This window comes from Lutra lutra, chromosome 2 (genome assembly GCF_902655055.1).
Source record: "Lutra lutra chromosome 2, mLutLut1.2, whole genome shotgun sequence".
NCBI classification, from domain to species: domain Eukaryota; kingdom Metazoa; phylum Chordata; class Mammalia; order Carnivora; family Mustelidae; genus Lutra; species Lutra lutra.
The window spans coordinates 27937716-28081894 of NC_062279.1; the positions used below are offsets into that span (position 1 = coordinate 27937716).

The 144179-nt window shown below is 38.7% G+C and overlaps 1 pseudogene; it reads right to left on the reverse strand.

The window, feature by feature from the left end:
- Positions 1 to 65451: 65451 nt before the first annotated feature.
- Positions 65452 to 65907, reverse strand: LOC125094019 (synaptobrevin homolog YKT6-like; annotated as a pseudogene).
- Between the last annotated feature and the right edge of the window lie 78272 nt (positions 65908 to 144179).

Genomic DNA, 144179 nt, shown 5'->3' on the forward strand with positions numbered 1-144179 from the left:
GGTATGAATATTATAAAAGAGATAATTTCATTATTTTTAGATATTATTTTACTATTTGTACCATTTCATTATTTGTCTAAATACTCAGTACAAGAAAGAAATATTTTATTTATTTTTTTTTAGACTTTTATTTATTTATGACAGAGAGAAATAGCAAGAGAGGGAACACAGCCATGGGGAAGCTGGAGAGGGAGAGCAGGCTCCCTGCTAAGCAGGGAAGCTTATATGGGGCTCGATCCCAGGACCAGGGATCATGACCTGAGCAAAAGGCAGCAGCTTAACCTACTGAGCCACCCACATGCCCCAGAAAGTAAATTTTTATGACAAGGTACAAGCATTCTTTAAAGTGGCCAGATTCAGTGTCATCATATAAAAATTAGTAGTTTTCCAAAAATCTACTAATTATCAATTAGAAAATATAATGGAGGGGGGGAAAACCCTATTTGCAAAGCAATAAAAAACAGAAAATGAGAAATAATTGTAATGAGAAAAGGAGTCCAATACACAAAAGGTTATAAAATTTTCTGTATACATCTAGAAAAGATATGAGGAATAGAAATGGGTACAAATATTATGGTTGAGAAAACTAAATATCAGACAAAAGTCACTTCTCCCAACTGAATTCATGAGTTTTATGCAATCTTAAATCCCAATCAGAATTTTTCTAAGCTGCTTGGCAAATAATTTTAGGTGTATCTGTAATAGAAGAACAAATAAATATAGTAAAAAAATGTTGCAAGTAAGTACAGTGAGTGAGGACATGACCTACCTCCTATCTAAATAAAGCTCCAAGAATTAAACAATAAATAAAGGAATTGATAGACGGATGAACAATAAACCAAGGTGAATATATGGATTAGATGATAAAGGTAGCAAGGGAGTAGAAAAAAGTATGGACTACATTAACAAATTGTAATGAGGTAATTAACATTTCATTTGAGAAATAAGAATACGTTTAATTCAACCATACTCAAATGAAAGTCCAGTTATTTTAGAAGTTAAATATCATACAGCAAAACTATAATAGTATAAGAAAAAGACACAGAAAAGTATATTTATAATCTTGAGATAAAGAAGGTCTTTTAAAGTTACAACCAAAACTAAGAAATCATGATGAAAAACAAAAATCACTAAAAATTGTACAGTAAAACCTTAAAAGTTATATAAGAAAAATGACACTATTCAAAAAATATTAACTCATAAGTGAGAGATCAAAGGCTCTTTAGAATGTGTCTAACAGACAATAATAAATGTCAAAAAATAAAAGCTGTAAATTACTAAGCAAAAAAAAAAATAACCCAGTGGAAAAGGGTAATGTACATGCAACAATGAGGTTTTGCTCCAGCTTCAGACAGATTATCTCAAGTCTAGTGGATTCCGATTAGGTATGTAACAGATATATATAAATATGATAGAATCAATTACATATAATTATATGTTATATATGTTAACACCATCCTACTTAACACCAGCTGCTTAAGATAACTCTAAATTCCATAGTCAATTAAATTCATACCAAATTCTACTTAAGACTTTGTAACCACGAGCTGCCTAGGAGCCTCAGGTGGTTAAGTGCCCGACTTGATTTCAGCTCAGGCCATGGTCTCAGGGTCACGAGACCGAGCCCAGCATTGGCCTCTGTCTCAGTGCAGAGTCTGTTTGTACCTCTTCCTGTGCTCCTCTCCCAGCTCACTTTCTCTCTCACACACACACAAATAAATAAATAAAATCTTAAAAAAAAAAATACTTTGCAGCCAAGACTGCAGGTCAGTCAGCAATAAACAATATCCAAAAATAAATATTTATGGGAAGTCTGTTGAACACAAGCATGAGTCCTTTCCATGGACTTGCAGTGGACACTCACAAGCCAGACATAGAATCTTGGAACTGAGTCAAGGCTAACAAGAGCATTAAGGAGGCAAGAAATGAGACAGTCAACTTGAATATTTACCCCTCTGCCTTCTACTCTCAGTGGATATCTTCAGGGTGAAATTTCTGAATATAATTCATTTGCCTCCATGTTCCTATTGGCCAATCAATCAACAAATGATGAAAGACTATATGAAATATATGTGCCAAGCATATATTTACTACACGACAGGAACACAGATGTAACAAAGTAGACCCAATTCCTGTCCTCTGAAATTTATAAATTAGTGGGGAGGATGAGCAGTAAAGAAATTATAAATGTTACCAGCACAGTAAAGGAGCACCGCAGAAACGTGTATCAACAGCACCTGATCTAGTCATTTGGGAAAAGAAAGAATCCTGGTTTTAGTCAAACAAAATTCCCCAAAATATTTAGCAGTACCAACACAAATAATGATCACACCATAGTTAGTTCATTGTGTATAGTTCTCAGAATCTGGCTGTTTCTAATTTTCCCCTAAAGTTCATCATTTTGCATAAAAATGCTCGAGGGGGAGCATTTCTTTGAACTGACTTTTAGGCTCTCTTATTCAAGAATGAAGTCTGAAAATTCTTGAGATGCCATGTTGACCACCCAGTTCGGCAAATATCTCTCCTTGACAGATTAGAGCTCAAATCTGACACCAGAATCTTTCCGGCTATCTGTCTTCCTCAGCTCTACAGAAAGACCTTTAGATCAACTTCTTGGTTTTCTTTCTTTCCAACTCTTAACATTTGTGTGTTTGCTTTACGCATGAATAATGCAAACTTGGTAAAACATCTCCTCTGGTAGGTACTTTTGGAACTCCCTAGCACAAACAGGATTAATCCCAGCTGACAATTAAAACAGTGAGTTAATTACTCAAAATATCATGTGATGGAAACTGAAAGAAATAAATCAAAATTAACAAAAAAAATTAACAAAAAAGGAAAAAATAAAATTAACAAAAATTTTTTAAAAATTAATAAAAAAGGAAGTAAAGCTTAAAGTACAAGTAATTTGCCAAAGACACTAAATTGTATTAATGATCAATGCAATGGTATTGGGTAATCCAAATTATATTTTTAAAAACATAAGGTCTAGATGCCCAATCACCATGGGATTTTTAAGACTCATGTGGGGGTGCCTGGGTGGCTCAGTGGGTTAAAGCCTCTGCCTTCGGCTCAGGTCACGATCTCAGGGTCCTGGAATCGAGTCCCGCATCGGGCTCTCTGCTCAGCAGGGAGCCTGCTTCCCTCTCACTCTGCCTGCCTCTCTGCCTACTTGTGATCTCTGTCTGTCAAATAAATAAACTATTTTTACAAAAATACCTTAAAAAAAAAAAAGACTCATCTGATTAAGTTGCCTGAAACAGGATAGAGGAGAAAGCTAATATATTTATTTACTTTTTCTGAGTCAGCCCTACACCCAAAACCAAATCACTCCAACATATGCACCAGAGTCTCATTTTAGATTCTTGCTATATGTGTGTGTAATACACGAAGGTCTCTGGCAATCTTTGATAATCTCATTTAATTATTCAACAACCACTCATTTGTCATAATTTTTAAAAAATACTTTGTTTGCCCCATCCTTACATCATGTCTTATTTAAAATAATCAGGGGGTAAGGGAATGAGTTAGAAATCAATCGTTTGGAACCTAGTAAGTACAAAGGTTTGTCCGCCTTTCATTTCTTTAAATTTGTATTTAATCCATTGCTAAATTCAGACGGACACTGATACCCACAAGCTTGGAGCAAAGAAGCCAGGTCCAAAAGAATTCTGATCCAGAGGCACGAGGAGCACTCTTCTCTTTCCAAGACAGGAGAGGCAGGGGTGGTGACAGGAGCTGGTGTTTGCGGCACTATCCAGGACTAGCACTGACCTCTATTGTCCCTTCGCAACAAGAGAAATATTCCTGCCAGCCCGTCCCAGATGGAAGTTTGGCTGTGGTTGTCACCCGCCCATTCCTCATGTCTGACTCTCCGGCTATTCTGGCAATTCTATGAATTATCCAACATCCTTTTAATAAAATACTTCCTGTTTAAACCAGCCAAAGTTAGTTTTAATTTCTAGCCACAAAGTACCCAGCAAAAACCAGGGAGATTTATTGGGCTCTTAGACCATAAGTGTACTATTTCCTGGATGGTCCACTAAATTTATAACTTACATATATTTCTTTGGAACCCAAAGAAACTGGTAAAATGGGGCTAGATTCATTAGATTGAATAGATTGGTCTCATTCTAACAACGGATTTCAGGTTGTCATAGGAATTCCATTTAATAAGCCTGGAATAATCCCTGAAGTTAAACCCAGTAGTAAACGAGGACCTCTTTTGGGCTATTATATACCTGGGTTGAGTTGTAAACTTCTTGGAATTGGGTATAGTTCAGTCCAGATTCAGTAGATCTTCTACAAGCAAACCAACATCAAAGGAAGATTGAGGTCTTTGGTACTCTGACTAGTTCTTCACAGCTTTATTTTTCTTAAATTTCTGCTAAAACAAAAATGGTACCTGGAATGAATGTTCATGACATTCTTATTTTACCCAGTACTGACTGACATGAACAGGGAGAACTTAGGTGTCTCTCAAGGTATCCCATTTAAATTAAGGAAATTTTGATACAAAAGTCTAAAATTATTCTCCTGCTTCAGTTAAGAATACATTCAGTTATGAATAGCAGAAAACCATACCACCGTGGCTTAAATGACAAGTCGAATATTAGATACACCAACAAAGAGTCTAGACTCGTCCATCACCTCAACAATGCCATTGGGAACCAGGAACCTGCCAGCTTCCTGCTTCACATTCTTAGTATGTGGGTCTTTCTCCCTATGGCCATGGTTGCAAGACTCCCCACACTTCTAAATATCACTATTATATTCAAAGGAGGAAGAACATGCGGGGGAGGGGGGGCAAGGCAAAAGCCACTTCCTGGGAAAAATTTGTTTTTTAATATGAAAAATGAAACTCTCCTAGGGAACTTCTCTCTTTCTGTTATTGTTGAGAACTATGTTCATGATCACTTTTAGCTGTAAGGAAAGCTGGAAATTCAAAATTTACTGCCAGCTCCGGGGTGCTGAAAGACAAGAAATGAAGGGGTTCAAGTGAGTGTTAAATGAGTCAATCTACAGTGTCTTCCACATCTTGTGACACAGTTTTCTGCCATGTGGACCCAATGATTCCAAGGCCTTAATGGAAATGTGACCATAGTTTTGGTTTGTGTTTGTTATTATTTCTTTAGCCTATAAAGACACAAAGTAAATCATAGTTTTCATTTTGAAACACATAATCATGACATTCTTCTTTAGCAAATTGCTTGTTTTATTTTAGATAATTGTCTGCTTTAGCTATCTATTGCTACATTGTAAATTGCACCAAAGTTAGCCTCTCAAAACAGCAAACACTTGCTAGCCCACGGTTTCTGTGAATCAGGAATCCAGGTGTGGGGCTCAGTTGACTCTCTTCCTCAAGGTCTCTCTCACAAGGCGCTGTCAGTTTGTCAGCAGTGCCACAGTCTTGTCTAAAGATTCAGCTCAACTCGGGGAGGATTAGCTTTCAGGCTCACTCACATCTTTGCTGGCAGGATTCTGTTTCTCTCTGGATGTTGCCAAAGGCCTCCTTTGGTTCCTTGCCACATGGGCCTTTCCATCGTGCTGCTCTCAGCCTAACACCTGGTTCCCCTCAGAGGAAGCCAGCAAGATGAGAGAGAAGGGATGCATGATAAAAACCATGGTTTCTTTGTAATCCCATCTTAGAGTGATATCCCATAACCTGTGCCATATTCTGTATTAGAAGACAGACGCTAGGTTCAGTGCACACCCACTGGGAAAGAATTATGTGAAGGCATGAATACCAGGAGGCAGGGTTTCTTGGAGAGCCATCGTGGAGGTTGCCTACCGCATTGCCTGTATAACTTGGCGACCAACTGGGTGTTTTATGACACTTTGACTTGGGCACTACTCTGAGCAACTCAGATTATAACTTGGATGAAATGTGAAGAATCTGGTATTCTCATTGGAAGCTGATTTAAGAAAATATTTTCCTAAATTCAAAGCTCAGTTAGATTTTACTCAAAAAATTCTTTGAAACGCTACTAACTAGATTCACTCTAGTCCTTGCTCTAATTTCTGAACTATAGGAAAGATTGGGTCCTTTATTATGCTAACTCCTGAAAACTTATAGAAATGTTGTGACTGTGAATAATCTTATTTTTTATTATATTTCCAAGTTTGGCATTAAAAAATGCTGTTGATTCGAGATGTCTGTCCTGTGTTATAACAATTTTGTTGTTTTATCACTTCCAAATTTCTCTGTTGCTTTTGCTTGGTTTTCTATTTAGAGAGTCCTAATCATCTGCAAATAAATGAGAATGTTGTTGCTTTCCTTCTGACTCTTACACATCTTATTTGTTTTTCTAATTTCCTTGCATTCCCTCACCTCCAATTTTAGGTTAAACATTTACTATAGTAGGGGAAATCTTTTTTTCCTTTTTCCATTTTTAAAAGCTCTGCAACTAAAGGTTTTCCAATAGATATGATCATTGCTGAAAGTTATTTACTTCAATAGGATGTCTGATATTGAAATATCATTATATTCTTTGGGAAAATATATTCATTTATTATGTATTTTTAATATGTTATTAGATTCAATTGAGTTTGGAAGCTTTTCATTGTATGAGATAGAGATCTGTTCCTTGAGAGTTACTTAACTTCTTCTCAGAATGCCCATTTCAAACTATTTGGTCTCAGAGCTCTTTTCAGGGGGAGAGTTATTTGATCACATTTTAATTTCTTCCTGGATAACTGTCTTACTCAAGTTTTTATTTAATCCTGTAATACTCTTGGTTTTATACAGAATTTGAGAAATGCATCTGTCTCATCGTAGTTTTCCAATCTTTAGTCATTCTGTTGTTCATGATCCACTTTTGTCATACTTTGATTTTTATATTATATAAGGTTATCTGTAGGTGTTTTAAAGTTATCTTTTGGTTATTGATCCCTAATTTTATGATTTTGATTCTATAGAATTCAAGACTTCACTTACAAATATTCATGTACCTGCAGCAAGAATGTACATTCTCGTTTTGGGGTATAAAATTTTGTACACATCTGTTCATTTAGGTTTATTAACCACAGAGTTTTTCCAGCTCTTTTAAGTCCTCTCTCTTTTTATTTTTTGTCTTCTGAAAGGTGTTACAAACTCCAACTGCAATTGTTTATTTTGCTCTTTTTCCCTCATAATGTATCTTTCTTCATAATACACATAGATGTATGTATTTTCCCATTAATTTCTTTTTGATCTACTCTTTCTTGTTCTAATATAAATAATTTCATCTTTTACTTATAGAGCTTAACAGCTCAAATTGGATTATTTCCATTACCAAAATTGATGATAGTGTCATACATTTTTAACTAATGGTTTTCAATCTTTCTGTTTCTTTCTGTTTTACTTATCTCTTGTTGACTTTGTTTTGTGGCATCTTCTTTTCCCTGAACATCTCTGAGATTTGATGTGCCCATCAGTGTTTGCAAGCTCTTTCTCTCTCTTTCAAATAAAGAAATGAATCTTAAAAAAAAGGAGGGGGGGGCGCCTGGGTGGCTCAGTGGGTTAAAGCCTCTGCCTTCGGCTCGGGTCATGATCTCAGAGTCCTGGGATCGAGCCCCGCATCGGGCTCTCTGCTCAGCAGGGAGCCTGCTTCCTCCTCTCTCTCTGCCTGCCTCTCTGCCTACTTGTGATCTCTGTCTGTCGGATGAATAAATAAAATCTTAAAAAAAAAAAAAGGAACATTCTGTAGAATGTTTTCTATAACATCTTATGTATCTTTGTATGTGTATGTGTATCTCAGAATGTCTTCATTTTATTCAAGTTCATGTGTAAATAGTAGTTGAATCATATATGAAATTCTAGGTTTGAGGTTATTTCCCTTCAATATTTTTGAAATGTTACTTTAATATTCTACAGTGGCCATTGAGAATTTTGATGACAACTAATTTATAGCAAAATGTTATTTTTTCCTAATGCTTTTAGAAATTTGTCTTTTATATTTTTAAATAATATAATGGGTCAAGATTTAGGGTTTTCCTCATCTGTGTTGTCTATTGCTTTTTGGGTTTTTTTTTTATCTAACACTTCTATGTTTCTTTATTTCTTGGTCATTATTTGAATAACAACGATAAGAAGTCTCTGCTCCATTTAGTTTTAACCTTTAAATAGGTCAAAGTTGACCTTTCTATTTCTATCCTCTCTAATTTTCCATCTCCCTGTCCTTTTATTGAATGTCCAGCAAAATTCTGTTACTAGATCATTGATGTCATGGGCTTATTCTTTGGCTATATCTGTTCTGCTATTATGTGTTATTCTTATATCCATTTGATCTTCCTTCTTCACTGATTGTTTCTGTTTCATATTTGCAGTATCTCCCCCTCCTCTCTGAAGACATTTATATTATTGATTTTTTAAATTTATTTATTTTTTTATTTTTTATAAACATGTAATATATTTTTATCCCCAGGGGTACAGGTCTGTGAATCGCCAGGTTTACACAATTCACAGCACTCACCATAGCACATACCCTCCCCAATGTCCATAACCCCACCCCCCTTCTTCCAGCCCCCCCTCCCCCCAGCAACCCTCAGTTTGTTTTGTGAGATTAAGAGTCACTTATGGTTTGTCTCCCTCCCAATCCCATCTTGTTGATTTTAAATTTTTGTTTTATCTGGGCCATTAATTCAACTCCCTATGATAAGGTCCTTCAATACCAATTTTTCTTTTAAAGAGCTAGTACTCCTCCTCGGGTATCTTTTTGCTCTCTTCCCATGTGCTCAGATTCTTTTAGGACTAATGGTTTCCATAGCTCATAGTGATGGGAGTCCAGATGAAACCTTAGACCTAGCATGTGCTCACCTCCAGGTACACTTAGGATGCACAGAAATGACTTAGAGAGAAGAGACTTTACCACTGCAAATCTGGAAGCCTTTATTTCCACATAGGACCCAATCCTGTCCATCACCGAATTCCCCATTTCGTCTGTGTGCACACTGATTTTTTTTCCTGGATTCTGCTTCTCTCTGTTGCAATTATCTTGTCCATTAAGCAAGAGGAAAGAACCAGCCTCTCCACTGGGGATGGAAGCTATCAGGGCTCCTTCCCCCACTTTCCTGTTACCAGCCTCATCTGCTGGTGCTGACACAGGGCTGCTGTGTCCCTCCTTACAGGGCACTGGGGAAAACAGTGATGTATCTGGGGCAATGCAGAATAAAGAGATGAGGACAATTAGAAAGCTTCTTCTCAGCAGCCCCTAGGTAGTGGCAGCTCTTCAGGTTTGGACTGCTATTCCCATCTCAGAAGAAGACCATGATGTCCTTCGTTACCACTAGAGTTGTATTGATTCTGTTTTCAATCGTTCTTCTCTGGTTGCTTGTGTTGAGTTTCCTGGTTGAGCTTAGGGAAGAACCAGCACCGTAATAGTTTGCTGTCTTGTCCAGAAGTCTCAGCATGTTGGTCAAAGTGGATACTCCAACCAGATGCAGACATGGCCACAGGCAAAAGTGAACATGGAACAAGTGATGCCTTAATGTGAAAAGTTTCCAGGAAATAAAACATTTTGCAAATTGGGAGGAAATTTGTATATCCCCCATTCACTGAAAACTGGACAGGAAGAGCTCCACTTGGAAAAAGCCAGGAATGACCTAAAAATTTTTAGTTTCCATTATTTCACATTTTGAAAGCAAAACCATTTATAATTTTTCCCAAATTATCAATACAGAATACTGGTGTGGCCCCTGAAAAAAAGTTCCATACCTTTACAGTCAAAATGGCAGAAATAAATTGTTGATGATCAAAGATAAAATGAACAATCACTAAATTATCAACCAATTTTATATTTTTACTAATAAGATTTTGACTGATATTTATGTGCCAGGCTTTTCCAAGTATATTATCCTATATATTTTTGACCACCACCTCGAGAAGCGTTCATAGAGATAGAGAAAGTTGAACAGATGTTGTGACTTGTCCAAAGTCATCCAGGTACTAAATGGAGCTGCAGCTAAAATTCAGGTGGAATTCTCTTTTTTTACTGCCTTACTTACTGGCATTTATGTTGTGCAAATGACCTTAAGATACATATCATAACAAGGGCAATTTCTCAGAAATATTTACATCTGTCAAAAAGCCATCTTGGAGGCACACCTGGAACCCATGTACTTTGGCTTGATATTTTATTCATTTTTCCCATAAAGCTTTCTTTTAATCTGCATATTATTTTAGAAATATATTGCTACCTCTCTGGGGGCGAACATGTGGTAGTTTTAGGATGAAGTCATACAGATGTAGCACCTGGCTCTGTGGTTTCCCCCATGTGGGTATTATTCAGGGAGCTCTTATTTAAGCAATAAGTAAGAGTCTTCTCTCAGTTTAGGGATGGGAATGGGGTCTAGGATGAAGCCAAGTAGTAGCTTTTCAAAAAATTTTGTAAGTAAAATTTGACTGAGTTTAGAATTTAAAAATATACATATATATTTTTTAAAGATGTATTTATTTATTTGAGAGAGTGAGAGAGGAAGGGGGAGAGGGGCATAGGGAGAGAGAAATTCTTAAGCAGACTCCCCACCGAGTATGGAGCTCAATTGAGGGCTCAATTGCTGGACCCTGAGATCATGACCTGAGCAGAAATCAGGAGTTGGATGCTCAACTGACTGAGCCACCCAGGCGTCAATGAAAACGTATATTTAAAAACATGTAAAATATGTAAAAATATATAAAATATATATTTAAAATTATATATGTATATTCTTAAGCCAGTTTCTAACTGTAATGCAAGATTCTTTTCAGGGTATCCAAGTTATAGCCAGGTATAAGCCAAGTATGTCTCGAAATAACACTTAATGAGCCAAATTAAATAAATTCATAGTTACATACTTTATACACCCAAACATTAAAGTCAGAGATTTTTCCCTACAGAAATGTACCCAGAAAAGAGAAAATCACTTAACTTAGAGGATGGTATTTCAATTACTTTATTATGAACAACAAAATAAGGTTTATGGCTCATTCTGCTGAAATGACCTGTATCATTGCTAGTTTTTGAGTTTAGGGAAGTCAACTTGCAGAATTTCCTGAAGAGATCTTTTTGAATGCATACAATCCTTATTCCTGGAGACATATGACCAATTACAAGTGAACACTGTAAATATACACTTTAAAAGATGAATGAAAAAAAATTCTTTTTTTAATTCCAGTATAGTTAACATACGGTGTTATATTAGTTTCAGGTGTCCAATATAGTGATTGAACACTTTTGTACATCACCCTGTGCTCATCATAAGTGTACTCTTAATCTCCCTCACCTGTTCCACCCTGCCCCCCTCCCCTGCCCTCTGGTAACTACCAGTTTGTTCTCTATAGTTAAAAGTCTGTGGGGTTTTTTGGTTTCTTTTTTTTCTTTGTTTCTTGAATTCCACATACGAGTGAGATCATATAGTATTTTTCTTTGTCTAAATCATTTCACTTAGTATTATATCTTCTAGATCTATCCACGTTATGGCAAATGGCAAGAGAAAAATCAAACCACTAATTCAAAAAGATATAGGCACCCCTATGTTTATTGCAGCATTAATGGAAAATAATAATAATAATTCTTAATGGTCTATGAATGGGCACCTATAGCATGGAATAAAATTTCCAATGATAGCATCATATGTAATTTAAAAATACCACTTCTCAAAAATGGAAGGAATATGACACAGAAAATGTGAGAGGAGAGAGCTCAAAAGGTCTCTATGATGATGAAAATCTACCATTTAAAGATCCATGTGACAAGCTGAATGAAATTATTTTACAGAAATTAGAGGTGGAAAAAAATACTGCTCAATTATTATATTAGGTAATAATGGATTTTAAATGTGTGGTGAGAACTAAATTTATTAAACATTTTTAGTTAGTTGATTATTTTTTAAAATCAAGAATGTTCTCATTAAGAATGCTTTGTATTCAAGAGCAACAAATATTTGGGCATCTGCAGTAAATCTCCTAATCTCTGTCATATACCAAGTTATGGAGTTGAGCCCAGCAAACGAGCTCTCTTGCCATCTGCCCTAGAAGCTGCAGTTACTCTGAGTGATCACAAAGGAAGAGTAAACACAGTCAGGTGTACGACCTTTCTGCAGGCTTCCCAGGAAAATCTTTCATTTGATTCACTTTACTGAACAAATATATTTGCAATATTAATAATGGAACTATAAATAAAAATTATTTCCATTAAATTTCAATAAAATAAAAGAGGGTAAGTATTCAAGCAATGGCCATCCAAAATATGATGTTGGTTCTTCCTGAGTATAGCATTATCTCAGAAGCAAAAAAAAAAGAAAAAAAAAATCATTGAAAGGAGATTCTTCCCACTTACCTGAAACAAGAGAATCTAGATTCGAAGAATAGGTAGGAAATCTCACTTCTCCATCAAAGTCAGCCATCAACAGAACTGAGGTGAAATTCACAATTGTGATCTGCAACATTTCTCAAGAAGATTAATGATCAAGTCTACCTTGTGAAAAAAAAATCATGAAAACTACCTGCTAATACATCATGGCCAATAAAATAAAGCCTAAGATCAACCTTATAAAATTAGGTTAGCCAGCACAGCTTCATCCAGCCCCAGTCAACCTTTCTAAGATTTTTTTCAGCAAAAAATCGTACCTTAACCTAGCCCAGGGTTTCTCAACCTTGGTGCTATTGACATTTGGGGCCCAGTAATCCTTGACGGTGAGGGCCACGTGCTTTGTAGGATATTTAGCTGCGTCACCGGCCTCCATCTACTACATGCCAGTAGCACGCTCTTCCCAGCTGTGGCAACCCCAAAACATCTCCAGATATTGCCCAAGGTCCCCATGGTGGTGGGGGGCGTGGAGGGAGTGAATCACTCCTAGTTGAGGACAGTCACCCCAAACCTTGTATCTTGAATGTTTATAATGGCTGTACCTACATTTTCTGGCTAGTGATTTCTGAATAAGAAAAATATGAAAAAAAAAAAAAAAGAAAGAAAAATATGAGCGGTGGGGGTGCCTGGGTGGCTCAGTCAGTTAAGTGTCTACCTTTGGCTCAGGTCATGATCATGGAGTCTCAGGATCAAGCCCCATATGGGGGAAAATCTGAGCTCAGCAGGGAGCCTACTTTTCCCTCTCCCTCTGACCCTCCCGCCCCGCTCATATGCTCTCTCTCTTTCTCTTTCTCTTTCATTCTTTCTCAAATAAATAAGTAAAATCTTTTAAAAAAAGCAAAGAAAAGAAAAAGAAAGAAAGAAAAAAATATGGATGATGAGGAGAAGGTTGGCATTAATAAGATTAAGGGTGGGAATGAAGGTGACAGTCTACTGGAGACTGTGCCTCCTTCTCTCTTCTCCCCTGGGCTCTTATAAAGCCTTCAGCAGCAAGAGAACCCAAGTCAGTTTAAGTTCTAAGCAAAAAACTAGTTCAGCCCCCACCTTTGTGCACCTGGACTCTGGCAAGCTTCCTGCATCTGGCCTCACCATCTATCTGAAAGGCTGCGTTCTAAATTTTACCCAAGAGTGCTGGGGTCCATTTTTGAAGCAGGGCTGGACCTGCCCTTCGGCCCATCTGTTCTACTAACCATGAAACCAGAAAACCGTGTTCCCTCCCTCAAAGGTGTTCTGTCAAACATCCCTAAATAGCAAATATCACCGCTATGTCCATCCGTCCTTCAGATAGTTGCCAACGATGATTAAAGTCTCCATCTATGATCCTCTGGTTCTCAGATCCTTCATATTTAGTCCCAGTAACCCGAACGCTACCCTTCTTGGAAAGGGGGACTAAAACAGTTAGCACGCTGCTCTTGTTTTTTATTGAAGTGTTAAAGAAACAGAGTCAATGTCACACGGACTTTATCTGTTCTGCTTGCCTTTTCTTTTCCAAGTTCACAAAATTGAAAGCTGTTTAATTAAAATCAAGTGGTCTGAGCTAACCTCCCACTTCTCTCTCCATCTGTGGAGTATTTGCTTCCAGATATTCCAGGCTGTTCCAATTTTTCTGGGTTGACATTGGTCCAGTTCCCCCCACTGGAGTGTCAAGCACACAGAAGCAAGCAACACTTTTCCAAAGATCGTTATCTCTTTGATAGGAGACTCCTTACTTCTCCCCAGCTGTCCATTTTCAGAGAGGACTTCTGTTATACCCTTTTCCCTCTTTCACTGGTAAAACACATCTAAGAGAGCTCCAGTTTCTTTATTGATGCTGCCTGTCTTTTTCTGAACATCACTGATGTGAAGGTTGTAAATTATCATTTTGCCAGCAAGATAGAGCGAAGGCTTATTTGAGTTTGATCACAACTGTGACTTCCTTTTCTTGCCTCTCTTCTCCCTTTAAGGGAAGAACATGTCTGATTGCAAGCTCCTTCAAGCGGATGCCCTGTCTCCCTTCTTCCCTGTCTCCCCTGCAATGCCCAATTCACTGCTGTGAACATAATAGAAATGCAATACGAATTTCTTGGATTGAACCGAATTTTATTTTTAACGGAAGGCTGGCTGCTTCTGTTCTCCCGCTCCCGGAGATGCCTTCTTGCAATCGACTCCGATGCTGACTAGTCAGCCACTGATTGCCTTTGTCGTGAGGGCTGCTGAGTGGGTTGGTGGTTTTCTAAAGTGGACACCTGTCTCTTAAAGACAGCTGAGTCACCACATCATTTCGCAGACTGCTACCGGGCACTGAGATGTTAACTCGGAGTGGTGATCAGCCTGAGGAGGGTTCATTCTGGAAGTTTAATGGCAAACGGGGTAAATTCCACATTTTCTTTCCTTGTGATCCAATGCCCCTTGGATATTGAGAGTTCTCCGTATCCTTCTACAATTCCTTGAAGGCTTATTAGCCTTTCTGCAAAACAACGTTGCATCATTTTTCAGATGGTTAGAAAGTGACAGGAACAGCAAGAGCTGCCTTTCCCAGTGACCTTAATTTGCTACCACTGTAGAGATTGGCTGAGGACCTGGCACCTGCTAAGCTAGGCAGACACAGCTGTTCTGCATCCAGGACCACCCTAAATAATGACATATCTGAAATTTTACTGTACTTAAAGGCATTCGGAGATTTTGTGTGCGTGTTATATCTTCTCTCGTTAACTTGGCCTGTGAGCATCCCTCCCCTTTTGTTTTGATGCACCAACCTCTTTATTTACATAAATGTTACATAGGCTTTTTAGCCATTAAGCCCATTTTTATAAACCCACATGAAAATTCTACATGATAGATTGGAATTATGCCTATTTCAGAGTAGATAGAATGCATACAAGCCTTTTAAGGATTTTTAATCTGGCAAACCAGGTAGAAAGGCAATTTCAGGGGTTAGAATTTTACAACCAAGCAAATGTGTATTTGTTAAACCTGTAAGTTCCAGCACTCTGCATTGCATTTGGATTTAAAAAAAAAAAAAAAAAAAAAAAAGATGAACCAAGCTCTTTCCTAAAGATCTCTAATGCTAATTCTGGGTAGGTTTCATAACATTGCACTTATTTAACTCTCTTATTCCTTCACAAATTGACTCTTGAGGTAGCTGTTCATTCATCATGAGCCAGAAGGAACAAAGTGTTATGAGAATGTACAGCAGCAGGTCTTCTACGATGCTGTGGGAGTGTGAACTAGTGCAAACGCCTTGCGGAACAATTTAGCATTATCTAAGAAACCTGAAGATGCATAAATACTGTGACCCCCATCTTCCACTCCAGGGTGAATTTCCTTGAGAAAGTTCCCCATCTGCACCAGGACACACGTCTAAAATGTTCACAGCCGCATCATTTTTCATAGAAGACAAACCAACCAACCTGAGAACAACAGAAACACGTGTTAACAGAAATCTCTAACCAGTCGTGCACAGGCACTGACATACTTGATGGCTGCATGACCCTAAGCCTACATGAGTCTTCTCTGACTCATCGCAGACCCTGCGGAAAATGGACCCAGATCTCATGCCTGCCCTGAAGCCATCAGGCCATGATAATGACCCACGAAAGGTTTCTCAATTCCCTCCCATATTCAATCAAAAAAGTGCCTTTCAGAATCCTACCTTTTTTGAAAGGAGCTTTCAGAAAGACTCACTGAACTCATGTGGAAAATAATGCTGCTCTAAAAAATTAAATTCACACTCAGCACATACTACTCTTGGCCCTTCATCTTCAACATGTATTATATTCATTCAATTTTGTATTATATAGCAGTGTAAATGAATAAACTATAGAACAAATGCCAATAGGAATCTACCTTACAAACATACACTATATTGCTTAGGAATACATATGTGTATGTATATATGTGTATGTGGGTACAGAGATGATGTAGGGTGTGTGTGTGTGTGAGTGAAGAAACAAATGACACAAAATAAAGAGTGAGCAATAGACACCATCTCCAGTCATCTCAGTCCAGGGGCCAGAGGTGTGACAGAAGGACCTCTGTGAAACATTCCAGTTCAGTCTCCTCAGCATAAAGCCAGGGCACTCATTACTGTAGCATAGGATTATTATCAAGATAAAATAGCATGATGTGTGTAAGAACCTAGCATGATGCCTTGACCATAGCTGGCTGCTCAGTAAACTGTAGCCAACTAGGAGCCCCATGGAACAGTGAAGGCTCAGGTGGGTACAGTGCATTTCATACACAGGGTCCTATTTTTCAAACAGTGGCCAGTCTGATTACCAGGCCCAAACCCCGGGGGTGATTTTAACAATGCAACTGTGGGCCTCATTGCAAACCTACAGAATTAGAACCTCCAGGCTTGGGGCCAGGGAACCTGCATTTTAACAAATTTCCCCAGCAATTCTGCAGCGGAAAAAGATTAAAATCCACAAGGTGAGAGATTAAAATTCAGTTGTCTATGAGGTCGCTGGAGAGAGGATGTAAAAAGATTGGGAATTTGGGCCATGCAAACAACTGCCTGTATCATGATTACCAGGAGTAAAAGTACAGGAGTACCTGAGATTTCGATTAATATTAATTATACATACTACTGACTTCTTAAATACCTGCTATGTGGCAAATACAATAAACACATTTTATTATTTCTAATAAAATTCCTGAAGAGTGTGACTAGCCCTGTTTGTACAGCGGGCACAGTAAGGTTCAGAGCTGGACTGCCCACAGACATATATAGATACATGTAGGAGATACATCATCTCAAACCAAGGCTGAACTCCTCTTTCTATAAAGATGGGAGCCATCAGATCATAGGGTTGCTGTTAGGGATGAGACAAGGCTTTGTTTTTATTTATGTATGTCCTAAGGGGCCACAAGGTAGCACTGGTACATGAAAGCCCTGGGATGTGGGCAGGGAAGTCTCCCCTCACTACGGCTGCTTCACTTGGGAGCTGTCATTACTGACCGAGCCATGCTCTGATTTTCTATAGGCTCCAGCTACACGAGACCCGAAACAAATAGGCTGTTTACATAAAAGTCGACATTAATGTTGACTCATCTCCAGCTCTCCCCAAAATGACTTCAGATGGAGTTTCTGGTTGTCCCCTGAGCAGGGCTGGCAGTCTGTCTTCCATTCCTGGGAATCACAGACGTCAGATTCTGTGGTGAGTCCAGCAACGCTCAGACCTTTCCGTGCCCAGAGCTCGGAGTTCCTGCGACAGGTCCACTTCCGCTTAGGGCAGGGAAGCCAGCGTAGTGAAGGACATCCTGAGGGACACAGGGCCCAAGGCTGAGGAAGCCCAGGCTCCTCCCGCCCCAACCCATCACTCCCCACTGAACGCTGGGCACCACTGCCAACCTGTGGCCTGAGCTGGGAAGACAGGGAGGTTGCCCCAAGCAAGCCCTTCCTGGTTCTGAGTGTGCCATCCCTCGGGGCTGCAGGCCTGACCTCAGGCTGTCTAGAGGGAGCACGGACTTCCAGATTCCATAGGAAGGGACCATATGCCTTTGGAGGAGAAGGCTACAGAAACACGACAACAGCCAAATATCCCCTAAGAGCAATGAACCTGAAAATCATTTCCATGCAGAGACTTCCGTTGTGGGATAGGTGAGACACAGGCAAATCCGGGGATTCACAGGAGACAGGCAAAGGCGGAAGGATGTTCTGAGGCCTTTCCAACTGCTTGGGTCACCCACAAGACACAGGCCACATGATATACACTAATTCCGGCCTTGGCTGCTGGTTTTCTGTCTGGCCTCTCTTCACCTCACTTGGCCAGGCCTCACGGCCGGGCGTCTGAGAGGCTAATGAGGTCCCTCTGATTTCTCCACACATGGAGCCCTGACTTTGCTGGGAGGGGAAGACTGCCTTTACTGTCACTAACATAGCTGGTAGAGTGTATTTTCTCTCTGAGTATTTCATGTGCAAACATGTTTCTGTCATCTGTAAGCATTCCCAAAATAATGCCTCTGGGAAAGGAATGAGAGCCAGTCTGATGTCCCAGCCTGTCCCTAATGTACTTTGAAATTTTCTTATCACAGAAGGCCAATCACAGGGCTCTCGTTTTCCCACGAGAAGTTCGTGGTGTCTTTTTAGTGACTTCACATTCTATGAGCTATTTTTAGTGATTAAGTACTCTCCTCTTAAGAGCAATGCTTCCCACACCCCACCCTTACGTTTGTGGTCTGGGAATAAAAAGTATCTCAATAATATTGATAAATATATATTGGAAGCCTTAATCCCAATACTTCATCAGAGCAGAAAATATACCTGGAATCTTAAAACATTGGGGTCACAGAGAGTTTTTTTTAAAAGGCATACTAAAAAACGTTCAAAAAAGTCTTAAAACATTTCCATACTGGAAGTGATCAATGATCATTATTTTCTTTTTTTAAAATCAAAAATTATTTTCTTTTTTTTTTTTAATCAAAACCCTAACCTTTAATATTAATGCCACAAATATTCCCAGGGCCAATTAAACTATGGAAAATTTAGATTTTTTTTTTTCCTTCAGAATGAAGATGGTGACAGAACAGATTCTTCCCAGACAGAATCAGTTGTATTGCAATGATATCTCAGTGGAACCACATTTTTAAAATTCACATATCGTTTTTGCCATAATATATTTTCCTCTGATAGCTCTAATCACAAATGTAAAAATAGCTTCACCAAATAATAAAATCTTTCTTTAATTTGAGATTATCAGTTTTTACAACAGGACAAATGCCAAATTTTGTTTTAAGAAAAGAAAATGTATAGACAGGGTTATTTGCCAACCAAATTACAACAGGCTATCAATCACATCTGAGATTTCCCTTAACAGTTTTCTTAAAACACTAGTTTGGACTCTTAACCCTGAAGCAAGAATTTCATAAACATCTCTCATAGTTCTTTGTTCACTGCGAAAGCAGCCAAACTCTGCTGAAAAATGATCACATCCTCTCTTTCATTTATTCCTGTCTCTGACAAAATAGGGACATTGGGGCAATGTTTTCTAGTGAAGAGCCTACTTTGGATTGAATGCTTTCCTCCGTTCCTTTTATTTCACTTCAGTTTGTCTCTCGGAAAATACAGAAACAAATGGAATGCTTTTGCTGTTAAAGTAGCCATTTATCTGTGATTAAAAATCATGCCCTTTCATGAATGGGGGCCAGCAGGCTGAGCCCTCAGGAACAGAGCCAGACGGAAAGGTGGAGGCAGCTGGAGAGAAGCTGTGGGAACCACGCTCGGCTGGTTCAATGCTGAGGTCCCGGAGTGATGCAGGAAACTGGTTTAAGTGGCGCCCGGTTCAGGTCAATGTCAGGGTGCATGGAGTTCTTATCAGACCACATAGGAAGATGGCTTAAGAGCACAGGTGGCAAGTGCTCTCAAGTCTAGAGAGAAAAGGAGAGACAGAAAAACCCAGGACGCACCTGCAGGAGGCTGCAGAGTGTCCAAGATTCACCCCAGAGCCCAACTGAGCCTGGGAGCTAGGGCTGCAAAGTGTCCCCAGCAGGTCACCTGGGCATAGTCCCATCAGAACCAAATAGAGCTAGATGTGTAGCTCCTGGGATCAGTGACTTCAGCTGGGAAGGGTAGATAAACATTATATAAAATTATTCATTTGCATTTATGACTCTTCCAGATTCTTTAAATTATCTTACTTAGCCCTTAAATTATTTTCGTTAGACAGTAATTGTATTCTCTCATTAGCAAAATGGGAGCTTTGCCCTTTTGCATTTCATAAGCCTGGGAAAAATGCAGTTCTTAACTGCTCTTAGATAGTTAGGTTGTTAAAATTCAGAATAAAGAAAGGTTATGGTTTAAAAAAACAACAACAACAAAAAACCTCTAGATTTGTGAATTTGTATAGGGTTCAACAAATTCTTAACAGCCTTTCCTGGACACCAAGCCTATATCTGACCCAGGCCTATGGGCACCTGCTTACCTTAGAGTGAACCTCTGCCCAGTGGTCCCCCAAACCAGCCTTTGCCCATCAGCCTGTTCCTTTGATCTCAGGTATCTACCATGGCATTGGAAATGTCTATATTTAAGTCTTAAACCCACTGACTTCACATAATCCTTTGGTTCCTTCCCTCTTTCCTTCCTTCCTTCCTTCCTTCCTTTTTTTTTTTTTTTTAAGTTTTATTTATTTAAATAATCTCTGTACCCAACATGGGACTCAAACTCATGACCCTGAGACCAAGAGTCACATGCTCTTCCAACTAAGCCAGCCAGGTGCCCCCATACTTTTTTATTTTAATTCTCTCTTTTTTTTTTCTCTGACCATTGCTCTCCTGGCTTTTCTTCTACCTCTTATTCATTCCTTCTCAGTTTTTTTCTCGGTTTGTTTCTCCGCTTGTGCCTTGAACACCGATGTTCTTCTGAGTTCTCTTTTATACCTTTATACTCTTCATTCCACTTACTTCCTATTGTTTCAACTACCATATGTCTGTGGAAGCCAAGAACTTTCCCTGGAGCTCTCACTCCTTGGGAGTATCCTGTGATGCATTCCTCAAAGCCTCCAAAACTAATCTCATTTTTTTTTTCATTTGCAAATCTAACACCTTCTAAAGTCCTTACCATGATTACCAGTTTGCTAGTCACCCAAGCTAATTCATCACCCGTCCTTCTATCCTTAATCCTTGGCAACAGTCATTCACTGGGTCCTTTTGTCTGGGCTTTCTAAATACCTCTTAGCTCTAGATTATCTTCCTTGCATCCTTCCCTTGGTTCAGGAATTCCTAAATTCTTGCCCAGAATATTCCCATGGATTCCTGGGATTTTTCCCTCCTTCTGATTTGAATCTTCTCTGAAACACCCTCCATGTTGCAGCCAAGTTATTTTATGAGAACAAAATAAATCCTCATTGTGGGACCCCTTGCTTAATACCTGGTATAGTTTCTCCATACCTACAAGATAAACCCAAACTCTTCAGAAAAGCATGCATTTTAAGGCTGTTTGTTTGCAAAGAACACAAACTGACTTCCCCCCAAAGGGGTATTTATTAAAAGTTACAAGGGTATCTCATGACACACAGAGGCGGGCAGTCACCTCAAGAATCCCTCTCCCGTATCCCATGGTGTCAGGTCTCTGCTTCTCCCCATGCCTTGTTCTATCAGCTGATTTCTCTCATAGACACATAAGCTTGACTTCGGGAGGCATGCCGTGGAGAAGGGCTGCTCAACCCCAGATCCGGTGACCTCGGCTCACATATCCATCACAGGCCAATATGACTCTTAGCTCATTTCTTGGACAAGAAGTCATTTAATGGGTTCAGTCTACTCAATGGTTTGGTTCTTCTGGGGTCATGTAACTATGTTCTGTCCAATCAGCTATGGCCAGGGACAGCCAGAGACAAACGTGTTAACTTGACTCACACCTGCAGCCAGGTTGGGAACGATGAGCTGGCCCTATCCAAGGCCCAAGCCAGACTTCTTCCCCCTGTTTTCAGGAGCAAAGCCTCACTTTGTGTTTGCGTCATGGCCCTCTTTGGGGGGTGGGGATGTCCATCAGAAGCACACGTCTGACCGGTGGGGAGATTATGACCTGCATGTCAGTTCTGCCCCTGCCATGCGTTCTGCCCTCTGCTCTAGCCAGCTCAGCCCGTTTCCTGGCCCTTCCATGTCCTCCTTGCTCCCTTCTGCAAGACCATGGTTCGTTCAATCCTTTGACAGATTTCTGCCCCTGTACATATGGAAGAAGACTTCTTGGCTGAAGAAGAAACAGCATTGTTGGTGGTTGTTGTTTTTGTTGTTGTTGTTTTTTCCCAAGATCTCCATAGTAAAGCATCTGTTGCTTGTGTTTCTGACATTTTTTCTTGTCTTGTCTTGTCTTGTCTTGTCTAGCATCTTGAGGCCCTGCATTCGCCATCAGTGCCTATGAATTCCCTACTTTCTGGCTAATCTGCATCAGACTCCAAACTTGAGGGCAGAGATTCAATTCACCTGGACTAAGTTCTCCACATCCTAGCCCTGAGCCCGGTCCTTTGCAGCCAGTGGATAAATGGCATCTGTTGTTTATTACTTGCCAGTTTCACCCAAACCGTAAGATTCTGTGCCTTCTTCCTGCACTCCTAGCCACTGCTTCCAACCACATTACTGTCTTCTGTCTCTACCCAGGGGTCCACAGTCACGTGTGTTTAAGGAAAGATGATTGCATGACCTAAGCTTCTTTCAACCTGAGAAAAAGGTAACATTAATGATAACTTCTTGGAATAGTTACATAGTAACACTAGCAATCAGGAGGTCCTCCTGGTTCAAAAAGCCCGGTCTGGTTTTTAGACTCCTGGGATAGCCTCTCGCGACGCCCAGTTTCCCCCAGTTCACTATACAGTAGCAACATCTGAATTGTTTTGTTCTTTCCTAAAGCTTTTCCACTGCTCATAGTCCCACTATTCCAGCTCCCTCTACTGACACTCCCTGTTCCTCATCCTTGCCAAGCTAGCCCAGAGGAAAGCATCCCTCCGATGTTCGTCAGGGTGGTCGAATGCCAAGTACTCTTGGTGAGGAATTCCTATTTTTTCAGAAAAGCCTGATAACACTGGGTAAGAAGCCTGAAGTTTTGTTAAGGGGGGTCTTATTTCTCACTTTTATGTCATCGCTGTCATTTGTTCATGACAAATGTGATAGTTTGGTGTGTGTGTTAGTTTGATAACACAAACTAGTGTTTGTGGTATGATAGTTTGGGTCGGTCAACAACGTCCTTTTCAGTGATCATCTTCTGCTATCTGGACAGTGTACTCAATCTTAAAAGTTAGCAAGGAGAGCTGAAGAGTAGTGAAGAGTAGTGCAGATGACAAAGATTCCCATCTGGAAACCAAAATCTCCTAACATGAAGTATGACGATTTTCCACAGAACTGACATTTATTACTTCCCAGGGAACTAATGTTTTTCACACAACTAAATAACTAATGTATTCATTAATTTCTCGAAACCTGTTTCCTTATCATTTGAGTAGCAAGGCTTCGATTGTGGGAAAGGTTAAAACTACCCAGTGGTAAAAATAGGTGTTCAAAAAAGATTAAATGAGGGGGGAAAAAAGGAGAGAGTAAGAAGATAATAGATAGAAAAGCAAAGGTAATAAATAATAAGGAAATAAATGTTCTAATAAGAAAGTAATATGAAAATAGTAGTATGGCCAGATAGCCAGTATTCAGCAAGGGGTTAATGTGGTCACAGAAGAAAAAGTTAGCAAGTTGCATGCTGGGGAAAAAGTGGGTATTAATGTATGTATTCTTTCCACTGATTTCTTTCCTTATTCTTTGTAGCTATATTGACTAATGCAATATTCCAAACCACTTCAGTGTTTCATCAACTTACCAGACACTACTGGAACATTAAGAAGGTAAATAATTGATTTAGTGTTGCCCCTTAATATAAAATTGTATTTTCAACTCAACTGAACCAATGAAAAGAAATGCAAACATAAATTTAGGAGAAAACAACAACAGGAAATTTGATTATTATTTGTGTTGCAAGCCTGAAGTAAGAAATTGAACATTTTGGATTCCATTTTATGTCCCGCCTTCCTTGCTAAGTGTCCCTTCTTTCTATGACAGTTTTCTACCTGAGATGCAGAATTCACAGCCCTCCCCCATGATGACCTCTCGAGTAGAACTGAATATGCAAAAGGATAAGGATATTTACAAATAAAATAGATTTGGTGTCTTTCAAGCTGTTAGAAAAATAGAACTACATAGTGATTAACAAATATTGTCCTCAAACTTCGCCAATAAGTGAGAGCTTTCCACAGGCACTCTAAACTTCAGATCCTTGCGTTAAAAAGATCTCAGAGGTCTAGGGGGTGTACCTGGGTGGTTCAGTCAGTGAAGCGTCTGCCTTCATCTCAGGTCATGATCCCTGGTCCTGGGATCAAACCCACATTGGGCTCCCTGCTCGACAGGCAGTCTGCTTCTCCCTCTCCCTCTCCTTGCCACTTCCCCTGCTTATGCTCTCTCTCTCTTTCTCTCTCTAATAAATCTAAAAAAAAATCTTAAAAAAAAATAACATAAAGCAGAAAGATCTCTGGGTTTCAGTACTCCTGGGACTGCATCACACCTATACCATGGCATGGTAGATTTGAAATGTAAAACCACATCACATCCCTATGTGTTCACACTATATATTGGGCTGGAACAAATCTCTTGGAGCATTTGTAGACCTAGACCAACCCTAGATCCTAACTGGCTCCCGCTGTTCCATAAAAGGTGTAGGGAAACCCCTGAGATGAGCTGGAACACAGGCAATAAAGCCAGAAATCCCTGTATAGGACCCTTGTAGGGAGGGCCATTTGTGACTGATGTCCCATAGCCCCACCAATGCTCTGGTGATTGTGATGTCCCCAAAGACTACATCAAGCTGCTAAACAATGAAATCGGTTTCCTAAATTGCTTACAACTTCTATTATGACACTCTTGACCTTATCTTTTATTTAAATGTGCATGATGAATTCATTTATTCAGTCTTCAATACAACACAACTTCAAATAGTTAAAGATAATGCTATGTTTTCTATTTATATGTTCTACAGAAAGCCTACCATAGTGATAATTGATGGACATCCGACGACATTTTAAAACTTTCATTTAAAAAAATCCCAATAGATCACCCAGGCTCCAGCATGAATCATAATAAGAGAGCCTTATTTGTACTTTCTCTGACTCCATGAAAAATTTGTTGGTATAAAATTTGATATATAAAACAACATGCCATAAATGTAAAATAAAGAGTATTGTTAAGTAATGGTATACTGAGGGTTATCATGAAATATTTTTTCATGGTAGAAATTTATTTGCTTCAAATTTGACCATTTATTGCACAGTGAAGTAATATCTCAAAATTAATTGTTGGGGGACAATGCTCTGTGTGTCTCCCTCCGCATTTCTGCCTGTCTTACAAACAGGGGCCCTGGCCGTCTTTGTTCTGGACTGTCTTTTCAGGGATGCCTTACGTAACAAATAGTGTTCGAAGCTAGAGATAACATCTCTCTCTGGAGCAGAGAGGCTTACTTACAGCCTGGGAAGATGAAAAGAGTATCTCCCATCCTAGTGGAGGACAGACTGTACACTATAATGAAAATGGTATTTCCCTCTGAAAAAGAGCAAAACTGTGTACTGCCAGTTATAAAAGAATCAAGCTTCCTAACTACATGTTCAGATGTCACCCACCTTCTTCACATTGCCCCGTGAGGCTTAGGGCTAAGGGGAGCAGTGGAGACCATGGAGATGTTCTGGATACTGCTGTTGCTGTGAATAAGTAAGTCCTTTATCTCTGACCCTAGAGACTCAAGTCTTTGCCAGCACCCATGAAAGTATGGTACGCGAACTCCTTAGCTTGCAATTTTGGTAAAATCTCACACCCTCCACTGTTTTTGCCATTATTTTCACTTAGTATCATATTGTATGTGAAGGTACAAATGGCTTGCATTTCCAAAATACCTGACTCAAAAAAAAAAAAAAGAATTTCTGTTAAAACTAAGTTTTTTATCATGTGGCATCCCGTAGTAGCAGCTTTAATTCAGAATCCCAGAGTTCATAAGAAACTGTATAAGAAAAAAAGGAATCACTCCCTGACTCATAGAAATGGTTTCGTGACTGCTTCTCTTTTAAAAGATGAGCTTCTGGGGCACCTGGGTGGCTCAGTGGCTCAGGTCATGATCTCAAGGTCCTGGGATCGACCCCCGCATCCGTCTCTCTGCTTGGCAGAGAGCCTGCTTCCTCCTCTCTCTCTGCTGCCTCTCTACCTACTTGTGATCTCTGTCGGTCAAATAAATAAGTAAAACCTTTAAAAGAGAGAGAGAGAAAGAAAGAAAAAGAAAGATGAGCTTCCTTCTGTCTCTGCTGAAGAAAGCCTTTCAACCCGAACTACCTCAGTTTCCCTCTTCACTTCAAAAATGTTTTTTACCTTCACCGATCCTCTCTCTTTTCCTGTTGTCTTAGAAGCAAGTTATAAAATGACCCGAAGCGATTGTCAGTCTGTGTTTATGTCCCTGGGCCATCCTCCCCCGACACTGGGCCTCAGCTGCCTGGGACCTCTGGAATCCTTGGCTCTGACCTGAGGAATATGCAACAGTAATGTCACATGAACCTTGGTGCCTGGACCCTCAAAGTTCTTAGTACCAGCACCCCCTTCCCTGAGACACAACATAGAAAACTCCAGGCTGAGGCCCTCCTCGTCATTTCTAAATCCAAGCCAGGGCAGGGAGGCAAAGGGCTCTGATCATTTCGACACGCGTGCAAACTGGGGCTGCTTCAGGTGGGCCCAGCTGAGACGCCTGGAGCGTAAAGGAGCCGTCTTGGGTGGCAACTCATAAACCGAAGTTGCTTGGTGCTTCTCACCCAGCTTTGAGGAGGTTTGTTACACGGCCATGCATAACTGACACATGTATCAACAGCCCTCTTCTTTATCAGAGCTAACTTCTGTGCTGTGGAGACCTCGCTTCATCTTTCTGAGAAGTCAACACCTTGTCTCCCTAAGGCCTCCTGTCACCTGTCTCATGATGTACTGCCATCTTATGGTCTTAGCACCCAGGGTGGGGGGCGGGGGACCCTTTTGTAACAATAATACACCCAAGAAACTGTCAGTGTGTATGCATCCGCACACAAGCAATTTTCGAAAAAATACAGCAAACATACATTTTTGCTTCATCTTTACTTTCCATTCATTTCTGTTTCCCAGTTTATGCCCTTGTCTTCCCACAGAAAGCAGTATCTTGAAAAGTCAGCTAAAATTTGCTAATCCAGAGCCCTGGTGCCATTCCTCCTGCATTTGGAACGATTTAACATTTGACTGATAAACACTGTATTTTTCTCAAACTCTTCCATCGGCTTCCAGGATTTTAAGGTCCCAAGTTTCTTTAAAACACCTCTGGCTGTTCCTTCGTAATAGTTTCACTGGCTCACCTTTCCCACCTGACCTTCTTGTTTGGGCACATCTGCTGTCTGTCCCCCTCCCACTTCTCTTTTTAGTCTATGTTCTATAATGTTCATGCCTCCTGGTCCCATGACTTTAATTGTGACCTCTGTTAAAATGGCTCCAAGTCATCCGAAACTCATTTCTTTCCCAGGCTCTAGATTTGTGTTACATGAACCAGCCAGCGGAATTGACATCTCCTGGGAGCTGAGAGGGAAAACAGAATTGCAGGCTCTATTCAGACCTACTGAATCAGAATCTGCATTTTTACAAGCTTCCCAGTGATCTATATGTGTGTGAAAATCTGAAAATTACTGCTCTAAATATGTATTTCCATCTACCTTACCAAAACAGAAATAATCATTCCCTGCCCTGCAACTCTTCCCCACAACTACCACAGAACACACTCTTCCTTTCCAGGAATCCATTATGATTTTACTAATCTACTGGGTCAAAAAAGCCAAAATCCTTAGCATCATTCTCTGCTCGTACTTCTCCCTTACTGCCCTCAACTACCAGTCCATTGTTGCCAAGTCTGGTCCATTTGACTACCAAGATCTGTCCTTCTTCCTGCCTTGTCCTGCTTACCGCACTGGGTCTCCTTTTCCCCTAGATGGTTAGGGTCACATCCAAACTAGATACCCTCCCTCTCCCCTTTCTTGTAATGCATTTCCACCCACTCCCAGCTACTTACTGCTCACCATTCTTAAACAAACAAACAAAAAACCCAAAATAACAAAGGTATGTCAAGTTCCTTTTAAAGTCTTCATGAACTTTCCTTTGCTACAGGATATGAAGTGTGAACTCTATAGCGTAACATTCAAGACCATCCAAAATCAAGCCCCAACCTGCCTGTTTGATATTCTCTCTCCATTCTCAAGTCAAAATGGAAAGCTGGCATTTATTCATCTGCTCACTCAGTATGGAATTCTCTTCATTCTCCCATCCCAACTGTTGAAATCCTGCTTCTCCTTCAAGGCTTCCCCTTCCCTGTCATAAACTCTCCAACACTGTAGTCAAGAAGGAGACACTTCTCATTCCTCTGAGCCCCTTTGAACTTGATGCAGCTTATCCCTGGTTTTAACATGGATCGCCTCACATTGTGCTCTCCGTGCATGTATCTCTAGTCCACAGGAGCAGATCCTCAAGGTGAAAATGACATTCTATTTATCTCTGTAGTCCCCACAAGGTCTAACATAATAAGAACTCAATATGTTTGTTGAACTAATGATTGAGTAGGCTCAGATTTTTCATTAGTTCACCCCTATTGCTAACCTGCACGTATTGTCTTTTCTTCAACAGGTAGTAGTTTTTATTATATATACATTATGATATATATTATTTTTATTATTTATATTATTTGTATATTTATTATAATATATACTATATATTGTACTGATATATACACTATTTATTATAATATATTTATACATTGAGTATAGTTGACACACATGTCGGTTTTAAGTGTACAACTTAGTGATTTGACAAGTGTATACATTACATCATGCTCACCACAGTGTAGCTACCATCTGTCCCATTATATCGCTATTATGATTTCATACACTGTATTCCTTGTGCTCTGCTTTTTATTCTCATGACTGATTCATTCCATAAGTGGAAGCCTGTATCTCCCTTTCCCTATCAGTCACTTGCCCAACCCTCCACTCTGACAACCATCAGTTTGTTCTCTGTATTTATAGATATGATCTTGCTTTTTGTTTATTTTTTAAGATTGCATTTATGAGTATAATCATATAGTATTTGTCTTACTCAGCTGGACTTATTTCACTTAGCTTAACACCCTCTACGTCCATCTATGTTGGCTCAAATGGCACGATTTCATCCTTTTTGTGGCTGTGTAATATTGATATATATATGTGTGTGTGTGTGTGTGTGTGTGTGTGTGTGTGTGTATCATATTCTCCTTATCCATTCATCTGTTAGACACTTGGGTTGCTTCCATCTGTTGTCTACTATATATATAGCTACAATAATGTTATAATAAATATATGGGTAAATCTTTGGGTAAATATCCAGTAATGGAATTATTAGATAATATGGTTATTTCTATTTTTAATTTTTTGAAGAACCTCCATATTGTTTTCCACAGAGGCTCTACCAGTTGGCCTTCGCATCAGCAGTGCATGAGGGTCTCTTTTTCTCTACATCCTCACCAACACTTGTTGTTTCTTATATTTGTGATTTTAGCTATTCTGGCAGATATGAGGTGATGTCTCATTGTAGTTTTGATTTTCATTTCCTTGATGATTAATGATGTTGAATATCTTTTCACGTGTTTGTTAACTATCTATATGTCTCCTTTGGAAAACTGTCTACTCAGGTTCTCTGCTCGTTTTTTAATTGGATTCCTTGTTTTTTTTTAAAGTATTGACTTCTATAAGTTCTTTGTATATTTTAGATACTTACTTCTTACTGGATATATCATTTGCAAATATCTTCTCCCATTCAGTATGTTGTCTTTTTATTTTGTTGATTGTTTCCTTTGCTGTGCAGAAACTTTTGATTTCGATGTAGTCCCAGTAGTTTATTTTTTTTGTTTTCATTGCCTTAGTGGTCAGTGTCAGAGAAATTGCTGCATGTGTTCTCTTCTAGAATTTTTACAATTTCATGTCTCACCATTTAAATATTTTTTTTTAAAGATTTATTTATTTATTTGAAAAAGAGAGAGAGCAGGGGTGGGGAAAGGCAGAGGGAGAGAGAGACTCTTAAGCAGACTCTGTGCTAAGCACAGAGCCTGATGTGGGGCTCAATTCCACAACCCTGAGATCACACCCTTAGCAGAGACCAAGAGTCAGATGCTCAACCGACTGCACCACCCAGGGACCCCTATTTAAGTCTTTAATCCATTTTGATTTATTTTTGTGTATGATATAAGAAAGTGGTCCAGTTTCATTCTTTTGCATATAGCAGTTCTGTTTTCCCAACACCATTTATTGAAAAGACTGTCTTTTCCCCATTGCATTGTCTTGCCTCCTTTGCAATAGACTAATTGTCTGTATAATTATGGATTTATTTCTGGGTTTTCTCTTCTGTCCCATTGATCTAGATGTCTGTTTTTTGTGCCAGTACCATATTGTTTTGATTACTATAGTTTTGTAGTACATCTTGTAATCTGGAATTCTGATACCTCCAGCTCTATTCTTTCTCAGGATTGCTTTAGTTATTTGGGCTTTTCCATGATTTCTTACAAATTTTAGCACTATTTGTTCTAGTTCTCTGAAAAATGCTGTTGGTATTTTGATAGGGATTGCACTGAATCTATAGGTTGCTTTGGGTAATATGGACGTTTTAGCAACATGTGTTCTTCCAATCCATGACTATAAGATAACCTTCCATTTCTTTGTGTCATCTTCAGTTCCTTTCACCAGTGTTTTATAGTTTTCAGAGTACAGGTCTTTCACCTCTTTGGTTAAGTTTACTTCTAGATATATTATTCTTTTTAGAGTAATTATAAATGATTTTTTTTTTAATTTCTCTTTCTGTGATTTCATTGTTAGTGTACAGAAAGGCTACCAATTTCTGGGTATTAATTTTGTATCCTGCCACATTATTGAATTTGTTTATTATTTCTAATCATTTTTTCAGGGTTTTTTGATGGTCTTTAGGATTTTCTATGTATGCTATCATGTTGTCTGCAAATAGTGACAACTTAGCTTCTTTTTAGCCACATGGATGCCATTTCGACTTACACGTATTTTTAAACACTAAATTTAAAATATATTTTAAAAGAATGAGATTTCCACACCAACGTGTTTCATTCTGTGTTGCCGTAGCTGATAGATTTCCTCCCAGAGAGCAGGTTTCTTTGGAAATCCTGATAAACTCTGGCCCACATCACCACCAGTGGACATAATTACAATTGCAGTCTAGATGCGCTTTGTATGCCCAGGCAAACCAAAGTTCATGTTTCTTCTTCAGTTTACTTATAAACAAATCTACTGTTGCTATGGATGTGTCATCCAAAATATGCTACCAGGAAGTAGAGGAGCAACCATAAAAAATGCAACTCAGGGAAAAATTAGCAGCTCCATTCTCGAAGTATATAATCATGTTTAAAAGAAGATTTCCTGCAGGAATGTGGAATGGATCATAAAGTTAAATTATATGATAGTTAAGACAAGTTAAGTTTATTGAGAGAGAAAAAATAACAGTTTAGGAACTCTCAAGCCCTCACACTGTAGAATTCTCTTGCACAAGAGTGTTTGTGTCCATGAGAGACCGTATAAATCCATTCAACTGGAAAGATCAGACTTACATGGGAAGCTTTTCATGACATCAAGGAGCAGGAAGGAAGGAAAGATATTGTCAGCTTTTGAGATTCCAATGCAAACAAAACATGGAAAAGCTGTTTTGGAGGCCTTTAGAGGCCATGGCATGTACTATTTTTCCCAGTTAGAAAACAAGATGTTGTTTCCTTACTTTAATAGTTAACAAAACATGGAATGTTTATGACTGGCTATACTGAAGGGATTTACTCAGTGATCCTTAAATGTTAACAGTCCAGCATGGAGCAACTAGAAACAGAGATAAACAATTGCCAGGGGGAAATTAACTTGCTCTAACATTAGCTTTAGTCCCCCAAAATTCGAAGTCTCCATCAGAATTAAATGGTAGGTCTTCTCCTTCTCTTCCTACCAGAAAAATCCAGGATATCTGTGACAACAGCCACAACAACACTGTGAGAGTCTAGATTCATAGAACTGAAGATTCAGGGGGTTTTGTCGACTTTAGAAGTCAAACTTATGATGGCATTATTACTTCCTTTATTACCATGAGTACCAAGGGGCTGCTAATAGGGTTTTCAGGCTCAAATTTTTCCCAATTTCTTTTCTTTCATTTGTTCACCTTTTTGACTAGTCATTAGCCTTTTTTTTTTCCCCAGAAAAAGCTCACCGCTAGAGAAAAGGAGGAGACCTAAAAAGCAATAAAATTTGTAGCTTAGAATCATAAGACATTTTGTTTAGAAGTGTCCTGAGTTCATAAATTCAGTGACTGGCTTTTCCACTGTTATCGCCCTCGCATCTAGAATAGTTCTTGACACTGTTATACACAATAGTTATTTCTCAAAGTAAGGGAAAAGATGAGTAAAATTACACCTGAGAAACCTGAAATTTGTAACTTTTCTAAGGTATCCTGTCTTCCACTTCCATGAATAACCAACAGTTGTCATGGGTAAAAGTCACATGACCTACCCAAGTTCATGCCAAGCCATGTTCCAGTTTAGCTGTTTGGTGTTATAGGGTGGTTATGATTCCTTGATCAGCATCCAAACCCCAGCTTGCTTCAGAGTTTCTAAGACAGCAGCTTCCAAATTGTTTTTAGGACAACCCAGAGTAAGAAATGAATATCACATCAAGACCCCGCACACACACCACACATCACACCCACCCACCCATCCCCCCCAACACACACACACGGGCATAATCTTTAAAATGACACAACACAAAGCTTTACGGAACAATACTTACTCTTCCTGTGTAAAATAGACTGCTATGTTCTATTCTTTTTGGTTTTTAAATGAATTTCATAAGCAATTAATAACTTATGATTTCTGGTTTCTATAAAAACCCTTAGAACCACCCTACATAAGCATGAGGGTTGTGAAATGGTGAAAGAGAACAACTTAGGTCTCAAGTCACATCTCTTGTGCGGAGAATCTCTGAGGGCACAGGCTGTCATGCTACTTTTAGCAATTAACTACTGTCTCAACTTTCCGTTTCTAGGCTAAAAAAAAAAAAATTGCTGGACTATCTCCAAGTGGGTTCAGAATTCACCTAAGAGCCCTGAGGGTGGCCAGTCCCAGTTCTTACCAGTAGGACATCTCTAGGCTTTAAGCCACCTCTTGGTCATTTGCATCGATAATTCACAGTCAGTGACTCGCAACTTTCAGAGAGCATATGTTATTGGGTTCTGAAGGTTGTATACAAGTTTCTCAGTAAGTCCCACACCGGTGAGGACCTTGTGATGGTATCATTAGCAACACGGATGGAGAGAGAAGATATTTTGACAGTGGCATTTGATAAGACTGATGTTAAACACAGCAAGTCACTAAAGACTGAAACATCACCCTAAGGAACTGAAGCAACTACCTGAATAAGAGCAAAGAATACTGGGGGTTTTGTCCTAATTTTTCAGATACTATTATTCCTCTGCTTTCAGGCATACATTCAGCAAATACCATATGTCTCCTGTGTGACAGGCACTAACCCAACAGCAAGGGAAACCTCTGTCACGGTCAAGGTGCTTTGGAATATGAGCTATTGTATTTAATATCTAATATGGTAAATACAATATGGTCTCTTCCTCCATAGAGCACGTTGCATAGCTTTCATAGAGGAAGATAAAACTCCGCCATACACATAGACTGCTTCCAAAACATTCAAATTCGCTTGATGTGACCACAAGGAGAATTGAGATGCAGAGTCAAGAGTCTATTAGGGTAAAACTGGAGATGATAAAACCAAGACTATTTTCAACTCACCTTGCCTTTTTGTTATTTCTCCAGATACATTTCATTCCCTCACCAAGGGGCTATTGAATGTCTACCACATGCAAGGTGCTATGTTGGGTGTTGGTGCCCAAAGACGTAGGATGCAGTTCCTGCCTTCACAGCACACACAGGGAAGTGTGCAGATAAATATACAAGTGATTTCCAGCACAATGGGATGAATACTATAATAAAATATGAGTGAGATGCAATACTGCATTAAGTGGGGGGGAGAGGGTGAACACCAAAATCAGCAAAAAGGAGTTCAAGGCTTTTACAAAAGACATGGTGCTTGAACACTGATGAATGAACAGAAATTTGCCAGATGGTCAAGGAGTGGGGGCATTAAAGACAGAGGGAGGACCTTGCACCAAGTTTTAGAGTATGAAAAGCACAAGCAAGTTGGAGTAAAAGCCTGTAATCCAGCAAGACGAGCTGAAGATGAGGTTATCAGCAGCCTTGTAAGCCTTGCTCTGAGAAAAGCCTAGAGGAAGAACACTGATTTGAGACCTCAATAAACAAGGTGTCAGTGAAAGCCATGGACGTGGATGAGAATTCCTAGGAAAACAGAAGTACACAAAGAACTCATAACTCCTAGTGTGTGTGACTGACACCTGAGTGATATTTTCCTCTCATCCTGTTTCCGGGTCCTATGCAACATCGTCATCACCATCACCGTCATCATCACCATCATCATCATCACCGTCATCGTCATCCACGTAGCCTCAACATCACAGCTTACTGAACACCTACAAGGTAGTTCACGTGCATCAAGTTGGGAATCCTCAGAACAGCCCAGTGAGATAGGTCCTATTATTATCTCCCTTTTCTAAGGTCACAGTTCCAGTGATAGATGGTGTCAGGTTTTGAACCAGACAGCCTGAACCCTGAGCCCCGGGGCGTCTAGGTACTATGCTCTCCTGATACATCTGTACGACGGTAATCTGGACGATATTCCAGACCCCGAAGCCTGGATAATAAACGCAGTCGAAAGAGCACTGAGTCGCAGCACCTTGAATAAAAAAGAGGCATAGTCTTCTGCCTGAGCTCTCTTGACATTAATGTTAATTACTGAAAGTCGCTTGTTTCTAGAATGAATTCTCACTACCCCCCTCTGAGCTGTCCTTGAGACTACTTTAAAGCTTTTAACCACGTAGATCCTCTGTTGCTATTTGGCATGTTCATTGCTGCATAATTTGCAAGTTGCAGAATGAGTATTTAGCAGGGTGATTTCAAAGCCTACTGGACAGAATCACTTGAAATGCACGAGGCAGTGGGAGCTACCACGGCAGTCAGTCGTGTGCTTGTTGGGGCTATAAATTTCCCGAGAAATGGAGGCTAGTTTATACTTACAACAACTGTTGAGTATAAATCAAGCGGGAACTTCTGAAGTCAGATGCTTCATTTGTTATTTTAATGCACATTGTATTTTCTGAGGGGCTGCGGCCTCCACGTTATCTTCTTTGCTCAGAAACTGAGTGGCCGAAATAATCTCTGTGTCGGATGGAAGGCTTCATGGTCAATCAACACTCAGTTGTCCTGTGAACTTGAACTCTTGTGTGATGTTCCTGGTGACCAGACTTGAAAGTTCTCGCTAGCTCCTTTGTGAGAATGACAATTTAAATAGCTCTCACAGAAGTCACAAAAACGCGAGGCCGATTGGGTAATAAAGGGGTGCCTTTAAAGTTAAATGAGTCATAATTTAGCATGAACTAGATTGATTAGAGAAACACTTGCACGTTGGCAGGCAGTTAGGATCCTGGAGCCCTCTCGGTAATTAGAACTGTTATGATGTCTGTTGGCACTACATATACAGCAAAGATGGGTCATGTCACAAGTCCATCCAAACACTTGTGGGTTCAGGGATTCAAACCCAAGTTGAACCTTTTGGTGTTTGAGTTTGTTAACTGTTGGCTAAATGCCACTTCCTGTTCCTAAGAAAAGAGGCTTGAAAAAGTCTCATAAAAAATGACTTAAAAGGCTTCCTTGACTTCAAAGGCTCTTACAAAACAACATTTTGATGAGTTAAGTGTAAAGGAATCAGAAACATACGGATTAAATTTCCCTAAAAGAGTCATGTGTCTAAAAACGGAGGGAGGAAAAAGTAGCAAGTTTATCTTGCTCAACATGTCTCAAAATGTCCAGAGTAAATATTGATTACTGAAAGCAATCGAATTCTTCCATTCCAAAATAATACTAATATAGTAACCTCTAGAAAGACATGCCAAAGGGGCCAATGAATAAAGGCCAATGTGTTTGTGTAGGTCGGGTTGTACCAGGCCATCTCTCTACAGTCCATTATGCCAGCCTCCACTTTAAAGGAAGTAGCAGAGTGTCGCAGGACAGAGCCCCAGAGAACAAAGAAGTCCAAACTAGACCACTCACGTGGGTCAGGCAATTGTCATCAACTCACCACACATTGATACGTCACAGCTGAAGCGACTGTCTGAAGAAGAGCATACAGACATGCCTTCACCGTGATGCAAAAGGCAGCATTACCTGGTATGTGTACTTGATTTCCACATCTGGTTTTTTTTTAAAAGATTTTATTTATTTGACACAGAGAGATCACACGCAGGCAGAGCAGGCAGAGAGACGGGGGAAGCAGGCTCCCTGCTGAGCAGAGAGCCCAATGCAGGGCTCGATCCCAGGACCCTGAGATCATGACCTGAGCCGAAGGCAGAGCCTTAACCCACTGAGCCACCCAGGCACCCCGATTTCCACATCTTTAATCATAATTTTGTGGGTTCCTAACCCTTGAAAATAAATTAATTAATGATTATCTTTCAAGCAGAGAAAAAGACGTCTTTGAGCAAGAAGATAATTGCGGAACATAGAAAGAAAAATCATTTGAACGAGTGATGAACAAATGCAAATTCTGGTAAAAAATGACATGCTGTAAATCTCATCAGTTTGCCACCAACTTAGCTGACAAAAAAGCTAATAGCTGATTTTTCTGTGTTTGAAAATCTTAGAAAGAACAAAGTATTTGACTTTTGAGGTCAAATAAAGCCAATGCGTTTAACCATGAAGCATTAGATACTGACAGATAGAAGTTTTGCCAACTATTAGACCCTCAATATAACAAATTTCTGTATTTGGCCAAATGCAATGGTATGAATTTATATAGTAATATTTCACTAGATGATGGTTATGGCAGCTTCAGACCATAAGAGAAAATTTTCTAAAAGTGGACATTTCATATTTTAATTTGTTTGTGACATGAACTGCTACAGTAACACATAAATGAGCTGCCTTCTTGAAACAAAATTAGTGTGAGAAAAAGGTCCTAATTAATTGAATCCATAAGTAACTTTTCTAAACAGTATAGTTTTATTTATGTCAATACATTTCTTGGAAAAGGAAATGAATAAAACATTCAAATATTGGCTTAAGGGGTCCGTGATGTTTATATATAATTCCAATGAACGTAGACTGGTAAATGTATTTATAAAAGTAAATAAATATTACTATTTTTATTGTTTTTCTTTCACTATCTCTGAATTTGATTTAAATAGATACATACTATTTTAGCAACTACCAAGTGATCAAGAAACCAACCGCAGATTTTTGTTTCTTTATATGCCCAAAATCACCATGTCTCTAAACATGTCCCACGACCCAAAGACCACAGAGCACCAAGAACCAACCTAGCCATGCTCCCACACCCCAGCGGAGTTTGGAACTTCTGAACGATATTGCCAAAGAGTTCATCTAATCTTAGCTTTAGTGACTGGAACAGAATTTTGAATGTATCCGAAGAGAGGAGCTTTTGGAGACCTGAACAAATTGCTAAAGAAAAATATAATGTTAAGAAGAGTCTGATATTACAGGAGTGTTCGAAAAAGTGATTTCACTTAATTGTTTACTAAGTCCCCAGAGGGAAATATTTGCCTTGATGGATTCTGATAATCAATGAATTTACCTTGTCATTCTTTTTTTTTTTTTTTACCTTGTCATTCTTGAGGAAAGGTGATAGGATTAGAGCAATCACACAGCAGACACAACTATCCTTTCAGTAAAGATGATTTGCAATTTCCTGTTCCCCATTTTTCTCTAAGTCTTGAGATTATCTACCCTACTGCCTTTCCAAAGATCCTGAATATTTTCAAGGTGTCTTTATATACACTGTGTAGTTCTACTCTCGTATTGTCTAATTGCAGGTCAAGTCCAGCAAACACTTCCCCTTCCAGGAATGCAACTCTTGAAATTCCACTATTGGAGAACAACTCACTTGGTTAAATATTGTCCCCTGAGGTTCTCCTTTCAAAATTTATATCCTTCCAGACGGCTGGTAATTAAAACCTCTGTGTTAATTAATCCACCGAGAAGGACTCTGCATAGTTTGGGAGTACATGGCAGTGAGTAGGACAAGAAGGAGAAAGAGTAGAAAAAGAAGGGGTAATCTACTTCAAAGACAAACTTAACCAAATTAACCAGTTTGCATAAAACTAACTCCATTTCCTATCCTCAGAGTGTGATCTCCAACCACAAAATTATATTTTTCTTCCATATTTTAGAACAATTTTTTTAAAGTTAATAGCCTGTGGCTCTTTTTTTTCTTATTTAAATGCAATTAGCCAACATGTAGTACATCATTAGTTTCAGATGTAGTGTTCAATGATTCATCAGTTGTGTGTAACACCCAGTGCTCATCAAATCACGTTCACCTCCTTAATGCCCATCACCCAGTTACCCCAACACCCCACCCACCTCCCCTTCCTCAACCCTCAGTTTGTTATGTGTACCTTTGAAAGTTGTGTTAAGTCATCAAATTCAAATAACGCACACACACTCTGATATTCATAGCAGCATTATCTACGATAGCCAAATTATGGAAGCAGCCCAAGTGTGTCTGTCAACTGACAAATGGGTAAAGAACATATGCGTACATGTACAATGGAATACTACTCAACCATCAAAAAGAATGAAATCTCGCCATTTCCATGACATGGATGGAGCAAGAGAGTGTGACACTAAGTGAAATAAGTCAATCAGATAAAGACAGATACCATCTGATTTCACTGTACGTGGAATTTAAGAACCAAAAACAAACAAGCAAAGGAAAAAGAGAGAGAAGCAAAACAAGATACACTCTGAACTATAGAGAACAAACAGAGTTAACAGAGTTAACAGGTTAGCAGAGGGGAGGAGACTGGGGGGGATGGGTGAAATAGGTGATGGGGATTAAGGAGTACACCTGTGATAAGCACAGGGTGTTGTATGGACATGTTGAGTTGCTATATTGTACACCTGAATCTAATATTACACTGGGTGGTAACTACCTGGAATGTAAGTAAAAATTTTTTAAAAATTCAAGTAATGCAGTGTCATCTAGAAACACCCCAAAAAATAACAATAGCAACTGTGCCTCTCTCCATGGCTTAGTATCCCTTTCCTAACAGGCCAGACCATGTTTATCATTGCTGCACTTTCCTCACTGAAAGATGTTTCCTAGTCTCTCAAAATCCTGTCTGGAAGGAGAGCACGATAGTAAATAAAACGTTGGGGAGTCAAATTTTAAGGTGAGCTTAAAGAAAGTTTAGGACCAAAGTTGACAATGTCTGCAACGCATGGAACAAAAGTTTTCAACACTTCTCAAGGACTTTCCTACCAGTGGTGGTGAAATCATCTTTTTCTCACAAAGGAAGTCCCGCTCCACTTACCAAAGTAGGCATACCAGGAGTTACAATACCCATCAGCTTGTGCTGCAGGGGTTAACATATTCTTTGATACGTTTTGTTTCAGTGTCTTGGGTGGTATCTTAATCCACTCATTTGGGCTGCTATAACAAAACTCCATAGACTGGGTAGCTTGTAAATGACGGAGATCCTCCGTAACTGACCATTCTAGGGATGGGAAGTCTGAGATCAGAGGACCATTGTAGTTGGGTGAGGGCTTTCTTCCAGGTCACAGATTCCTCGTTGTATCCTTAAAGGCAGAAGGGCTTGGGGCTCTCCCTGGAGCCTCTTTTAAGGGCATTAATCCTATTTATGAAGGTTCCACAGTCATGCTGTAAGTGCTTCTTAAAGGCTGTACCCCCTAATACCATGTGAATACAACATGTGAATTTTAGGAAGACACAATTATTCAGACCATAGCAGGTAATAAAAGACAAATCTTTATATTTTCTCTATGGACTAGACTTGGCATACTTATTTGGATCTCTGCTGTGGTGGTAACTAAGGAAAAATCATCTGTTCTTATGTGTACAAACTAAAAAGGAGACTCGAAAATGCATAAAGTTAATCTATTAAGATAGTGGGACGGTGGGAGATATTTTCTAGCTATAATTATTATGATTTTATTTATAGAGTGTTGTTGGCTAAGAATTCTAACAGGGCATTCACTTATTTAAAGCCTTATCTTCACTATGCAGCATTGCTGAAACTTTTGAACTATTCCAGGAGATGACTCAAGTTCCACCAGAGTCTTTCTTGTATCTGGGTCAAAGTACCCTCAGTGTTCAGCCAATAGCCTGTGGTTATCATCTCTCCCTATAAAACTAGCATCAAAACCTCAGACTGGAGGTACTGAGGCCCAGCCCATGGCTATAGAAAGCAAGGTAGGGCTTAGATAGGGAGCAAGAGGTCACAGACCTGGGAACAACACAGATATGTACTTACCCCGTAGAAGTCACAAACTGGACACTCCATGAAACAGAGTAAGGAAATACTGGAAGCAGCAGCGAAACAGGCCTGCACCTGATTTATTGTGGTTGAATTCTAATTAAATGTCCTCCGTTCTGGGAACCAGCATGGTGCCAGAACCTGGGTTGAACTCAGCCTCCAGGTCCAGCTGGGGAGACACTAAATTATTCCAACTTGGAAGTTGGAAATGAGTCAAACAGATAAGCCAGGCTTACTCACCAGTTAATCCTACCTCTTCCTCTACGATCAGAATAGACTCCTAAGATGGTGCTACCACCTCTGGCCCTTCACTCCGTGTCTCCCTCACTAAAATGTTCTAACCCTCTCTTCCCATGCTCTTAATTTTTACTCTATTTTAAAGGCCTGAAGCTACGTCCGTATGTTGCGCAAAGCAATTCAAAGCCTTCTTTCTCACCACGTCAACTCTTCCCACCCCACATACTCCATTGACAGTGGTGCTTGGAAAATACTGGTTATTTATATTAACCACACGAACAATACCAGCACAGATTATAACTGACCTTGAAAACATGAGAATAATGATATAACTGGTTTTTTGACAAATATAAATTTCATTCCTTTTATTAAAAAAAGTGAGGACCGTGTTTCATGTGAAATGGGTTCCCACACTATGTAATACTCTCTCACATTAGGGCTGTTATTTACCCTGGCAGGGAAACTATTTCGGGGCAAGGCTACCTTCCACACTTAGAGATGGCTTCGTCTCGTCCATCTGTTTCTGCAACATTTAGACCTTTGACACCTTCATGGCTTGAGTACTGAACCACCCTCTTGACTCATTTTTATTCTTTCTTTCTGTCCTGTTTGGAATCATCCTATCCTCTGACCTCATGAGTCAAATTTTAGGCTCTCTTTAGCCTTTCCATCAAGCCTTGGCGCTGCTTCAAACTTTTGTTTCCCTTCCCAACCACGATTCTGTTTCTTCTCACTAACTACACAACAACTAAGTAAAACATTACCCGTCCCCATGGGCTCCCAGGACCCCCATACCCCAGCACAGGCTCAGATGGTGGCAACTACTGCAGGTAGAGCCACAAGTAAGTGATATTATTTAGAAGACGTCCTGTTCTTCCAGGTGTAATGTCATTGCACAAAATATGACTACTGATAATAGTATTACTAATAGTGATAATTTAGGATACATCTGAAGAAAAGAATATGAAAGGTAAACTTAAGACTTGGAATAGGATTTTTAAAATCTCAATACTTTTGAAGTCACTGGCTGGCTCAGTCAGTAGAGCATGCAACTCTTGATCACAGGGTTGCGAGTTCAAGTCCTATATTGGGAATAGAGATTACCTAAAAGTCAAAGCTTTTTTTTTTTTTTTAAACCTCAGCACTTTTTATTAAAATACATACTAAAAGAAAGTTTTCTTACTGTCTTCAGATCTCTTTTAGGATTTTATTTATTTATTTAAGAGAGAGATAGAGCATGAGCAGGAAGGAGAGGGAGAAGCAGGCTCCCTATGGAGCAGGGAGCCCAACGAGAGGCTGGATCCCAGGACCATAGGATCATGACCTGAGCCCAAGGCACTTTTGAAAAAAATTATTATGTTCAATTAACCGACATATAGTACATCATTAGTTTTTGATGTAGTATTCAATGATTCATTAGTTATATTTAACACACAATGCTTGTCACAACTCATGCCCTCCTTAATACCCATCACCCGGTTATCCCATCCCTCCACCCCCTTCCCTTCTGTAACCCTTCATTTGGTTCCCCGGAATCTAGAGTCTCTCTTGATTTGTCTCCCTCTCCGATTTCTTCCCATTCAGTTTTCCCTCCCTTCCCCCATAGTCCTCCATGCTATTCCTAATGTTCCACATAGGAGTAAAACCGTATGATAATTGTCTTTCTCTGCCTGACTTATTTCACTTAGCATAATCCCCTCCAGTTCCATCCATGTTGATGCAAATGGTAGATATTCATTCTTTCTGATGGCAGACACTTAACCAACTGAGCCACCTGGGTGCCTCATCTTCAGATTTTTTTCCTACTTTTCAATTTTTATTTTAAGAAAGCTGAATAATAGTGTCTTAACTCAAGAAATTGTTGGTTTTATTCCGTTTTGTTTTCAGTCTCACCTAATTTCTGGTAACGTTCTCTAAACTCCACTTTGCTCATTTCTTCATCCAATAAATAGGTAAATATCTTCTTGTAGAGAACAGAGAGGGAATTCAATTCTCGAGAGACTGAGAATCCAATCTTCATCAGACTTCAGTAACTGAATCACTTGCCTGTAATGAACTAAAATACTATTAAATAAAGCCTCTTCTTTGAGTTGCATAATGTGGAAAGAATTAAGCTTCGAAACTGGTTTTATTATGCCAGACATGGTTTTCTCCTAAAATTAAAACCTTAGTTAGTGTGGTAACTCCTCATAGAATTGAGAAAGAACAGAGACCTATTTTATGCCTTGAAATAAACATAATTCATAAATGCATGAGTTAGTATAGACTATAACAGACTACTGAAGACAAACAGTTAAATCTATTCTTATTCAAAAAACATATGGGATTCTGCTGGCTATAGTCCCTTTTCAGTCTGAATACTAGATTTGAGTTATATCCAAAAATTCCATCTTCTACAGTTCATAGTATTTCCTTTCAAAAAACAAATACGCGGATCATATTCCACCCCTATGGATAGGGACTAAATCACTCAATTAGAATAGGGAAAGTGAATTTTCCAGTTCTGGAGTCTAGAAGCTTATACACACATAAAATACACACACACCCATACACAATTTTTTTTCAATAATGGATCAGCCAAGATCAATCTTTTTTTCTGTTCAAATGAGACTCTGAAAAGAATATGGATGATACAGTTCAACGTCCTTTAGAAAGTTAAACATCATGTTCTCAATCATCTCAATAAAAAATTCACGCCAAAGTTGATTCTAACTTACCTGTATAGCTTTCTTTTAATAAAAGTTGTACTCTTAAAATCAAGAACTTGAAAAGAAATTGAAATTCTTTGTAATGATGGCATTGAACTTCTTTTTCCTTTATGAAAAGTTTCATCAAAACAAAACAAGCACGTATGAAAAAAGCCTTATGGAATGTTTGTAGACTGAAAGAAAAGTTGTTCAGGTGGATCTATTGTCTAATCTATGTCCTGGGATAACTATCTTCCAAGCCGCAAACTCAAAGAAAGGATAATGTTAAATATAAAGAGAGATCAGCAACTATGAAATGATAGTATTCTATTCATGAAACCATTTTGCTTTCTGCAATTTATGGCAGATAAAATGTACTAACAATGTTTTTCTCAAAAACAGAAAAATTAGCCTATTGCATTTCTCATTGCATTTCATAAGCCCAAATTTACAAATATAAACTGCAAATAAACACTTTTAATTGATAAATGTAATAATTTTTGAGAGTGAAACAATGGTGAATTTCAGAGTTTTGGACTACACACTTAAATTTTTACATAGAATTAACTGGGTAAAAAACATGGATTATAGTAAAAAGGTTTATTTACAGGGTGTGTGGGTGGCTCGGTCAGTTAAGCCTCTGCCTTCAGCTCAGGTCATGATCCTAGGGTCCTTGGATTGAGCCCCCCATTGGGCTCCCTGCTCAGTGGGGAGCCTATTTCTCCCTCTCCCACTGCTCCTCCCCCGCTCATGTTCACATCCACGCTCTCTCTCTGTCTAAAAATAAATACATCTTTTTAAAAAGTTTTATTTACCTCAGTGATTTATAAGAAACCAACATTAATTTGAACTCAGACTTATTTAACTTGTTAAACTGATTGACAGTTTAAAGCAGATAATTGAAACAATGATATAGGAAGTAGAAATTTGCCAAAACCATCCACATATTGAAGTAAAGGTATGTGAGGACTTGAATTCTTTCCATTCTTCATCTTCATCCTCATCTCTGTCTTCAGCATTGTTGATAAATACAGTGGACTTAACACTTCGAACTGAATAGTGTAAAATACTTATTGTGTCTAGTAATATAATATATCGTCCTAATGGAACCAAGGGATAATCTTAATAAAAATGTTCTTCGTTATAGAATATTAGTTGACTGACTATATTCTGTACACTTTCCACATACACTTTGGTGTATTTAAGACAAATAAAAATCACATTGTCTGCACATATTATATGCCAGCGATCCTAAAGATATATAAAAACTAAACAACCTGGTGTGCCTGGGTGGCTCAGTAGGTTAAAGTCTCTGCCTTCGGCTCAGGTCATGATCCCAGAGTCCTGGGATCGAGTCCCTCATCAGGCTCTCTGCTCAGCAGGGAGCCTGCTTCCCTTCCTCTCTCTCTGCCTGCCTCTCTGCCCACTTGCGATCTCTGTCTGTCAAATAAATAAATAAAATCTTAAAAAAAAAAAACCTCAACAGCCTATAGGATGTTCATAAAACCAGTATCTTGCCTCCAAAGAAAATTATTTCTTATATTGTACTTGGAAAGCAAAGTAAAATAAAGAATTCCTAGAGTGTATTATGTGGTACCATCAAGTCTAGAAGTATAGCATAGGGTAAAATATTAAGTAATTGATTCTTAAAACAGATTTTTCATTCTGAAGTCTACCACCTCACGAGCAGGAAATAATAGGACATAATTTTCAAATATGTGACTTCCTTTATTACCCACTTGAGATTTCAGACTATAAATGGTATTATATGCTTGATTCTGGTGAATCATGTTCCTATGTTTAACAGCCTGCCAAAATTTGAAATCAGAAGGGAATTTTCCCTTCAAACTCTTTAGAATAGGCATGGGGTAGTTTGAATTTTTTTTTTTTTCCCTGCTCTTGGGATCAGTAACTGTTGATACTAGTGAGGGTTGATACTAGAGGGGGTTGATACTAGTGAGGACTTAAGTAAATGTGAAAGGAGGGATATCTTGATTTGTCCTACTCTCTGCAGCTTTTTTATGTCACCCTCAGACTTGGCAGATGCAAGATTATTTTCTCTGGCAGCCCCTTGTGGGATGAATGATATCTGAATGAGTTCCCTCCTCGGTACAGCAAAGTCGTTTGTCCTGTGCTCTGTGGAAAGGAGCGGTTGGCCCACCAGGATGTGTCATGCCTGCTGAGGCTGGGCGCACAATGTAAAATGTGACGCGGGGAAAGACAGGAAATGAAACTGGAAATTTCATTTAGAGCTTGCCACTTCTCATCCACACTGAACTGTGAAATATATATAAAAACTACACTCCATGGGGGGAAGAAAATTGACTTAGTAAGGATAAATTTAGGGTCTTCAAAGTTTTGTCCCAAAAGCCATTTTGTAAAAATAAAGAAAAACTAACAATGAGACTGGAAATCATTATGATACTAAAGCATGAACACATATGCAAGAAAAGTTCATATTTATCTGAAACTCCTAGGATGTTCTACTACTTTCTGTTCCATTTCTTTGCAAGTGTACAAAAATCTGGCAAGAGAAACTTTCCATATTAATGGTCAGTCCTGTTAGCCTACAAACATACCTTGGAATCAAATTATATAGAGTTTTACCAATTAAAAAAAAACCCCAAGATTTAAAACCTGTAAAAAAATGAAAGTGCTAGTTCTTTTTCAAATAAAGGTATTTATTCCACTTAACCCCAAAATGTGTCTCTTGCTGGCAACATTTGTGATGCCTGCCATTTTTCCTCGATTTGATAACCAAAGAAAATCAACGGAGCATGAATCTTTCTTAATAGATGAATCCTTATGTTTACATCGACTTGACATTTTATGATTTTTTCCAGTATAGGAAAACCATGGTTTAGGAAGTTTGGTGGTATTCTTACCAAGTTCCTAGCAGTAGTAAGGCATTTAACCTGCTTTATCTGAGTACCAGCGTACAGAAGTGGATACTTTGAAACAATAAACCCAGGCAGATTAGCTTTTTAAAAATGGTTGAAAAGGAGTTTGTGTGATTTTAATTATGCCATTTTACATGAATTCATCATGGACAAATCAATGGTTATATAACACCCCTGATCTTGTTTCCTGTTAGTTGCTCAGAAAGTCTGCAGTGTCTGATAACCCGTACCGCAGTGCATTAAAAAAATAATAATAATTTCTACATTGATCAATATTTCAAGGTGTTGACTTTTATGTAGGCAAGTCATACTGAACAATAAAAACAGATACGTTATTTTGTCTCTTTCTATTATTTCCAATTTCAAAATAAATAATCTCTGTGACTACTTGATGGGTTGAAGTAAATCGACACAAATCTGGGTAATTGTACTATCAGATTTCTATTACATCTCAAAAGAAAAGCATTTCAATCTTCTAGGTTTTGAAACCTTCCAGTCCATGAACATCCATGTGAAAACTGTTTTTAAAGACCAATAAAATATTCCTTTTATTTTTGCATTTCACTACAAAGAGCAATATAATAACAGCATTCACTGCATTTTGGTCCAGAAACCAGAGCTGCCTTTGAGGATCTCATGATAGCTCTTTCTGTGTGAATGATAAAAGCAAAAGCCCTTTGCCCAGGCATGCCCTGTGAGCACTCTTTGTCCATTAGTTCATTTAATTATTAAACAATAATGAATCCACATTTTCTCAGTGATACACAGCTCTTTATTGTTCTTCTTCTTCTTTCCAGTTCCCTGACTTGAATTTCATCTATGGATATCATTTTTCCTGAGTTTAGCCTTGGCTATTTATTGAGCTACTTCCAATATGGCACTTAATTGAAACTAGTTCCTTAAACTAACTCAGAGAATGGATTTTAAGAAAACAAACTCGCTGAGCTGAGAAAGGAGAGAAATTAACTACATTCCGTGTCAGAATGTGACAGGCCTTGTGAGAAGAATTCTCCCCTGACAAATGTATATTTTCTTTCTATTCTGCACTTGTTCCATCCACTAATACTAACAAATAGAAACCACGTGCTTATACATCTATTATCTACAGTATATTTTCATTGTGGATGAATCTTTTCTGTAACCAAAATGTCAAAGTCTAGTAAAATCAGACTTGATTATATATACAGAATACAGTTGTTAGGACACCTTTACACATGTATGAAAATTTTTCAGGTTGATTTATTAGAACTCATGGGAATATACTATTGTTTTTAAACTCTGAGAAAAATAACTTTTGAGGATTTCTTTCTAAAACACCAGTAAACAAAGGGTATCATTAAGGTCCTATGCTAATTAATTCTCCTCTGAGCAATTTCTGCTCCCTTCCTGCTTTGTTTCCTTTGAACTGTGATGAAAAGTGGTTTTAACACTTGACATCCTAGTGTGTTTCCCCCTTATAATTAGTAAAAATCATGTAAATTGTCTGTTCAACCTTTTTGTTTGGATCACCAGGAATCCGAGAAGTTAGAGGTCACCTTTACTGATAAAGTCTGGGATTACCAGGGCATGAAGATCTATAGCATCACGTCCTATGGCCTGCTAGGCTACACTCTCGCTATATTCTTCAAGGGAACTGAACTTTCTCTTTTGTATATGCTCATCCCTCTCTTCCTCCTTCCTACCATCCCCATGAACCCCCTGCCAGATGGCCAAAGCCCCATTATGATTTCTATACATGGCATTTTTTTGGAAAGAGTTATTATTTGTTATTAGGATCAGTTTCTGTATTGCTTCTACCCTCTGTGTCACCCCAATCCACTCTAAATCAGATGTGGTAATGGGATGGGGCCAGGCAGAGCATTTCCCACAGGCATATCCTCTCATTGACTCTCTAGAGGTTCTGAATCTTGAAAGCTGCACACTATGTGCCCACAAAGGCCTTGTTCACAATCTGATCCTCTGGGTATGTGACACCGCCAAAACTGTATCTTTTTTTTTTCCTTTAATTTTGTTATTTTTTATTTTAATCCCAGTATTGTTAGCATACAGTGTTATATTAATTTCCGGTGTACAGTATAGTGACAGTTCTGTGCATTACTCAGTGCTCATCATGATAAGTGTGCTCAATCCTCTTTACCTATTTCACCCATCCCCCACCCACCTCCCCTCTGGGAACCACCAGTTTGTTCTATGTAAGAGTCTGTTTCTTGGTTTGTCTCTTCTTTCTTTTTCCTTTGCTCATTTCTTTTGTTTCTTAAATTCCACACATGAATGAAATTATATAGTATTTGTCTTTCTCTGAGTGACTTATTTCACTTAGCATGACACTCTCAAGCTCTGTCTATGTCATTGCAAATGGCAAGATTTCATTCTTTTTTATGGTTGAATAATATTCTGTGGTGCATATACACCACATCTTCTTTATCCATTCATCTATCGATGAACATTTGGACTTCTTCCAGAATTTGCCTTTCAGAATTTCCACAGTGGCTGGACCAGTTTGTATTCCCACCAACAGTGTACAAGTGTACCTTTTTCACCAACACTTGTTGCTTCTTGTGTTTTGTTTTGTTTTGTTTTTTAAGATTTTGTCAGAGAGAGCAAAAGAGCACAAGTAAGGGGAGCAACAGGCAGAGGGAGAAGCAGACCCCCTGCCAAGGAACAAGAAGCCCAACATGGGTTTTGATCCCAGGACCCTGGGATCATGACCTGAACCAAAGGTAGATGCTTAATGAACTGAGCCACCCAGGTGCCCTGCTTCTTGTGCTTTTTGATCTAAGCCATTCTGACTAGTATGAGGTGATATCTCATTATCATTTTGACTTCCATTTCCCTCATGATAAGTGAGGATGAGCATTTTTCGTGTCTGTTGGCCATCTCTATGTCTTCTTTAGGAAAATGTCTGTTCAGCCTTCTGCCCAACTTTAATTGGATTATTTGTTTTTGAGTATTGAGTTGTATCCCCAAACCTGTGTCTTGAATGATATTTAAGCTTTCTGACCAACACGAGAGGCAATATACTTCCTGTCTAAATTTACAGGAAATATATTTTGTATGAAGGAAATACAATATAAGTCTTAATAAGGGATAATCTCCCAAGGTTTCAGATCCTCTGGCCACCTCTCTGTTCTCTTCTCTGGCAGAGAACAAAGCACTCACCTCCCATTCCTTCTCTGTCCAACACCATCATCCAGTAGTGGGAACATTCTTACTATCCTGCATATGACTCTCCACCACATTCTATAAAGCTACAAATCTTAGATGTGTGGCTGAAGGAATGCATTCTTATTAATATGCATTTCTTACTTGGGAAAAATATAAAAAGGGAAAGATGGCCTACAGAGAGAATAACAAGGAGATCTAGACATGATTGAAAGAAATAATCATTTTTTAGGATAAACTTGCTGAAAATAAGAGAAAACCTAGCAACATCCAGAGGAGGACAATGCATGGACTTATATGCATATTTCCTTTTATTTCCTCCAAAGATCCTTATCACAGGTCATAATTCACATCGTATCATCCCCCATCCCCCAATCCCAGAAGTTTTCCATTGAGCATATGTTACTATAAAACTTGGATGTTTTTATTCCACTCTGACCAAAATCGTGTATTTTGACCTCATCATTTTACTTTATGACTACTTCAACCAGGTTTCCTTTGAACCAACATGTCCAAATTCTGCTAAGAAATGTTATTGTTGCTATTGTTTCCTCTGTTTTATTTTGTATTTATTCTGTACATCAAGATTTACCTCCTTGTGGCATCCACGTGGCCACAGAAAATCTGAGTCTGCCACTCATGGGGTCATCTCACTTCATGGGAGAGGCAGTTTATGTAGTGGTTACACCTTCAGGACTCTGGAGTGAGACAGACTGGTTCATAGCCTGCATCTGCCTCTTTATACAGAAATGAACTTGGGGAGGTTACTTAATCTCCTTGATACTCAATTGTCTTTCCATAAAGTGGATATATTAACAATGCCTATTAATTGAGTGGTACTTACTAAAAGCCAGTGAGTATTCAATAAGATAATAAAGTGGGCGCCTGGGTGGCTCAGTGGGTTAAGCCGCTGCCTTTGGCTCAGGTCATGATCTCAGGGTCCTGGGATCGAGTCCCGCATCGGGCTCTCTGCTCAGCAGGGAGCCTGCTTCCCTCTCTCTCTGCCTGCCTCTCTGTCTACTTGTGATCTCTCTCTGTCAAATAAATAAATAAAATCTTTTAAAAAAAAATAAGATAATAAAGTGCTTGCCCAGAATGTGCTACATGGTAAGTGTTCAATAAATGTTAGTAATTACTACCATGCAATCATAAAAGACTTGCTTGTTTGTTCCCACTATACCCAAACATCAGTCATCTATTTCTTTACTTTGGCTCCTTCTATTTATATTACGTCCCTAAATGTGATTTTTTTTTTTTTTACTTTTTCCAAATGTCAATACAAGCTAAAACTTACTGTTGCTTAGGATGCGATATTTCTCTTGTTTCTGAACACTTAATCTCCTCCTTTTGCCCCTGAATTATTTTTAAAAATGCATTCTATACCTCCATGTTTATTCTTATCTTCCTTTTTGGTGTCATCTCTCTTTCTCACATGGCAGAGGAAGGACAACTCTTGGGCTATTGGGAGTCTTTGGATGCTGCATAGGCTTTCAGAATTCCAGGATGTTGCTTAAGTGCTGGCCTCTACCTGGGTAGAATTTCACTCCCTCCCCTTTTTTGTTGTTGTTTGCTAAATTCCTACTTTTCCCAGAAAGCTTGGTCAAATGCACTATCCACTGTTAAGCATTGCCTGCTTTCCCAAGGTACCGTGAGAAGTAGGATCCTTGGTGTCCCCATAATAACGTGGGCAGGGCTCTGAGTTGCCCCTTGAACTGTCCTATGTACTGAATCTGTTTATGTTCCCTTGCTCACCGTGCACTGTGTTTCTTGAAGGCAAAGACTATGAACAATGGATTCTCTACTTGATGTCTCTATCCTCAAACATGCAGATGTCATGTAATAGGTCCTTAACAAATATATTTTGAATGCATGAGAGTCTTCTAACTTCCACAGAAAGAGGCTGAGTTATTCTAAAATGTAGCTAAAACATGGCACTGAGAGACTGCAAAATCCATAGAAAGGCTGAAGAAAATGAAAAAAGAAAAGAGGGAAAGCAAATGAAATGATTCGGGAAAGTGTACTGCACTGAGAGACCCTTCAACTTTTCTGTGTTAGTTGATTTATTTTGACAAAAAGTGCTAGAGCCAGAATTCCATAAAAGACTTTCCTTTGAGCTCGGCCGTGCTTTATCAACAAACATAACTTGTTATGACATAAAGTTACTTTCTTCTTCCTAGGCAAGTCTTCACCATCACTTAGAATCTTAATCATTAGCAAGATTAAGATTCTAAGATTAAAACTTAGGGTACCATGATCCAACCAAATAGTGGGTATCTACTATAATATGGTTCTCAATTTTTTGTATAAACAAAGCTTTTAAGAATTCTACCATGACAGAAAGTAAAAGGCCATTATCCTCATAAACATATTGCATATGTTCATAGATATATGTGTAATATTTGATTTACTATATATAGAGAACAGCATTAACATTGTCATAGGTTGTTAAAATGACCGTAAATTGCTTTGCTAGACATTCAAAAATTCCCACGCATTTAATTACATTAATATTATGTTAGTACTCAAAAAATTAAAGTTAAAATAAATAAAATTATGCTATCATGCATAAGCTACTTCTGGACTAGCTTACAAACACAAGATAACAATAAAATTAACGATATTGGTACTGGGAGAAAAATCTGATAGCTATGAGTAAATCGCAGACAGGCCTAATTCAAGCTTTGCAATCAGCAGGTTATTATATTATGATATAAAGACACAGGTGGGTGTCTCTGATCATCGGCTATTTTAGGAGGTGAGAAGATCTCTGGTGGGTTGCTTCCCAGTTCCTCACAGTTGTTAGGAAATAGGTCTTAGTCTGAGGTCCGACATCTGACTTATCCCCAAATGTCTGAGTTTAATCCTCTAAATCCCTCTTCCAAAGCATATGAGCTATCCTCTAATTCTTACCCCACTGAGGAAGTCTTTATTTTAAGAAAGCAAATTTATATCGCAGAAATGATGCAGTGCCATAGAGATATGACATATGGAGTGCTTTTCAAGGGTCCAACTGTCTTAGGATCACAAAATTAGGTAAGGGACAGAAAGGTCCCCTTGAATAACTGGCTTATTCCTATCAAGTAGTGGTTCACAAACGTAAATAGTGTGCTGGAAACTTCCAAAGCAAAAAAAAAAAAGGATTCTTAGGATTAATTTAAACTTTCTTTTGAAAAGAAAACCACGGTGAAATTATTGAAATCAGCATGAAATGTGAACCCAATCCAATTATTGTTGCAACCAATCAGGAAAATAATGTCTGGAATTCGTTTTCAGTTCTTGCAGATCGTGAAAAGAATCTCTAGTTTCAGCATAAACTTTACCACCAAACCAGTGATGGAAATGAAAAAATGCTAGGTATCACTCATTCGTATCAATGTAAAGATCACTTTAGCACGAGTCAAGTTTTCTTCCTATTGCTTACACTTTGTCTTCAACTTGGAAAAACCTCATGCCCTCTGATATTTATTGGGTTTTAATTTGATGTAACAACATCCCTCCCTCACAGCCCTTGGAAGGAACCAGTCCTGCCAACACCTGAGTTTTGGACCTCTAGCCTCCAGAATGGTGAGACAGTAAATTTCTGTTGTTTAAGTCCCCAGGCTATGGTACTTTGTTATGACAGCAGCTCTAGCAAGCTAGTAAACAAAGCCAGAAACAGGGATGGAAATGAGATTTAATTATAAAGAGGGTATCAAGATAGTGCAGAACACACTACAGTTGATTAATTTTTTTAGCCTATCATTTGAAACAAAACAGAACAGAGCAAATGAATCAACACTGTTTAAAAGCAGTTCTTGTAGAGAACACACAGATCCCAAAAAACACATCTGAGAAAGATCTAGAAATCCCATTTTGAGAACCACTGAGTTAGATAGAGGGTTGGACACTTTCTTCAGTTCGTAGAGACCTACTGAAATCTTTAAATCCACAGGCAGATGATCATTTATGGTCATTGCTACAAGCACAGGAACTAAATAAAAATGCCAGATTTTCCTGAGTTAATGCAGGGAACAAGACAGATCAAAGTCACCTGCAGCAACAGGTCATGCAACAATGAAGTTCAACTGGCCTGAGGATGCCCAGAAATGTAAGCCTGAAGCAGAATCACACGGAGTCATCCCTGTCCTAAAGTCCAGAGCAAAGACTCTTCTAGTGGTCAATGCGACAATGAATTAGAGTAAGCACCAGTTTCTACCAGCAGAACTAAAGGCAGGCGGGCCGAGTATTTGCAGAAGAAAATCCTGGCAACACGTTCCACCTACCAAGAGGACCCCAGATCTGCCTCGGACAAGTGGTATGAATATAATGGGCCTCCAAACCCTATCTTCTCAATCTTCCAAGACTGAGAGTCTAACTTTTGAGCAACTTTCCAAATACCTTTGGTGCCAAGGAAATGAGCCTGAGGGGCTAATATATTGTTTAATTTAGAGAGCTTGATAAAAATATTTATTTTTGTAATAACTATCATTTAGGAGTACAAAGTCAGGGTGCCTGGGTGACTCAGTCAGAGGTTGCACTCCTGACTCTTGTTTTCAGCTCAGGTCATGATCTCAGGGTCCTGGGATCGAGCCTTGAGTCCAACTCCAATTCAACAGGGAAGGAAGTCTGCTTGAGAGTCTCTCTCTCCTTCTCCCTCAGCGCCTCCCCTGCTTCAGTGCATGCACACACTCTCTCTCAAATCAGTAAATAAATCTTTAGGAAGTACAAACCATTACCTGATTAACAGATGTTTATGTCTTATAGTCTCATTAATGTCTCACAATGATGCTATGAGGTTACTGTTGTTACTCCCAGTTTGCGGATGAATAAACTGAGAGATTAAGTCTTAGATTCAGTCAACATGTCAGTGTCCACTGATCCTAGCGGATACTAAACTATTGTGCTATGTAGTCTATGCTATACCATCCATTATAGAGCAGACATCTTAACTTATAACCATAAGTTCTATCATGTGCCCATTAAATTCAAACCCTTTACGTCAGCCCTCCCCCTCCCAACTCACAATATTTGCTCTATGATGTGGGAAGTACCCCCTGTCCTTAACTTGCTCCTTCTGTCTTATTTTTCTGTACCCACATTTTCCTCCACACGGAATAGGAAAAAAAGCCCTCCAGCATCTCCATTGTATGAAAACACATGCACACATATTTAGGGTCAATCTTAGGGAAAAGATAATGAAAAACCTTTAAGGGAATAACTCAACAGCACTTTTACACAAGGTGAAGATGGACTTCTCAGGAAGCCCATGTGATGACACAGCAGCATTGTTGGAAGAACACGGATGGAGAAAGTAAAGAAGAAAAAGACCAGGAGAGGTAGGCAGTGCATCATGGGAGAGCTGTCCCATGGTGGTACCATCCATCTCTTCTCACAGCAAGCCCCAGTCTATCTCCTTCCACACAGTGTTCTCTGTACGAGGTCTTGCACAGAGCACTTGAACTTCATAGCTGATGGAGTTTCCTAGGACAGTTCTAACAGAAGAAAAAAAAAACGTTCTAACATATGAGTATTTCCAGTAAAAAGTAGTTTCGAGGGCTAAATTTTAGACAAGCACTTTTGCTTTCCCATCCTTCTTCCAGAGGTAAGAACACACTATTTTATCATTTCTTTTTATTGACTTTGGGAGAATATATCAGATGAGTAACTTGGTGATAGTTTGATTCAGAGATTTTGTTTGGTCTAATCTAGCTGAGGTATACATAGTACTCTAAGCACAATAATGCATGATACCATTTTTTGAGAGGAATTTGTACCTTGTCCTTGATTGCCTTAATCTCAGAGATAAGGGCTCTGCAGACATTTCGTGGAACTGCTATTTCCGACTCTCCCTCAGGTATCTGTTCCTGAAGTCATCCACCATTTAAGATAGAAGCACTGAATAATTCATTTCAAAGGGTCTCACGTGCCTCTCTCTGGGTTGAGCACTCCATAGAAAACCACTTGTAAATTGCTTTTAGTCACGCTAACTAGGCTATAAACTGTGAGAGAAATTTGAGTAGTAGAACAGAGGATCCAGGACCCACTTCTGGTTTGACTTACTAACGAAAGAGGAAAGTCTTTAACGTTTTTGTTCTCAGCATTGAATGTATTTATTGCCTACAAACCTCTTCTTAATATGAAAATGCTATACTTTACCAGCTACGGAGGGTTTAGATGTGATGAAGCTGAGTGAAGACAGTAAGGAAAACCGCTCACTTTTTTTAGCACAGTGTTTTTACAACTTTGTACATTTCCTTTTAAACTCACTAATCATCAGGATCTTGGCAGTAAAAGCTTTCATACTCACACATTAAGGAGAAAATACCTACAGCATTGTTTTCCTTTCTGCCTACCTCCCACATTTCTTACCCCAAGTTGCCACCCATGTAAATATGAGTCACTTCTCTTTAGACATGTGATTTATAACTGCTCACCTCAGGATACACTCAGCTTAGATAAGGCCATGAGCTCTTTAACAATACCAGCCACCACCTGTTCTCAGTGGTCAAACAAAAATATTATGTCACAGAATAAAGGAAATAGTGTCATTTTCTAAAAGCTTAACAGAATAATTTGAAATATTCTGTATCTTTTATAGTAATGGTTTGGGGGGGGAAGTGAATGAAGTTGTGACAGTGAAAAAAAATAAGAAAAAATCTAAAAGCATGATTTCATTCTTTTCAATAGAATTTTACCGAATTCCTGATATAAATATTCAGATAACCAGCACACACTTAATAAATATTCAATGTGTAAATAGGTGAACAAATGCCTTACATGGCTTTCTTAAGTTAAAAAATCATGTTTGATTCCTTCTTTATTATTTGCTTGATGTTTATTTGGAAAGGAGTGTTCAGCTCCCACTAGTCATAAATATCATACTGGACCACACGAAGTGAACCCGGCAGACATAGGCATTGCAAGGGGACAGATGAGAGAAAAGGCAATTATAGCATGATGTCATAGGCCTCCTTCGGGGGAGCACACAGGAAGAGAAACAACCCAGGAAACCAGACATGTGCTTCCAGGAAACTCTTGCTAGAGGTACAGACTTTTAAATGTAGTCTGAACGAGGAATAGCAGTAAAGCCCCATGAGCCAATGAAGGGTTGGGTGGGCTGATGGAGGAGAATGTCACAGAAGAAGAGGGAAGGAAGGAAAAAAGGAAGGCAGGAGGGAGAGAGAAAAGAGGGAGAAGGAAAAGGAGAAAGGAGGAATGAAAGAGGAGGGGGAATACTGCTCCAGGACCACATAGCTACAAAGCAGCAAAATGGAGACCCTATTTTCACTGTTTTGTTTTCCTGCAACCAGGAATTCATATCTGTTCCCTGAGGTCCTCGTACTCTACAAAGCCTACACTTAGAATGCCTTGACTTTCTCATTTAGTCTTCCATAATTGGTCAAGGTTTACTTATAATATTTATTACTTTCTAAAGATGAATTTTAATCCTAAACAAACAAAAAAGTTTTTCTAAGAGTTAAAACATGTAACACTGAAAGATTTTAAATCTTAGTTTTTTAATAATTTTACTAAAAATCCATAAAATGAGCTATCAAAATAAACTTGAAGGGAAAGTGTGCTTTATGTGAGACTAATTTTATACTTAAATAATACTCTTAGTTAGGAAATTCTTCCTTTTTACCTAGTATTGTATAATGTGTAGGGCATTCAAAATAACCTAAACCTAAATAACTGAATCCATCCTTCCAATAAAATTAATTCTACTATAAATATTATTTAGAATATATTGATTATGCTATACATTTGGATTTGGATTAATTTTTAAATATTCACATCGTTAAAATAATTTCCAGCAATCATTGGTAATACTGTGTTAGTATTTAATCTCAAAAAACACTAATCTGTTTCAATATGCATAAAATTATGTCTTACTTTATGTATTACATACTTTATGTATTTTATGCTATTGGCACCTCCAAACATCTTCCAGAAAATGTTTCAGAAATATTTGTTACAAAAACAATAAGACATTACATAAAATTTGAAAAATGTAGGGATTAAATCACTCGAAAACCTACTACCATAATAGAGCAGCTATTGGCATTTTATCCACTGTAAGATATTCACAATCAGGCTGGAAATGAGGTGTGTGGTAGAACCAGGCAAATGCATTGCCCAATATTCTTTTCCTGCCTCTGGCACTGACACCTTAATCTCTTTCTGTAACCCTCTCTCTGGCTTCCATCCAGGGCTTGATGCCAGGACAGGCAAATCTCTACATGGAACAATTTACAAAATAAGCCCCAGAGTCCCTCACAATCTTTTTGTTTGTAGGAAGTGCCATCGTAACATTACGGACATCTGGATTAGGGTTCCTTAGAGATAGCACACATTACAACAGCCCCCACGGCTCCCCCCCACCCCACCCCCTCACCCCGCCCCGTACCACCAGAAGGGGAAAAGAAAGAAAAGAAGGAAGATGAAAATCTGTTGTTACTGAATACAACTTTGAATGATGGGGTCTTAATTCAAATATTTCTATCAAATAATTTCACAATGTTGAATGGTCATTGGCTTATCAAAAATTAAAATAATAATTCTGTTGTACTCATTTATTTATATAATAAGATTTTACTCAGTGAAGTCTAACATTTCCTGATGCTGAACACTCCTCTCATTTAAACACACTGGAAAGACATTTTACCTCTGCATTGAGAAAAGTGGTCATTTTTTCCTTTTGTGTGTTTATCATTATTATTTTAATTTCCATTAATCCTTTCTTAAAGATACCAAAACCTCCACAGTTATGGGGGAAAAAATCAAGAGATTCTTAACAGACAGTTATTATGTGGATGTTTTTCAAAGAAGTTTTCCCTCAATAAATATTGTAACTCTCCTGTTTCACTCACTTGAAAGACTCTAAAATGGGGGCTCTATGGAGAGAGCTCATCTCTTATCTAACATACCTTTATTCCCAACGCCATCTTTCTTATTTATGCAGTCTGAGAGAAAGCTATAACTTTCAACCCACCTTCTCAACTCTGCTCTTAGTCTCCGTATCGTCTTTTTCTTTTTTAAGAAATTGACTGATTAAGAAATTGACTGATTGACTGATTGAGAGAGAGACAGCAGTAGCAGGATGGAGAGGCAGAGGGAGAGGCAGAGAGAGGTAGAGGCAGAGGGAGATGTGAAGCAGGCTCCCTGCAGAGCTGGGCTTGGGCCCCATTCTTAGACTAAGGGATCATGACCTGAGCCAAAGGCAGATGCTCAACCAACTGAGCCACACAGGTACCCCGGTCTTTATATCTTCTTGACCTCTCTTTTGCATCCCTTTGTCCCCTAAAAGTGCCCAGGGCATTGGAGAGGTAAGTGAGCTCCTGCTCACTGCTCTGCCAAACAAAAACTAAAGTTTGGGGAAAACAATATGGAAATACCTGCTAATATTAAAAATTGTACCACAAAACCTTACTTCTAGAAATTTATTATATAGAAATAGAGCACACAACAATACATGATAGAAAAGCTTTGAGTATCCTTGGTAATGGTAAAAACAACTAGAATTAGGGGAAAAAAAACATAAATGCTTTCAATAAGAAATTGGATATGTAGAGGTGCCTTGGTGGCTCAGTCTGTTAAGCATCTGCCTTCGCTCAGGTCATGACCCCAGGGTCCTGGGAATGAGCCCCACATCAGGCTCCCCACTCAACAGGGAACCTGCTTCTCCCTCTATTCCCTGCTCATGTTCTCTCGCTATCTCTGTTGCTCTTTCACTCTCTCAAATAAATAAATAAAATCATTAAAAAAAAAGAATTGAATAAGTAAATGACGCCATAGCTATACAATGACATATTCAGTTAAAAGTATATGATGTACCTGTCTATACTGACTTGAAAAATACCCACAATAGATTGCTAAGTGGAAAAAGTTATACATCAGGATATAGTATGATTACATTTACATTATGCATATTGTGTGGAAAAAATTTCAGAATATGCAGCTGTGAACAGCATCAATCTTTGGGAAGTAGGATTATATGGAAAACTTTCACTTTCTGCTTTATTCACTTTAATGTCATTTTTTTATAAATTGGCAAGTATTTCTTGATATTAAAAGTTACTGTTGTAAAAGTTATTCCCAGCTCAGGAATAGAAAAGTAAAGTCCAAAGTTATACTGATCATATATGGAATTTAGTTTGTGATAATGGTTTGCAAAATAATAGGAAGAAAAAAGTATTATTCAGCAAATAGTGTATTTGATTATCCATTTAAAAGAAATTTAACTTAGTAACCATTTCTTTCCTCATTCTAAAATAAACAAGTGATTTCCCAATTCATCAGAATTTTAAACCTATAAAAGTAACTTATAAAAGTTATGGATTTTACCACTAAGTAAATATTCTATGACATGAAAAGCATGTCACAAACTCTAGAGACACCAGAATATTAGTATCCATTTTCTCAGATGGGCGAAATATCAGAGGACCTTACAGTTATTTGTTATATATTTCAGTTTTGTTTGACTTTTAACCACAAATATCATGCAAATAATAGATACATTTAAAAATGATAAATGGGTTCAGGATGAATATTAGAAGCTGTGCAATTTAGTCATAAATTTTATACTTCTGGCATAGCTGAATTATGGGAAAGAATATATTTTATATGTATATATACATTTATTTAATCTTAATAGCCAATAGTTTATCAGTGATTCATGGAACAGCATGCTATGTTCACGTTTCTCCCTTGTCACTAAGTTAAATTCCATTCACTTGAAGACAGAAGACCCTTAACATCTCCATCAGGAGGCTTTTGAGATTTGTAAACAGATTATCACATTCTATTTATCTTTCTCACAAAAACAAAAACAAAAACAAAAAAAAACTTTTACTTTCTGACCAAAACCAGTACTTTTAAAGACGTATTTATTTTTTCCTCCATTGCTATCATCAGCAACAGCATTGTCCTCTTTTCTGAGAAACTCTCCCAAAAATAAATGCATACTTCATGGTCTATAATTGTATGGGTGCAGAGTCCCCAGCCTCCCTGGAATGTGAAAGTGAGGCTGGTTCTTGTCATTGGTTAAGTGACTCATCCCTGCCCACCAAACTTACAGTCTTTAAAAACTCAAATTCTTAGTTCCTGCAAACTTTTCAAGACATAATTTGGCAGTACTTGTAAAAGAATATTTTGAATGCATATAATTTTTTTTGTATTTATTTAAAAAGCCACTGTGCTTGGGTTTGAAATCAATTTTCTGAAAGATTATACATGAAACCCTTAATTTTGGTAAAATTAAAATCAAGTAGGGGACACCTGGGTGGCTCAGTGGGTTAAGCGTCTGCCTTTGGGTCAGGTCATGACCCCAGGGTCCTGGAATAGAGTCCTGAGTTGGACTCCCTACTCAGCGGGGAGTCTGCTTCTCCCTCTGCCTGCCACTGCCCTTGCTTGTGTGCTCTCTCTCTCTCTTCGTCTCTCTAACAAATAAATACATTTTTAAAAATCTTAAAATCAAGCAGGATTGAAAAATGGAATAATTCAAGGAAATTTATTTTTCAAGAGCTTATATAACTTTTATAATTATAAAAGTCCTGCTTAGGAAAATTACAAATGTCTTGAAGTCTCTCAGGTCTCTCATAAACAGGAAAAACTAAATGTCTATTGTGCCCGCTAACCACCTCTGAGCCATTATACTAAAGAAATAAGAAAGCCTACCCTCTAGGAGTCTACAGTTTTGTTGGGGAGGTAAGGCTTGCAAATAAATCAATTTAGGAAAAAATATCCTAGACAGCCTACTCTAAAGTTCCAGGTTGACTATAATCAAATGCATGTGGTCCAAATGCAAAAGGTGGCAGTTGTCTGAAAGGCATGATCAGTATTTGGGAAGCAGTGGGTGGGGTAGTAATATAGGTCTAATTTATAGGTCTTCTCTTCGAGAAGGCAGGGTGCCTGGGTGGCTCAGTCGGTTAAGCATCGACTCTTGACCTCAGCTTGGGTCTTAATCTCAGAGTCATGAGTTCAAGCCCCATGTTGGGCTCCACAGGGCATGGAGTCTACTTGAAGAGGAAGGAGGAAGATAAGAAGAAGAGAAAAAGGTATTCTTGAGGTAGTGTCTCAGAAGAGTAGAGACCTGGAAGTGGGAGTAACCAGGGTGTGAGTGAAGGTTGGGGTCACAGCTGAAGGCAGAAGGAGGAGCTTGGCAGGAACAGTACATGGCCATCTGACTGGCTCTGCTTGTGCACGCACTGTTGCCCTAGAGTCCAGGGTCTAAGAAGAGAAGAATTTCCCCATTTCAGCTCAATAGTAGGAGACAGAGCCTTACCTCACATCTACCTTGGAATTACTTCCCCGTAGTAAAGGTATGTAGATACTGTTCAAAACAACAGAAGTCCCTCTAATAAGAACTGACCAAAAATAAAGGGATTGTTTTTAGAGGTTGTATAGTAGGCTGAATGATGGTCCCCCAAAAGATAGGGCCATGTCCTAACCACCAGAATCTGTGAATTTGTCCCCTTCTTTGGAAAAAGGGTCTTTGAAGATGTCCTTAAGTTAGAGATCTTGAGACAAGGAGTTTGTTCTGAAATATCTGGTTGATTCCTGAATATAATTACAAGTGTCCTTTTAAGAGACACAGAGAGGGAATGATGATGTGAAAGCAGAGGCAGAGATTGGGGTGATGTGGCCACAAGCCAAGGAAGCCAGCATCCACCAGAAACTAGCAGAGGCAAGGAATGGCTTCTCCCCTAGAGTCTCTGTAGAGAGCACGGTCTTGCTGAGCACCTGCAAGCTTCTGGCCTCCAGAACTATGAGATAATAAATTAGTGGTTTTTAAGTCACTAAATGTGTGGAAATTTGTTACAGTAGCTCTAGGAAATTAAAACACAGGTGGTGAGCTTCCTGTTGCTAGAAGTATTTAACAGGCTGGATTCTGCTTCTGAGAGCAATGGTCTGGAGACAATCCTTGCTCAGGGCAGGAGGCTGAGTTCCGTGATATCTCATGTTGTTTTCAATTCTAGGGTTCTGCACTTGTGACTTTCACCTAGCTACTAGCCCACTAAAATCATGGCCTCATCCTGTTGCTTACTCTATTATTTCTGTGCCATTAGGCTTAATGGCTAGAACATTAACATTAGGCTACTGATAGATGATTGGAAATTGTATTTCCTAAGTTGTAAAAAGACAAACTTGATCTATTACTCACACCCTCTCTTTCTTTTCCTTTTCTCTCTTTTTTTTCGTGACACAAAAGGTTGAATCAACTCACATGAAAAAATTAGCTTTTCCGATTATGCAGCTGTCATTTTTCATGCTACTTGGGACTATTTGCTGGAAAAATAAATGGAGTTGGGCTGCTACATTTGTTACCAAATCATTGGAAATTCCCTTATTGCACTTTGAATCATCCTAAGACACACTTATTTTTAGCCATTTTCCTGATGTTGTCATAAATCAGGGCTCATCTCTACATCCTTGTGACTCATGTCTCATCTGCATAAATAAATATTGAGAAGTCGTAAGTAAAAATTTCTCTTTCTTTTTAAATAAGGAACTTAAACAGATGACAAGACATTCTGAATATCTGGAAGTGAAGCCCCATTGTACTAAATCTGGTCTGATTTTATTCTTCCGCTCTTTCTCCAAGGATTAAAAGTCAGTGATTACATAGAATCCTTTGGATGGTTTTCTGGGTATTTTTGACAGATTTAATTTTTTATATCCCTATTTTGGATAACATCTGACTATTTTTCCTGGACATAACCTACTTACAGCTGAGCATTACATATTTACGTGTGTTATGGAACATTTGGTTACAGGTAGAACCTTAGTGTTAGCAAACATGTATAAGCCCTATAAATACTGGATTTTGTATGTAAAATGAATTGTAATCACCAGTAGATACAAATGCGGTGACATTTGAAGCTCTCTTGGCTCTATTATAATCTTGTCTGCTCCTAGTCTTAATCCTATTTTTTCCATTGTCCTTTCATATTATCCTTCCCTCACTGCCCTTTTCAAGGAGCTCACAATGTAGAGGGAGAGGCAGAGGCTGGGTCAGATTTGGATTTTTTTTTAATTTTATTTTATTTCATCATGATAAATATCTCCTTTATCCCTATCCCCTATTTCCCCCAACCCCCACTCCATCTCCCCTCTGGTAACTATCATTTTGTTTTCTATAGTCCAAAGCCTGTTTCTTGGTTTGTCTCTCTCTCTCTCTCCTTTTTTTCCCTTTGCTCATTTGTTTAGTTTCTTAAATTCCACATATGAGATCATACGGTATTTGTCTTTCTCTGACTGACTTATTTTGCTTAACATTATACTCTCTAGTTCCATCCATGTTGTTGCAAATGGCAAGATTTCGTTCTTCTGTTATGGCTGAATGGTATTCCATTGTATATATACAGCACATCATTTTTATCCATTCTTCAATTGATGAGCACTCAGGATGCTTCCATAGTTGGGCTATTGTAAATAATGTTGCAATAAACAGTGTCGGGGGGTGGGAAAGGAGGTCCATATCCCTCTGAATTAGTGTTTTTGTATACCCAGTAGAATGATTACTAGATCATAAGGTAGTTCTATTTTTAACTTTTTGAGGAATTTCCATACTATTTTCCACAGCGGCTGCCCCAGTTTCCATTCCCACAAGTAGGGCAAGAGGGTTCCTTTTCCTCCACATCCTCGCCAACACTTTTTGTTTCTTGGGGTGTTAATGTTAGCCATTCTGACAGGTGTGAGGTGATTTTATTATACAAATAAAGGGAGGTATTGAAGGCTTTCGAGTACAGGAAAGATTTGCTCCCTGAGAAGCTCAGAATGATCTGAATGGAAGGTTTAATTGGAGGGAAAAGAGCTGGTCCCTGGTCATTCTTCTGTTTAGACAGCAAGTTTGGAAAATGGTATTCTGGAAGAGTGATGGGGAAGGAGAAAATCAATGGAGTTACCACGAAAAAAAAAAAAAAAAAAACAATGGGACTCGATTAAACCTGGGAGGTGGATGAGGACAGCAAGAAAGGCCGTCCTGTGTCGCCTCAGAGTCTGTCCTGCCGCCTAATTTCGGATGTGATCATTCGAAGGAATTCAAGAGCTGCCCGTCTTGATGCTCGAATAATGAGAAAAAGTCCAGTAATATACTTGCAAATCCACACAACTTGAAACTCCATTTGAATTGAATCCAAGTTGTTCAAAACAAACTCCTAAAAATCAAATGACAGCTTTGCTGCCGCCCTCCTTCGTGTGGTTTGTAAGCAGGATAAGCAAACTTTCAACCATCTGTTGTTTTCCTAGCTTGCTACAGCTGACTCTAGAACTTACTCCCTGTGCAGTTACTTATTGCTTTATTAATTTTTAGCCCAGAGTAAAGACATGTTCTATGGTGTGTGTATATGGATTAGTGAATCTGGGCTGGGGGGTGGGGAGGATGCATCTAGGGTGAGGTTTCAAGTCTGCTTTCCTGGGTCCTGGTAGAAAGCGCAGCTGCTGTCTCCAACCCAGCCCGCCCGCCCCACCCTCCCTACTGACTACAGTTGTCTTATATTTGCAGCACTTGACGAAGCCATTCCTAAATGCCTTTTATCCCAGGCTGAATGTAGTCTGGCCACTTAGCTTCCACGTGGCCATATCCCTTCCGTCTTCTCCTTTTACAAGGGCGTGCTCTCCCCAGCTATCTCTCTGCAGTTCTGTGCCCCTCGCTTCCTGGGAGAAACGAAGGCTACACAACCTGTGATCCCAATGGCTCTTATCACGCCCACTGCTGGGGAGGAGATGCTGGACAGTTCGCCCAGCAGAAGGATATTGTGGTTGTCCTTAGAGCTGCTGGGTCGGAACTGTCAGAATAAGGGTTTCTCAGATCTAAAGAGGTTGTTTTTGTTATATGTAAGTCACTCAGAGCTTATGGTTTCATTGGGCACAATACTACACCTTTGGGGACCCCAAATGATCTTTTCAAAAATTACTGGACATGTAGATTTGCCAGTGCCCTGGCCCCAGGGCCCTTCCACGGCTGCTCAGTTCCTCCAGGGAGCTCCAAAGTGGAAGATGAGAGTGAGCCCATACAGGGTCTCTCCATGTGGCTCGGCTTCCCCAGGGGCTGTGGTTCTGACAGGAATGACCGTGGTGTTTCAGCACAGGGGCCTCCGCCGGCTGCCTTCATGTGGTTGCACAGCACAAGTCCTATTTCCAGGCTGTTTCTGGGCTTCAGACTATTTCCAGCACTTCGGGTTTGGACACCAGGTCATCTAGCTTCTCCCCTCACTCTAACAGAGGCTTTGTGGTGTTGTGCAGAATGATTTTGGTCACCTCCAGCTCAGCCCATGCCTTGGACATGGGGTCAGTTTCTCCAAGGTTCTGAGATCTCCTGAGGTGGCCATCTAGGACGGTAGCAGGGGATCCGACTGGCCACTCTGTCTTGTCGACCTGCTTGGAGAATTCATCTTGTACTTTCTCTGGCAAGGCCACAGCCCCCTGGGATGGATATTCACTGTCCATTATGACCATTTCTGCAAGATTGTTGTGCCACACATAGAGGGCATAGATAGTCTCCTGAGCATTGAACCTCTGGAAGAAGCTGAAGGAGGACATGTCATCCATGGCTTTGAGCAGCACCACCTTGGGCTTCTCTTTGCACAGGATGCTGAGACCTAACAGCCTCATGGAGCCACGCCCTTGGGTGGCCAGGGGAGACCTGCCTGGCTGCTGCCCCTCCCTCATCCCTCCCCCCCAAGGCCCCTGGGACAGCTCACAAGAAGAGCTGGGCTGTCCTCCTGGGAAGCCCCGCTGGCTACTGACAGGTTGGACACCAGCTTCCTCTTGAGGGGGTAGTTCTGAAACTAGATCAAGAAACCAGCAAGAAACCGAATAGAAGTCCTTTGCAAAGAGCAAGAGACAGAGGTTCTAGTGTTGCTTTTGCCATTAACTAGCTCCATGACTCAGGAAAGACACTGAAACTTGAACCAACTGAGTTTCAGTTTCCTGGAAAATAAAAGCTACATTAAATCAATAGTTGTCACCTCAGAGGGATAGAAGATATTATGGCCGCTTGGAAGACTAGGTATATGGGTTTAACACTCATGCCTGACACCAAGCTTCCAAGAATGTTAAGAGTTTAGGAAGGAGGAAACCAAGAAACTACAGTAGATTTTTTTTTTTTAAGTTCTGGAGATGCTTTTGATAGAAATCATCCCCAACTTCATTCCCACCACTTCCTGATACTCTCTAGATTAGATTCATATCTAGGATCTCTTTTGTCTCTAACATTAAATGACTTACTTGAAAGACAAAAAAAAAATTATGGAAATATAAACTAAGGCAACAACAATATCAGTACACACCTACTAGAGAGGCCAAAATCTAAAACCCTAACAACACCAAATGCTGACAAGGACATGGAGGAATAGGAACTCTCATTCACTGCTGGTAGGAATGTAAAATGGTACCAATGCTTTGAAGACAATTGGGCCGTTTCTTACAAAACTGAACGTACTGTTACCATGTGATCCAGAAATCATGCTCCTTGATATCTACCCAGAGTAAATGAAAATCTATGTCCACATAAAAATCTGCACATGGTTAGCAGCTTTATTCATAATTGCTAAAACATGGAAACAGTGAAGACGTCCTTCGATAGGTGAGTGGTAAGTAAACTGTGGCACATCCAGACAACGTAATATTATTCAGCACTAGAAGGGAACGAGTTACAAGCCATGAAAAGACATGAAGGAACCTTAAATACATGTTACACAGATCTGAAAAGGATTCATACTGTATGATTCTAACTATATAACATTCTGGAAAAGGCAAAACTATGTAGACAGTAAAATGATCATTGGTTGCAAGGGTTTGTAAGGGAGGCATAAATATATGGAAGACAGGATTATTAGGAAGGTGAAACTACTCTGTACGATGCTATAACAAGAGATACATGTCATCATACATTTGTTCAAACCCATTGAATGCACAACATTAGGAGTAAACCCTAACGTGAACTGTGGACCTGGGGTGATCACGATGTGTCAATGTAGCTTCAGTTGTAAAAAATGCACACCCTGGAGGAGGATGTTGATAATGGGGGGCATGCATGTGTGGGACCAAGGGGCATATAAGAAATGTCTGTACCTTTCACTTAATTTTTCCATGAACCTAAAACTGCTCTAAAAGATAAAGCCAAGGAAATAAATAGGGTATCATGTTCAGGACCAATGTGATGGCTTACTTCTGAAGCCAAGTACTTTCATCTTGAGGTAACACGATTGAAGAAAATGTATTCTGAATGTGAAATGCTTTATTATCCAAGTGAACTGAGAGAGAAGCACCATGGGAAGGAAAGGAAGGAGTCTTACCTTGTAATGAAAAAACATTTACCTGGAAAATTAATGACAACTCAACTATTAGTAAGACAATTCGTATGTGATTTTTTAGAATTCAATATTTTTTGAGTGTGTAATTTTTAATGATAGGGTTTTTCTCATTATCCTACCATGTAATTTGGCAAGTAAACACACACACAAACACTAACAAACAATTATCTATTAAAGTATTTTAATGATATTATTCTGCAATGATTTCCTGTTGGAAACATTCAAGACATTGCATTAGACTTTCTTTTTTTTTTAAGATTTTATTTATTTATTTGACAGACAGAGATCACAAGTAGGCAGAGCAGCAGGCAGAGAGAGGGGGCGGGAAGCAGGCTCCCTGCTGAGCAGAGAGCCCGATGTGGGGCTTGATCTCAGGACCCTGGGATCATGACCTGAGCTGAAGGCAGAGGCTTAACCCACTGAGTCACCCAGGTGCCTGCATTAGACTTTCAAATGAGGTAACGTCCCATCTCTTCCTACTTCTACACTGTGGTTGCATTCTAGGTCTATCCTAAAAACCAGGATGGCAAACCTAAGGATAATTTAGAATAATCCTTTGTGATAATCTGTAAATTCTATATCCCTTCTTTTCTTCCCACCTACTCACGTAACAGTCTCTCCTCACAGATTCCTAAGGGCATTGTAAAGTAAAAAAGGCTGTCCTTGAAAACAGACTACCCATATGAAAATCAGAATGGAAAACTACTCCTTTAACACTGTCATCTCATCTTTTGTCAAGCACTAGATAAGGCATTAGGAAAAGAAAGTCAAACAATGTATAGTCTTAACTCTGAAGATGTATATATTTTAGTAGGAACAGCAGTAAAGCAAATCATTTCAGTGTGGGATAGCTGTCTCCAGGTGGTAATACGGAAGCACAGAGAAGAAATTTCTAAACTAGGTTAAGAGATAAAAGAGGATTTCTTTGAAGAAGTGATGCTCATATGTTTGAACCATGTTGTGGAAGTTAGACAAGAAGGGGAAAAAGAGAAGAGAATGAAGAAAGCTTTAACAGAAAGAAACAGCGTGACCCACTGTTTCCATACGAGAGAAAATTGGGGGAAAGGAACAAATAAAGCTAGGGAAAGAGACAGGACACTTCTGAAAGACACACAAAAGCCATGATTCCTAGGCTAAGGAATTTGAACTTTATTCATCGGGCTATGGAGAACTGTCAAAGGATTTTTATGCACATGAATGACATGATAGGGCAAGCATTTTATAGCAGTCATTCTGACAGCATTCTGAATAATAGTTTAAAAGAAAGGCAAGGATATTAATTAGGTGGTTAATGCAATCATTCAGGCACACAGGGTGAGATCCTAACCTAAAGTGATGATGTTAAGATGGAAGAGGTAGGTGGCTAAACTCTTCGAGGTAGAATTCCAAACACTGTGTGACTCACTCACTGCAGGAGGTGATGGAGAGGGAGAAGGTGAGGACGTCACATGGGCTTCTGGCTGTATCATTGATTGAGACAGAAAATGTAAAATTAACCAATTTTCTGGAGAACTCTTTGAAAATGTTAAGTTTGTGGCATATACACACACACACACACACACACACACACACACACACAGTTAGGCAAATAACATATTCTGAGCAAAAGTTGGGAGAATACATCCTAAGTTGAATAGGAGTTATCTCTATTTGGTAGATTTAGGGATTGGATTTCCTTTTTCCTTCCTATGTTCTGCCTATTTTCTAAGTTTTATGTAATGAATATGTATTACTTTTAATACTAAAATAAGAACTAATAAGAAAAAAAGAAAGGTCAAGGGGCACCTGGGGGGCTCAGTAGATTGGGTGTCTGCATTTTGCTCAGGTTGTGATCTCGGGGTTCTGTGATCTCCAGCCCTATGTTGGGCTCCCTGCTCAGCAGAAGTCTGCTTCTCCCTCCTCCACTCCCATCCCCACTCTTGCTCTCTCTCTCTCTCAAATAAGTAAATAAAATCTTCTCAAAGAGAGATAGAGGGGGAAAAAGGTTCAACGTAGCCAAGAGTACCACAGAGCCTTAAACTCATAGCAAGGAAGTATCTATGAGTTCGGCAATATGGAAGTCATTTGATGATTTTACCAGAAGTCTTCTTCCATGGATAGAGTTGTACATGGGCTCAGAGGAAATAGAAATAGAAAGCATGGAGGAGGGGTGTCTGAGTGGCTCAGTTAGTCATCCAGCTCTTGATTTTGGCTCAGGTAGTGATATCAAGGCCCTGGGATTGAGCCCCACTTCAGGCTCCACACTCAGCAGGGAGTCTGCTTGAGGATTCTCTCCTCCTTTGTCTGGTCCTCCCCCACCCACTTACACACTCTCTCTTTCTCTCTAAGATTAAATAAATAAATCTTAAAAAAAAAAAAAAGGAAAAAAGCACAGAGGATGCTTTCAAAAAGCTTGACTCTAACAGGAAGCAGAAATATGGTTGGAAACATACAATGAAGATATCAGTTCAAAAGAATGTCTAGAGATGGACTTATGTCAGTGTTTTTACATCTGACAGAAAAAGCCAATACAGATTCAAAAGTACAAGACAGGGACTGGATGACTATTGAAGCACTAACTCTAGAGAGACAGTAAGACATTGAATTCAAATTTCAGTGAAGAGCCTTAGACTCAAAAAGACTTTAGCTAAAATAAGAGGAAATGAGGAAAGGATGGTAGAAATAGAAATAAAGGGACAAGAATTAAACACATGCATTAGCCTCAAATTCTTTCCCAAATCCTGTTTAGATAGCAGTAAAGCTAATTAATACATGGAAAGTATAAAAATGCAAAAGGAATGTAAACATCAGCAGTGTAGTTTTAAAAATTGAAAAGGGGATGGGTGAGTGGTAACTGGCTTAGCAGACCTGGGAAGGTAGAGAAAGCTAGAAAGTAACCCAATGTACATCTCCCCTACTGTAGAAGACTCAAGAATTGGAGGGACCCTCTTGCAGAATGCTGGTGGCACCAGGCATTCCTCCAGGCAAGAGTCTGGAAGAGCTTTCCCTGGGAAATCTGGCCCACCCACAAGAAAAAACCAGAAATACTGACACTGGGGATTCTGCAAGAAAACACCCAGCCAAATCACCAGAGAGTGAAGCCCACTATCAATAAAATCCAACCAGCAGCACAGAGATGCCCAAAAAGAGCACTGGAAAACAAACTTAAAATTTAAATTATACCAATCAGAATGGAAAACTCAATAGAAGAATTGGAAGAGAAGGTGAAGAAATCTAGAAATCAGAAGAAATCTTAGAAGAACAGAGAAAACATGAAAGAAAAGAAAAAATAAGAGTACAATTTAAAAGAGCCAATATCTATATAAAAAGAGTTCCAGAAAGGGAGAATAAAGAAAGCAAATGGAATGGAGAAAATCAAATGAATAAGACAAGAAAATTTCCCCAGAGCTGAAGGATATGAGTTTCCAGATTAGAAAGACCTAGCAAGTGCCAAGTTCAGTGAATGAAAATAGAACTACACCGGTACATTTCATTGGTAAATTCAAAGAAGGAGGAGGAGATGAGGGAGAGAAAGGATTTTTTTTTTTTTCCACGATGCAAAGGAAAAACAGGTCACATAAGAAGGGTTAGGGTTTTGAGTGGTTTCCAACATTCCAACAGCAATGTTGGAAACCGAAAGACACAGAAAGTGGCTTCCAAATTCGAAGGAAAAATCATTTCCAGCCAAGAGTTCGAAACCTGGCTAACCTATCAAGTTCATGTGAGAATAACAACATTCTCAGACGTGCAAAATCTCAAAAAGATGATGGTTGCTGAGCCCACAGAGTAATGAACCCAGCCAGACTGGAACAGGGCAGGGGCTCCATGAAGAGACTTTGGCAAGCAGAGGAAATGAACATGAAGACTTGAAGGGATGGAGAGGAAATTTATATCACTGGGAAGGGCCTGGGGAAAACCCAGAAGGTTATCAGTCCTAAAAACACAAAGAGATGTGTGTTTTAATTGCCTCCCATTAATCTCTTGGGTGAGGATGAGTTCCCATCCTAGGGTTATGGGATGGCTGAACACACCACCCCGGACACTGGGCAGTGAGACTGACAGTAGTTTACTAATATCAAATACACCCTGGGGGAGGAGGACCGACCGCCCTGCCAGGCAGGCCCACACAGAGGCCATGCTCTGGGATGGAATGAATCAGCAGGGACTGTGGGAGGCCCTCTTTGCAGTATCAAGAGAGCAAAGTGACCCCTCCTTCCCCACAAGATGATGTGTTCGGCTTTTTTTAATAATTCCAAGGGCTAGCAGGGCACTGAAATTCATTACTCAGGGATAAGCAGGAGCGGCACCTGGTCCCCTTGATAAGGAGAGTTGTTTAGCTGGGGGACCTTAGGCAGGAGAGCCGAGTGGGGAAGGGGGAGTGTGTGGTGAAGCCATCTGATGCCTCCTGGTTTCCCCAGATGTCAAGGCAGACATAATACTAGGTTTTAATGATAGACCTTACAGCCCAGCATTCAGGAAAGGGAAAGTATTTGTAAGCCACCAGTGGCTTAGTCATGATTGGCATTTACATTTTATTATATATAAATGAACATAACCTGTAGCTGAATCGGGTAGGACAACGCGGCGTGTGTGCTCAGGGGGCCCAGGCGTTGCTCTGGGAAATAATAGCTAATTCCTCGTGCTTCGTTGTGGGAACTCAACAGAATGTGGCTAACACGGACAGATCAGTAAGTAGCAACATAGGCATGATATTTAGATATATGCATAGAAGTGCCCAAAGAGTTAACTAAAAGTGGTTGTTTCTGGAGAGAAGAGGAAATGAAGGATGCAAAGGTCAGGGGCTGCTGCGTAGTTTTTGTTTGGGGGGGGGGCGGTTTTTGGTGTTTGTTTTACCTACCTGTTTTTCTTTCTAAATTATGTGCATGAATAGCTCTGAGAAGAAAAATGTTAAACCCAATTTTTAAAAATTAATGAAGATTAAGTCTGTGGTCTACAGAGGAGAAACTTGGAGAATTTGTTGTCTGATGCTTTAAAGGTCAGTTCAGGGGTCTGCGTCCTGCTGCGGGTCCCCAGCTGCTCCTCCCGGGTAAATGAGCCAACCTCTCTCGGCTTCCGGTTTGGGGCGGGGGCTTCTGCTGCAAAGTGGGGCGGTCATAACCGCGTCTATGGCAGGAAGCTCCACAGAAGGTGAGATGAGGAGACGAGAATCAAAGCCTCGCACAGTGCCTGGCATACAGTCAGCTCTCAGCGGATGTTAGCCATGAGGCATCCGGACAAGTTTGGTTTTCTCTGCAGAATGGAGCGCACTGTGTTCTGCGGAAAGGGGCAGGTGAGAGGACAGGGGAGGGGTTGGAGGAAGGAGGTGAACTTGGAGGGCCCTGGGCTAGAATGGCAGCCCCTCTCGTGGAATGGGGATGGGCAGGGGTGCTGCGGTGGGCCCAGGAAGGTCTGAGGCAACAGGGCAAGGAACTAGGGCTCTCCCGCAGCGTTTGGGATGGGGGCCCGGAGGAGCAAAGCCGGCAAGGGAGTAAAAAAATAGTGGCGAGAGAGTGATTGGAAGTGATGGACCAGAGAGTTGAGCAGGGAATGGAACGCGGCAAAAGCAAAAGTGACCTGATGGAGCCTAGAGGTTTGCCTGTGTCCCCAGAGGATTGCAGGCGAGGAAGGGATGCGGTGACCCAGAGGGCAGGGTGCCCGAGTTGAGACCCGCCTAGGAGAGGAGAGGATGGGGAGTTCCGGTTTCATAGCTCTGTGGGTGGTATGGGAGACAGTCCGTGACGTGGAAAAGGAAGTTTCTCTATTACAGCCTCACAACAACCTTAGAAAGAAAGGAGGACGCCAAATCGCTGGTGTCTGGTAAATACTTTCCAGGTACCTGGGTTGTGTTAGGGCCGTTCCAATATTAATTGCATTTATTTTTCACAGCAGTCTTAATAAAATCCCACGTTTTATAATTTTATAAATTAGTCAACTGTAGCTCAGAGAAATTCAATCACTGGCTCCGAAGTCAGTATATCTTCCACATCATGGGGCTGGCAATGAATTCAAAGTCAGGCTATAGGTACAGCAACGAGCTGGGGGAACCAGGGAAAGCCAGTGACTTCTCTGAGGCTCCCTGTCCTTCTCTCCAGTGGGCTGGACTAGATATTCTTTACTATACGTGGCCAGAATTAATGCCCTATACATCTAAATAGCGATGTCTATGAGCATCATTTTTCCCATTTGTCAAGTGCAAGTCACAAAATCTTCCTAACTCACCTCTGAGAGTTGTTAGGAAGATAAGTAAAATAATGTATGTGCCAGTGATTTATAAATTAAGACACACTGTATGATGGAAAGTTTGGCATATGGGGGTGGAGGAATCAAAGTCTGAAGGGGGAAAAATTGTGAGACTGAGATTCAAACAATATCCAAGTCAACATCTACTTTCCCACGTACAAGCCAGAGACCTAAGGCAGAGTATCAGACGTCTCTGTGCTTCTGGAACACGGAGATGGAAAATTTGACTGCCTCACAGAGCTGTGAGAAGTCTCTGGTGCAACTCAAGGGCTAAAAATATTAACTGTTATCATGATTATTACTATTATTGCCAGGTAGGTTGTTTTTGTATAAATATGGAAATATGAAGGAAATATGGAAATATGGAAAAATAAAGGAATATGAAGATGAAGAGGAATGTATATATCCTATAATTTATAGATGTTCTTATATAAAAATACCACTCCTGGAAAATATATAATATACATCACAGAATATCATATATATATATACATATATATATATATATATGACTATAGCTAGCTAGATAGGAAGAAAGATAGACTCCTATAGGACTAGAAAAAAATTCAAAGGGGACATATCAGGAGCCTGAAATGGGAATAAAGTCTAAGCTTGGAGAAAAAGATATGAGAACTAGAGACACTTGGTCTGTGGCTGACAGCAGACTAATAAGTAGAAATAAGAGATCCATCCATATGCGTGATCTGTGGAGTTCCATGAATCTGCTCTGCTGTCTGCAGGGTATCAGTCCTACAGAAATATCAGTGCTCATGCATTCTAGAACCTACTGTGCACTAGTGATTGTGTTAGGTGCTGGAGAAGAAAAGATGAGCTAGAGCGGGCCCTGCCCTTAGCCACCCAATAGTAAAAGAATCAGCTATTTAAACAAATTGCTCTGGTACAGCATATAAACTGAAGTTTTTTAAAGCACAATAGTAACAATTGTTAACATGCATTGAGTGCTTACCGTGAGCCAGATACTGTGCAAGTGCTTTCCAGAGACTGTCTTATCAAATCTCCCAGGAGGTAGTTGCAGTAATCAATCTGGGAAGGGCCGGGGCGGGACTAGGGGAGTGGTGGCAAGAGGGAAGATGAGGCTATAGCTTCAAATTAGATGCAGGGAATTAAAATTGGCAGGTCTTGGCAACTAATTCAGTGTGGTGGGTGAGGACAGCCAGAGAACGCTAGAGGGGCTTCGGCCAGTGACATGAACCTAGAGGGCCCAAGCATTTGAATGTTTTTAAAAGCTCAAGTTTTGGGGGCGCCTGGGTGGCCCAGTTGGTTAAATGACTGCCTTTGGCTCGGGTCATGATCTCAAGGTGCTGGGATTGAGCTAGTGTAGGACTCCCTACTGAGCAGGGAGTCTGCTTCTCCCTCTGCCCCTCCCCACCATGCACGCACTCATGTGCACTCTCACACACACTCTCTCTCTCTCAAATAAAATATTAAAAAAAAAACCAACAAACTCAACCTTTTTTTTTTTAGAACCCCCAGTACCAGCTTCTGCTAGTTTTCTACCTAATTTCCATTAAGTCATCTTCTTACCAGATAGAACTTGCACATTATTATGGGCAGAAAAAAAATTCAGCCACTTTTCCCTCTCGAGGTAGCCAAGGAGAAGCTAGTAGAGTGCATTGGATATAGCTGCTTGGAAGTCCCTTTGGTCCTCTCCCTTCTTTCCTGAGCAGAACGTGGGTCTGATGGCTGGAGCTTCACCAGCGTTTTCTGTAGATCTCTAGTAACCCTGAGGATGAGCATGAATTGCTAAGGATGGAAAAGTTAAAAATAGAACAGCCTGGAACATTGAAGTCATCATGGCACCATCACAACAGCCCTGGACTGCCTAATTGTGCCTCTTCCTTAAGAGAACATGAACCTCTTTCTTACTGAAGCTATTAACATTTCAGATTTCTCTTACCAACAAACTAACTGCCACTAACTGGTATGGCTCCCCTCACTACAGAAACTAAACTCCCATTCTCTCTACCACTCCTGGTCTCTAGTTTTTCATTTTCGGGAGCCAGTTGGATTAAGGGCTATCATCCATGGCAGTCAAGCAGAAATTGAACCAAAAACCCAAATTCAAAAACAAAGAGCTTTCCCTGCTCCCTTTTGGCCCTCCCATGTCTCACTTTGCCCAGGAAAATTGGGTTTAAGTTCTCCCAGTTGGAAATTGGGTTTAAGTTTCTTCTCCATCAGTTTTCCCTCTCCTGTAACCATGGAGATGCCACCAACTAGCACCAGAAGGAGAGCAAGGGTGTGCAGCAAACAAAGCATTCCATTTGTTTTGTTTTGTTTTTAAGATTTTATTTAATTTATTTGAGAGAGAGTGAGAGAGAGCACAAGCCAGGGGGAGAAGCACAGGGAGAAGCAGACTCTCCTCTGAGTAGGAAGCAGATGCAGAACTTGATCCCAGGACCCTGGGATCATGACCTGAGCCAAAGGCAGACACTTAACCGACTGAGCCACCCAGGTGCCCCCAAAGCACTCTGTTCAGAGAAAGTTGTGTTTAAGATGATTTAAGGATAGCAAGGTGAAGGATCTGAGTCTGTTGGGGTCGCTCTTTAAAAATGCCATAATCTGGGTGGATTATAAACAACAGAAATTTATTTCTCACATTTCCAGAGGTTAGGAAATCTAAAATCGAGATGTTGGCAGATTCAGTGTCTGGTGAGAGCCCACTTCCTGGTCTGCAGACCATGTCTTTTCACTCTGACCTCCCATAGCAGAGAAGGGATCTCTCTAGGGCATCTTCTACATAAAGGCACTAATTCCATTCATGACAGTTTATCCTCTCAAAGGCTCTACCTTCTAATATCATTACCCGGGAATTAAGATTTCAACATCTGAATTTTAAAGAGATAGAAACATTCAATTCATTGCATGAAGACTTCCAGAATGGAGCTGGAGATGGATCTGAAGCTCAGGAAAATGGTGTTGGCCAGAGGTAGGGTGAGTATTTGGAACCATGAGCATGGATAGGGTCACGAGTGAGAGCGTTGGAAGGAGAAGAGCAGTAGGAAGTGAAAGAACCATGGGGGGCGTGGGGGGGGGCAAACTGTAACATGTTTTGGGCAGAGGAGCCCCAAAGGGTGATAGAGGAAGCCCCATTCAGTGAATGAATGAGAACAAGGAAAGAAATGTGTTGGGAAGAGCAAGGGGGCAAAAGACAGCTTTAGTGAAGCATTCTGTTGAAGTTTCCCTCCCTAAAATCTTACTTAGAAGCAAGCTGTCCTCAACGGTTCAGAATCTGTGGGACACAACAAAGGCAGTCCTGAGAGGAAAATATATAGCATATATATATATATATAGCGTACAAGCCTTTCTCAAGAAACAAGAAAGGTCTCAGGTACACAACCTAACCCTACACCTAAAGGAGCTGGAGAAAGAACAAGAAAGAAACCCTAAACCCAGCAGGAGAAGAGAAATCATAAAAATCAGAGCAGAAATCAATGAAATAGAAACCAAAAAAACAATAGAACAAATCAACGAAATGAGGAGCTGGTTCTTTGAAAGAATTAATAAGATTGATAAACCCCTGGCCAGACTTATCAAAAAGAAAAGAGAAAGGACCCAAATAAATAAAATCATGAATGAAAGAGGAGAGACCACAACGAACACCAAAGAAATACAGACAATTATAAGAACATACTATGAGCAACTCTACGCCAACAAATTTGACAATCTGGAAGAAATGGATGCATTCCTAGAGACATATAAACTACCACAACTGAACCAGAAAGAAATAGAAAGCCTGAACAGACCCATAACCAGTAAGGAGATTGAAACAGTCATCAAAAATCTCCAAACAAACAAAAGCCCAGGGCCAGACGGCTTCCTGGGGGAATTCTACCAAACATTTAAAGAAGAACTAATTCCTATTCTCCTGAAACTGTTCCAAAAAATAGAAATAGAAGGAAAACTTCCAAACTCATTTTATGAGGCCAGCATCACCTTGATCCCAAAACCAGACAAGGATCCCAACAAAAAAGAGAACTACAGACCAATATCCTTGATGAACACAGATGCAAAAATTCTCGCCAAAATACTAGCCAATAGGATTCAACAGTACATTAAAAGGATTATTCACCACGACCAAGTGGGATTTATTCCAGGGCTGCAAGGTTGGTTCAACATCCGCAAATCAATCAATGTGATACAATACATTAATAAAAGAAAGAACAAGAACCATATGATACTCTCCATAGATGCTGAAAAAGCATTTGACAAAGTACAGCATCCCTTCCTGATCAAAACTCTTCAAAGTGTAGGGATAGACGGCACATACCTCAATATTATCAAAGCCATCTATGAAAAACCCACCGCAAATATCATTCTCAATGGAGAAAAACTGAAAGCTTTTCCGCTAAGGTCAGGAACACGGCAGGGATGTCCGTTATCACCACTGCTATTCAACATAGTACTAGAAGTCCTAGCCTCAGCAATCAGACAACAAAGGGAAATTAAAGGCATCCAAATCGGCAAAGAAGAAGTCAAACTATCACTCTTTGCAGACGATATGATACTATATGTGGAAAACCCAAAAGACTCCACTCCAAAACTGCTAGAACTTGTACAGGAATTCAGTAAAGTGTCAGGATATAAAATCAATGCACAGAAATCAGTTGCATTTCTCTACACCAACAAGACAGAAGAAAGAGAAATTAAGGACTCCATCCCATTTACAATTGCACCCAAAACTATAAGATACCTAGGAATAAACCTAACCAAAGAGACTAAGAATCTATACTCAGAAAACTATAAAGTACTCATGAAAGAAATTGAGGAAGACACAAAGAAATGGAAAAATGTTCCATGCTCCTGGATTGGAAGAATAAATATTGTGAAAATGTCTATGCTACCTAAATCAATCTACACATTTAATGCAATTCCTATCAAAGTACCATCCATTTTTTTCAAAGAAATGGAACAAATAATCCTAAAATTTATATGGAACCAGAAAAGACCTCGAATAGCCAAAGCAATATTGAAAAAGAAAGCCAAAGTTGGTGGCATCACAATTCCGGACTTCAAGCTCTATTACAAAGCTGTCATCATCAAGACAGCATGGTACTGGCACAAAAACAGACACATAGATCAATGGAACAGAATAGAGAGCCCAGAAATAGACCCTCAACTCTATGGTCAACTAATCTTTGACAAAGCAGGAAAGAATGTCCACTGGAAAAAAGACAGCCTCTTCAATAAATGGTGTTGGGAAAATTGGACAGCCACATGCAGAAAAATGAAATTGGATCATTTCCTTACACCACACACGAAAATAGACTCAAAATGGATGAAGGATCTCAATGTGAGAAAGGAATCCATCCAAATCCTTGAGGAGAACACAAGCAGCAACCTCTTCGACCTCAGCCGCAGCAACATCTTCCTAGGAACATCACCAAAGGCAGGGGAAGCAAGGGCAAAAATGAACTTTTGGGATTTTATCAAGATCAAAAGCTTTTGCACAGCAAAGGAAACAGTGAACAAAACCAAAAGACAACTGACAGAATGGGAGAAGATATTTGCAAATGACATATCAGATAAAGGGCTAGTGTCCAAAATCTATAAAGAACTTAGCAAACTCAACACCCAAAGAACAAAGAATCCAATCAAGAAATGGGCAGAGGACATGAACAGACATTTCTGCAAAGAAGACATCCAGATGGCCAACAGACACATGAAAAAGTGCTCCATATCACTCGGCATCAGGGAAATACAAATCAAAACCACCATGAGATATCACCTCACACCAGTCAGAATGGCTAAAATGAACAAGTCAGGAAATGACAGATGCTGGCGAGGATGCGGAGAAAGGGGAACCCTCCTACACTGTTGGTGGGAATGCAAGCTGGTGCAATCACTCTGGAAAACAGCATGGAGGTTCCTCAAAATGTTGAAAATAGAACTACCCTATGACCCAGCAATTGCACTGCTGGGTATTTACCCTAAAGATACAAACGTAGTGATCCGAAGGGGCACGTGCACCTGAATGTTTATAGCAGCAATGTCTACAATAGCCAAACTATGGAAAGAACCTAGATGTCCATCAACAGACGAATGGATAAAGAAGAAGTGGTATATATACACAATGGAATACTATGCAGCCATCAAAAGAAATGAAATCTTGCCATTTGCGACGACGTGGATGGAACTAGAGGGTATCATGCTTAGCGAAATAAGTCAATCGGAGAAAGACAACTATCATATGATCTCCCTGATATGAGGGAGAGGAGATGCAACATGGGGGGTTGAGGGGGTAGGAGAAGAGTAAATGAAACAAGATGGGATTGGGAGGGAGACAAACCATAAGTGACTCTTAATCTCACAAAACAAACTGAGGGTTGATGGGGGGAGGGGGTTGGGAGAGGGGGGTGGGGTTATGGATATTGGGGAGGGTATGTGCTATGGTGAGTGCTGTGAAGTGTGTAAACCTGGCGATTCGCAGACCTGTACCCCTGGGGATAAAAATATATGTTTATAAAGCTGTAAAAAAAAAAAAAAAAGAAAAGAAAAAAGAAAGGATGAATACCCAAGTTTTGTAGCAACATGGACGGGACTGGAAGAGATTATGCTGAGTGAAATAAGTCAAGCAGAGAGAGTCAATTATCATATGGTTTCACTTATTTGTGGAGCATAACAAATAGCATGGAGGACAAGGGGAGATGGAGAGGAGAAGGGAGTTGAGGGAAATTGGAAGGGGAGGTGAACCATGAGACTATGGACTCTGAAAAACGATCTGAGAATTTTGAAGGGGTGGGGGGTGGGAGGTTGGGGGCACCAGGTGGTGGGTATTGTAGAGGGCACGGATTGCATGGAGCACTGGGTGTGGTGCAAAAATAAGGAATACTGTTATGCTGAAAAAATAAAAATTAAAAAAAAATTAAAAAAAAAAAAAGGAGCAAGCTGTCCTCCACAAGGCTGATGGAGGAAGTCGCACAGAGAGTGTTCTGGCTGGTAGGCTTTCCTCAAGTCAAGGGAAGGGGATTGGGGATCAATGGAAATCTAAAGACAGAGCAATAGTGTAGGAGAGAAAGGGAGGTAAGGATGTGGTGCTGAGGTTAGAGACATTCTCTATTTCCAGCTTGCCACTGGAATTCTGTGAGGCAACAGGAACCTCTTTCTCTCCCCCACCGCAGTCCGTCCCTTGCGCTCCGCTCTGAGCTCAGTGGGCCTTGTTTGCCACCTTGCAAGAGCCTGTTATGTCAACCAGGAAGCCAAGGGTTCCTTTGCGAGTTGTTAGCATGAAAAAGGTGGGGAAAAAAGGGAAAAGGTGGGGAAAGCAGGTTAAAGGGTAAGACAGGGAGTCTTTGGGGCCACAGATAGCCATTTTAAAAAGTCCTATCTGTCTGGTCCTTAAATTGGTAAGAGAATGAATGTTCAGTGTGCATGCATATTCATAAAAGATTATCCATCATTTGGATAGAGTAGTAAGCTACTGGTCCTGGCACTTGGTTTAAGACCTCTGTTTCAGGAGCACCTGCGTAGCCCCGTCAGTGAAATGTCCGACTTGATTTTGGCTCAGGTCATGATCTCAGGGTCGTGGGATCAAGCCCTGTGTCAGGCTCTGCACTCAGCGCAGAGTCTACTTGAGATTTTCTCTCTACCCCCACCCCCTGCTCACATACTCACACATGTTTTCTCTCTCTCTCTAAAATAAATACATGGTTTGTTGTTGTTGTTGTTTTTTTAACGAACTCTGTTTCAGTAAATAATTTGGGCTCTTTGAAAACATATCCTTTAGATCGGCTAAGAGTATTTCCATATCCTTTACTGAAAGTATTTTAATTGTTACAAAGGAAGCACACTCATGTGCAAAATGTGATTTTGCCTATTTTTCTTACATAATAAGCATTGTAAATGCTAAATCTGTCAGGTGCTTGCTATTTAACGCAGTAAATAACCAAGCTATTTTGTTGACGATCCTTTTGATTGCCAAAATCCTTTCCTTTGAATCCGATGAAATATTTGTTTCTTGTTCTCGAGTTTTATTTGTTCCTGTATTTTTTCATTTTCTATTCTTAAGAGAACTAAAGCTATTTCTGGGAGAAGCTCAACACTGAATGACTTTAAGATAAGAAATCAGATAAACTATCCATCTGATAACTATCACATTCGGCTTTATTAATACATAGCATTGCGTGCAAGGAGGTCTCTGTAAATTCCAGTACCTCCAAGATGCATGGAATGTTTATGGAAGGCCTTGCAATTGTGTTCTAACAACTGTGTCCAGTTTTAAAGATTCATTTTCAAACACTAAGATCCTTAATCATTATAATTGCATTCCATATCTCTGAAGAACGCTGGATTCATAATAGAAGAGGGGAAGTGTGTCTAGAGGCGTGCTCTAAAAAAACAATGGAAGAAAGCCCAGAAACAATGTCCTTTTCATGTTGCTTACTAAGCCTAACTGCTCTGTAATCAGAAGCACAGCAAACTTGCGAGAGGAATTGAAAAATGGACTCAATACCTAGAAACTAAAAAGGCCATGAAGGAAGGCTGGCTTGTCAAATGGGATTTTCCTCTTCCATCTAGAGAACATTCATAATTTTTCCTTGTCCAGATCACACAAAGGCCCTCTGCTTTTCTTCATACATATATTCTGCCTTTAGAAGAAAATTACTTCACCCTTTAGAATTTCTCCCTTTATGTTGTAAATCACAGTGACTGAAGAGGAGTCTTGATCCCCTTTGCATGCCTGAGACTAGATTTTATCAGGAAATGTTTCATCACATTCTTTTCCTGTCATTAGAGTCAATTATCATGTATATTTATGCATTCCTTTGTATGAGAGTGTGGTTTGGGTCTGAAAAGAGCCTGTACAGAAGGGCATTTTTAATTAGACAGCCTATGTGTCTCCTGACTCATAAATGGCTAAATAAAATTATATAGACCTATACTGGACAAGCTCATAAAAGCAAGTCTCTGCTGCTTAGCAATGCTTAGCTCATAGAGCTGACAAGCCAGCAGCTGCTTTCTTTCCCCCCCTCACACATCAGCCGCCAAACATCCAGCCCAACTCAGATCCCGCAGATTATTATTGGTAATGATGTTTAAAGCAAAAATGGTTTGAGCATAGCACCCTGAGCTCCTAATTTGGCAGTTAGAGCAATCTTGTTGTGACTTGTAAACTTTACCCTTAATATGCAGGGTCTTTAATACGTAAATTCCATGTAGGGCTGAATGCCCCGTTGCAGATTGAATGCCTTGAACTGCCTCCGTCTGTGAGTCTGTGAGCGGGAATGAGTGCTTCTAAGTGTCCAGCCAAAAAAAAAAGGAAAAAATTGTGCTTCCCTTGCAACCAGGTAAAGAAGTCTGGTAGATTTCAAAGCCTCCAACAGTGATTTTTGGAGGGTCATTTTATTCTTTTACGTAAATAAATAAATTAAATTAAATAAATTAAATCTCTTCCTTGAAGAAGTATCCAGAACCTTTTGAGTAAAAGCGCCCAGTTACTACTATTGAAACTGAAAATGCCCAACCATTGACCTGGCCGCTGGGGGGGTAGGCACACAGTGGTCAGCCACACAATGGGGACCCCACTCATCAACCCCTCCCCTCCCTCTCAAGCTGACCACATGGAAGATTAAGAGCCACGCAGAAGAGGGTGAGGCGGTGAGGGGCAGACTGAGGCGGCAGCTACACCTGGTTTTGAAGGCAGTAGCTCCATAGGGTGACCTGTGATGGACAAGCCACAGTGCCCAGCAGAGGCAATTGTGAGATTCTCAGTGTTGGGACGGAAAACATCCCCACCAGTTTAGGTCTGACTGGTGGGGGGTGGGCGGTGGGCCGTAGGGGGAGGCCTGTGAATTAACTGACAATAGACAGATTAGCAGGAGAAAAAGGTGTTCTGCGTGTGTGTGGGAGCGCCTGATAGCCAGTAGCCCCAGGAACATCCAGGGGTAATAAAGGTGTTTATACTGGCGGGAGAAAGGGAGAGGGGGTCCTTGGGGCATCAATTATAAGTTCCCTAGGTATTTTGGACCATCTAGAATAAAAAGTAAAGCATCTCTCTTGGCTCAAACAAATGCCACATTTTCTGAAATTTTATACGTAAAAAACAACTCGCTTGTTTGCTCTATCAGAGGTTACTTGAAAATTCTTTCCCAATATTTGTTCCTATCATGCGGCCTGTTGGTTCCTCTACTATTGTTTCTTTGCATTTCACAACCTACACTCATGGATGTTGCATGGAAATATAGTTAGTTTCCTGCCTGGGTGTCAGCCCATGGCTCCAGATCTGGTTGGAGAATGTTCTTTCATCTCTTTTCTTACCTGCCAGGACCTCTTAAGAGAGTTAAACCACAGGTATCCAATTTCAGTATCAATATTGATGCTCTCCCCAGCTCACAGCCCGTTATTGGTTAGCTTGTCTTTCTATTTCATCCTGAGAGTGGCTTGTTGATGATATTAATAAAGCATTTTTGAATTTTGGGATCCTCACGCATGGGGGTCTGACTGCTTATTGTCAGTTTTAGGTCAAATATCTGTAGATGGATTTGTAGACTTGGTGGCAAGTTGACTGTGCTGCTATTCAGTGTCCAAGAGAATCTTGATAGTTGCGCAGTTATTATTAATATCGTTATTACAGTTTTTTGGTAGACTACCTGAGCATTCGTTATCAGGCAGCAGAATTGAGACAAGTGTATTAGCAACAAAAATCTTAAATGTGGTGAAGATTTTATCTGCTATTCATGTCTCCGCACTGTGTTAACTTTGCAAAATGACACAGTTCCTCTCACATAGTTTTCTAAATGTGTTTCCATAGCGTCTAAATGTGGCCCAGCCTGCCACGTGAGTGACTGTTGAGAATGTTGGAAAAGGCTGCTTTGTGTGAGAAGAGTTTCTCCTAGTAGTAGAAGTCTAGTCTGAAATCGGCTACCAGCTTTCTAATTGCATCCTTGCGTAATGGAAGCGGAATAGACTGAAAAAGCCTTTAGTGTGCTTTTAAAATATCTAAACCATCTCTGGTGTTCAGACCTGCAAGATCTGGGCTCAGTCTTGCAGCCGTTCCTTCTGTCTTGGGTCGTTCTGAAATGTATCCAGGAGCATCCCTTTAGGCCTCCAGAGTAGCCTGCTTTCCTAAGCACCCAGGGAGGATAGATATCCATTTGATTATATCTGATTACATCTGATCTGACATGCCATCAGCTTGTTGACCAAACCAACAAACTGTCTAGAATTCCAGCAGAAACTAGAAATACACATCTAACATGAATTAGCGTGAGCAAAGAGACCCCTTGGTAGAATGCCTAGAATTGTTGGTACCATAATATTTGCCCTTTTTTGTTGAAAGCAGATGTTCAACCACAGTAGCCTTCCCAGAGAGTGGCCAAGCCAGCTTGTCTGACACTACTTTCAAGCATAATCTTTGTGGTTTCACTTTCTTGGCATATTAGTCTTGATTCTATAACAAATAACTTTCCCAATCCACTCATTATTATTCCCCTCTCTCTTCTTGGGAAATAAGTATTTTTTTCCACATAGGATGTATTCTTTCCCCACATGCTTTTCCTTAGTTACATAAACTGTGTAATTGATTGTGATAATGGCTGTGAGCCTAATTTATACTCCTGAAGCAATTCATGTTTTCCTGACCTTCCTACTACGATTTTAAAGTTACTTCCCATAAGAAAATGTAAAATTCTTTAGTGTTTTCTTTGATTTACAGTTGAATATATTGTACACATGAATATTGAAAACCACCTAACATTATACTTGAGAAATCACAATGGCTAGCTTCTAAGCAAAATATGTTAGGTAACTCTAGATCTCTAGATTTATTTTCCCTCTCTACAAGTGTCTGAGTCTTCTTTAACTAGCCAAGAATAATTCATAAAACAATAGACAGAGCTGGATTTTAGAAATTCTCTAGATAATTTTCAAATTATAGTCCTGAAAGTACAAGGAATTCTGCAGAGGTTTCACTGGCGAGAAGGACTCAGACTCTATAGCTTCTCAACACATACACACATTTCACACACACACACACGCACACACTTCACACACACACATACACACACACACACACACACACACACACTCCTGTAGTCTACTGCTATTGGATTTTTACCTTTAACATCAGTCTAAATGGTTTGCCAGCTGAAACCATCAGCATAAAAGTTCCAATTATTGGGGTACAATCTCCTCGTTGTTCTGAAAAGATTAAAAAAGTGCCAAATGGCTTAATTAATTTACCCAAGGCATTGGTGTCCTGTCTCCTGGGCAAGTAACTTCCTCACTCGCCCTACTTTCTTCTTGCATTCTTCCTACTTGTTCATAAAATACATGATCCTTACAGTTTTTTAAATTTACAATTATTTTAATTTTAGTTTTTGTAAATTTATGGTTCTATATTTAAATATTTAAGAATTTAATTTATAATCATAATTATAAATAGAGACTGTTTTAGTTTTATGACATAACCAGAAGGCTCTTGGTCACTTTCCTTGAGCACCTAAAACTATCAACATGAACCATTATAAAAAGGTATTTTTATGTATCCTAGTGTTGACCTCACCAAAATTACAATGCACTTTGCTCATCTAATAGATTAGAAAACTGTAAAATACAGGACAAAGAAAAATGATATGCAAAAATGGCAAGGTTTCATTCTACTTTTCAAAACAATTTACTATGCTTCTTTGGCCATTATACAGAGTTTATCCATATGCTCCTCGAGTCAGTTAATAAAATATATTTGACAGTCCTAAAAAAGGGCAAGTACTCCAAAAGTATTTATGGTATGCACTTAAGAAGGTTTTTTGGAGCTGTTAAGGATAGCACCAAAAAAGGATTAGAGATCCCACTCTTCTATCTAAAAGGCTAGGTTTACCTTACATAAATAATTTCAGAAGTGGGTTCGCCTTGACAACTTAATGTAAAATACTTGCAGTGAGAAGAAAAGAGAGCCCTGAAGTTTCCCAAGGGTGTTAATGTGATTAGGACCTTGGAGATTGTCATTTCAACCTGGTCTCTATTGTGACTTCACACAAACTATTGTATTCCGCTTTCTTTATTTAGAGAGCAAAGTTAACTAATCTCATAAGATTTCTATGCACAAAAAATATTAGGATAGCAGAAATCTTTATAAAATAAGATGCAGAGGAATCCTATTTAACTGTGAAATTTGAATCATGACCACTGTGACAACTACATTTATGGGTGATGATAACCAAATAAAAAAAAAAGACACTGTATTTAACTAAGAAAAACCAAGAAATATTCATCCTCTATATTTTGAGAATAGGTTTTCCAGAATAAGATGTATGTGTACCCACTCATGTATGTACACATAAATATTTATACACATATACGTATACATACACACCAGCTTGGGAACCGGACGGACATGAGCTTCAAACTTAGTTCCACCGCTTACAATCTATAAGATTTGAATCAAGCTGTGGAACTTCTTTTATTTTTTTAAATGAAGTGTACAAAAATTACTCAGTTGTTGTGAGGGTTAAATACACCTGGATGAAACACTTTAGATAATATGTCTGGCACCCGGTAAACATGTTGTTTTCCTAAACACACCAAAAAAAAAAAAAAAAAGTAACCTTATATGTTAGTAAGCTTCAGATCTTGCAAAAGAGCTTGTGCTATAATTGTAGCAAGTTCTCCACATGTCTTAGAGCAAGCTTAGCTCTCAGAGACAGGGTACTATTTTGATACAAATCTTTAATATAATTGTCTTTCCGGTATATGTTTTGACTGGGTACAGACTCATAAAAATGGATTGAATGAAAATCAGGCAAAACAATTTACCTGTAGGCAGATCTCCAAGAAGACTATGTTTGAACAAACTGCAATTCTTAATATATATTTGTGAAATCATGAGTAAATGAATCTGATGGCATGAATAGTTTCCTATGAATCACAATTAAACAGAGAAGCATCACAGTTTATGAGACGTTTGAAGTTATTATTGTTACTGTTGTCTCTTAAAATAGCACAGTCTTTCACCTAAAACCCTCTACCCCCTCCAATCAATTCTCTGTCCATTCTTCCCTCTTTTGAGGCAGTGATTGCTTTCTTCCCTTGCTGGATTTTTCTTTTCTTGCTTCTGTGTGTTTACACTATTTTGTTAAAAACCCATACTTCTAAAAGGACATTAAATCATCACAAAATCTTTTAGGGCTGAGCAGAATGGATAAATTCCACTGGGAACAATGGAATCATTCATTTGATTTGGATAAACGTTAAAGATTTGGAACGTTGGGGCGCCTGGGTGGCTCAGTGGGTTAAGCCGCTGCCTTCGGTTCAGGTCATGATCTCAGGGTCCTGGGATCGAGTCCCACATCGGGCTCTCTGCTCGGCAGATATCCTGCTTCCCTCTCTCTCTCTCTGCCTGCCTCTCTGCCTACTTGTGATCTCTCTCTGTCAAATACATGGATAAAATCTTTAAAAAAAAAAAAAAAAAGATTTGGAACGCTTCTGTCGTTAAAATCCCATATGCAGACCACATGAAAAATGTTATATAAAGCTGGGATAAAGGGCCTGGGGCCTTGTCTCTCTGTTCCCACTCCAATCATATTCATCTCCTTCACTATCAACACCACCAGTGTCACCACCAAGGTGGCCCAGAGGGTTCCAAGAGTGATGTTCAAAACAGTGGAACACCGTGAAAATGGTCTCTTTACAATCTGCCTGGAAAAAAGATGATTTCTGTTTTCTGGCAGCAAGAAGAATTCTGCATGAAGAGTAATTAATTGCTGAGCTCACAAGAAGTGAGAGAAGTCTCCAAAAGGTTCCCCACGCCCTTCAAAGCAAAGGGCAACTACCAGTGTGGATGAAGAGAGAAGCAGTGGTGATGTGCCGGGAACAGCCAGGTCATCTCAGTGGCCAGAAGGCTGAGCCTCAGGCTGGCACGGCAGCAAAGTAAGAAAGCTGAACCATAGATGGAAGAAATGATGGAAGCTGGCGGGGTCTAGTTAAGACTTGACTGAGGAAAAAAGAGAGAGAAACGTGTATCTTACACATTTTTAGAATGTGTTTTCTAGAAAAGTCAGAATGTATAGTGCCCACTGAATCTTAGTGAGAGCAAATGCAAATCCTCCCTGGAAAAACTTGAGATAATGCATCTGGCACGTGGGCTGTTTTCTAAAACGCACCCAAAGACAGTTCCATGACCTGTTAGTAAGTTTCAGATCTTGCAAAAGAGCTTGCTCTGTAATTGTAACAAGCTTCTCCTTACTTCTTACAAGAAGTTCAGCTGTCTGTTACATTCTCTAAACTCCCAGGTTACCCTGGATTAAAATCAGCAATGTACATTTATAATGAAAGATCAACATACACACATGGGGGGAAAAATGTCTTGAAGTCAGCAGAAACAGCCAGTTGAGATCTTTAAAGTCTTTAGGCTTGGAGCTATTAGAGATAGAATTTTTTTTAATTGTTTTGAATTACAAGACTGAGTAAGACCAAAGTTACTAAGCACACTGGAAAAGAGCTCCAAAAGGAATTTCAGAAATTTAAAAAAAAATGTCAACAGTTCAGTTGATAGTTTAAAGGGCAAATATAGATGAATTGAGATCAGTGGACTGGGGTGGAAAAGTTATGAATAAGAAGAATGCAAACAAACGAGTCACAGAGAGGAAAGATATAAAAAGAGGTTAAGACATAGGAACAATAGAATGAGGTCTGTATCTAACTGGATGGGTTGAATGAAGAACTGGAGGATGGAAGAGAACCATACGAAAGATGAATATCAGGGAAATCTATAATGCGTAAAACACAGTGTTTGCCTACCAAGGTAAATAAAAAAGAAAACAGCATCTAGAGACTATGGACCATCAAGTATAAAAAGATGAAAAATGTAAAGGAAAATTGTGTACCCAACAAAATTATTTTTTGAGAACAAAGGCAAGGGGCCCCTGGGTAGCTTAGTCTGTTAAACACCCAGCTTTTGATTTCAGCTCAGATCATGATCCCAGGGTCTTGAGATCAAGCCCTGTCGTGGGCTACGTGCTCAGCAGTGGGTCTGCTTAGGATTCTCTTTTTCGCTCTCCCCTTGCACCTCCCCCTGCTGACACACCTGCTCTCTCAGTCTCTCTCTGAAATGAATTAATCTTTAAAAAAAGAAAGAAAAAGAAGAACAAGTGTGATATACAAAGAACTGATAGGTTAGTAATAAGAAAACAAGGAAAAGTTAGCAAAAGATATGAGCATACAGTTCACAAAAGAGAATTCCCAAATGACCATGGAGAATACAAAAGATGTTCATCAATCTTTAGCCATTAGGGGAATGCAAATCAGAAATGACATGGGGATTTTACCACATCCATATCAGAATGGCATATTGAAAAGATAAACAGTGCCAAGTGTTGACAAGAATATGAAGGCAACTTAAACTCTTATTATTGCTTCTATGATATGAATTAGTATAACCATTTTAGGACACCCTGTGGCAATATCTACTAAAAGTAAACAAATATATAATATTTATATGTATTTAAATATATTAACCAGCAATTCCATTCCTATTCCTATTATATATTATTATTAACCAGCAATTCTATTGACGAGCAATTCCATTCCTAAATAAATGAGGGCTTATGACCTCTCAAAGATATGTAGAAAAAGTTCTCAGCAGCTTTATTCATAATAGTCAAAAAAGTTCAAACAGCTCAAATACCAACCAACAATAGAAGGAGTAAGGTCTGACATATGCATATAATGTATTACTATACAACAATGAAAAAGAATGAGTTATAGCTATGTGGAACAATAGGAATGAATCTCATAGATGAAATGAATAAAATAAGCCATACTTTTAAAAGAGTGTATATTGTAAGATTCTCTTAATGTGAAGTTTTAAAAATAATTTATAGTGATGGATGTCAAAACAGTACTTTTGAAGTATACCAAATAGAAACAGGAAGAAGGAACCTGCTAGGTTGCTGGAAATATTCTATATCTTGATTTGCAGGGTGGTTAAAAATGTGTATGTGTGAGTGTATGTGTGCGCAAATGCAAAATGTTAATATATTTATATAGACATTATAATATATATTTATATGCAAAATTTACTTAGCTGTATATATGATTTATACACCTACATACATAGGAATTATGCATCAATAGATGTTTTAAGTAACATGGGTGAAATGAAAACATTTTTAGATTTTAAAAAATGAAGTTTTTTTAAACTACAGATCTATACTGAAAAAGAAAAAAGAGAGACATAGTTGAAGAGAAAGAAAAATTACTCCAAAAGACTGGTCTTAGATCAAAGAAGTAATGGAAAGCAAAAAATAAGGAGATACATGAATAAATATAAATAGATAATGTCTCTATAAAATAATATTACGAGGGGTGCCTGTGTGGCTCAGTTGGTTGGGCGACTGCCTTCAGCCCAGGTCATGATCCCGGAGTCTCAGGATCGAGTCCCCACATCAGGCTCCCAGCTCCATGGGGAGTCTTCTTCTCTCTCTGACCTTCTCCTCCCTCATGCTCTCTCTCACTATCTCTCTCTCTCAAATAAATAAATAAAAATCTTTTTTAAAAAATTACGAATTTATGAAGTTTTAAAAAGAGAATTAAAATTTTGACAAAATAGAACAAAAGTTGCAATGGGTAATCTGAGGTAAATTGATCTAAGATCCTAGTTCTATCTAAGAAGGGGATTATTTTATTATGCATGGCAATACTTCAGAGGTAATTATGAAATAATAGAAATAAAGTATTTAATTCAGTTAACTGATTTAACAAACAAGAAATAGAGAAGAAGTAAGATATTTAGAAATCCTAAAAACAGAGTAAAGCAATTTTAAAACATCAATCATGAAAATGAATGTAGTGCCCTCCTCAGCAGCACATATATTGAAAATGAATGTAAATAAATTTAACAGAGCAGTTAAGAGATTGCCAGATTGCTGGAATAAACATACCTAAAACCTAATAACAGGTAAAGTTTATAAATACTAGAAGAAAAAGTTTCACTACATGAGATACCTGGATGGTGGAGTCAGTTAAGCACCCGACTCTTGGTTTTGCTCAGGTCGTGAACTTGAGGTCCTGAGATAGAGCCCCTGTGGGGCTCCTCAGTCAGTGTGGAGTTGGTTTGAGGTTCTCTCTCCCTCCTGCTCATGCACTCTCTCTCTTCCTCAAAAAATAAATAAATCTTAAAAAATGAAGAAAAAGTTGCACCATATAAATTCTGAACTACATAGAAGCCTAAAATTATTATTGGAAAAAAATAGATTAAGATAAAAAGCAATCATTAGGGCTATCCTAATGATTCACCTAGAATCATAATCATAAATTTGTATGCATCTAATAATATAGCCTCAAAATCTATAAAGTGAAATTTAATAAAACTGTAGGATGAAATGGATAATACTATCATCTAATGGAAGATTTCAACATACTTCTTTCAATTATTGATGGGTCAAGAAAAAAGAAATTAAGATATAAAGACTGCATAACACAGTTAACCAACCCTACATCCCCAAATTGGGAAACAAGTATTTTTCTCATGCACAATGTGAAATTAACTGCATTATTGACCAAAAATAATATCTCAAAAATTTTTCAAAATTTGGTTCATATTATGATCTCATTCTCTTTAGACAATGCAAATTAATTAGATGTCACTAACAAAAGATATAGGAAAATAACCCAATTGTAAATTTAAAACACACTATTGAGTAACTCATTTCTCAAAGGTGAAATCAGAATAAACATTTTTTTAAACACTCAGAATAGAAATGTGTTGTGGAATACAGCAGAAGTGGTACTTTGAAAAATAATAATAGCTTGTATTTTAAAAAGAATAAAAGGTAAAAAGTCATGAGCTACATGCACAAATTAACAAATATTGGAAAGAGTTCAGAATTAGAAAAGAACAAATTAATAAAATTATTAAAAGATAAAATATTGGACACCTGACCGGCTCAGTAGAGCATGCAACTCTTGACCTTGGGGTTGTGAGTTCGAGCCACAGGTTGGGTATAGAAATTACTTAAGAATAAAATCTTAAGAAAATAAAAGAAAGAACATCAACAAAGCCAAAAGTTGGTCTTTTCCAAAATGAATAAACTCCCGAAGCAATTATAAGGAGAAGGTGAGAAGACACAAAAAATATTTGAAATAAAAATGGGACATAGCTAAAGTTCCAAGAGAATATGAAAGTAATCATGCCAAAAAAATTTGAGAACTTTGATGAAATTGACAAATTTCTAAGAACTTTTCTTAACAAAACTAAGGGATACCTACAATACCCACAGATTTCCCTAACAAAGAAATGGAATCAGTGTAAAAAAAAAGAAAAAAATTCTTTAACAGCACTGAGCCCAAATGCTTTAACAGTCAAAATCTACAAAGTCTTCACAGTCTTTTCAGTTTTGTACCATATCTGTTAAATTATACCAGGAATGAATTACTAACCAACTCATTCTGTGAAGCCAATATAGCTTTGACAATAAAACACAATAACTGTAAGAGAAGAAGAAAGGAAATTATAAGCCAATTTCTTTCATCAATGTAGAAACAATTAGCCTATACAAAATCATAGCAAATCAAACCCAGTTATATATAAAAATAATAAAACACCATGACCAAATAGAAATGCAAGTGTCTTTTAAAAGTACTAAATATATAAACATCATTAACTTGTTAAACAAATTAAAATCATGTTAATAGAAACAGAAAAAGCATTAGGTATGTTAATATTAAATCATGATTTAAAAAAATTTCAAGATCCAAACAGAAGTGCACATTATCAACCTAAAACAGTATCTATCAAAATCCTTCAGAAAACATTTTTTGATAGGAAAAATGTTAGAAGCCTCCTTTTAAATTTAGGCATCAGATACAGATAGATGCCTAATTTCACCACACCTATTTAATAATAAAGTTAGAGAAGTAAGACAAATAAAGAAATAAAGAATATAACAGAGGCAGATAAAATGCAAAGACATAAAGAGAAGTCATTATTTAGAGAAAATATATTTGTCTACATGAAAATCCCCAAAAGACATAAAACAGATTTAATTAAATGGGAGAGTTTAGCAAAGAGACTGGATATAAGATCAATATGCATAATTAAATTCATGTCTATACATTAGCAATTGATAGAAAACATTTTGAAAAAAAGTACTATCTGCAATAACAAGAAAAATATTCCACACCTAAGAAAAATGCCTAACAAAAGATATGAGATATATGCAGAATGTTATTAATCTGTATTAAAAATCAATGAAGAAAACATAATTTTAAAATGTCTTGATTTAGTCTGGGTATCTCCACCCCCTTAAGGGAGAAACCTGAGAAAACACCTCTTGTAAAAGTTATTTATTAAGAGTCTGATCTTACAGGAAGGAATGAAGGATAAAGAAAGCTAAATAGGGAAGGAGAGAGAGTCAATTCAAGAATACATTACTGAATTGGCTGTTGCTACAGGCAACTAGATATTTGCTGTCATGGAATCATCTGAAAAATTTTATGAAAATTTGTCTCAGGACTTTCCTCCCTTGTGAATGAATGCAGTTTCATTTATCTATTGATTTCCATTCTCCAATGATCAAAGTTGCCAAAAAGGGTATACACTATCCTGTCTTCCAGGATGTGACATGTATGTCCTGAGTGCTTTCCCACAGACATCTTAGAATAAAAAAAGACCCTGCCTAGTAAGCAAAAGACTTGACATGAGAAGCACTCTCAGATTGCACATATGTGAAGCTAGTTGAAGTGTGCATGGAATTGATCACTGCACCTATGCCTAGAATGAGAATACTCACAGATGTGTACAAGAAGTATCCAGGATAGAGACATATACCATATTCATGGAAAGGAAGAGTCAGTTTTGCAAATATGTCAATTCTGGGGCACTTGGGTGGCTCAGTCAGTTGGGCATCAGACTCGATCTTGGCTCAGGTCGTGATCTTGACTCAGGTCGTGATCTCAGCTTTGTGGAGTGGAGGCCCCCCCATCCCCACTCTGTGCTCAATGGAGAGTCTGCTTCTCTTCCTCTGTCTCTCTCCCCAGATCTGTATCTGCTCTCTATCTCTCTCTCAAAATTAAGAAATTTTTAAAATAAAATAAAATAATAAAATAAAGGATACCTGGGTAATTGGTTATCAATTCTCATTTTATTAAAAACTTAACTGCAAAAGGCTAAGTTCTAAATCCTTTAACAATAAATAGAGGGCAATATTATTAGCACCTTTAGAGGAAGAAGAGTTTCTTAAACAAAATGATTAAGGAAAAGTAATTGATGAAATCAACTAAATTAATATTAATAATAGCTGTTAATCAAAGTATACCATAAATAAAATGAAAAAAAGGACACAAATATTTCAGATATTTTTGTAACATATTAAACCCATATCCCTTATACAAACTTGAGTGGAATTAGATTCAGATATCAATCTAAATGCAGAAAGAATCAATTCATTACTCAAGAGCAGAAATAGCTATGTCCTCTGTGCTTCTCAACAGGGCACTGTTGGTATCTGGGGCTGGACCATTCTTTGGTCTGTAGGACTATGCACTACATTGCTGGAGGCTTCATCCTGGCTTTCACCTCTGAAATACTAATAACAACTGTTAGTTACTGTGACAATGAAATTGCTTTGATAGCTTTTAAATATTCCCAGAAATTAGGTAGTATCTCCCCTGGTTGAGAATCAGTTGATTCTCACTAGGAAATATTTTTTTTTTTTTACAGGATAAAAAATATTCGGCCATAAAAAAGAATGAAATCTTGCCATTAATGGACCTTGAGGGCATTATGCCAAGGGAAATAAGTCAGAAAAAGATAAATACTGCATGATCTCATTTGCAGGTAGAAAAAAACAAACAAACAAAAACTAAGCTCATGGATATAGATAACAGATTGGTGGTTGCTTGAGGTGGGGAGTAAGGGGTGTGCAAAATGGGTGAAGGGGAATCAGAAGGTACAAATTTCCAGTTATAAAATGAATGTCTTGGGATGTAATGTACAGCCTGGTGACTATAGTTAATAATACTGTATTGCATATTCAAAGTAGGTAGGAGAATTGATCTTGTAGGTTCTCACACATAAAGATTTTGTAATTGTATATAGTGATCAATGTTAACTCGACTTATTGTAGTCATCATTTTGCGATACATACAAGTATCAAATCAATACGTTGTACATCTGAGGCTAATACAATGGTATGTCAATTACCTCCAATAAAAAAAAATCAAAAAATCAGAAAGAAAACAAACACAGAATAAGAGAGAGAACTGCACCATATTTGAGGGCTAAGCTTCCAAGCTTGGAGTGAAAGAGATGTTTTCTAGGAGTGAAGGAGGTGACTTCCACAGACTTCTACAGCATGTAGGCCTGTATGAAGCGTCAGGAAAAAATTTGGAGGGAAACCCAATGAGGAAGTTTTATTTTCACTCCTAGGTCCTCAGAGGCCAACTGGGATATCTCTATCCAGAGAAAAGATAAGAAACAGATTTCCAGGGCACTGAATGTTTCATTGGATGATTCCTGGATGAAAACCAAAAAAAACTTCCAAAAACACCTAATAAAGGCAATTAGGTTTTAAGAACTAGGTTTCTCAACTTATTTATTGGGCCATCAAGGGAGAGATTATTGAGGAAAAAAAAAAGTTCCATTTCATCGCCAATCATGGCAGAAAGAATTCCAGGAGGAAGTAATAAAGTATCAATTCCCAAAAATGAAATCATGCCACATCCCTGGGGCTTGAAAAAAATGAAAATGACATATAAATTATAGGGCAGCTAAATTGCTGTCCCAAACAACAGACATAAAGACATCCTGTAATATGCCCAGACACTGTCCTTCTTAGCTCAGATTTATAGATTAACTTGTGTAATTACTATATTTTGCACAATGATATTTGGTTCATGTAAACTCTTGTAGCATGATTCACTGAGTAATACCAGAGGAAACATGGCTAAAATCTAAAAAGTATCAATAAAGAGTAAATTCACTGTGGGTTTTTCATAGATAGATTTTATGAAGTTGAGGAATGTTCCCTCTATCCCTATACATTGAATTGTTTTAATCAGGAATGGATGCTGTATCTTGTCAAATGCTTTTTTCTGCATCAATTGAGAGGACCATGTGGTTCTTCTCTCTTTTATTGATTTGTTCTATCACATTGATTGATTTGTGAATGTTCAACCACCCTTGTATCCCATGGATAAATCCCACCTGGTCATAGTGGATAAACTTTTTAATGTACTGTTGGATCCTATTAATTAGGATCTTGTTGAGAATCTTGGCATCCATGTAAGAGATATTGGTCTGAAATTCTCCTTTTTGGTGGTGTCTTTGCCCGGTTTGGGGATCAGGGTAATTCTGGCTTCATAAAAAGAGTCTGGAAGTTTTCCTTCTGTTTCTATTTTTTGAAACAGCTTCAGGAGAATAGGTATTATTTCTTCTATGAATGTTTGGCAGAATTCTCCAGGGAATCTGTCAGGTCCTGGGCTCTTGTTTTTTGGGAGGTTTTTGATCACTGCTTCAATCTCGTTACTAGATATTGGTCCATTCAGGTTGTCAATTACTTCCTGACTCAGTTTTAGAAGTTTATAGGTTTCCAGGAATGCATCCATTTCATCTAGGTTGCTTAACTTATTGGCATATAACTGTTGATAATAATTTCTGATGATTGTTTCTATTTCTTTGGTGTTAGTTGTGATCTCTCCCTTTTCATTCATAATTTTATTAATTTGGGTTCTCTCTCTTTTCTTTTGGATTAGTTCGGCCAATGGTTTATCGATCTTATTGATTCTTTCAAAAAAACCAGCTTCTAATTTCGTTGATATGTTCTACTGTGTTTCTATTTTCTATCTCATTGATCTCTGCTCTAATCTTGATTATTTCCCTTCTTATGTATGGAGTTGGCTTAATTCGTTGTTGATTCTCCAGTTCTTTAAGGTGTAAAGACAGCTGCTGTATTCTGGACTTTTCAGGTTTTTTGAAGGAGGCTTGGATGGCTATGTATTTCCTTCTTAGGACTGCCTTTGCTGTATCCCATAGGTTTTGGACCGAAGTGTCTTCATTCTCATTGGTTTCCATGAATTGTTTAAGTTTTCTTTGATTTCCTGGTTGATCCAAACATTCTTAAGCAGGGTGGTCTTTAGCTTCCAAGTGTTTGAATTCTTTCCAAACTTTTTCTTATGGTTGAGTTCCAGTTTCAAAGCATTGTGGTCTGAGAATATGCAGGGAATAATATCAATCTTTTGGTATCAGTTGAGCCCTGATTTGTGACCCAGTATGTGGTCTATTCTGAAGAAAGTTCCATGTGCGCTTGAGAAGAATGAGTATTCTGTTGTTTTAGGGTGGAATGTTCTGTATATATCTATGAGGTCCATCTGGCCCAATGTGTCATTCAATGCTGTTGTTTCTTTATTGATTTTCTGCTTAGATGATCTATTACTGAAAGTGGCATGTTAAGATCCCTTACTATTAATGTATTCATATCAATATGACTCTTTACCTTATTAACAGTTGGCTTATGTAGTTGGCTGCTCTGTATTGGGTGCATAAATATTTACATTTGTTAGATCTTCTTGGTGGATAGACCCTTTAAGAATGATGTAATGTTCTTCTTTATCTCTGACTACAGTCTTTATTTTAAAATCTAATTTATCTGATATGAGAATCGTTACCCCAGCTTTCTTTTGAGGCCCATTGGCATGAAAGATGCTTCTCCACCCCTTCACTTTCAGTCTGTATATATCCTTGGGTTCCAAATGGGTCTCCTTTAGACAAAATATGGACAAGTCTTATTGTTTTATTCAGTCTGCAACCCTGTGCCTTTTTATGGGAGTGTGTAGGCCATTCACGTTGAGGGTGATTATTGCAAGATATGTATGAAAAAACCCATAGTGAATATCATCCTCAATGGGGAAAAGCTGACAGCCTTCCCTTCCTGACAAGGATGTCCACTCTCACCACTGTTGTTTAACATAGTACTAGAAGTTCTAGCGACAGCAGTCAGACAACAAAAAGAAATAAAAGGTATTCAAATTGGCAATGAAGAAGTCAAACTCTCTCTCTTTGCAGATGATATGATATTTTATATGGAAAACCCAAAAGACTCCACCCCCAAACTGCTAGAACTCATACAGCAATTCAGTAATGTGGCAGGATACAAAAATCAATGTACAGAAATCAGTTGCTTTCCTATACACTAACAATGAAAATATAGAAAGAGAAATTGGAGAATCGATTCCATTTACTACAGCACCAAGAACCATAAGATACCTGCGAATAAACCTAACCAAAGAGGTAAAGGCTCTGTACTTAAGGAACTATAGAACACTCATGAAAGAAATTGAAGAAGACACAAAAAGATGGAAGACCATTCCACGCTCATGGATCAGAAGAATAAACATTGTTAAAATGTCTATACTGCCTAGAGCAATCTATACTTTCAATGCCATCCCGAGCAAAATTCCACCGGCATTTTTCAAAGAGCTGGAACAAATAATCCTAAAATATGTATGGAACCAGAAGAGATCCTGAATTGCTAAGGAAATGTTGAAAAAGAAAAACAAAACTGGGGGCATCACGTTGCCTGATTTTAAGCTTTACTACAAAGCTGTGATCATCAAGACAGCATGGTCCTGGCACAAAAACAGACACATAGACCGGGAGAACAGAGTAGAGAGCCCAGATATGGACCCTCAACTCTATGGTCAAATAATCTTCAACAAAGCAGGAAAAATTATACAATGGTAAAAAGACAGTCTCTTCAATAAATGGAGTTGGGAAAATTGGGCAGCTATGTGTAGAAGAATGAAACCCGACCATTCTCTTACACCATACACAAAGATAAACTCGAAATGGATAAAAAACCTCAACGTGAGGCAGGAATCTATCAAAATCCTAGAGGAGAACATAGGCAGTAACCTCTTCGACATAATCCTCTGCAACTTCTTTCAAGATATGTCTCCAAAGGCAAAGGAAACAAAAGTGAAAATGAACTTTTGGGACTTCATCAAGATCAAAAGCTTCTGCACAGCAAAGGAAACAGTCAACAAAACAAAGAGGCAACCCACGGAATGGGAGAAGATAATCGCAAATGTCACTATAGACAAAGGGCTGATATCCAAGATCTATAAAGAACTCCTCAAACTCAACACATGCCATACAGAGAATCACATTAAAAATGGGCAGAAGACAGGAACAGGCACTTCTCCAAAGAAGACATACAAATGGCTAACAGACATGAAAAAATGTTCATCATTAGCCATCAGGGAGATTCAAATCAAAACCACATTTAGATACCACTTTATACCAGTTAGAATGGCCAAAATTAAATCAAGTGTTGGAGAGGATGTGGAGAAAGGGGAACCCTCCTACACTGTTGGTTGGAATGCAAGTTGGTGCAGCCACTTTGGAAAACAGTGTGGAGATTCCTTAGGAAATTAAAAAGAGAGCTACCCTATTACCCTGCAATTGCACTACTGGATGTTTACCCCAAAGATACAGATGTAGTGAAAAGAAGGGCCATCTGTACCCCAATGTTCATAGCAACAATGGTCACAGTCGCCAAACTGTGGAAAGAACCAAGATGCCCTTCAACAGACGAATGGATAAAGAGGGTATGGTCCATATATACAATGGAGTATTGTGCCTCCATCAGAAAGGATGAATACACAACTTTTGTATCAGCATGGACAGGACTGGAAGAGATTAAGCTGAGTGAAATAAGTCAAGCAGAGAGAGTCAAGTATCATATGGTTTCACTTACTCATAGAGCATAAGGAATAACATGGAGGACATTGGGAGATGGAGTAGAGAAGTGAGATGGGGGAAATCGGAGGAGGAGACAAACCATGAGAGATTGTGGACTCTGAGAAACAAACTGAGGGTTTTGGAGGGGAGGGGAGTGGAGGTTTGGGTGAGCCTGGTGGTGGTATTATGGAGGGCACATATTGCATGGAGCACTGGGTGTGGTAAATAAACAATGAATTTTTGAACACTGAAAAGAAAGAAAATAAAATGAAAAAAAAAGTAAATTCACAAGAACATGGGATAGGGTTTTGCTTACAAAAAAGGCCTATATAGTAAACATAAAATAAAAAAATATATACTTACTATGCACAATAATATAATAAGCTATGATATGTATTATAAATATACAATAATATATAGTAGATATAAATACACATAAATAAGATGAAAAAGGTTTGTATAAGCTAACAGCATTTGTATTGTTATACTGCTTTTTTTTAAATCTACTGCCCATTATGTCTTCACTCTTCATAACCATGTTCATCAGTCTTTGATCTCACACAGCTAGATTTTCCAGAGATCCATTCACCTGCATTAAGCCACATTCATTCACTCATACATCAATTTATTCAGTAAACACTAACTCTGTGCCCACCATTTGCTAGACACTCAAGAAATAACTCAGGAATCTCTGCCCTCAAGATTAAAGTTCATTAGGGTAGGGATCAAAGAGCTGGAGCAAATATATTTGTATGGAATCAGAAGAGACCCCGAATTGCTAAGGAAATGTTGAAAAACAAAAATAAAACTGGCGGCATCACATTACCTGATTTCAAGCTTTACTACAAAGCTGTGATCACCAAGACACCATGGTACTGGCATAAAAACAGACACATAGACCAGCAGAACAGAGTAGAGAGCCCAGATATGGACCCTCAACTCTATGATTATTGTCAAATAATCTTCAACAAAACAGGAAAAAATATACAGTGGAAAAAAGATAGTCTCTTCAATAAATGGTGCTGGGAAAACTGGACAGCTATATGTAGAAGAATGAAACTCGACCATTCTCTTACACCGTACACATAGATAAACTCGAAATGGATAAAAAACCTCAACGTGAGACAGGAATCCATCAGAATCCTACAGGAGAATATAGGCAGTAACCTCTTCGATATCAGCCACAGCAACTTCTTTCAAGCTATGTCTCCAAAGGCAAAGGAAACAAAAGCGAAAATGAACTTTTGGGACTTCATCAAGATCAAAAGCTTCTGCACAGCAAAGGAAACAGTCAACAAAACAAAGAGGCAACCCTACCCTAGGGTAGGGATGAAAACAAAACCATAGTTAAAGATCAGGTTTTTCATAGAGAATACTAGGCAGCTACATAATGTGTGTATAATGGGTGGGGGCAGGTAGAGAGGCAGATAGGGAACTAAGGGCAGTTTAAAAGATTTCCAAAGGTGACACTGATTTGAAGTTTGAAAGACATATGGTGATTATCTAAAAGAAGCATTTGTGAAAATGGAACAGCATGTGCAAAGGGCCAGATGCATAAAAGAACATAAATTTCAGTAGCAGGATAGCACTAAAGCATTGAATTAGAGTGGAAATGAGGCAAAATTAGGGGCTAAGGGATTTGCCACAACAAGGATTTTGTGTGATAAGCCCAAACTTCCAGCCTAAAACCATTCCTAAAAGACATGTGGATCCACTAAAGGGGTTTAAATGAGAAGCTGAAATGCTCTGATTTACATTTTGAAAGATCTCTTTGATGAGGGAGTGGAGGGGGCGCTGACTCAAGACAGTTCTAACATGTAGAGCGTTTTGCAGTGATCCAGGCAAGATTCAATGAGGGCTGCAAAGCAGGTAGAGGGAGGATAGGATCTGAAGGGAAGAAGTCTGATAGGAAAGATATTGAAGAGGCAGACACCACAGAATTAGCAGCTGATACCATTGATGGAGGTGGAAGAAAGGTAGGGGTTCTGAATGACTCACCAGGTTCTGGCTTGAATGTCATTTGCCATACAGTTGGAGAAGTTTGGAAATGGGAGCAGGGAGTGAAGAAGAAAGTGAGTTCGGCTGGAGACGTGTTGACTTTGAGGAATCCATGAGACACCCAACTAAGAAGAAACATTTCATAGGCAATTAAATATATGGTATTTGCACTCAAACAAAGTCCAGATTCAAGATTCGGAGGTACCTGCTTTCACAAGTAGCAGCTGATGTCATACATTGGAGGCTAGGAAAAGGAGAGTGTGAGAAGAACCAAGAGCCAAGTATGGCACCAGGACAATAATATTTCAAGAACCAAGAGAAGAAGAGTGGCTACAAGCAGCTAGAGAGGAAGAACTAAAGCAACAATCAGCCATGCCACAGAACCCAAGAATAAGAATGATTACAGCAGTAGGTAAAGAAGATTAGAAAATTGTTCATGAATTCTTCACTGGGTTATGAATCAGCAGTACATTGACAGTGCCTAAAAGCAGCTTGGATGGAATCACGGGAAAGACTTGAGGTGTGAAGCTGAGAAGTGGGGGAAGGAGAAGGTAAAAAAGGGGAAAATGGAGATTTTGAATGAACATAACTTGTTCCAGAGGTGTGGTTATGGTCAAGAAGAGGCAGTGGCTAGAGGCATTCAAGGGATGAGAGAGAACTCTTGGCCCAGGGTTTCTTTGCAGAAATCACAAATTCACAAGTACTGCACTCAAGCATGCAAAGAAAATGTAACTTCTTTATTTTCTTGTAACTAATTTAATCTTCCACTAGGCAGAGTGGAGTAAACATAATAATTATAGATGTTCTCATTCTCTTCTAGCTTACATTGTCTCTTTTGGTGAGTCACCCTCTTTCTAGTTGATGCTCTGTTCCTCCCCCAAGAAACCCTACATCAGGGGTGCCTGGGTGGCTCAGTGGGTTGGGCCGCTGCCTTCGGCTCAGGTCATGATCTCAGGGTCCTGGGATCGAGTCCCGCATCGGGCTCTCTGCTCAGCAGGGAGCCTGTTTCCCTCTCTCTCTCTCTGCCTGCTTCTCCGTCTACTTGTGATCTCTCTCTGTCAAATGAATAAATAAAATCTTTAAAAAAAAAAAGAAAGAAAAAAGAAACCCTACATCAGTAGGACAAGTGAGGGGTCAATGTGTGAGTCACCTTTTCCAACATTTTGTAAACGTTTTCTTATTTAAACTGTCATAACAACTCTATCTTTATTTGAGAAATGAGGAAAATGAGTAACTTGACCGGGATCAGGGCATCTAATAAATGTTGGAATCAGGATTCAAGCTTGGGTGGCCTGACTTGAGAGCCTGTGCTCTTAGCCACATTATTTGGCTGACACCAAGAAGCTGGGTGTGTAGAGGACTAAGAGAAATGAGTCCCTTAGATCCTTACAGTCTCTGACCATCTGATGGTCCCATCTGAGCCCTAGGCTGGTGAAGGCTGAGGTGCAGTGGGCCCCCTCTCATCATCAAGCTGGCAATGACTACCAGTTTCCATGGCCCTAAGCATGGTGTTTGGACACTCTAGTCTCCACAGACTGTGGCCCTTTAGTCCTCTGTGCAAGCTCTCTCAGCTTCTCTCTGTTCCTCTCTAAAGCAGTGAAGAACTCCTGGAGGTCCCACGTGGTCCTTGGGGCAAAGAACAGAGCAAGGAATTCTCCCTCAGGCACATTGTGCTTCAATCACTAGGCACTATTTCCTTCACACCTTGACCAACACAGCCACGAGCTGTGTCCTCCCCCATACAGCAGTCCCTTTATCTGTGGTTTTGCTTTCTGCAGTTTCAGTTGCATGCAGTCAGCCGACGTCCAGAAGCAGGTGCTCCTCCTTCTGACAGAGCAACAGAAGGTCAAGGAGTCGCCGAATCTTACGTCACACACCTGCGTCATCACCGCTTCCTCTCCTCATGTGGCTTTTATCATCTCCCAGCATCTCAGGAAGAAGGGTGAGTACGGTTTGATATTTTGAGAAAGATATCACATTCACAGACCAGTTATTACAGCATGTTGTTGTAATTGTTCTATTTTATTATTGGTTTTTGTTAATCTCTTACCGTGCCTGATTTATAAATTAAACCTTATCAGGGGCGTGTGTGTATAGGGAAAACATAGTATATATAATGCTTGGTACTATCCACAGTTTCTGGAGATCACTAGGGGTCTGGGAACATTTTTCCCAGGGATAAGGAGGAACGACTGTAATACCAGTCATCATGTCCTGTGTCTTCCTCTCACTCTGCTACTTCATCTCTCAGATCAAAAGGGAAGTATTTCTCCTTTCTCTTGGTCTCCAGTTCTGATTTCCAGCTACACTTTGTGTATGATGCTCAACCATATTGTTATGCTAATGAAGCTAAAGAAATTTAGAAAAGGAATATCCTTCTCACCAAAGCCTGGGTTTCAAAATTATTGCCTCAGTTACATCTCAAGAAATATAGCTTTGTGACTAAAGCTGATCAATCCTATCTTTGTTCTAGGCAAAATTGTCCCTTATTTTGTGGGATGATGGGCCTCGAGACCCATCTGTAGACATAGGAAGCTGGAAGGGAACGCGATGTTAAAGGGGAAATTAAAGGGCATTGATTTAATACCTTCAAGATATTACCAACAGATATGTGCCTAAAAACCTTCCTTAGGGTTATATACACTATAAGAAAATTCTTAACCCCCTTTCCTGAGAGGCTGTTCTTCCTTTGAGCCTGGGGAATTGGTCCTATATTTGGTCACAGATTTGCCTTCAATAATTTTATTATAGCCCTGTTTAATTTTTGGAGCCAGAGTAGGAGAGACTCAAGCTTGTCAACATTTTGCATCTTGAGAAAAAAGATCATTGTAACAAGTTCTTTTTTTTTTTAGGACCGAGCTGAGTTGGTGTCTACTTTAATGAGTCATACACAAATGAGAAATTTAATACTACATAAGCAAATATTTTCATTACATAAAGAAGACATTTTTCTTACAGGAGTTCAGCTTACAGATTTAGAGAGTAATAAAAGAACTATTGGTATTATTTACACCAGTAACACAGATATTCTAGCTTTAAAAGGTGGCATTCATAATTATTATGAGCTGACTCCTGTATCTGCTTTAATGAATGCTGGTATGAATTATATGTATCTATGCGCAGTCGGTTATCAACCAACATATCTTATTGCTGGTTCCTTTAATGTAAGTCAGAAAATCATCCACAGGCTCATACAAATTAACAAGTGAAGCAATAAGACTAATAGATTAGCATAGAAGAAACATGATCAGACATTTCATAAAAGAAAAAACAACTAATAAATATAGGGAAATAGCTTTTTTCCAACTGAAGAAGAACAAGCATCTTTTTGAGATCCTGTGATAGTCATACACTTGAACCAAGTAATCCCAATCCCGGAAATTTACCTTTATGAAATTATCCAAAATAAAGGGGAAATGCGGTTACCACCATCATCATTTGGAATTGGTAATCTTTTTTCTGTAAAGGTCCAGATAATAAATATTTTAGGATGCGTGGGCCATTTGGTTCCTATTGCAACTTCTCACCTCTGCCATTACAATAAGAAACCAGCTATCGGTGCTATGTAAATGAGTACGCGTGGCTGTGTTCCAATGAAACTTTATTTACAAAAATACGTAGTGGCTAGGATTTGGCCTGTGGCCGAAACACAGCTTCACAGTGTTGTTTATTAATGGCAAATGGTGGAAAAATCTAAACAAAAGTCTCAACAATTGGAACATAGTTTCGTGAAATAAGATAATGAACTCAATGGTATATTGTGCGGCTGTTGGGATAACAACTATAAAAATTATGGGAGCATGGGAAATGTTAAGTAAAATCCAGGACCAAAAATTATACACACAGCAATAGTATAAACAAATATAATTCTGTCTGTAGAAAGACAGAGGCTGGAAAGGAATACATAAAAATTGCAAATAATTGTTTGCCGCGATGGGTGAGATTTTAAGATATTTTCATCACCGATATTAAAAATTTACTTGAGAGGTAACACAAATTTTAAACACTCATAGCTATCTAGCATTGCTGTCATCACACAGCATCTGTCCTTTGGTTAGAAAAAGTGCTAGGCAAACAAAGCAGGGGTTTTAGGTACCAAGGAAATTCTGGGGTGATCATGTGTAGTTTCACAACATAGAGGCATTCCTAATGTTGGTCCGTCCTATCACACACTGGCTACATTGGCCAAACAGAATCAGATGAAAAAATCCGTATGATTTAAATAAATCGTAGGCACTCCTGTAAAACCAGCTCAAAGGGACTATCAAGCTGATGGTAGATTAATGACATTGTCAGCATAGAGGCTGGTGGTCCATATATTTTAGATCTAATTCTTGTTGCACATGCCAGAGGCCTTTCTTTAACCAAATCTCTCATTTATCAGTGATTGAGCATAGCTTGAAATTATAGTCATAAAATCTTTATGCTACTATATACTGCCTAATACTACTTGCTATGTTTTTGCTATCTCCTTTGCTCTACTGAACTTATTGTTAAAAGATATTGGGAAATTTTATCCAATTCTTAATCTATTATGATGCATTAAAATCATACATAACCATTCTATACTTTGAGGGTGAAGAGCATATGGACCTGGGTCCACAGTGCCTGGATTTAAATTCCAGCTCCTTAACTTATTAGACATATGAACTGAGGCAAATTTATCAACTTCCCCATCACCACCCCCCCCCAGTTCCTCATCTGTGAAATGGGTATAAAGCAAAAACTACCTCCTAGGTTTTTCTAAAGATTAAATAAATTACCACAATATAAATTGCTTAGCATATAGTTTGGTATACTCAGTATGAGGACTCAGTACTGTGAATATACTGTATTATCTGTTATTCTTTTGAGAGACTATATTCCACTGACACTTTGTTTCATTTTTTTTTAAGATTTCATTTTTAAGTAATCTCTACACCCAACCTGGGGCTCAAATTTACAACCCCGAGATCCAGAGTTGCACGCCCAGAGTTGCACGCTCTACCAACTGAGTTGGTCAGGCACCCTTGATACTTTATTTCCAATCATATTCCAATTATATGGTTTTATTTCCCGACTCTATTTACATTACTTTTTCCTCAGGCAGCACATAAAAATTATGCCAACATCCTAAACAGACCGTGGTTCAATATCACATCTCAGAATCTACAGCGTTGTAAGAAGTGTAATGAAAAAAAAAATCAGATTTACTGTGGTAATAATCTTAATTTCACCGTTCCTCCACAAGCACTCTACCATCTCAAAGCAGTGGTGATAATCAGCCGCCAATAGGTGTCCAAGAAACTCTGCTTATCAGGTGGCAGAAGTCATCTTGGGCTCTCAGTGGGAGCTGTGGGAGAACACAGGTCCTGTATAGGTCGTTTCTAGGAAGCTGGTGGGAAATTTGTCTCGGGATCTGTGCTGTCAGACAAAAACAAGGATCTGACAAAGCAGTGCAGTGAATGTTGTGTTTTCTATTATAAGTCACAATCAGCATTCATATGATTTTCAATAGTTGCTGTCAACACCCTACTTTTGCTATCCAGTGTCACAAATTGAGCAAGTTGTTAAGGTATCAATCTTATTCTGAAGACAATTTAGAAAGAGGTCTGAAAAGTAAATAATATACATAAGTGAGTAATAGCATGCTTTATTTGATGCCATTTGTCATAGAAAATATATTTATATTTTTCCTGCTGGTCCTAACGTCACCATTTTTACACTCGCTGACACTCCCTTCGAGTATAGCCCAGAGATGCATCTCAGCTGTGCCTATCAATCTTCGACAGATTTTCCTCCTCACCTGATAAATTTAGCAAGTCCTTACAATCCTCTTAACAGAACTGATGACTGGTTGTTTGTTTAGAAATGGCTATAATCTTTTTTTAAAAAGATTTATTTATTTATTTGACAGAGAGAGATCACAAGTAGGCAGAGAGGCAGGCAGAGAGAAAGGGGAAAGCAGACTCCCCGCTGAGCAGAGAGCACGATATGGGGCTTCATCCCAGAACCCTGAGATCATGACTTGAGCCGAAGGCAGAGGCTTAACCCACTCAGCCGCCCAGGCGCCCCTAGAAATAGTTATAATCTTAACTAGAAAGTCAATACGGAGAAATGTTATAGAAAATACTTCCAAATACAGTCCAAGATGCAGCCATAGTAAAGAAGTTGTAGGATGTTTGTTAACCATAACAGCTTACAGATTACATGACAATATATGCAATGTATGTTTTCATATGCAGGGCATTTGCTAAGGAGACATATTTAAGATGCAAGTTCCTGAGTCCCACCCCCACAAATTCTGATTCAGCAAATCTGGGATGGGGCCCCAGAATCTACATTCCTCTCAGGCACCCCATGTCTTTTATAAAGTGAGTCTCAGAACACACATTGATGAAGATTGGGCTAGACACCCACAGTGTTTCCACAAATCTACCATCACAGAGTACTTAGCATATAAATTGATACAGTCATTCATATATGTTTATTGACAAACAATTGATACTGAATTAAGTTCCAGATGCAGCTTTGTTGCTTAGTATATGACTGGGCCAAGGCACTTGGGTTCTCTCTCACACCGTAGCATCCATTACCCAAGATGGCAACCCGAATTTCCCTGCAATGGCATTAGTATAGGATTGATCCTGGCTTCAGCTCCAGGACTGGAAGTTTGTTGCCTTAAACCATTCAGCAAATCCAATCCCATTAATCACAGAGATTAATTCAAAAGAAAGACTGGCATGTGACTCAAGTCGAGCCAATCAGGGCCAGGAAAGCTTACTTGGGGGATTTTGTTTAAATTATCAGGAAAGCAGACTCTTTTTCCTAGTGGAAGTGTGAGGAAGCATGTGGCTAGGAGCCATTAGCCCCATTTTGTTGTCTGTACTGAGAAACAGGACAAAAAAACTAGAGAGAGAAAGCTGAGCCTAGTCAGAGCCCGAGCTCTAGACAAAGTTCCTTCGGTCTTCTAGAATATTCAGTGCTGTGAGCCCCAGAATTTCCATTTTCACTAAAGGCAGCTTGAGTCAGTTTTGTGTTACATACAACACAAAGCATCCTGACTGAGGCACCTGTGAATAGAGAATATTTTCTGAGATGAATTATGAGATGCCTTCCTTTGAAAAGAAAATCATCAATCTTTAAAATTTTTTAAGTTAAAAAGGATTAACACAGTAATATCTGGACAATGCTCGGCATACAAATTGAACAGAAATCTTATCTTCTGTTAACTCATAAACTAATTGGGAAATTTTCTATCAGCTACTCTTTGGCAAATATTCTGGAAATAACTCTCAATTAGCCCAAGAGCCAAAAGACATGAAATGGCATGGGATATACTATGCTAAAGGGCAACCCAATTATTGAATTGCTCTATTAGTCTCAACCAAAGGGAGAGTTTGTAGGGTAACATCATGACTTGGGCAAAATAAGAAGAGAAGGAACTTCAGCAGAGATTAGTCAACTGAACTGGGTATGACAGTTTACCTAAAGATATTAAGGATGGTCTTTTAGTGGAAGGAAGTGAACTGTCAGACAATATATCAAAGACTTCTTCCAGAAAACATAAAATTATTTTTTCCCAATCCCAAAATATATTTGTCATTTCAGTTCAGTTCAAGCAAACTTATCATCTTCTAAGCTCTGTAACATTTAAAAATTATTTTACTATATTCTGTCCTCAGATTATGTTCCATGTAATAGAGGTTTAATATAACATATTGAGAAATAATTAAATACATTAAAAATAACATTGGTGTCGCCATATTGCTTTCCCTATTAACATGGTATTACGAGTTCTGTGATATATCCTGGCCATCTCTTTTGAATTAATTGGGATTACAAGCAGTCAGCCTTAGAATCATTACAAAAGAATTTGTCCAGTAATATCAAGAGACAGAGCGAGGCATGCCAGAGCTTATAAAACTTACATTTTTTACCTCTGTAAATCATAATTTCAGTGTTTGCAACATTCTGAGTGCAGACACCACAGGCAGTAATAACTGGCTTAAATGACTTCACAGTACAGCTGTTTGCAACAATACCTCCATTCATAACTCTCAAAAAATAAAATGACAGCTACAAGTGCCTTGAAAGAATATATGTTCCTCTTCGCATTGTCCCTCAGGTTAACTCCCAGGGTGCCTGCAGCCCTACCCAACAGTAACTGTAAATAAAAGCATTACACCCAAAGTTATTGCACAGGCCATGGGTAACTGCAAACATCTCCATGTTTTCTTGATGAGGAATTTAGGTTTGAACTGCACTGTGAAATCACTTTTTGTGTTCTGGTGAATTTGTTCGGATTAGAATAAAAGCTTTGGAATATCTTATGTGGGTGTTGGTCAGACTGTAGGCAAAAAAGATAGAGAAAGAGAGTGATAGAAAGATATTAGCAGGATTGCAGTCCAATCTCCACAGACGTTCTGCAATAGGGGCTCCATTAGTTAAGACCGTCTTGGGTTAGATGTGTCAGAAACCCAACTCAAACTGGCTTACAGAAAGGGAGAGCATAGTGTCTGTGTGTGCGGGAAGTCAGAGAAGTAGATGTATCTTTTATTATGGGTGGATCCACAGGTAAACAATGTGCTTGGAGTTCTTCCTCTCTCTTTCTCCACCTTTCAGTATGCTTATCTCCAGTTGTTCCATCACAGGCCGGCTTTTTCTGTGTGTGTCAGACATGATGGCGTTCATCAGCCCCAGATGCACATTTGCCCTGCTTCGCAATCGCAGTGGAATTATATGTTCCCCACCCATTAAAACCCTGTATCAATCTCAGAAAAGACACTAATTTATCTTTCTTGAGTCACATGCACATTCCTGAATTAGTCCTGGGCACTCCAATAGCTAGCCCTGATCACATGCTTACCCACTAAGTGGGGTTGATTGACATCATCACCTGGACCACTAAGAATGGGGAAGGCGTAGATGGAGGAGGATGGGGAATGATGCCAAGCAGATAAAAACTTCCATTTCCACCAACCACTGCACCCTTTCTGCTCTCCTGATCAAACTACAGGCCCTAGAGAAAGGATTTCCACAATGTCGAAAAGATTATCCCAATAAATCTACCACCCAATGAAATTTCATCACTTGCGTGAATAAGTGAATGAGGAATTCCACATCGTTTTACTTCATAAATTTAAAATAGTATTTCCATTTAATTTTGAAATTTACAGAACATGCTTTTGAGTATAATTATAATCACCCCTGCTTCCCTTTCTTAAAATGACATAAGCACTTATGTTCAAAACTAAAAGCCATTCCTACCTTTACTCTCCTATCAGTCTAAAACATCTTTGGGTAAACAGTTAAATCTTTGTGTGCTTTCCAAGTTCATGTGAAAACGGTCAGTGGGAAACCAATGTGGTAATATTATAGGGACTGATTCAGTTCCAGCTGAGTGGAGATGAGAAAGGAAATGGTTATTCTTCAAGCTCTTTCTCTAAATTTTGACAAAATTGTAGACGTAGAATTTACTCATGAGCTTAAACATTCACATTGACCTCTGGTGCTTAGGAATAGAGTTCTTCAAGCTGGCAAGACAGGATTTCTTATTTTTGGTGGGGAGAAAAATCCTTGAACCTAACAACAGTAGTTTCCTATTTATGAAGCAAAGGCAGGAATCCATATATTCTACCTGCTGTGTCACCTTTATGCCATTGTGGAGAACTTGTCTAAGACAGGAAAAAGTGGTTAGAAGCCAGAAAAACCACCATAGAAACCATAAAAATAAAAGACTTGACTATAAATTTCAAGTTGTTATTATTGTCCCTGCTGTAAGAGAGAGAGAGAACAATAATGGCTGGGTTAAAAATTAAGACAAAGAGTATAATTTAGTAAGTTTACTGAACCCGGCAGTTTCTGAAATAGGTAAGAGCTTTTGCTAAACTCACAATGTGGCCAGAATCACCATCTGTTATGAAAGGCTTTTCTTCAGCAGTGATCCTATCCAATAAGGATTGGTTTATTTCACAGACTTGCAAATTCACTTCATGGAATCCTTACAGTATTTTTACTATTTCTGAGATATGACAAGAACATTAGTTCTGCTTTCACTGTACAAGATAAGGGGACTCACACAATTGCTTTCAACCCTTTGTTTCTTTCCTAAAATCCAGCTAGAATTGCAAGGCAATCATTTCTTCTTTGACTGAAGTTTATTCCCATGCCATAAATCCCTTCTTGATAATTGCTATTACCAATTCACTGAACTTTTCTTACTATGTAATATGAAGTTGTTCCTTCCCAACTCTCCCAGCTGTGTAAGATTGAAATAACTATGTTTTTAGGGTTGTTCTCAGAGTAAAACCCACCTGGCTTTGCCTTGCAAATAGATTTCTCTGTTAATATTGCCACATATTTTCATTTAAATTGAAATAGAAATTTAGGATTCATTTACCATGTAATCCTTTCATTAATTTAGAGAACAAGTCTAGCCAATTATCATTCACAACTGTCCAAATTTCGATATGACTAATAATTAACTTCTTTAATCTTAGAGGTCCCATCTAACCAAGTAAGTATTCTTTCACTTTATACGCTTTAATTACCAGCAAACTGTGCTCAAGTATAACTAGAACAGGATATAAAACTTACAATAGCTAACAATTATAGAAGGTATTCTTTAATTGCAAAACATTTTGATCTTTGATTTCAGCTTATCTAGAGACATGTCTTTAGATGCTTGGCCCATGCCATAAAAAAGGCTATAAAAAATGCCATGACTCAGTTTTACTACAGGGTAGCAGACCCATTCCACCCATGTCATCTAGAGGCCAACTCTGTGCTGCTGAAGTAAAAAATTATCTTCTGTGCCTGTCTGTGAGAGATTCCAATCTGTCTGAGCATGCCTAAGAAACTATAAGTATAGGCATAATGATTCAGAAGCCTCTTGAAAAAGCTACATCATTTTGGGACCCACTGTACTGAGTATAACACTATGCAAAAAGAGTAATTTATCTTCCTGGATCTTCTTCACTGCCACACACCCACCCAGCCTTGGCACTCTAAAGGATATCACTTCCAAAGACAGCCTTCTGGACCATCCAAGCCATAAGAAAGACCGCGGTGCCTGTTAGAGTGTCTGCTGAGGAAATATCCCAGTCTGGCCTCTGTGCCAAAAATTGTTGTATCTCTCCAAAGCAACTGAGAACCATTTTTCTCCTGGCCCCTGTGACCATGTAATTGATTAGATTTCCCTCTTCTTGGTGCCTGTTCTACAGCTTAAAGCCAACTTCTGTTTCTGGCACTATGATAGACCAGATATTTTGAAAGACCCTGCCAATGAAAATGACTAAAATGTTGAATTAAGAAAAAAAAATACATCTTTAATTGCATTGCTAAGCTGGCACAAACGAACAGAATCCACAGAGGCCAAAATTAAAGTGAAAAAAGAAACCCAAGAATTAAGCAAGAGCCAAAGCCAGATGTCCCTCTGAGGGGTTGAGCTAAGTGATGAAACTTTGAGTTTCCACCATGACAGCTACATGAGGCGTAGAGGACAGGAGATAAATACATGCCCAGGGTGGGAAAGTCAATAGGAAGCTATGTCCACAGAGTGCCGTGAAAGCTACACACTTTCAGTCTTAGGACAAATGAAAAACAAACCCACTTTATAGATATGGAGAGCACAAAAATTTGCCTATCCCAACCCTGCAGCAAAGCAAAATAAATAAATAAATAAATAAATAAATAGGAAGGAAGGAACAAAGAAAGGGAGAGAGAAAGAAAGAAAGGGAGGGGGAGGGAGAGAGGAAGGAAGAAAGAAGGAAAAGAAGAGGATATGAGAAAAATTTACACCATTGAAGTTCAAATTCACCTACCTATATGATTCAGAAGTTTTAGCAGAGACATTTTATTTAAAGTGTCCAGTTAGAAAAACAGATGCAGACTCTCTCTTCAGAGGAATATTACTTCAATCTGGATGTTAATGAAATTCCACAATTAAAAAGAATATGGGCTTCTAATAAAAAGAGTCACAAACATCCAAGGAAACAATAAAATATAGAGTCAACCAAAAAGGAAGATGGAAGAAAATAACCAACAAAGATTTCAAATACTGGAATTTTTAGATACAGAATATAGCATAATTATGTTTGTAATCATAAAGTAATGAAGAACTTGAAAATAGCCAGGATCATGAAACTATAGAGCAGGGGGAAGCATGTTTTTCAAAGAATCAAATTGAAGTCTTAGAAATTAAAAAATCAGTGGCCAGAATAAAGAGGATAGATACAACTGAAGAGAAAATTGGTAAACTAGAAGACAGATCCAAAGAAGTTATCCTGAATTCAGCTAAGGAGTGAAAAAGAAAAATATCAAAAAGAGTTTAGGAGGGGCACCTGGGTGGCTCAGTGAGTTAAAGCCTCTGCTTTCAGCTCAGGTCATGATCCCAGGGTCTTGGGATTGAGCCCCGCATCGGGCTCTCTGCTTGGCAAGAAGCCTGCTTCCCTTCCTCTCTCTCTGCCTGCCTCTCTGCCTACTTGTGATCTCTGTCAAATAAATAAATAAAATTTAAAAAAAAAAGAGTTTAGGAGACAATAAGAATAAGGCAAGGTCAACCATATGTTCAATCATAGCTCAAAAACAGTTGAAGAGGCAATATTAGAGATAATGACAGAGTACATCCTAAGTGGTGAGTCTCCCCAAGCAGAATGCCCTATGGCATCTTAACACATGGATGCTTCAGATAACCCCCGGATAATGAAAGCCACACTCATTAAAAGTTCCCTGTCATTTAAAAAGGGGTAGTTCCTTAATTAGGCTGGACTGGTATCCAACAATGTCCCAGGAACCCCCGCAGGGCAGCAGATATGGATGCCATGGGACAGAAAAGATTAAGTCTCATGGCTTCAGAGGTCACAGCGATGCCAAGTAGCAGATCCAGAAAAATCCTGGGGTAAGTCTGCCAAGACCTCAGAAAAAACACGAGGATGCTGAATGCCTACAATTTGACTGCTAAGGGCTTAGAACTCAAATTATAGATCTAGTAATCCAAAATCTCTTGATTATACCTTCCAAGGGGTCAGCAAAGTAGAAAGTGAAGAAATGCCAACCATCCTCTCTCTCACTCCTTGGACTTCTCTTCATTCTGCCCTGGGCCTAAAACTCTCCTAGGAGTTTTCCCTCATAACTACTCCTTTCCAAATGCCCCCTTCTGTCAGGCCCTACAGCACTCAGTCGACACAGAATTTTAACCTTCTCATGATCTATGTAACTGTTTGTCCCCTATACTCTCAACTTCACACTGTTCCTGCAAAATACAGACTTTATATTATTAGTCTCTGTACCTTTAGAGTTTGTTAGGATCTTGCTTAATGGCTTGTATATGAGTCAGTATGTTCAACCAATGTTTTTTGAATGATATATATATACTATCATATACCATATAGTATATATATTCTTAATTATTACACCCTAACATGTCAAAAAGACTGAACGTTTCATAAGTGAAATAGAGAATTGCATTTAAAGGAATTGCATTGAAAGGAAGAGACAGAAAGACTAGAGAATAACAGAAAAGATCACGGCTTAAAGAAATGAGTCTTAACATTTCACATGCTTCTCTTTCCTCTCTGATTTCTATGCTTTTGCTAGAACTTAATTTTGCTTCCAATATTATTGAAAAACAATTAGCATTCCTTATTTTCCAGACTACAGACATTTTGTAAAACTTCTTCTTTTCAAATGTTTCTCCTCCGGGCCTCCCAGACCCCCACAGCTGGACGTGTTCTGCTTGCATGGAATCAAACAGTATTAATGTTTCCCATCAGCTGGTGCTGTCATTCAACCCACATCTTTTTTATTCAAAATTAACACTGCACCAGATTCCTCATTAATTATAGTGAGAGATTTTGGAAAAGCTGGAGCTCTTGTGGTATGTGATGTGGACCCCAAGAACAGATGTAGGAAAAAAAAAATATATATATATATATGAACATAAGGATTATTATTCCTCACAACAGAAAGCCCCAAGTTATGCCCTAAGAAAGGTAAGAAAATAATAAAATAGGGGGCATATTTATTACTCATTTCACTAAGTTTTTATTTTTATACTTCATATTTTTATTTCAAACCTAGAGAAGTTAACAAAAATATTATGAGGTTCAGTGTACACTTTACACAGGCTTATTGTTACATTTACCCCCTTTGCAAAAGTCTCTTTCTGTCATTATATATAACAGATATATATAATTTTTTACAAATCATATGAGAGCACATTATAGGTATCAGGCTCCTTTCACTTACACACTTCAGCATAGGATATCTAGGACCAGAGATGTTCTCTTATGTAATCAGATGTTTTCTGATTATTGAAATCAGAAAATGTAACATCAGTGCAATTGCTTAATCTATAATCCATCTTTAGATGTTGCCAGTTGTCTTGCTAATATATCCTTTATAGCTTCTTTGTCCCTTACGTCTGGGATCTGAGCCAGGATTAGGCACTGTATGTAAAGCTCATGTCTCTTTAGTATCCTTCAACCCGGAAGAGTCACTTGGCCTTTTTTGTGTTTTACCACTAATTTTAAAGTGTATAGGCCACATATTTTATATAGTGTTTCCCCGATTGGGCTTATTTGATGTTTCTTCATGATTGGATTCAAGATAATGTACTTTAGGCAGAAATGCCACAAGAAAAGATCTTATCAGGAGGCATCTGCTAGTCTGGCGCATTCCTGACAACATTCACTTTGGAAAGTGTATATTTGAACCACATCAGTAAATCAAGAAGTGAGCAATACATGCGTAGATTTTTATGAAAGCTTACCAAAAAAATGAACAAAATATAAGAAATGTATGATATTTAAAGAGAGAGCATATACTCACATTAGCCCCTTTTGACAAATAGGAAAATAAATGCACTGTTAGAAGCACAACAAAAGAGAAATGGTTATGGGAAATTCTGGGAGATAGCCAGATTTGCATATTAAGGAAAAGCAAGTTGCTAATAGTTTTAGGGAGGATATAATAAATTGGGGGTCATTTTTCAAAGACTAATTTGAGTTCCCCTAGATTCCTTTTCCAGAACATCACTAGTAATCATGTTTATAAATAACCGGTTCAGGGGGTACCTAGGTGGCTCCATCAGTTCAGTGGCCAACTCTTGATTTCAGCTCATGTTACGATCTTGGGGTCCTGGGATGGAGCCCCAAGTCAGGCTCTGCGCTCAGCCAGTCTTGAGATTTCTCTCTCCCTCTGCCGCTCCCCCAACTCACACACATGACTGGGCGTATATTCTCTCTCTCTCTCTCTCAAATGACTAAAACTTTAAAAATAAGTAAGTAACTGGTTCATGATAATAAAAAATTTGGTTTGTCTTTGGGAGAGAAAAGGTGATTTTAAGTTCCTTTTGACTCAAAATTTTTTATTTTAAAAAGTTGTAGGAATATGTCATGACCACACAGCTTTTAGTAGCAAAATTATGTGAGTAAACTTACAAAAACACAATATATAGATTTATATGTATATATATATAATAATACATATACACATACTTTTAGTGCATATAAAAAAGTGGAATATTCCTTCCTATTAAGAAAGGTCATAATCCACAAAGCATTAACTCCACTAGTGTCACCTTGGTTTCCTACTTTTCCCCATTCATAGAGTTTCCATGTGTAACAGGCAGTATTTTGGTTGAAGAATGATATCAGAAATCTCCTGTGGTAGTTTTATTCCATCCCCACAACTGGCTATAGTACAATGCCTTTTAGAGTCAAGTAGAAGGGAATTTCAGTGCGTTACAATGTACAAACTATAATTTTAGTTCCAATTTTCAGTAATTGTTCCACTAGAAAAAAATAACTTCTCTGGGAGGTTCAGCTCTGTACTATTTTTATGTAACTCTCTAAGCATGTAAATTTAAAAACCTGTATTGCACGAATAAGTTATTTTCTGTTTTGTTTTGTTTTGTTTTGTTAACAATTCAGTTCACTAAACACTCAAGTGAAAAATGAAGGATACTTTTCTTCTTTTATTCTTTTTTTTATGATGCTGTGATGGCAAGAAACAGGACAAAAAAATTACACTTTTTGTTCTTCATTCTTAGCATTCTTTGAAACTTGAAGACATTAATTTTAATGAGGTTAACTAATGTGCAAGACACCAATTTGAACTATGATATAGAGTTTTGGGACGAGAATGTCCTGTCACTTGAGCTATTTAATATCACCTAAGAATTGTGAAATACAGCAAATATAATTAATTTTTGAGTACTGTTGCTATACAGTATTATAATAACCCATCAATTACTCTGTAAGAAAAGTCAGCTGAAGAAGATGTGTAGAAACAACATGGTAGAGGAACAGGATGAGGGAATGGTGGACTGAACACTGTGTGTGTCCCCAGTTGAGAATTTTCCTGAACCTTACTTTAATCCCCAGGGAAAGGGATTAAAAGAAGAATAGTTCTTTTTTAGACATCATTAAACAGTCTTCTTGCCCTTTGCAACTTCTGCCATGGCATCTAAAACATGAAGTTGTTCAAAGGTAAGAAAAGTTCATAGCCCAATAGAAAACATCTACCACATTCCTGTTCTCTTCCAACAGTTCTTCTTGTGTTAACTCCCTCTGTTTTGCCCCTTCACTCTGCTACCTACACAAGGGTGCCCTTTCCCTGCTGGTTGTCTTTCAACAGCTGAGCCCTTGTAAACGCGCCCTCACAAAAGGCTGATGGAGAAACCATTGCAAGTAGACTTGGCTCCAGCCCTGTCATGATCGCTTCCGGCTCCTGAGAAGATAAGAAAACTTTGTCACTTCTCCTTCATGTCAGATAACTTCATCAGATGGCAGAAATGAGTGAATTACTCAGTCACTTAGTGAATCATTTGCAGAGGAAGGAATAACCGACTTTTGGACCCTGCTTACCCTTCCTGTGTGGCCTTTCATTTCATCCATGAGAGAGCCCTTAGGGAATTCACAGCAAAATCATAAACCAGGGAGCCAGTGATCCCAGTACCAGCCCTTCACAACCTCTGGCTACTTCCAGATGTTTCTGTGAGAGCCCTTAAAAAGAATCCTGTTTATATTTGAGGCCTTATAAGACAGTTGGTCATTTTTACTTTTTTATTTTTATCTCTATGGAAAAAGCAGGAAGCTATTTATATGGGGATGGCTGACTGTTGCCATGGGTGAAAGGCAGCGAGGCTAAAGAAAGGGGATAACAAGTCAAGGCTTAACAACTGATATAAATATATTTAAAGGAAGAGACAATGCAAAACCAGTTTTCCTATTTTGTTTTTACATTTTAAGAAACGTTATAACCCCTATAGGTGGGAAGCAAGAGTTTCTTCAAACAGCTGTTTCTTCTCACAAAGCAATTCCTTCAGGTATGATCTGTGGCCAGTTTTGCCCAAGTCACAGAGACAAATTTGAGAGAAAATCAAATTCATGCTGCTTGAACTGAGGTGAAATGGGGAAGTCCACGTAGCTTAAGAGTTAAAGCATACAACACTTGGGGTCAGTTTTATTCTTGCAAAGTGGAAATCTGTTACCTAGTATTTACCTTGTGGGAGACTCCTCTTTGGGGTCATGAAAATAACATTTGCCTTACATGATCATGGTGAGCATCCCTGTACAAAGCGCAATACTGTGTCATCTGCAATCAGTGTAACATGTTCAAGACCCAATTTTATAATCCGGAATGAAAGCAGACACAGAAGAGCAGCAAAAGATATCAACTGACTGAACTCCTGGGCTGACCTCCTTCAGAAGGAAAAAAAGAAGAAAAACTTAGGGGTTGGTTTTGAGTTGGTTGCTTCTTTAGTAACCTCAGGGACAGACTAAATCTCTAGCATATTTTATTTTATTTTTTTAAAGATTTTATTTATTTATTTATTTATTTATTTATTTATTTATTTGACAGACAGAGATGACAAGTAGGCAGAGAGGCAGACAGAGAGAGAGGAAGGGAAGCAGGCTCTCTGCTGGGCAGAGAGCCCGATGCGGGGCTCGATCTCAGGACCCTGGGATCATGACCTGAGCCGAAGGCAGAGGCTTTAACCCACTGAGCCACCCAGGTGCCCCTCTCTAGCATATTTTAAACCTAATCTGAGTTCTTTAAAAAGTTTTGGACATAATTCAGATATGGCAAGCCCCCTAAGCCTAACATTTCCACAGCTGCCTTGATTTGCTGGCTTGTGAGCCCGACATTAAAAATGTCTATTGGAGAAACGCCACCATGGTGTAGTTGGAAAAAACAAAAAATAAAAATAAAAAACTGTCGTTCGCGGGGCGCCTGGGTGGCTCAGTGGGTTAAAGCCTCTGCCTTCAGCTCAGGTTATGGTCCCAGTGTCCTGGGATCGAGCCTCACATCAGGCTCTGTGCTCAGCAGGGAACCTGCCTCCTCCTCTCTCTCTCTGCCTGCCTCTCTGCCTACTTGTGATCTCTATCTGTCAAATAAATAAATAAAATCTTTAAAAAAAAAAAACTGTCGTTCGTATTTCCTCCTCCCACACTCCTGTGTGATACAATCAAGAGAAAACTGGGATTTGAAAAGCAGACACTGATTCACCCTCTCACTGTGAATGATGTAACCTCTAAGTCAGATGTTGAGCAAAAGTAAAGCAAGCAAAAGCACCATGGAAAATTCAGCTCTTTTTACAGTTTCTCTTTTTCTTTCAAATCCTTCCTGACAGGTCCCTTTATGATGAAGAAAATGAAAGACAACCCAATTATCTCCTTTTGAGAGCTGGTTAAATATTTTATGGTATAATGAGTCCCTTCAACAGTTTAAAATAATGAGATAAATTGTACATCTCAATATGGAAAAATAACCAAGATATTGTTGAGTGAAAAAAAGGAGGTTGTAAATTATGGGGGATACACTCAGTCCATTTGTGTTAAAAAAAAAAAAAAGGAAAGAAAGAAATGGAAAAAAATAGACGTATAACACTCTGGCCAGAGTATCTCAGTAGAGGCACTAATGACACTTAGGGCTGAGTAATTCTTTGCTGAGGAGGCTGTCCCAGGCATTGCAGGATGTTTAGTAGCAACTCTGTACCCCTCTGCAAAATGCCAGTAGCAACACGACTCCTTCTCCATTATGACAACCAGAAACGTGTATAGAAATTTCCAAATGTCCTCCTGGAAGGAAAACTGTCTGCAGTTGAGGACCCCTGCTCTTGGGAACAAGGCTGGAGGGGAGCTTTTCAGTTTCATCTTTCCTCTTCTGAACAGTTTGGTTTATTTTTGTTTGTTTGACTTTACCATGAACATGTACTATTTTTATAAGTTATGTTTAAAAAAAAAAAAAGGAAAAAGTTTCCAGATTCATCTCAGAACTCATAGAACTTGTGTGTGTGGGGGGAATGAACTCTATAACTTATAAAAATACTCCATAAAGTTGTGTTGCCATTTTGATTGATTTAGTAGTTTCATGTAGTACATTTACTCCAAAGAGCTTAAGGCTCTGTTAAAAAAAAAAGAAGGAGAAGGAGAAGGAGAAAGAAGAAGGAGAAGAAGAAGAAGAGGAAGAAGAAGAAGAAGAAGAAGAAGAAGAAGAAGAAGAAGAAGAAGAAGAAGAAGAAGAAGAAGAAAAGAAAAAGAAAAAAAATCAATAAAAAATATTCTAAAATTTTTATAGTCAGAGAATGACAGCAACAAAGACATTGGGAAGGTGGTAGCCAAAATCTAGCTATTTAATGAATGCACTTGGCATTGACATTGGGGGTTAAGAATTTATTTTCTGCCCAGTCGTGCCAGCCCCCAGTGAAATTGCATGGAATGTGAGCCATCCTCAGTATCCTTCCAACTTCTCATGCCACTTCCTTCCTCACCCATGTGTTCCTGTGTTGACTCAAATATGCAGCAGGATTATATTAGACTCTGAATTCTTTGGGATTTGAGAAGCATCAACGGCTTTGGTATAAATTAATGGTTTTATCCTTACCGGGGACTTGCACTTGAACCTACTACTCAGAGACAGGAAAGTTCTCATGGGGCATCTTCAGAGACCAGAGACTGTCTCCCAGCAGGAACTGCATGGGGAACAGGGCTGCTAACCACAAAGGCAGCCACGAAGTGAGGCCAGGGGTCAGGCCAGGCTGCTCTTCAGGAAGGTAACAGTGAGGTCCACAAGAGGTGGAGATGGCCATGTTGTTTCACTCAGTGAGGAGAAGTCCCAAAGGAAGAAGTGGAACCTAAAAACTTTAAAATGACAAAAGTGAAAGTGTTTGGCCAAACTACAGGGAAAGCAAGCAACACCCCAAAGGTGGGGACGGGGCAGAGGTGAGGGGCCAAGGAGTAAAGGGAAGCAAAAATACTGAAGAGATCTGTATGAGGGGGAAGAGTCTCAGGAACATGAAGGTGGAAAGCAACTGCCCGCCAGGGAGTGGAGAAGGGGCAGGAATTTAGACCCAGTAAGGGCCTCCAGGCAAAGGGTGTTTTTCTTAAAGCACAGAACCAGCGGTGAGCTGTAAGGACAGGGTTGATGAAGTACCATTCCCAAAAGTCAGAGACATGAATAAGTAGGTTCTACTTTTAAAAAAAAAGAAAAAAAAAAGTATTTGTATTCTTCAAGTCACCATATTTTAACTTCATAGGGCTTATCCATCATTCAGCCTTTGCCTTCATCTGTCTTTAGCCAAGACTTGCAATGCCATTTCCTGGTGCTGTGGGTGGTTAGGATAATGAGGGGTATTCTGTGGCTTTGCTTCATTTCTGGCCTCCCTCCCTTTCTGAGGGTGTGTCTCTCTTTGCTCTACTCCATAAAAGATACTGTCACATGTGAACGCTGTCTGTGTGTGGCCCTGGAGCCCGCCCAGCCTGCGCCTTCCTCACAGCAGCCGCCAGAAAAGCCGGAAAATGGATTATAAACCTCAGTGTTAACGTTTGGACCAGCAGTGGCCATGGTGCTGGTGCTCTTTTCTTCTGAAACAGAAACAGAAGGAACGCACGTCCTGGGCTTTCTATGAAATAAGTCATCATTTGCAAAAATGTCTCTTTGTTGCACCGCAAGGCAGTTGTGCGACTGACTTTTGAAAATATCAGTGTCTTCCTGTTTGGAAAATGATAAAATCAAGAATTCTCCATTAAGAAATAAATGAGACCTTCCCCCCTTATAATCTTATTTACAGCAATATTTAAGTGATTTCACTAAAAGTGAAGTGGTAAGATTTATAAAATGGCAAACTGGAGGCTCTCGTTTACGTAAACTGCTTGTCACAGTGGTTCCTAATCTGAAAGAAATGGAGGAGTTCCTTAAGTTATTTCCAGTATTTCTGAGGGTTAAACAGAAATTGCAAGTTCACTTTCTTTTTCTTTTTTTTTTTTTAATTTTTTAAATTTATTTTCAGAGTAACAGTATTCATTGTTTTTGCACCACACCCAGTGCTCCATGCAATCCGTGCCCTCTCCAATACCCACCACCTGGATCCCCCAACCTCCCACCCCCCGCCCCTTCAAAACCCTCAGATTGTTTTTCAGAGTCCATAGTCTCTCATGGTTCACCTCCCCTTCCAATTTCCCCCAATTCCCTTCTCCTCTCCATCTCCCCTTGTCATCCATGCTATTCACTTTCAATAAAGTTGCACAGGCTAACTGAAAGGTCAGGCACCTTTGATTCTGCCCGGAATCATGTTAATGTAATTTAGCAGCACTGGTTATCTCCTGCTGGTCAGGACTGCTGTACTAGAGAAAAGACAAAGTAAGGGAGGAGGAAGAGAAACATGAGGACAGGAACAGGACTGAGGTCTAGACTTGAGCAGTCTTTGTTAAACTGGGTGAATTTTCATCTCAACTGCCCTTAGTTTTCTCATCTGTCAATTGGGCATAATGTTGTGGTATGTTCCTGAGAGTACTGGGAATAGTCTGTGTAAGCACTTGGGTTTCGTAATACGGAGTGCTTCCTGTGTTCTAGACCCTGTTCTAGGTGCTTTTCGTGGATTCATTCACAACAACATCATGAAGTTGCCCCAGTTGTTATCCCACTGTTTAGGATGAGGAAATTAAGACATGAAACAGTTTTTAAAAAAACTTATGTAAGGCCGTACTGCTAGCAAACGGGGGCCTCAACCAGGGCAATCTGGTCAAGAGTCAGTCCATGGCTGTTTGTGACAAATCCATGCTCTCAACCACTCTGCTCTGTTACCGGGATATGTAATGAGTCTCATGTGCAATCACTTCTGTCAGTGCTATTATTCTCTGTCATTGTTATTAAAAAGGAGAAAAATAAGTTGCTGCCAAATAAATTTATTCTGTTTAGTAGACAAAAGTCAAACCTCAAAGGGCACCTGGATGGCTCAGTGGGTTAAAGCCTCTGCCTTCGGCTCGGGTCATGGTCCCAGGGTCCTGGGATCGAGTCCCATGTTGGGCTCCCTGCTCAGTGGGGAGCCTGCTTCTCCCTCTCCTGCTCCCCCTGCTTATGCGCTCTCTCTCTCTCTCTCTCTCTCTGGCAAATGAATAAATGAAATCTTAAAAAAAAAATTCAGACCTCAAGATCTGTGGTGGTAAAATGGTTGGTAATCATTGCTCTATAATGGAGAATTTTACATTGTATGGTCAATCATTAATTTAGTCTCTAGGATGACTCTGATATAAAGTGACCTTCTCATCCTTCTCTCTTTTTTTTTTTTTAAAGATTTTATTTATTTATTTGACAGACAGAGATCACAAGTAGGCAGAGAGGGATCTCTGGGATCCTGGGATCAAGACCTGGGATCATGACCTGGGATCATGACCTGAGCCGAAGGCAGAGGCTTTAACCCACTGAGCCACCCAGGCGCCCCTCATCCTTCTCTCTTTTCCCCCAGTCATTCATTCATTCATTCATTCATTCATCAGCTGCATGCTGGGTACTATACAAGAGTCTTTTTTTCATAGATTCAAATGTAGTGTTATTCTGAAACCACGGTGTGCTTATAATACATGTTATTATACTCATTAAACACAAAATGTATTTTCAGATCCCTGAGTATATGCTCTGAAATAAAATATCCTTTACTTAATATACTTTCCCACTTTGTTCTGTTACTAATTTGTAACTTATTTATATACAAGTACACACAAAAAATGCATTTTCTGAAGCATATAAAAACTCTCACACTTCCTCTGAGAATATTTCATCCAAATTGAATGAACAAGTATAAAACAAATAAAGGGAAGGAAAAAATAGCTTCAAACAATCCTTATATACTATGGATTCTAATACAAAACAATAATATATAAGGCACGTAACAATCCTTTCCCATGTCCTGATACACAGTTCTTATAAACCCAATTTGTAAAAAGTTTAAAAACAAAAACCTTCTTCTGACTACAGCCAATTAGAATGCAGTTAGCTACAGTGGATGTTCCATTCCCAGTTGTCCTACAGCAGGCTTTTCAGTTTATAGATTAACCATACTCCTTGTTCTACCATTTTCTCATTTTATGCTTCTCTGCTTCTCTTCCTTTAGCCTTGTACCTATTCATTAACATGTGAAGATAAGGGGCTCAAAGAATAGAGTTTTAAGATAGAACTCTATGAGGCACTTTGGCTCCTCATTAACAGTTCTCATGGGGCTTTCATCAGAGAAAAGAGACAATACAATGAATTACATTAGGTTTCATAAATCAAAGTGAAATATCCTCCTTTCATTAGTTAGGTTGACTGTGTATGACACCTTTACAGCAGGAAACATTCTTAGAGATCATGAATTCCTACATCCAGACTTTACAAGTGATGACCCTAGAGCCCACACAAGGTAGGTGACCTGCCCCAGGTCACCCACTTAGATTCTAACACCAGAGTCAGGATGAGAAACTAGGTCTTGCTGATGTCTCAACCTTTTCCTTTGAACCCTCTATTCTAATATTTATCAAGACTCATGTTTTTCCAGTATATTTTATTTCTTCAACATTTCAAAGTGAGGACTTGAGTGAATTCAAATAAGATAATTCCATTAATAATTACAAGAAAATTAATTTATTTGAATAGTTTTGATTCTTTATTACCATCAGTGGCAAATCAGTATATCTGTTGTATAAAAGCCTTTTCAAATCACTTTAACAAAGAATATGGATCCAACAGAATGAATAGCAAAAGTTCACTTTTTCTAAGAGCATTTAGTATAGAGATAAATTATTTTTGAAATGAGATAGAAGAAGGAAGAGAAGAAGGAAAAAGGGAAAAAAAAAGAAAGGAGGGAGCAAGGAGATGCAAATGTTATTTATAAGGATTCATTTCTTGCCTCAAGAGCATAATTTCATAGTATTATTGAAAATTGTTTTGGTATAGATTCTTTGTGACTGTCAGGAAATCTTACAATATAAGTATGTTGGGTATATACCCATGACCTCTCTATACACACCCTCTAAAATAGTCCTTTAACAAACTATAAGAGCAGAGACCCTATGTCGATATGCTCATAATCTACTATTTGTATGAATCATCAGTCCCAGAACAGAATTCCTTTCCCAAAGGCTGCCCATTGATTTATTTCTGCTTTGAGGGATAAAGTGTAAACAAGTCAATACAAAAAAATTGCCTGAAAAATTCAAAGAAAAAGGATTAAGATAATTTAATGTCATTTATGTTTATAATCATACAATCAAGTATATACTACATTCCTATGTTATCTAGGACTTTGGTGATAATACTTTTCTGATGCATTTTGCCTCTTTCATCCTTGATCTACTCTTATTCATTTTAAAATTTGATCACACAATTCAATTAAATCTATAATTTCTCTAAATTTTTACTTACAAAGCTTCTAAACTTGTCTTCAATTTAATTAGCAAACATTTCTGGGTGCCTAGATGGCTCAGTTGGTTGAGCATCTGACTCTTGATTTTGGCTCAGGCCATGATTTGGGGGTTGTGAGATTGAGCCCTGTGTGGGGTACGGCACTTAGTATAGAGTGTGCTTAAGATTCTCTCCCTCTCCCTCTTTCCCTTCCCCATCCTCATTCATGCTCTCTCTCTCTCAAAAAAAAATTACATAATTAATTAATAAACATTTCTTCAAACATTGCAGTGCTAAGAATTAAAAGCAACTCTTTTATGTATCTTAAAATATGAATAAAAATTAGAACTAAAGATATGCTTCATTTGGGCACCTGGGTGGCTCAGTGGGTTAAGCCACTGCCTTTGGCTCAGGTCATGATCTCAGGGTCCTGGGATCGAGTCCCACATTGGGCTCTCTGCTCAGCAAGAAGCCTGCTTCCCTCTCTCTCTCTCTCTCTGCCTGCCTCTCCGTCTACTTGTGATCTCTCTCTGTCAAATAAATAAATAAAATCTTTAACAAAAAAAAAAAAGATATGCTTCATTTGTTATAGATAATGATAAATTAATTATATTTTAATAGCATAAAACTAAATTTTTAATGTCTAAAAATAAGCCACAGGACATTGAGTGCATTAAAAAAAAAGTTTTTTCTGATAAATATTTTTGTATAGTGCTTTTAAACATGCACAATTCTGTTTATTGTGCCTTTTTTTGTTAAATTCTTTTTTTTTTAAAGATTTTATTTATTTATTTGACACAGAAAAAGATAGTGAGAGAGAGCACAAGCAGGAAAGCAGCAGGCAGGCAGGCAGAGGGAGAGGGAGAAGCAGGCTCCCCGCTGAGCAAGGAGTCAGATGTGGGGCTCGATCCCAGGACCCTAGGATCATGACCTGAGCCGAAGGCAACCGCTTAAACAACTGAGCAACCCAGACGTCCCTGTTGTGCAGGTTGTTTTTTATTAAACTTCTGAAAATACGCACATAAGCTAGCTAGTCATTTTGAATAAAAATAATATTGGAGAAATGATTATGATAACACTACCAGTGATTATTTTAATATAAAATAAGAGTCTAAATATTTAAATTTTGTCTGTTGAAAAATTTCAAAGACTAGTATTCACATAGTTTATTAAGTTATGTTGCTAAGACATATTACAAATTCTGTGATAATTGAGGTTTTTCTTGCATTCAGCTGTGGCAAACATAAATGGGGGAACAACAACAATGAAAAGTTAAAATAAGTATTTACATAAGCCGCAACCATTCTACTAAGGTCTTTTCATGTGTTACTTACTTGTTTTCAGAATTCTGTGCATAGCTGTCTTAATTCTATGTGGTAGCAGTTTTTATAACTGTCGTGTTACAGAAGAAGAAACAAGTTTACAAATTAAATAACTTCAAAAAGCTCATGTTGAATAAGTGGTTGAGCTGGAATTTGAAGCAAGTTTTGACTCTTGAGCTCTTTCCACAAATAACAAGTTCATTGTCATCTAGCATCACAATGTATAGGTTTATTTGGAGAGTAACTTTATCAAATCAGTCTAAAGGTCAAAATTCTTCAGGCTTGTTTACCCAGGCAAGAATTTCCATCTTATTAACTTAGTTGTCCTCTTTCGAATATAATATTTGAAATGAAGAACTGAAGGGAGAATAGGATTTTGTATATAAGATGCTAAGAAAAATGGACTGAATTGATTGATTCAATGAAGTAATTCTATTTTTTTAATTAGTTAATTTGAATAGTTGGAATTAAATGGACAAAAATAAAATTTTATTTAGCATTTTTCTGATTCTCCTATATAACCTTTACTTTTCTATTTTTTTTAAAGATTTTATTTATTTATTTGACAGAGATCAAAAGTAGGCAGAGAGGCAGGCAGAGAGAGAGAGAAGGGAAGCAGGATCCCCACTGAGCAGAGAGCCAGATGCAGGGCTTGATCCTAGGACCCTGGCATCATGACTTGAGTCAAAGGCAGAGGCTTTAACCCACTGAGCCACTCAGGCACCCCTACTTTTCTATTTTTTATTGAAGTATGGTTGACACACAATGTTACATTAGTTTCATGTGTACAACACAGTGACTGGAGAAGTCTACACCTTATACTGTACACACAAATGTAGCTCCCATCTCACACCATACAGCACTATTACAGTACTACTGACTCTGTGCCCTGTGCTGTACCGTTCATCCCTGTGACTTATTCATTCGGTAACTAGAAGCCCATACCTCCCCACTCCCCTTCACCCATTTTGCCCAACCCTATCCCCTCTAGCAACCATCAGTTTGTTCTCTGTATTTATAGGTCTGTTTCTGCTTTTTAGTTTGTTCATTTGATTTGTTTTTTCAATTCTATATATAATTAAAATCCTATGGTGTTTCTTTCACTGTTTAATTTACTTTCTTAGTGTAATACCTTCTAGGTCCATCCATGTTGCTGCAAATGGCATAATTTCACTCTTTTTTGTGAATAATATTCCATTGTAAATCTGTTCCATATCTTCTTTATCCATACATCTATTAATGGACATTTAGACTGCTTCCCTATCTTGGCTATTTTTTTTTAAGATTTTATTTATTTATTTATTTGATAGACAGAGATCACAAGTAGGCAGAGAGGCAGGCAGACAGAGGGGGAGAAGCAGGTTCCCCATTGAGCAGAGAGCCCGATGCGGGCTCGATCCCAAGATCCTGGGATCATAACCTGAGCTGAAGGCAGAGGCTTTAACCCACTGAGCCACCTAGGCGCCCTCTTGGCTGTTTTAATAATGTTTCAATAAACATAAGCACATATCTTTTTGAATTAGTGTTTTCATTTTCTTTGGGTAAATACCCAGTGGTGGAATTATGGAATTGTATGGTATTCCTATTTTTAATGACTTGACAAACCTCCACACTGTTTTCCACAGTGGTTGTGTCAATTTACATTCCCACCAACAGGCACAAGTGTTCCCTTTTCTTCACATCCTGGCCAACACTCATTATTTCTTGTCTTTTTGAGACTAGCCATTCTAATAGTTGTACGATAATATGTCTTTATGGTTTTGAGTTGCATTTTCCTGATAATGATGTTGAGCATCTTTTCATGTATCTCTTGACCATCTGTATGTCTTCTTTGGAATAACATCTATTCAGGTCCTCTGCCTGTTGCTTAATCTGATCCCTCCACCCCTTTTTTTGGTGTTGAGTTGTATAAGTTCTTTATATATTTTAGATATTAACCCCTTATCAGATATATCATTCACAAATATCTTCTCCTGTTCAGTAGGTTACCTTTTCCTTTTAATGGTAGTTTCCTTCACTATACAAAAGCTTTTTATTTTCATGCAGTCCTAATAATCTATTTTTACTTTAGTTTCCCGTGTCTAAGGAGACATATCTAGAAAAATGCTATTAAGACTGATGTCAGGGGCACCTGGGTGACTCAGTGGGTTAAGCCTCTGCCTTCGGCTCAGGTCATGATCTCAGGGTTCTGAGCCCTGCATTGGGCTGTCTGCTCAGTGGGGAACCTGCTTCTACCCTCTGTCTACCTGCCTCTCTGCCTACTTGCGATCTCTCCCTCTGTCAAATAAGTAAATAAAATCTTTAAAAAAAAAAAAAAGATGGATGTTAAACAGATTCCTGCCTGTGTTTTTTTCTAGGAATTTTATGGTTTCCGATCTCACATTTAGGTCTTTTATCTATCTGGAGTTAATTTTTGTGTATGGTGTTAGAAAGTGGTCCAGCTTTCTTCTTTTGCACGTAGCTTTCCAGTTTTCTCAACACCATTTATTGAAGAGCCTGACTTTTCACCAATGTATATTCTTGCCTCCTTTGTCATAGGTTAGTTGACCATATATACATGGGTTTATTTCTGGGCTCTTTATTCTGTTCCACTGATACCTGTATCATACTGTTTTGATTACTATAGCTTTGTACTGTGTCTTGAAATCTGGGATTGTGATACCTCCAGCTATATTCTTCTCAAGATTGCTTTGGCCATTTAGGGTCTTTTGTGGTTTCATACAAATTTTAGGATAATTTGTCCTAATTCTATATTCATAGAGATTGCTTTGAATCTGTAGATTGCTTTAGGTAAAATGGACATTTAAAAAAATATTAATTCTTTCAATCTATGAACATGGTATATCTTTTCAATTGTTTCTGTGATCTTCAATTTCTTTCATCAGTGTTTTGTGGCTTTTTAAAGTATAGGTCTTTCACCTCCTTGATTAAGTTTATTCTTAGGTATTTTATTCATTTTGGCACAATTGTAAATGGAATTGTTTTCTTATTTTCTCTTTCCACTAATTCAATATTAGTGTATAGAACTACAACAGATTTCTGTATAATTTTATATCCTTCAACTTTACTGAATTCCTTTATTAGTTCTACTGGTTTTTTGTTTTTTTTTTTTTTTGGTAGAGTCTTTAGGGTTCCCTATGTATAGTATTATGTCATCATTAATAGTGACAATTTTTCTTCTTCCTTACCAATTTGGATGTCTTTTTTTTCCCTTGTCTGGTTACTGTGACTAGACTTTCAATACTATGTTGAATAGAAGTCATAAGAGTGGACATCCTTGTTCCATTCTTTGAAGGGAAACCTCTCAGTTTTTCACCATTGAGTATGATGGCAGCTATGAGTTTGTCATATATGGCCTTCTTATTTTCAGGTATTTTCCTCTAAACCCACTTTGTTGAGAGATTTTATCATGAATGGATGTTGAATTCTATCAGATGCTTTTTCTGTATCTATTGAGATGATCATATGATTTTTATCTTTCATTTTGTTAATGTGGTTTATCACATCAATTGATTTACAGATATTGAACAGTCCTAGCATCCTCAGGATAAATCCTACTTCATTACTGTTAGTGATCCTTTTAAGGTATTAAATGTGGTTTACTAATACTATGTTGAGGATTTTTGCATCTATATTCATCAGGGATATTGGCCTGTAGTTTTCTTTTTTTGCCGTGTCTTTGGTTTTGATATCAGGGTAATGCTGGCCTCATATAATATATTTCAAAGCTTTGTTTCCTCTCCTATTGTTTGGAATAGTTTGAAGAGAACAGATATTAACTCTTCTTTAAATGTGCGTTAGAATTCACTGTGAAGCCATGTGATCTTGGACTTTTGTTTGTTGGAGTTTTTTTTATTACCTATTCAATTTTGTTATTAGCAATCAGTCTGTTCAGATTTTTTATTTCTTCATGTAGTTTTGGAAGACTGTATGTTTCTAGGAATCCATTTCTCCTGGGTTGTCCAGTTGTTTGGCATAGATTTTTTTGTAAGTGTCTCTTACAATCCTTTGTATTTCTATGATATCAATTGTTACTTCTCTTTCATTTATGATTTTGTTTATTTTCATCCTCTTTCTTTTTTTCTTGATGTAACTGGTTAAAGGTTGATCAATTCTATCTTTTTCAAGATATTCTGGTTTCATTAATCTTTGTTATCCTTTTTTTAAAGTCTCTGTTTCATTTATTACTGTTCTAATCCTTTTTATTTCTTTCCTTCTACTAACTTTGGGCTTTCTTTGTTCTTTCTCTAGTTCCTTTAGGTGTAAGTTTAGATTGTGATTTTTCTTGTTTCTTGACGTAGGCTTGTATCAAATTAAATTTTCATCTTACAACTGCTTTCACCACATCCCAAAGATTTTGTGCTGTTGTGTTTTCCTTTTAATTTGTCTCCATGTATTTTTTTTTAATTTATTTTCAGCGTAACAGTATTCATTGTTTTTGCACCACACCCAGTGCTCTATGCAATCCGTGCCCTCTCCAATACCCACCACCTGGATCCCCCAACCTCCCACCCCCTGCCCCTTCAAAACCCTCAGATTGTTTTCCAGAGTCCATAGTATCTCATGGTTCACCTCCCCTTCCAATTTCCCTCAACTCCCTTCTCCTCTCCATCTCCCCTTGTCCTCCATGTTATTTGTTATGCTCCACAAATAAGTGAAACCATATGATAATTGACTTTCTCTGCTTGACTTATTTCACTCACCATTATCTCTTCCAGTCCTGTCCATGTTGCTACAAAAGTTGGGTATTCATCCTTTCTGATGGAGGCATAATATTCCATAGTGTATATGGACCACATCTTCCTTATCCATTCGCCCGTTGAAGGGCATCTTGGTTCTTTCCACAGTTTAGTGACCGTGGTCATTGCTGCTATAAACATTGGGGTACAGATGGCCCTTCTTTTCACTACATCTGTATCTTTGGGGTAAATACCCAGTAGTGCAATGGCAGGGTCATAGGGAAGCTCTATTTTTAATTTCTTTTTTCTTTTTTTAAGATTTTATTTGTTTATTTGACAGAGAGAGATCACAAGTAGACAGAGAGGCAGGCAAAGAGAGAGAGAGAGAGAGGGAAGCAGGCTCCCTGCCGAGCAGAGAGCCCGATGCAGGACTCGATCCCAGGACCCTGAGATCATGACCTGAGCCGAAGGCAGCGGCTTAACCCACTGAGCCACCCAGGCGCCCCATCTATTTTTAATTTCTTGAGGAATCTCCACACTGTTCTCCAAAGTGGCTGTACCAACTTGCATTCCCACCAACAGTGTAAGAGGGTTCCCCTTTCTCCACATCCTCTCCAACACATGTTGTTTCCTGTCTTGCTAATTTTGGCCATTCTAACTGGTGTAAGGTGGTATCTCATTGTGGTTTTAATTTGAATCTCCCTGATGGCTAGTGATGATGAACATTTTTTCATGTGTCTGATAGCCATTTGTATGTCTTCATTGGAGAAGTATCTGTTCATATCTTCTGCCCATTTTTTGATATGATTGTCTGTTTTATGTGTGTTGAGTTTCAGGAGTTCTTTATAGATCCTGGATATCAACCTTTTGTCTGTACTGTCATTTGCAAATATCTTCTCCCATTCCGTGGGTTGCCTCTTTGTTTTTTTGACTGTTTCCTTTGCTGTGCAGAAGCTTTTGATCTTGATGAAGTCCCAAAAGTTCATCTTCGCTTTTGTTTCCTTTGCCTTTGGAGACATATCTTGAAAGAAGTTGCTGTGGCTGATATCGAAGAGGTTACCTAACCAAAGAGGTAAAGGAACTGTACTCAAGGAACTACAGAACACTCATGAAAGAAATTGAAGAAGACACAAAAAGATGGAAGACCATTCCATGCTCTTGGATCGGAAGAATAAACATTGTTAAAAGGTGTCTATACTGCCTAGAGCAATCTATACTTTTAATGCCATTCCAATCAAAATTCCACTGGTATTTTTCAAAGAGCTGGAGCAAATAATCGTAAAATTTGTATGGAATCAGAAGAGACCCCAAATCACTAAGGAAATGTTGAAAAACAAAAATAAAACTGGGGGCATCACATTACCTGATTTCAAGCTTTACTACAAAGCCATGATCACCAAGACAGCATGGTACTGGGGCACCTGGGTGGCTCAGTGGGTTAAAGCCTCTGCCTTCGGCTCAGGTCATGATCCCAGGTCGTGGGATCAAGCCCCGCTTCGGGCTCTCTGCTCAGCAGGGAGCCTGCTACCTCCTCTCTCTCTTTCTGCCTGCCTCTCTGCCTACTTGTGATCTCTGTCTGTCAAATAAATAAATAAAATCTTTAAAAAAAAAAAAAAAGACAGCATGGTACTGGCATAAAAACAGACACATAGACCAGTGGAACAGAGTAGAGAGCCCAGATATGGACCCTCAACTCTATGGTCAATTAATCTTCGACAAAACAGGAAAAAATATACAGTGGAAAAAAGACAGTCTCTTCAATAAATGGTGCTGGGAAAACTGGACAGCTATATGCAGAAGAATGAAACTCGACCATTCTCTTACACCGTACACAAAGATAAACTCAAAATGGATAAAAGATCTCAATGTGAGACAGGAATCCATCAGAATCCTAGAGGAGAACATAAGCAGTAACCTCCATGTATGTTTTTATTTCTTCTTTGATTTCTTTCTTGACCTATTGGTTAGTAGCATAGTGTTTAACCTCCATGTGTTTGTGTTTTTTCAAGGTTTTTTTTTTTATTGGAATTGATTTCTAGTTTCATACTGTTGTGATTAGAAAAGATGCTATATATGATTTCAGTCTTCTTAAATTTATTGACATTGGTTTCATGGCCTGATGTGTGATCTGTTCTGGAGAATGTTCCATGTACCTTTGAAAAGAATATGTATCCTGTTGTTTTGGGGTGGAATGTTCCGTATGTATCTGTCAAGTCCATCTGGTCTAATGTGTCATTCAAAGCCACCGCTTTCCTGTTGACTTTCTGTTTGAATGATCTATTCAATAATGTAAGTGGAGTTGTTAAAGCTCCCTGCTGTTATATATTACTGTTGATTTTTCCCTCAATGTCTGCTATTATTTGCTCTATGTATTTAGGTACTTCAGTGTTGAGTGTATGGATATTTACAACTGTTATATCTTCTTGTTGGATTGATATTTAATTATGCAATGTCTTTCTTTGTCTCTTGTCACAGTCTTTGTTTTAAAATCTTTTTCATCTGATATAAGTATAATTTCCCTGACATTTTTTTTTTCCTTCCATCAGCATGTAATATCTTTTTTTCATTTCTTCCCTCTCAGTCTGTATGGGTCTTTAGGTCTGAAGTGATATTGTAGGGAGCATATAGGGTCTTATTTTTTTTTAATCTACTCTATCAATTTCTGTGTTTTGTTGAAGCATTTAGACCATTTACATTTAGAGTGATTATTAATAGGTATGTGCTTATTTCCATTTTGTTAATTTTTTTGTCATTAATTCGTTGCTATTCTTTTCTTCTTCTCTTGCTCTTTTTCCTTGTGATTGATGACTTTCTTTTGTGTTATACTTAGCTTTCTTTCTCTTTGTTTTTTTGTTTATCTATTATAGGTTTTTGGTTTGTGGTTACCATGAGGTTCATTTATAACAGCCTGAGAATATAATAGTCTATAGTAAATCGATGGTCACTTAAATTTCAACACATTCTAAAAGAACTTAATTTTTACTCCCCACTCTATGTTTTATTCATATGTTATCATATTTTACATCTTTTTATTTTGTGAATCTCCTTAGTTAACTTTTTAGATACAGTTGATTTGACTTCTGTCTTTTAACCTTCATACTAGCTTAATAGGTGATTGATGTACTACTTTACTGTATGTTTGCTTTTACTCATGAAATTTTTTCCTTTTATAATTTTCTTACTTTTAATCATGGCTTTTTCTTTTCCACCTAAGGAAATTCCTTTAATATTTCTTATAAGGCTGATTCAGTGGAATGAATTCCTCTAACTCTTGTTTGTCTGGGAAACTCTTTATCTCTCTCAATTCTGAATGATAATCTTGCTATGTGGACTCGTCTTAGTTGTAGGTTTTCTTCCCTTCAGCACTTTGAGTAAATCATGCCACCCATTCTGGCCTGCAAAGTTTCTGCTGAAAAATAGGTTAACAACCTTATGTGATTGCTTCTCTCTTACTGCTTTTAAACTTCTCTCTTTATATTTAATCTTTGACATTTTAATTATTTAAATATTTAATTATATGTCATGGTGTGGATCTCCTGGAGTTCATCTGTTTGAAACTCTTTGCACTTCCTGAAATGGGATGTCTGTTTCCATTTCCATGTTAGAAAAAATTTCAGCTGTTGGTTCTTCAAATAAGTTTTCTGCCCTTCTCTCTTTTTTCTTTCTGAGACCCCTGTAATGCAAATGTTTGTTCACTTGATGTTCAAGACAATCTTTAACATATCCTCATTTTCAAAAATTCTTTTATGTTTTTGCTGTTCAACTTGTGTGCTTTCCATTAACCTGTCTTACAGATCACTGATCCATTCTTCTTCAACCTCTGATTTACTCTTGATTTACTCTAGTATTCTTTTCATTTCAGTCATTATATTCTTCGACTCTAACTGGTTCTTTTTTATATTTTCTATCTTTTTTTTTTGAAGTACAACTGAGTTCATCCACTCTTCTTTCCAGTCCAGTGGACAACTTTATGACCATTACTTTGAACTCTTTATTAAGTAGATATGTTATCTCCATTGCATTTAGTTTTCTTTCCCCCTGAGGTTTTGTTTTGCTCTTTCGTTTGGTGCATATTCTGTTCCCTCCTCATTTTGCTTGACTTTCTGTGTTTGCTTCCATAAATTAGTCAGAACAGCTATTTCTCCTAACCTTGAAAGAATGGTCTTGTGTATGGTCAATTCCTGTGTAGATTATATATGCCTGGTGAATTTGTTTGGCTGGTTAGAGCTATGGCTGGCATGAGCTAGGTGTCCTGAGACACTTTAACGCTGGGACTGTCTACCAGGATGGCTGTAGCTGAAGTGGGCATGGGCCAGGGTGGTTCCAGTACTCTCTACGCAGACAGTGCCTTGGCAAGATGACTGGTATCCTGGGGTACACAGAGGACCCTGGCAGGACAGTGGAAGCTAAAACAGATGCAGGCCTGGTCAATCAAGGGACTCTCCAAACAGGAGGTGACCAGGTGAGGCAGCTAGAGTCAAGGCAGGGTGCAGGCCAGGGTCTTCTTTGGTGTTCTGTGTAGGGCATGACTTGGTGGGGCAGCTGGAGTTTAATTAGTCATGAGCCCAGAGATGCCAGAGCACACTGTACTAGAGATACCCCAGCAAGTCATTGGGAGCTGAAGTAGTGCAGGCTTGGCGTGTTCCAGGGTTCTTTGTGCCTGTGTCACCTTGGTGAGACAACTGCAGCTATAATGAATTCTAACTAGGTATGTCCCGTGTGTGTCACACTGATGCCACCTTGGTGGGAGGACTTGGCCTGTTGTGGGCTAGGGACTCATGGCAAGTATACCCAGACCCTGTTCCTGCCCATGCTTTCAAGATGGAGGGGGAATGTAAACCATGATGCTCACCAGTCCCTCTGACCTGGAGATAATTTCAGCAACTCTCCTATCATTTGGCAGGGTTCTAGGGCTGGTTCCTTTGTATTCTGATTGTCCTTTTAAGTCACAGCTTTTCTTCTGTACCCCAGGACAGATGAATGTGTTCATGGTCCCTTAATACTATTCTTCCCCACTGTAGTTTGCCGTGTCAAGTGTGTGGGTTCCTTTCATTACTATGTCATCACTTCTCTTGCCATTCTCTATTTGATCTCTCTTTTTTTCATTACTATGCAGAAGCTATTCAGTTATCCCTCCATTCTTCTTCAGGAGGAATTGCTGTATAGATAAGTGTAGATTTGGTCTGTCCATGGAAGAGGCGAGTTCTGAGCCTTCCTTTGTTGCCACCTTGGACCAGAATAACCTTCAACTTTTTTAAATTGGAGAATAATTGACATGCAATATTGCATTAGTTTTAGGAGTACAAAACGGGGATTCAATTTGATAGTTATATGCATTATGAAATGGTCACCACAATATGTCTAGTTACTGTCACCATACAAAATTGTTAAAATACTATTGACTCTATTTCCTATGCTGAACATTACATGCCCACATCTTATTTATTTTATAACTGAAAGATTAATCTCCTTTACTTATTTTGTTTCTCCCCTTCCCACTCCAGAAGTTTGGTCTTATACTTGTTACACTTGAGGTGACTATTAGACACCTAAGTGTAAATACCAAGTAGGCATTAGATGGACAAGTCTGAACTTCAGAATAGAGGTCCAGGCTGGAGAGAGAAATACGGGAGTTGACCATGTACATGACACGTAAAAGACTAGATGAGGACACCAAAGGAATGGGTATAGATAAAGAAGAGGTCTGAGAACCACTAAGTCCCATGACAATACAATATTAAGAACTCCCCAAAAATGACGAAATACCAAAGAAGGAAATTTAAAAGGAGAAGTGGTAAGTCAGGAAGAAAATAAAATTGTAGGGCTCTGGAAGATGAGTGAAAAGGTATTTCAAAGAAGAGGAGGGTATTACTTGTGTCAAATGCTGGATTTAGGTCAAGGAAGATGAGAAGATTAAACATTTGGATTTAGCAACATGTAGGCATCTAGTGACTCTTCCAAGTAGGTTTTATGTGTACCAGTTGCGGAGGGTGGAATGCCTGATGATAGTGAGAAGAGAAAAATGGAAAGAGGGGAAGTGCAGACACAGGTACTAAAAGAAACAGTTCTTTCAGTTTTATCTTAAGGAGAGAGAGGGAATATACATAGGGAAAAATAGAGGAATAAAACAGTAGCTGGAGGGGAAAGTAGACCCGAGAGAGATTTGTTTGTTTTAAGATGGAAGACAAAATGTCATTTCATATGCTGATGAGAATGAGATGAAAAGCTGATGATAATAAAGAGGGAAGGAAGGACTGTGGCATTCAAGATCATTGAGTAAGTAAACAGAAATGGGACCTGCATTAGTTTTCTCCAACTATTATAACAAATTACCACAGGCTTTCAGCTTCAAGCAACACAAATTGATCATCTCTAAAGTTCTGTAGGTCAGAGTGTGTGGGGATTGGGAGAATACGGCTGAGTCTTCTGCTCAGAATATCACAAGGCCAAAATCAAAGTACTGGCTAGAGTTGGCTTTAATATGGAGACTGTGGGAGAGAATCCACTTCCTAGCTCATTTCAAGTTGTTGGCAGAACTAAGTGCCTTGTGGTTCTATGACTAGGATCCCCATTTCCTTCCTGACTGACAGGAGACTCAACTCCTTAAATTCATAGGCATTCCTTGGCATGTTGCCCCCTCTGTGTTAACCAGCAACAACATATGGAGTCCTTCTCAGACATTGAATTCCACTAGCTTTTCCTGTCATATTTCTGCCTCATCTTTCCACACTCTCCTTCAGGCAGAGTAAGTTCTCTGCTTTTAAGGGGTCAAGTCCAGAGTAATCTCCCTCCATTGAAGTCTATAGCCTTAATTTCATCTGTGAAATTACTTTTTGCCATATAAGCTATTTCACACGTGTTGTGATTAGGTAATAGCTCTCTCTGTGAGGACTACTTCAACTTCCCCAGGAACATCTCTGTAACTTTTGGATGGAAAGCAGAGTATGCAGGTGTGCTGTACAGGCAAGGGGGGGCAGCATAGGCTGGAAGTCCCCTGGGACTGCTCCTGTTGTCAGCATCAGTTAAGTATAAAGCTAGGGCTATAGGTACTGAAGGTTTGGGAAGAGACAAATGAGTGGAAAAGTGAATGCAGTCGATGTGGCAACATTTCCATGCAAAACAAAGCATTTAGCTGATGTCCACAACCAAGAATATAAAGAGACCAGTAAGCCCAGTGGTTATTAAGCCTGAGAGCAGTAGGAATTGAAAAGAGAGCATCAAGATGAAAAGACACATTGGCAACTTGGACTGAATGAATATTTAGGGAAAGGGAAAGGGCAAAATCTCATGTAGGGGACGAGTAACATTTCATTAAAATAAGGCACGTGCCATAAAAATAAGGAAGTTGGTGGCATGGGGCACTAATTCGATGCAAGCAGGGGGAGTTGACAAATTCAGCATTTGACAGAATGCTGGGATTCCTATCAGCCAAGCAGACATGGAAGCTTGGAAACTGAGAGAAATATGGGGTCCGGGGGTATAAATTGAGAACTCTTTGAGGAGCTAGAAGATGTAGCTATAAAAGCAGATACATTTTCCAATCATTTATCTCATAGGATTGCTGTAAGGATGATAAATAATATTCTATAAATAATAAGTAATGTAGTAGCTAATGCCTGGTACAGAGCACCTTGTATGTAGTAAACATTCTATAAATATTAACTCAATTTGTTCTCATTATTACTATAAAATGGTAGTGCTGGAATTCAAACTCCATTCTTTCTGACTCCAAAGGTTGTTTCTTACCTACACTACCTTTAAATTAAGGATAAACAAGTCATAAAACTCATATTTATTATAGGATTCTTCTTCTATTTATCTTTTAACAAAATCTTTGAGGGGCAATAGACAATATGTTACTGATAATATCAGAGGGGCTAATTAAAATTGTATATGTTTATCAATACTCCATTGTATATGAATGTGTACATGCATATATTCATATATGTTTATAATATACAAGCAAGTTGAAATAATTGAATATGATTTCTAATCTTTATGTATTGTGTGCTCCCATTTTGGGCTTTCTTTGGAAAATACTAGAAATGTCAGTTTAACATATTCAAAACCCTCAGATCTCAAGACCCTCAGATCTCTGTTCTGAAAACCATTTGAATTTTTTCTCAGACTCATATGAGGTATATTAGTAGACAATGCATTGACTGGAGGGTACGTAAAATTCTCCTTTCTGTGGTTTCTGTTAAGAAGTGTCAGAAGCAACAAAACATTTTTTATTTTGAATTCCTCTGGCTGGGTACTAACCACTGAGCCATTATTCATAAAAAGCATGAAATTGGGAATTTGTGATGCCCAAGGCAGCTGTGACATCACAATCGAAGACACCCACCATGCCTGGGAGCAGCCTAAGCTCAGGGCTCCCTCAGTTTGCCAGCTGGCTTCCATCGTGACAGACAGCGCTCTTCTTTATGGTCTGCTGCCATTCCCCTCCCTGGCTCCTCTCCCCTGGGGAGATGCCCACCAGTCTGAGACTCTGTAAACAACCCCGTCAGCTTCTGTGCTCATGTGGCCTTTTCCTCCAGCCCTGTGAGGGGGCAGATACTTCCTTGCTTTCCTGACAGGCATTTTTTGGTTTAACACAAAGGAATTGTTTCAGACTTGCTAATGTATGGGAAACACATGGAGTTCAATACGTTTTCCAGATTGTAGTTTGCTTAATTTTGGCAAATTTGGAAATGAGCAGTGTTGCTGCATGCGTATGTGTTGGATATATTTTTTTTTTTCAAAAATACTTACCTACCTGCATATGATGAATTTCTACTTTTGCCTTAGTTTCTATAACAATATCAAAAACCTCTTAATACTCATCCATAAGTATCTCAGAGCCTGGATGTGAACAGTTTTATTGTACCCTGTTGCCAGATGTTGGGCAGAGACCTCTGCTTGCAAGGGGAAAGCGAGACCTCTATAGCAACTCTCCCATAAGTGAGTTCTAGAAAACCTATTGGTTCTTTGTACACCTTTTTGGAGAATCCCTTCATTCCACCAAATCAAGAATTCACATTGTTAATGAAGGAGTCTACTTTAGTTTATTTTTACCATTTTCAGGAAATACTTTATTATTTTTTATTTTTATTTTTATTATTTTTTATTATTTTTACCTGTGAATGAAGCTAAGGGTAAGGATGTCATGATAATGATAATGAAGAGAACCAGTTGCTTAAAGAACAGCCCATCACTTCTAAAATTTATTTTAAAATCTCAAAAAAACTAAATTTCACAGATACTGTTAATTTTTTCCTTCCTAAAAAGTGACCTTTCATTTCCCTTGATTGTGTGATCCTAACCTTTACTTTTCCAATATTCTCACATTTCTTTATCTCCCAAACCATATAAGGGTAATTTCCAGATAAAATTAAAATCATAGGGGTTAAAGGGAAAATGCAAGTTAGAATCCACAATACTCTACAAAATGCGTAATGCATATATTTATAGTGCTTTATGGTTTAAAGCCAATAAAATACTCTACTTTGTTTATGCCTGACAACCATCTTCTGTGCAGAGCTACTTCATCACTGAAGTGGACAAAACTGAAGTTCGTGAGGTTCAGAAATATGCCAGCATTACATAGATAAGATTAGGGAGAACTGTATATAATTGGCATTTCACATTCTTTGGCCTACAACTTGATGTGACTAGCCAGTGTACCCAGGACACCAATCCCAAGCTCTTCCTCACATACTCCAGTGCCTGGATTCTTGGTCTGTGTGATTTTTTTTTTTTAATGCTATATGGGTTAGATCATTTCTATAAAGCCCTTAAAAATAATATGGTTGGCAACTTGTTACCTGCCTCAGCCTTAAGATGAACTTGATTACATGGCAGTAAGTTAAGCAGCTTTAAACACTCACCAAGGTAAACAGTAAGGAAAAAGGAGGTAAAATATCATAAAAGTATGTTTCATAAAACTGCCAGAGATTCTGAGTTTAAGTATGATGGAAACAAAAATTTCATGACTCACTCTCTCATAGGAATGACAACTAAGTAACAACTAAATAATGAAATTTAAGCCACTTGAACTGTGCATGCAAAATCTGTATTATAGAGGAGTGGTAGTTGCTGAGTTGCTAAAATTTGGGTTTATTAACTCCTGTTAGATGGGTCTTCCAGTATCTTTCACTTACACCTTTAGTAGTAAAATGTAAACTATATGTTTTCCTAAAATTCCTAAGGAATTCCATTGCTCTCTGACTATGCTACTGTCATCCTTATTTATTATTCATGTATCAACTTGGAAAATAAGTACACATACACACTGGGAAAGGTATATGAAAATTTGCAAATAAAGGGCATAAAAATGAATATGTTAATATACAGAAAGTATACTACCCATACAGCCTGGTCTATAGTGATAATGGTTCAATTTCAGCTCAACTTGCACTGTCACCATTTCTGGAAGACAAGAACAATATCTTTTTATTGTCACTGCAAGGTAACGGCTCTAAGTAAAATGGTAAATCATAGTAATAGACTATATTATTTCACATGAATAAAAAGATAACGTGTATAATATGTTACAATAAACAACTTAAATTCTTAGTCCCAACAAAGAATAAAGGTGATAAAATTTGATGGAACTCTAAGATTATTTTTAAAATGGCACTTTGCTCAGCATTAAACATTGCAAGCCAAGTTGGAAATCCATGGCTCTAGCCTCACTCCTATTCTGCACAGGAGATAGCTGACCATTAGGACACAATCAAGAAGTTTTAATTAGTTCTCAGAACCAAATGTCTGTCTTCCAGCTTCCTGCATTATCAACCTCTACCATGATCAAACCTTGTTCCAATGGAATAGATAGTGATGTCAAAACCGAGGGCTTATGACTCACTTTCTCACTTTTTACCCCTTCTTCCTGGCCCTAAAGACATGGGAAGAAAGAACTTTAACCTTGAGAAAAGATGTCTGTGTCTAACAATATTTCACCAAGAGATCTGGAGATGCCATTGTGAACCCGATGAAAATGCTATGTGAAATATTCATATTCCCTTACGTA